Genomic DNA, 144,179 nt, shown 5'->3' with positions numbered 1-144,179 from the left:
CTTGGAGTAAAGTTTAGTACATGGAGATAAGAATGGATCAATTCACATTCTTCTGCATGCTGACCTCCAATTGAACCAGTACCATTTGCTGAAAAGGCTATCTTTTTTCCACTGGATGTTTTTGGCTCCTTTGTCGAAGATCAAGTGACCATAGGTGTGTGGGTTCATTTCTGGATCTTCAATTCTATTCCATTGGTCCACTTGTCTGTGACTGTGCCAATACCATGCAGTTTTTAACACTATTGCTCTGTAGTATTGCTTGAAGTCAGGGATACTGATTCCCCCAGAATTTCTTTTATTGTTGAGAATAGTTTTATCTATCCTGGGTTTTTTGTTATTCCAGATGAATTTGAGAATTGCTTTTTCTAACTCTGTGAAGAACTGAGTTGGGATTTTGATAGGGATTGCATTGAATCTGTCGATTGCTTTTTGCAAGATGGCCATTTTAACTATATTGATCCTGCCAATCCACGAGCATGGCAGATTTTTCCATTTTCTGAGGTCTTCTTCGATTTCCTTCTTCAGAGACCAGAAGTTCTTGTCGTATAGATCTTTCACTTGTTTGGTTAGAGTCACACCAAGATACTTTATATTGTTTGTGGCTATTGTGAAGGGTGTCATTTCCCTAACTTTTTTCTCAGCCTGCTTATCCTTTGAGTATAGGAAGGCAACTGATTTGCTTGAGTTGATTTTATAACCTGCCACTTTGCTGAAGTTGTTTATCAGCTGTAGGAGTTCTCTGGTGGAGGTTTTTGGGTCACTTAAGTAGACTATCATGTCATCTGCAAATAGTGATAATTTTACTTCTTCCTTTCCAATTTGTATCCCCTTGACCTCCTTATGTTGTCTAATTGCTCTAGCTAGAACGTCAAGTACAATATTGAAAAGATATGGAGAGAGAGGACAGCCTTGTCTGGTCCCTGATTTTAGTGGGATTGCTTCAACTTTCTCTCCATTTAGTTTGATGTTGGCTACCAGTTTGCTGTATATTGCTTTAACGATGTTTAGGTATGGGCCTTGAATTCCTGTTATTTCTAAGACTTTTAGCATGAAAGGATGCTGAATTTTGTCAAATGCTTTTTTCTGCATCTAATGAGATGATCATATGTTTTTTTTCTTTGAGTTTGTTTATGTAGTGGATAGCATTGATGGATTTCCTTATATTGAACCATCCCTGCATCCCTGGGATGAAGCCTACTTGGTCATGGTGGATGATCGTTTTGATGTGTTCTTGGATTCGGTTGGCAAGAATTTTATTAAGTATTTTTGCATCAATATTCATAAGAGAAATTGGCCTGAAGTTCTCTTTCTTTGTTGGATCTTAGTGTGGTTTTGGTATCAGCGTAATTGTGGCTTCATAGAATGAGTTGGTTAGAGTTCCTTCTGTTTCTATTTTGTGGAATAGTTTGAAGAATATTGGTGTTAGGTCTTCTATGAAGGTCTGATAGAATTCTGCACTGAAGCCATCTGGTCCCGTGCTTTTTTTGGTTGGGAGACTTTCTATGACCCTTTTTATTTCTTCAGGTGTTATGGGACTGTTTAGTTGATCTATTTGATCCTAACTTAGTTTTGGTGTCGGATATCTGTCTAGGAAACTGTCCATTTCCTCCAGATTCTCCAGTTTAGTTGAGTATAGGCTTTTGTAGTAGGATCTAATGATTTTTTGGATTTCCTCAGTTTCTGTTGTTATATCTCCCTTTTCGTTTCTAAGTTTGTTAATCTGGATACTGTCTCTGTGCCCTTTGGTTAGTCTGGTTAAGGGTTTATCTATCTTGTTGATTTTCTCAAAGAATCAGCTCCTGGTTTTGTTGATTCTTTGTATGGTTCTCTTTGTTTTTACTTGACTGATTTCGGCCCTGAGTTTTATGATTTCCTGCCTTCTACTCCTCCTGGGTGAAATAGCTTCTTTTTGTTCCACGGCTTTCAGGTGTGTCATTATTTTTGGAGGCACTCAGGGCTATGAGTTTTCCTCTTAGCACTGCTTTCATTGTGTCCCATAGATTTGGGTATGTTGTGTCTTCATTTTCATTAAGTTCTAAAAAGTCTTTAATTTCTTTCTTTATTTCTTCCTTGACCAAGGCATCATTGAGTAGAATATTGTTCAGTTTCAACGTATATGTGGGTTTTCTGTTGTTTTTGTTGCTATTGAAGACCACTTTTATTCCATAGTGATCTGATAGGAGGCATGGGATTAGTTCGATCTTCTTATATTTGTTGAGGTCTGTCTTGGTTCTTTTTTTTTTTTTTTTTCACTGAACATACTTTTTTTTTATTAGATATTTTGTTTATTTACATTTCAAATGTTATCCCCTTTCCTGGCCTTTCCTCAGAAAACACCCTATACCATCCCCCTCCCCCTGATCATCAACCCACCCATTCCTGCTTTCGTTCCTGGCATTCCCTATACTTGGGCATTGAGCCTTCTCAGGGCCAAGGGCCTTTCTTCTCTTTGATGTCTAACAAGGCCATCCTCTGCTACATATGAAGCTGGAGCCATGGTTCCCTCCATCTGTACTCTTTGATTGGTGGTTTAGTCCCTGGGAGATCTGGGCTTACTGGTTTGTTCATATTGTTGTTCCTCCTATCATCTCAAATGTTGGAATCTTCTCTTTGACACTGGTCCTCAGAGACTGAGGTAACTCTCTAAACTGCACATAAACCTCAATTCAAGCCTTGTGAAATACTCAGTATCTGTACAGCAACATAAATACATAAATAAAGATTTTTAGCCTGATAAATTCAAGAATTCAAGACTTTCATCATCTGAATTAGTTCACTGACAGACAGATTTTTTGTGTGTGTTTTTTTACTCCTTTTTTTTTAATTTTTTGATATATTTATTTACATTTCAAATAATTTCCCCTTTTCTGGACCCCCACTCCCTGAAAGTCCCATCAGTCCCCTTCCCCCCCTGTTTTCCCACCCAACCCTTCCCACTTCCCTGTTCTGATTTTGCTCTATACTACTTCCCTGAGTCTTTCCAGAACAAGGGGCCACTCCTCTGTTCTTCTTGTACATTATTTGTATTTGATTTGTGGATTATGTTTTGGGTATTCCAGTTTTCTAGGTTAAAATCCACTTATTAGTGAGTGCATACCATGATTCATCTTTTGAGTCTGGGTTACCTCACTTAGTATGATGTTCTCCAGCTCCATCCATTTGCCTAAGAATTTCATGAATTCATTGTTTCTAATGGCTGAATAGTACTCCATTGTATATATATACCACATTTTTTGCATCCACTTTTCTGTTGAGGGTTACCTGGGTTCTTTCCAACTTCTGGCAATTATAAATAAGGCTGCTATGTACATAGTGGAACATGTATCCTTATTACATGCTAGGGAATCTTTTGGGTATATGCCCAGGAGTGGTATAGCAGGATCTTCTGGAAGTGAGGTGCCCAGTTTTCGGAGGAACCGCCAGACTGATTTCCAGAGTGGTTGTACCACCAGACTGATTTCCAGAGTGGTTGTACCAATTTGCAACCCCACCAGCAGTGGAGGAGTGTTCCTCTTTCTCCACATCCTTGCCAACACCTGCTGTCTCCTGAATTTTTTTTTAATTTTTTTTATTCGATATAATTTATTTACATTTCGAATGATTTCCCCTTTTCTAGCCCCCCCCACTCCCCGAAAGTCCCGTAAGCCCCCTTCTCTTCCCCTGTCCTCCCATCCACCCCTTCCCACTTCCCCGTTCTGGTTTTGCTGAATACTGTTTCACTGAGTCTTTCCAGAACCAGGGGCCACTCCTCCTTTCTTCTTGTACCTCATTTGATGTGTGGATTATGTTTTGGGTATTCCAGTTTTCTAGGTTAATATCCACTTATTAGTGAGTGCATACCATGATTCACCTTTTGAGTCTGGGTTACCTCACTGAGTATGATATTCTCTAGCTCCATCCATTTGCCTAAGAATTTCATAAATTCGTTGTTTCTAATGGCTGAATAGTACTCCATTGTGTAGATATACCACATTTTTTGCATCCACTCTTCTGTTGAGGGATACCTGGGTTCTTTCCAGCATCTGGCAATTATAAATAGGGCTGCTATGAACATAGTAGAACATGTATCCTTATTACATGGTGGGGAGTCTTCTGGGTATATGCCCAGGAGTGGTATAGCAGGATCTTCTGGAAGTGAGGTGCCCAGTTTTCGGAGGAACCGCCAGACTGATTTCCAGAGTGGTTGTACCAATTTGCAACCCCACCAGCAGTGGAGGAGTGTTCCTCTTTCTCCACACCCTCTCCAACACCTGCTGTCTCCTGAATTTTTAATCTTAGCCATTCTGACTGGTGTAAGATGAAATCTTAGGGTTGTTTTGATTTGCATTTCCCTAATGACTAATGAAGTTGAGCATTTTTTAAGATGCTTCTCCGCCATCCGAAGTTCTTCAGGTGAGAATTCTTTGTTTAACTCTGTACCCCATTTTAAAATTACAAAGTTTCTGTAAGGCAAAGGACACCATCAAGAGGACAAATCGGCAACCAACAAATTGGGAAAAGATCTTCACCAATCCTACATCAGATAGAGGGCTAATATCCAATATATATAAAGAACTCAAGAAGTTAGACTCCAGAAAACCAAACAACCCTGTCTCCTGAATTTTTAATCTTAGCCATTGTGACTGGTGTAAGGTGAAATCTCAGGGTTGTTTTGATTTGCATTTCCAAGGGATACAAACTGGAAAGAAAGAAGTCAAACTATCATTATTTGCAGATGACATGATAGTCTACCTAAGTGACCCAAAAAACTCCATTAGAGAACTCCTAGAGCTGATAAACAACTTCAGCAAAGTAGCAGGTTATAATATCAACTCAAGCAAATCAGTGGCCTTCCTGTACTCAAAGGATAAGCAGGCTGAGAAAGAAATTAGGGAAATGACCCCCTTCACAATAGCCACAAACAGTATAAAGTACCTTGGGGTGACTCTTACCAAACATGTGAAAGATCTGTATGACAAGAACTTCAAGACTCTGAAGAAGGAAATGGAAGACGACCTCAAAAAATGGGAAAACCTCCCATGCTCATGGATCGGCAGGATCAATGTAGTTAAAATGGCCATTTTGCCAAAAGCAATATACAGATTCAATACAATACCCATCAAAATGCCAACTCAATTCTTCACAGAGTTAGAAAGAACAATTCTCAAATTCATCTGGAATAACAAAAAAACCAGGATAGCTAAAACTATTCTCAGCAACAAAAGAAATTCTGGGGGAATCAGTATCCATGACCTCAAGCAATACTACAGAGCAATAGTGTTAAAAAATGCATGGTATTGGTACAGTGACAGGCAGGCAGATCAATGGAACAGGATTGAAGATCCAGAAATGAACCCACACACCTATGGCCACTTGATCCTCGACAAAGGGGCTGAAAACATCCAATGGAAAAAAGATAGCCTTTTCAACAAATGGTGCTGGTTCAACTGGAGGTCAGCATGCAGAAGAATGTTAATTGATCCATCCTTGTCTCCTTGTACTAAGCTCAAATCCAAATGGATCAAGGACCTCCACATAAAGCCAGACACTCTGAAGCTAATAGAAAAGAAACTGGGGAAGACCCTTGAGGACATCGGTACAGGGAGAATGTTTCTGAAGTGAACACCAATAGCATATGCTCTAAGATCAAGAATTGACAAATGGGACCTCATAAAATTACAAAGTTTCTGTAAGGAAAAGGACACCATCAAAAGGACAAATCGGCAACCAACAAATTGGGAAAAGATCTTCACCAATCCTACATCAGATAGAGGGCTAATATCCAATATATATAAAGAACTCAAGAAGTTAGACTCCAGAAAACCAAACAACCCTATTAAAAAATGGGGTGCAGAGTTAAACAAAGAATTCTCACCTGAAGAACTTCGGATGGCGGAGAAGCATCTTAAAAAATGCTCAACTTCCTTAGTCATTAGGGAAATGCAAATCGAGGTCTGTCTTGTGACCAATTATATGGTCGATTTTGGAGAAGGTACCATGAGGTGCTGAGAAAAAGGTATATTCTTTTGCTTTAGGATAGAATGTTCTATATATATCTGTTAAATCTAATTATTTCAAAGCTTCAATTAGTTTCATTTTGTCCCTGTTCAGTTTCTGTTTTCCTGATCAGTCCATTGAGGAAAGTGCAGTGTTGAAGTCACCCACAAGTATTGTGTTAGGTGCAATGTGTGCTTTGAGCTTTAATAAAGTTTCTTTTATGAATGAGGGTGCCCTGGCATTTGGAGCACAGATGTTCAGGATTGAGATTTCTTCTTGTTGTATTTTTCCTTTGACCAGCAAGAAGTGTCCCTCAGAGTCTCTTTTGATGACTTTGGGTTGAAAGTCAATTTTATCTGATATTAGAATGGCTACTCCAGCTTGTTTCCTGAGACCATTTGCTTGTAAAATTGTCTTCCTGCCACTCCCATAGTTGCTCCAACTCTGGCTCTGGAGTTAGCTGTCCCTTACATCCTGTCCCTTGTCACATGCTGTGAAGGAAGCACAAGTGTGCCAGCCATCTGCCTTCCCTGGCTTCCCCCTGAAGAACTGTAAAATTTGACTCTTCTGGCTAGGCCAGAGCCTTTTGGGTCCTTCCCTTCCATCCAGCCCCATTAGGGATTCCATGCCAGACTCATCCTGGTATAGAGACCAACAGATTGACATCATTTCAGTGAGTTTGAAATACCAAACAGATATAGACTTGACAACCAGTTTTCTCTCTCTTTTTTTTAATTCGATATAATTTATTTACATTTCAAATGATTTCCCCTTTTCTAGCCCCCCTACTCCCCGAAAGTAGTTTGCATTTTTTCATGGTACCCATTTGCTTTGGTCATTTTTTTTGGTTGTACAGAAGATTTTTAAATTTCAGGGAAGCCCACTTATGTTTTCCTGAGTATATTTCTGACCTTACCCATATCATTTTCAATGTTCTAGGCTTACATATCTATGTGTTAAAGTGTGCTGTGATTTTCTGAAGCATTTCAGATCTTAACCTCTGTGCCTTTTATTCATTTGGAATAATCTTTTTTTTTATTCGATATATTTTTTATTTACATTTCAAATGATTTCCCCTTTTCTAGCCCCCCACTCCCCGAAAGTCCCTTAAGTCCCTTTCTCTCCCCCTGTCCTCCCACCAACTCCTACCCACTTCCCCGTTCTGGTTTTGCCGAATACTGCTTCAGAACAAGGGGCCACTCCTCCTTTCTTCTTGTACCTCATTTGATGTGTGGATTATGTTTTGGGTATTCCAGTTTTCTGGGTTAATATCCACTTATTAGTGAGTGCATACCATGATTCATCTTTTGAGTCTGGGTTACTTCACTTAGTATGATGTTCTCCAGCTCCATCCATTTGCCTAAGAATTTCATGAATTCATTGTTTCTAATGGCTGAATAGTACTCCATTGTGTAGATATACCACATTTTTTGCATCCACTCTTCTGTTGAGGGATACCTGGGTTCTTTCCAGCATCTGGCAATTATAAATAGGGCTGCTAGGAACATAGTAGAGCACGTATCCTTATTACATGGTGGGGAATACTCTGGGTATATGCCCAGGAGTGGTATAGCAGGATCTTCTGGAAGTGAGGTGCCCAGTTTTCGGAGGAACTGCCAGACTGATTTCCAGAGTGGTTTTTACCAATTTGCAACCCCACTAGCAGTGCAGGAGTGTTCCTCTTTCTCCACATCCTCTCCAACACCTGCTATCTCCTGAATCTTTAATCTTAGCCATTCTGACTGGTGTAAGGTGAAATCTCAGGATTGTTTTGATTTGCATTTCCCTAATGACTAATGAAGTTGAACATTTTTTAAGATGCTTCTCTGCCATCCGAAGTTCTTCAGGTGAGAATTCTTTGTTTAACTCTGTACCCCATTTTTTAATAGGGTTGTTTGGTTTTGTAGAGTCTAACTTCTTGAGTTCTTTATATATATTGGATATTAGTCCTCTATCTGATGTAGGATTGGTGAAGATCTTTTCCCAATTTGTTGGTTGCCAATTTGTCCTTTTGATGGTGTCCTTTGCCTTACAGAAACTTTGTAATTTTATGAGGTCCCATTTGTCAATTCTTGATCTTAGAGCATATGCTATTGGTGTTCAGTTCAGAAACTTTCTCCCTGTACCGATGTCCTCAAGGGTCTTCCCCAGTTTCTTTTCTATTAGCTTCAGAGTGTCTGGCTTTATGTGGAGGTCCTTGATCCATTTGGATTTGAGCTTAGTACAAGGAGACATGGATGGATCAATTCACATTCTTCTGCATGCTGACCTCCAGTTGAACCAGCACCAATTGTTGAAAAGGCTATCTTTTTTCCATTGGTTGTTTTCAGCCCCTTTGTCGAGGATCAAGTGGCCATAGGTGTGTGGGTTCATTTCTGGATCTTCAATCCTGTTCCATTGATCTGCCTGCCTGTCACTGTACCAATATCATGCAGTTTTTAACACTATTGCTCTGTAGTATTGCTTGAGGTCAGGGATACTGATTCCCCCAGAATTTCTTTTGTTGCTGAGAATAGTTTTAGCTATCCTGTTTTTTTTGTTATTCCAGATGAATTTGAGAATTGCTCTTTCTAACTCTGTGAAGAATTGAGTTGGGATTTTGATGGGTATTGCATTGGATCTGTATATTGCTTTTGGCAAAATGGCCATTTTAACTATATTGGTTCTACCGATCCATGAGCATTGGAGGTTTTTCCATTTTTTCAGGTCTTTTTCCATTTCCTTCTTCAGAGTCTTGAAGTTCTTGTCATACAGATCTTTCACATGTTTGGTAAGAGTCACCCCAAGATACTTTATACTGTTTGTGGCTATTGTGATGGGGGTCATTTACCTAATTTCTTTCTCAGCCCGCTTATCCTTTGAGTATAGGAAGGCCACTGATTTGCTTGTGTTGATTGTATAACCTGTCACTTTGCTGAAGTTGTTTATCAGCTGTAGGAGTTCTCTAGTGGAGTTTTTTGGGTCACTTAGGTAGACTATCATGTCATCTGCAAATAATGATAGTTTGACTTCTTCCTTTCCAAATTGTATCCCTTTGACCTCCTTATTTTGTTGAATTGCCCGAGCCAGTACCTCAAGTACAATATTGAAAAGATAAGGAGAAAGGGGGCAGCCCTGTCTAGTCCCTGATTTTAGTGGGATTGCTTCAAGTTTCTCTCCATTTAGTTTGATGCTGGCTACCGGTTTGCTGTATATTGCTTTTACTGTGTTTAGGTATGGGCCTTGAATTCCTGTTTTTTCCAAGACTTTAAGCATGAAAGCATGCTGAATTTTGTCAAATGCTTTTTCAGCATCCAATAAAATGACCATGTGGTTTTTTCTTTGAGTTTGTTTATGTAGTAGATTGCATTGATGGATTTCTGTATATTGAACCAACCCTGCATTCCCGGGATAAAGCCTACTTGATCATGGTGGATGATCGTTTTGATGTGTTCTTGGATTCGGTTGGCAAGAATTTTATTGAGTATTTTTGCATCAATGTTCATAAGGGAAATTGGTCTGAAGTTCTCTTTCTTTGTTGGATCTTTGTGTGGTTTTGGTATCAGCGTAATTGTCGTTTTGTAGAAGGAATTGGGTAGTGTTCCTTCTGTTTTTATTTTGTGGAAGAGTTTGAAGAGTATTGGTGGTTAGGTCTTCTATGAAGGTCTGATAGAATTCTGCACTGAAGCCATCTGGTCCCGTGCTCTTTTTGGTTGGGAGACTTTCTATGACCCTTTTTATTTCTTCAGGGTTTAAGGGACTGGAGGAAATGGACAATTTCCTTGACAGATACCAAATACCAAAATTAAATCAGGACCAAATAGATCATCTAAACAGTCCCATAACGCCTAAAGAAATAGAAGGAATCACAGAAAGTCTTCCAACCAAAAAAAGCACAGGACCAGATGGTTTCAGTGCAGAATTCTATCAGACCTTCAAAGAAGACATTTGGAATAATCTTAATGTGTAGTCAAAGGTAATGTCAATCTTCTGTACATGGAAATTCAGTTTTCCAGCACCATTTGTTGACCAAGGTGAAACTTTTTCAGCATCTTTTCATCACCCCTTTATGTAGAATTGGATGTCTCTTACTGTGCAGGTTCATTTATAGATGATCCTTCCGGTCAGTGATCTGCTCCTGTGTTTCTGAGCCACAGCATTGTCTCATCCATTCTGTGGAGGTGGAGAATCAGAAACTCTCTAGCATGGTGCTTTCTACCCCTTCTTTTCTCTTCCTCCTCCTCTTTCTTTCGTCTTTCTTCTCCTCTTGCTGTTCTTCTTCCTCCTCCATCTTTTCTTTCTCCCCCTCCATATCCTATTCATTTCCTTCTTCTCTTTCCTTCTATTCTTCTCCACCTTCAGGTCTTTTTTAGCTTTCTCTTACACCTCATATTTTCTTTTGTGTTGCTCCCCTGCCATGAACTCGATATGCCCACCTGTCTGGCCTCTCCCTCAAGGCCTGTCCCCTCTTTTGCCTCACCAGGGCTAGAATTAATGGCCTGTGCAACACTCCTGACAGGACTTCATTCTGTTTGGAATACATTGGGTCATGGACGACTTCTGTTCTTCAATAAGAAAAGATTCTTGTCTGTAATGAATTTAGCTGGAATCTAAATGCAGATGGAGGTTAATTAGCAGATCACTTTTTACCAATATAGCCTTTTGCAATGGAGATTACCTTAGTCAATAAGCTCAAGGTGTCTTTCCATCTTCTTTCCAACCCCAAGGCCAGAAATCCCATGCTCTACTTATTTCAATTCTACCCATCAATAGGCTCTAGGCATCTTTTTTTTTTTAATTTACACCAACATTTATTAGCATTATTGTGTTGATAGAACTGCCCAAATATTTTGAAAACAAGGCCTCAATCCTCATTTCTCTAGAGCGTGGTGTCTAGAGATAGAGTCCACACAGATAAAAGCTCTTTTGCATGCAGATTTTTTAAGGGTATAAACCAAAATATTGGCGTACAACTATATGGTCAACAAAGAAGGAACCACAATCACAAACAACTTTAAAATCTGAAATCATTTACAGCCTGCTAGAATACAACATTTTGAATGTGGGAATTTTACGAGAAAATCCAAATCGAAAGCTTGGTTAAGGTGGTAAATTGTGTGTGCCTGCATAAGACGTTCTCTGTAGGCATCTTTATTCACCAATTAATAATAACTTATAGGGAAAGGACCGTTGGTGGCACTTGGGTCTATGTATGGACTCTGTCCTCTCTGGGAGCAACCAGGCTTTAGGGGACAGTATTTATCATTACAAAACAAGCAGCTTCAGACCAACCTACCACACCCAAGTGATTTAGTGAATACCAGAAGCTTGGGTTCAGTCTGCAAAATGCTTTATATACAAGCAAGAAGACCCAAGTTCAGATCCCAGGACCCATGTAAAAATCAGACATAGCAATAAACATCTGTAATACACTAGCTGCACCTAATCTGTCAGCTCTAGTTTCAGTGAGAGATCTTGTGCCAAACAGAAATGTAGGTCTGGAGAGATGGCTCAGACATTAAGAGCTCTTGCTTTTCTTCCAAAGGACCCATGTTTGATTTCCAGCCCCCATGGCAGATAACTCACCTGTAATCTCGCTGCAAGAGCTGGTTTATTTAGCCTCCGTGGGCACACACAGTCTCACACACACAAATAAAATAAATATGGACAATAATAAAAATAAACACAAATGAATCCAAACAGACAAAAATCTCAGAGTTACAGATTTGAACTTTTACCCTTATTTATCGTCTTTTACCCAAGATGATATATAAGCGTGGCAAACACACACATAAAAAGACATTCAACATACCTTGCAAATTGTAGATATTCAAATCACAGTGAGATAGCAGTCAGCTGTTGGAATGGGCAACATAATTAACAGGTCCTTGACAGGTCCAGACAAGGAGAGAGATTACTTGAAGAATGCTCAGGCATTGCTAACAGAATGAAATCCAGCACAGCTGCTCTGGGGAAATAGTTTGACAGTTTCGCTCAAACATTTAGCCTTAGTGTATATCCTAACACACACACACACACACACAGCACACACATACATGAGCACAGTGACAGAGACAGACAGACACAGAGACAGAGAGTTGTCCAGGCATGAAAGCACATCCCAGTAATCCCAGCAATTCAGCAGATGAGGCAGGAGAACTGTGATTTTGATGCTAGCCTAGAGTATACACAGAGATTCTAACTAAATAATAGAAAGCAAGTTAGTCAGTCTACCCATGTAGCCTCCTGGATTAAAAACTCTAACTTGGGATAGAATCCAATCTCCCTTCCTCAGTGCACAAATCCATAACAAACCTGGCTCCAGGGACCCTTTAATGGCATCTTCCCTATCTCTCCCTCAATGGCCACTCTACCTGATCGATCTGAGACTCATTTCCTGTTTCCAGGTTCTCCAAGATATTTCCACCTACTCCTGAGCTTCTAATTAAACTGAATTTTGGCTCTAAGACAGACAGAATGCCACTAAACACAGGTAAGAATGCCTCAATATTTGTTGAATGGATAAATGAATAAACCTAAGAGATGACTCTCTAGTCATGACATTTCTAGTGCTCTGAAATTGGTGTTATATTTCAGTTTTTTATATTTATATTTATAAATATATTTATATTTCAGTTCTTTAAAATAGATCATCTCCAATATATAGAAAAATTAATTCGGCTCTTGGTACTTTAAAACTGTACTCAATCTGGCATCTTCTTGTAGCTTCCCTGAGCAGGAACAGGATCTAGGAGACACCTAGGGCGGGACACTCATGTTTTCTTAGAGTAAGGCTATGTGAACCTTAGCCAAGAGAAAGCTGCCCAGAAGCACTACCACCATGAGAAAATGAAATGTCTTTGTAGTAGTTTTCAAAGGAGGATTAGCAGCTGGTTCTGGGCATCCTACAGGTTCAGTGGGTCTTTTCAGTGACAACCCAGTGAGTCCTACAAGTGAAGGAAACTAAATACACAGAGTGTCTGTAACAAACTCACTGTCACACCCCAAAGGGAGGTAACACCTGGTGTATCTTCCACTCAGGTTTTTGTAGGCTTCAGCCCCATTCTTTATCCACTTGGGATTTTGGAAGCAACATTTATTCAAGAGAAAAAATGTCAGAGGAGTCAATAGGATACACCAACTCTAAGATGGCCTGGCTCTCCTCTCAACTTTCCCAAAGACTGGCATAGTCAAGGCTGACAGAGCAAGACAGAGATCACCACAAATATTTATTGAGCATCTGTTCTGTAACAGGTCCTTGGCTGGGGTTTTCCCCCAGGTGCTGTCATTTGATTGTCAATATTGTTGAAAACACTTTCAGCATGCATGCAAGTGTTGGGGCTGTTTATACAAAGAGAATGACATAAACTCTGCAAGTAGGGATGCCTGGGAACTCCCCAATACCAGCCAAACCAGCTCATAACCTGTTAGTTACCTTGGAGACAAAACAGTATGCAGCCCCATGCACACCCATGCAGACTTTGAATTTCTACATCTTTTAGGTGGGGCCAGTATCTTGAGCACTGATGAGCGCAGACATTGTTGTTGAAGGATACATACTCACAAGCCACATATAATGAATGTTTTGGTGACTGAACTTTTTTCAAAGGTATTTTCGGTATACAGCTCTTCCTACTATGCTCTTGTGACCTTAAAAAGGTGAAGGTTGCTGCTATACCCTTGTCTATTCTTACTGAAGAAAAATGAAGATATCTGAGATCTAAAGGGAAGGTTGAAGGCAATACGGTTCTGTTTATTGCCAGGATTTCTGCCTACTTTGAGCAAGAGCAAGTAAGGTGGACACTACTCTGCTTGTCAGCTCTGTCTTCCTCTCTCTGTTCAGGCTATCTTCTCTTCTTCCACTTATTCCTATGAGCTGCATCCTCCAGTCCGGTAGAGTAATGACTGTTTCTTTCCTGTGATAACCTTTTGCACATTTGGATGATACTTTCTTTAAACACATGGACTGGACAAAGAGTCATGTGTCAGCCTTTTTGGAGTTGACTTTATGTGTTTTAAGTCTGTCTATAAATCTCAGATGTCATTCAAGGTATTGAATGTGTTTTAGGTCTGGCTATTAATTTTAGATATCATTCATGGTATTGAGACTTGATTGCTCATTAAAAAGTACCAGAAACTTATTTTGCTCAACATTTTGGAAGCCACAGTCTTGAAACAAGCAGCTTAGTTGGAAAGACTAAGAGGAGAAAGCCTATGTGATGGGAGCTGGTGTAGATGCATGGATATATGCCAGCCACATGTGCAGAGAATGGGTGGGTCTCAATCCACCCATGAGGAAAGACTGCTCACCTGTGAGGCAAATCCAACATGAAATAGGGCTTGTGTCCTATGCTTACTACAGGACAATAGCCCGGCCTCTCATTATAACTGCACACTCCACACTGAATCACTCAGACACCTGTCACAATGCCAAGTACAGATTATCTAGTCTGTGAGTCTTTCTATTCTTCTAACTAGAAGAGGCCCAGAAGCATGAATAATTAAGTTCATGTCCAACTTGTCAACTGAAGAAAACCCTTCCTCATCTTATAAGGACAATACAAATTGAAGCACCTAATACAGGAAGACATGGTCACCATTTTGCCCATCTATGGAATGAGTAGCAGGCATGGGACAATCCATGTTCTGTACTGTGATCTCTTAGCTGTGAGTTGAGGGCCTGATCTGTAGAATATGAAGCTTTGTTCAGACTCAGGTCACTCCGATCTCCTGCAGCCATCTCGGGCAGTAAAAGAGACAACCCACAACAGTCTGGATGGGCTGATGTATAACAAACTTGGGGCATGGTTTCTAGAACAATGAACAAGCAATGAAACAAAGGCCTAGAAGACTGAGATCCACAGCCCTGATCCTTGCCAGTTACCCTGAAACTGCCTCCACCCTGGTGTGTCTTCCAGGATGGGTTTAGATATCAGCCTTATTATTCACTAAATGGATGACCTTTCATAAGCCTTTCCACTATGACAGCCTTGACTTTACACATCTGTGCAGTGGAATTAATCTGTCCATCCTGGGAATGCACAAAAAATACAGTGTATAGCTACTGTGAAGCCCCTGTCATCTAGGGAACATAAGTCACATGCCTCTTCATTTAAGCATTAGGTACCCATCAACCTCAACCTGCCCAACTCATTCTGAAGCTCATTCCTCTCTAAGGCCCAAGCACCAGTGCTAGAAAGTCTTTAAAAATTGACCGAGGCTTAGAAAAAATGGTGACAACTCAAGGAAGTGCCAGTTCTTCTTCAACAAAGCCTGGCCTGGAGGCAGGGTGTCAGCCACCAAAGGCTACACAAGACACAGAGAGGACCCTTTGTAGGCTCCACTCCTTAAAGAAATTTGGAATGCCTCTCCTTTGTGACCAAATTCTGAGGATTAGCTTAGCTTTTGACTGCTGCTAAGGGGTGGGAAGTTTACCGTGGCGATTCTGTCATCATGTGTATGAGGTACAAGAACATCATGAAGTACTGATGAGGTGAAAGTCAGAGGTGTCATCAAGCCACAGTTCCCAGATGCTCCCCGCGTGTATGCCCACCTCTGCTCCTTTTAGTTTACCCACTGAGTCAGACACTCGCGCACTGAAAGCCTTTCAGCACAGGTAGAAACAGGAACTGGCTGGACTCCACCCCCACAGTCACCAGGCTACAGCCAAGTTTGCCCACCCCACAGTTGCCAGAAAACCCAGCCAACACTATGAAGGGGGCTGTCAGGCCCCTCCTAGGTCTCTTGCTTTTCTCTCTTGTCCTTAAGCTCTTATTCCCCTGTTCCCTCCTCTACCCTTTTTCTCCCCTCTTTCCATGTGGTCATGGCGAGCTCTCATCTCTCTATCTCTTCTTTCTCTCTCTACTTCTCTGTCTCGTTTCTCTTCCTACTTTTCTATAATCAAGTTTTAAAACTATGAGCTGTCTCTTCTTATCAAAACCAGCTGTGTAGGAGCAGTGAAACAGGCCTCAGCATCTCCAGCCACGAGAAAGGACCAAGATTCTTCCCAGCCAGGCTCTCTCAACAGGTATGGGAGGCCCATGTCAGAGTAGCACTGATTTCTGAGCAAGGAGCTCCTCCCCGATAGCTGGGCAGCTCCCCTCAGCAGATACATGGGTGCCCGCTTTCCCTACAGCTCAGGCCAGCTGTTTTTTCCCTACAGGACATGATCATTCTGACTGAGACAGTCAGCAGCATGGTAGATGTGTACAGTGGCAAGACCTTCAACCAGGTGGAGATCAAACCAGAGATGATCAGCTACTACCTGGGAGATTTCGTCATCACCTACAGGCCTGAGAAGCATGGCCGGTCCAGTATTGGTGCCACCCACTCTTCCTGATCCATCTACCTCAAGTGTCTGAGGCCAGTACCATACAGTAAAGGACGGACTGTGTGCATTCAGAGATGATGCACCTCACCCTTAAGAGACGTGAGGACCTAGGGAGTTTAGAGGTCAGGTGAAGTCGGGATTGGGGTCATCCAGGAGGAGACAATGGGGTGGAGAGGAGGTGTGGGATGTGTAGCAGTCAGAGGGTGGGAGGATAAAATATGGAGTGTAAAACATAAATTAATTATTAAGAAGGAAAGAAGACAGAAAGAAAGAAAGAAAGAAAGAAAGAAAGAAAGAAAGAAAGAAAGAAAGAAAGAAAGAAAGAAAGAGAAAGAAAGAAAGAAAAAAGAAAGAGAAGAGAAGAGAAGAGAAGAGAAGAGAAGAGAAGAGAAGAGAAGAGAAGAGAAGAGAAGAGAAGAGAAGAGAAGAGAAGAGAAGAGAAGCATCACAACCGTGCTAACCACACTATAGAAGTAATTGTGGCATGCTCTTGCCTATAACCATCGTGCCTGAGCAGCTGGACAGTGCTCCAGATTCTTGCAGGCACATTAGTAACTCAGGGGTCAGTGACCTGAGGGTTCCTGGCAAACAAGATAAACTCTGAGAGTCGGCAGCAATTTCTGGAGAAATTTTGCTCTGTAGTCTACTGAGGTGGAGCACTAAGAAGGGCGTACAGAAAATACACAGAAGGGCCAACGTTACAGCTGGGTCCTTTGCACATCAGCTCCTATCCTGGCTTGATTCCCAAAGCCAGGCCTTTATCTTTAGGGGGCATTTGAGAGAAAGGTACCCCAAGAACAAGTTGGGTCCCAGAGCGTCCTGAGCACAGTGCCTGCCAGCACTTGCCAGAACCATGTGCACTTTAGCAAACAGGCCCAGAAAGGGAGCTCGGCCTTCCTGAGATCACACTGCAGGTGAGTGGCAGCCACTGGCCAGAGCTGGTCCCGGACACCCGCCTACATCTGTTGCTTCCCCTTCCCAGAAGCTTTCCTTCACTGCCCAGACCCACTGCCCATTCCAGATCCTTGGGCTCACCTCCTAGTTCTAAGGGTCCCTCCAAGTTTTACAATGCTCAGAAGTAGGTAGGTGTTAAATAATTCATTGAGGGCATGTGGAGCCATGCCCATCCCAGGTGGCATGGAGAGGCTACAGCCCTGCAAAGTGCTCTCTTTCATGTGAAGAACAACTCTTCTTCTTCTTCCTCCTCCCACTCTTGCCACCCCTCTACTAGGTACTGCTGTGTAGTACTACTGGAACATGTGCTTTATGTTGGAGGGAGGCAGGAGACAAGTATGATTTTATTGGAATGCCAACAGCAGTGTGCTGAGCCCTGCCATTAGTTTACACTAAGGAAAGGAGGGATATGTTAGGGTGGGATATACATATATATACACATATATATATATATGTGTATATATATATATATGTACACACACGCACATACACTCATGTATATATACAAAGATATCTATATATACACACACATATATACATATATACATACACACATGTATATATACATATATACACACATTTCATACATATATACATACATAGGTATGTGTGTGTATATATATATACATATACATATATAAATATATATATGAAAGAATGATAATGATTAAGCCTTCTGTTCCAGCTTTGTTCTCAGGGAAATCAGAGAAATATTATACTTAAACAACTGAGTACTTGCATCAGGCATTATACCACCAGTGAGCTCCTTTATTGGGTAATAATTCCTAAAAGGCAAAATCCTATTTCTAGATCCTTAACCCTTTCCTACTTATCAAACCAATAGGAATTTTATTTATACAACTGTTTCCTCAGCTTGTTTTCTTTTAAATATAATTCCTCTGATGAGCATCCTAAATGTGTAGGTTATAGTGAGAGACTTCAAATTATCCATACAAATACTTTATAGGGTATGTGGATATCTATTTCAACAGTATTAAAAAATACTGAACCTAGTGCACTCAGAATTCTTCCTTGCCAATAGTAGTGATATGTTTTCCTGAGCTTATATAATACACTCAACGCTTAGTGACTCTTCTCATGCATGCCCTACTCTGAACAGTGGACATTAGGGCTCCTGTTTCACAATTAAGGTTCAGCCAGGCCTCCTGGCATAGGTCTGCCATTCCAGCTACTCAGGAGGCCAAGGAAGGAGGATGGCTTGTTCAATACTAGCTTGAAGTACAGAGTAAGTTCACGACCAGCCTTCAGAACAGAGTGAGGTCATGACTCAAAATAAGAGGTAAAGAGTGATAAAGATGGCTCCATTAGAGAGTACCAGCATGCCCTGAATGAGGTTCTGAGGTCAGCCATTTGCATTGGACAAAAAGAGACCCTACGTGATTTGCACAAGAGCTGGGACTCACTTTGAGGGCTGGCTGTTTTACCCTATCTTAATTCTATGTGAGGTTCCCAATTTTTTAAACAGCCAGTTATCACTACATATATATCCTTGGCTGTCCTAGAACTTGCTATGTTAGTGAGTCTGGCATGGAACTCACCTACCTGCCTCTATCTTGACTGCAGGGACTAAAGACCTCAACCACTATGTCCAGCATGAAGGTAAAGTTCAATCAGGCCATTTGCTTTGCATTTTGCATTTGTCCATCATGGTTTTCAAGATTTCAGAAAATACTGATAGAGTGGATGTGCCAGGAATGCCAGAGCCTGAGGAGAGCAGGACTGGAAAGTGAGTTCTCATGCAGGCATACCCAGAGGCTGCCAGCTGTTCTAGAATTCCTTTCCTCGCTCCAGTTCATTCTGTCTGCTTCTTCTGCAGACCTCAGCCTCACAGTCATGGTCTCTAGGAACCTCCCTCCTACCTATACACCCGGGAGAGCTGCCCTCGCTCTGGGCCTCTCAGGTGGCTCTATCTGGGAGCTGTGCTTGCTTGTTTACTGGATCACCTTGATGCAATTAAAGCTGTGTCTACCCTTTCCACCCACATATGCCCAGAACAGCGCCAGCCATGTGTGAATACTCAGTCATGGCTGACAGGGAGAATGGGACCAGAGGGAGAGGCTTGTGTTGAAGTTGTACATGACATCATCATGCTGGGATGAGAGAGGCAGAAGGCTGGAAGCCTGGGACCCACTCGAGTTAACTGTCTGATCTTGGTCATCTTGGTTGAGATGGGAGGTTTATTCTTGGCTTCTTTGTCTTAACAAGGACCACATTACCTCCTTTATAGGGTAGCTGTGTGTGTCACATTAAAGACTGGCCCAGCATCATATGTTTTCCTCCATGCCTTTTCTCACAAGAATTCACCTGTTTCATGGTTGACATCTGAGGGCTGACAACTGTTTTCTGTATCCAAACTCAGGCTTATCTGCTAGTCTACAGACCCACATGAAATGCATGCTCCTCATGACTATATATGATGCATTTGAGTAGTCCAGCATAGTACAGCCTGCTTTTGCCGAGTCTCTCCACTGTCAAAACACCCACATTATCCATCTAATGTTTTAGAAATTGGTCTTACATTTTGCACAGTTAAGCACTTTGATGAATATGGTTGAGTTGCACTTAGCACCTTCATACTGTAGGCCACGCCCACCTCTGTCCAGTTCCAAGGCCTCACCATCACTACAAAGGAAACCATTCAACTCTTCCTGCTTACTCTTAGCCTGGGACAATTGTAGTTTTCCTTCTTCTGTCTGTGGACTTAAACGTATGGATAACTGTGTACTGTGCAGCATCTGGATTCTTCTGCCCACACATTCTGTGTGTCTCTACAGCCATGTATTTGCACACTTAACTCAGGATTGCATAAATATAAGCCAAGGATTAAGGGTGGGGTGGCCTTCTCTATCATTCTCACTCCATCTTTTGAAACTGACTCTGCACGTCTGGACTTCCCTGCTTCTGATAGGCTGCCTCGTGAGAGCTACTGGTCTCTTACCTGCTAATGTTGGGTTATAGGTGCATACCACCACACTCAGCCTATTTACATGGTTGTAGAAGATCAAAACTCACATCCTCATGCTAGGGTAGTAAGCACTTTACCATGAAGCACTCTCCCATCCCTGTGTGCGCGTTCTTTTATTTATATTTTGTAATGCTTATAAGGTCCATTTATACTGTAGCGTGTATTATAATTTAGTTATAATATAATATAATTCATAATTGAATTTAATTATAATACAATATAATTTCTTTGATCACTTTCTGACTCACACGTCTTTGTGTCCATATGGCACACGTCATTCTTCCATTCACCCTGCGATAGAGATCTTTCATCCAGCCAATCTTAAGCCCTATGCCTAACAGCACTTCTGGCCTTTCTTTCTTCTATATACTTCCAGTCAACTATAGCAACAAATCTAATCCATTCCATGGCAAACTATATTTCAAATCTTTCTGCTCTTTCTCTTTTCTTACACAAGACACCCATATCTCAGTACGCACCCAACTTGTAGTTGGTGTCAAGACTTCATTATTTTCTCTAAATGTAGCTATTGGGATGCTGTGCAAACTTAAGCTAGATCATCCACTCATTAAACTACAGTGCCTTGGCCTCTTTCTTTACAGAGATTGCCTCTTAGAGGCAAGGAAAAAAATCAACAAACACATAACATTATATTATATCCGGTCATTACTTGGGTTAAAATACTTCACTAGGTTCATTGTGCTTTGAGTAAAATCTGTACTCAGTATTTTCAAATTAGTATACCTCTAATTTCAAGCAAGTACAAATGCATCTCAACAGACTTGAAGCAACCCTTCACTGATATTTCCACTATATTTCTCTTCCTCATGGTCTACAGGCAAACTATTCTTTCTGCTTCCTGATCTTAGCTTTGCTGAATATCATTTATCAGAAATAAATAACAAACAAATACTCATACACACACACACACACACACACAAGGTGAGAGAGAGGGTAGGAGAGAGTAAGAGAGAGCAAACAAGCGACAGAGAGGGAGGTAGGGAGGGTCACTAAGACAGATGCTGTCAGATGGTTCTTGGTGAAATAACACAGGCACCTTTTTCCTTGGGGACAGGGACCTTATAAACTTTTTTGAGTAGGCTGAGATCCAGGAATAGATGCTTCAGTTTGGCTCAATCTGAGATGTTAGGGATGTTTCATTTGCATGGAAATGGCCTGGAGTATTCTCTCTAAGTGACATTTTCCTCTAGTACAATGTCATTCACTTGTTCTGAGACAGGTACACCTTATCCTGAATTGGAACTAATGAATACTGTTCACAATTATGAGAATACCTAGGGTTTATGTTACCATCATGACTGTTAGCAAGCAAACCAAGGCCAAAAATGATGGCCAAGACAGGGAGAATCATGGTTGCTTACACCCTAAGTGGGAAGTGAACCTGGGCAGACCACCCTGGATGCCAGTATGATAGCTCCACAAAACAAGTAAAATAGGAGAGCTGTCTGAAAAGTAACTATGATGCAAGGATACTCAGACATCCAGGACCACTGTTGTACTGTTCACTATAGCTCAGAAAATGAACCATATAGAATGAGTCTCAACACATGAGTGGGGACACTGACACATCCTTACCTATAAAGGACAATGGGATGAGCAGTACATGTGTCGTCCTGGAGATCAACATGCTAAGGGCAATAAGCCAGTTTCTGGAAGACACATGTCAGCTTTTCTATAATATGCAGAATGCACATGTGTGTTGTACATTCTACATGCCTTCCTGTGTGTATGTGTGCATGTGTTTGTGTGTTTGTGTATGCCGTAGAGTGCCTATGTTCATGTGTTTCTGTGTTTTTGTGTAGAACTTAGGACAGAAAAAAAGAATAGTACACCAGTTAGGAGAATGGAAGAGAAGCTTTGCCATTTCTCTTCACTCTGGCACCTAAGAGTGATGTCCTTGTCAATTTAGGATGAGGCAACTGGTCTCTCAGTCCTAGTTGAGCCACTTCCATGTGAAAGTAGACTACTTCTGGACTTGACACATTCGACTTTCTCTTGGTCCCTACACAAAAGCAGGATAGGGACCATTTCACTGACAGAAGTGAGGACCAGTCAGGGCCTCTTTCTGCCTACAGCTTTCTAGAGCAGGCAGGTCAGAGCCATACATGTCTCTCATATCTGTGCCAGGAAGATCCACTCTACCTAAATCCTAGCTTCCAATCTTCCAGGCCCTAAAGTCTACTTAAAATAGGTCTTGAAACAGCTATGATGAATAGACAACTGCTTCTGACAGTTTGACATTCTTTCTGAGTCTCTCCCTCTGGTGACATTTCACCTGACTCTATCACTTCTCTTTCCATTTGTATGGTGCCCATATGTGCTAGTCAGCTGGTCAACAAGAGCAGAGGAATACTGAATGTAGCAAAATATGATTGACAGAACAGTTGTATCAGTAGTCTTCAGGAAAGTGTGTAGGGAGATTCTTCATCAGGGACCTGTATGGGAGTTTGGGATCCCACTAGGGGATGTGCTGGGCAGCATGTTCTGAGCAGGAATGTCAGGTCAGCAAGGCAGTCATCAGCCCCCCTCTGTAGGCTCTCTTCCACTTCCTGCCTCCAGGCACATGCCCTGTTTGAGTTCCTGCCTTGACTTCTCTTCAAAGATGGTCCACGATCAGGATACATGAGCCATATTAAACATTTTGCACCCCATGTTGCTTTTGGTTATAGTATCTGTCACATTGAAGCAAGGTAGCATGAGACAGGCATGCATATTATACACTGGTCTTCATCAGTGGATATTCCGTGGCAGAGCATGAAGAAGAAAGGGAGGCTGATAGACCCGTCCCCTCTGAGAAAGGGGATTGATGGGAAGAACTTTGGGGGATGGGCAAGCCCTAACTGTCAAAAGCTGTAGTTTAACTTACATTACCTTCCCCAGTGCCCACGAAGAGGTGCTCAGATATGGTGCCTTCATTTCAGCATGACATTTCTCATTCTGAGGCAGGCTGACCTCAAGGCAGGGCTACTTTCTGTTGCACTGACTGTTCCTGGAACTCCATCAGTAGACCAGGGTGGCTACTAACTCAAACCTCCACCTGCCTCTGCCTGCTGGAATTAGAGATTTGCATCTCCACCACAAGGCTACCTCAAGGCATTTCTAACCATTCATCTACCAAATGTGGAAAGCCCAGTGACCATCCCCAGCTACCAGACACAGGGACAGCAGCAGTTTGGATTCTTTCCAGAGTCAAGTCATAATGTCTCCATATTCAGTGATCAGTACTCAGCCTGTGGACCTCCACAGTTGAACAGCCCAGAGGCAGGAAGTATTGAGGGTGCAGTTGACCTGGCCACAATGGAGGTCCCATACTGTATAAAAGCCACCAAAAATGTCCCTGAGAATGACTGTGAAGGCGTCCTGAGGAAGCAGATCTAGGAGTCCTCTTTTCCTTACAGAAGGAGAACTACAAAGCTGAAACAGGAATCTGGAGACATTTCTGTCTCCTATTTTGATTTTTAATGGACACTAAGTATACCAAATACTCAAATGTCACTAAGAGCCTGGATAGAAAGTGGCTACACCAGTCAAGACGTGCAGGGGAAACAATATCAGGCCTCTGGCCTCAGCATCTAGAAATTACTTCTGTGAGGTTCAGTGAAAGAATGCTGTCATGTGTGTCCTATTCTGCTACCCAGGATGACAGCTGTGAGTGATACTTTCCTAGTGTCCCAAGTTTTGCTTGATGCACAGCTCCATGCCTCTGAAACTGATACAGCTGTCCAAGGAAGACAGACCTGGCTGAGTGGGACAGCTCCCACACTGTGCTCTATGGGAGGCTATATCCAAGCACAGACCAGTCACAATGACCACAGTGAGGACTGCAGAAAGAAAGGATCGTCCTCAGTCCAGCAGGGGGAAGATACAGCCGGCTGCCAGGAAGAACTCAAGGATATTTGTCCTGTGATTATGAAATTGATCCTGGCAGCTTTGTAGTCCTATAAAAATTTCTGTTTTGTTTGATCCTCACCAAGTATCCAGAACTGCTTTTCTCCTCATTCCATTCATGGGTCTTAAAAGCCCAGCCTTCCTTGTGACAGAGGCTAACATCCAGGCCTTGAAGCAGTGTGAAAACTAAGAAGTATACATGGGGAAGTTGATGCTGGTGGTGCCCTAAGTCTTCTGTGCCTATAGAAGGAGTTGGGTGTGTCTCAGGATGTAATAGAAGGAAGGGGCTTGCCTAATTGCCTTCTACCTCCAAACAACAGAGTGGCAAGGATCTATCACCTCTGATGAGACATAGGTGGCAAAACTTGACTTCCATTCTACGTTATTCCTTCAGGAGTACAATTAACTGTCAAGACAAGATGCTCCCCGCTTTGGAAGAAGACAGACAGGCTTTCAACATCCTATGAGACCTCTCCTTCAACTTTCCAATCGTGCTTCCTACTAAGAGAGAGGGCAATGTTTGTCAAATAACAACAAAGTGCTGACATTGTATGAGACCTCCAACTCACCATATATTCCACAACAAAAATACATTCGTTCATTCATTCATTCATTCATTCATTCATTCTGTTCCTCTCGTGCCTCCATGCCTCCCTCTCTGACTGATGAAAAAAAAGTACCTAGAATGTCCTCAGGTTCTCCTGCCTGTGAACCTGATCTCCAAAGTCACACATTTTCTGGTGCCCGCCTCCCATAGAAGGATGTTTTTGGATTCAGTTCCCTAAGCTCAATTCCTGATTTCATGGCAGTCACAGAAACTTTGCCAGACTGCTGTCTCCCAGAGCACCCAGCCTGGACTGCACTATGTTGAGTTCTTCTGCACTTTGGAGGTCATGGGTTCTTTCCTTTGCTGGGATCCCCATTCTGCAGCTGTGCATTGTTTCTCCTTATCAATTCCAACATCCACATGATCCTGTTTGAGTGAGCCATAGACTTCATTAAATCCACTGGGGTTCTCCTTCTCTCTGGAAACACCCTGGAGGATTTCCTAAGTGAGTTTTGACATATCGCTGGGAACTGAAGAATTGGACAAGCTGGCAGGCCTCAGTAAAACAGCCCAGGCTTTTCTTGCTGATTACCCTCTCTAGACATGAGAAGCCTCTAGCTGTCCAGCAAGAAAGGTAGGACCTCCTTGTCTACAAGTAGGAAGATACTATGATGAAAGTTTCCAACACATCTAGGGCATTAGCACACGAGTAGTGAGATCAGTTCCTGGAGAAGCCTTTTGACCTATGCACAGGCTGAACCCACATGGAGGATTATATAGGGACTTCAGGAAGAAGAATGGGTTACAGGCTGAATATAAGGAGAGGAGCCCTGCACTGAAAAGCTGTCTCCTAGCACTTGGGTGACAAGTGAGAGGGCGGGATGACATGGAGTCAATGCAAGTTTGGGGATGAGCTGGGCTCTTTGCCCTCTGTGATTAAGTATGGACAGAGACGCTCTTGTTTTTAAATTAAAAGAAAATTTCTCCATAAGGAGTTCATTGTAATGTGTCCTGCAGCTTCCAAGGGCGGCCAAGCAAGAAGTTTGAGGAGCAACGTACATAGTAAGGAGTGCAGGTTCTAATCAGTGGATTGACAGAGTTCACGCCAAAAAAACAAAAACAAAAAAAAAAAATGAGGCTGCTGGGTCTGCGCACTGTGCAGCCTGCTGCCCCTCTTGATCACCTGAATCAATTATTACTACTCGCATTGTATCTTCCTAATGCTTCTTTACATAGCTGACACTGCAGGTCTTCTCCAGACAAATATCTATTGCCATGACATTGTCAACTGCTTTTAGGGGGATACTCATATTCTATGATAGGATTTACATGCTTTGAAATGTTATGTCAATCTCTTATGACAAGTGTATGATATGCCTAGGATGTAAGCCTGGGAATATTGCCATTTCAAAGATACTCTATACTTTCTCTCTCTTGAGTCTGCCTTTTGTACAGAGTAGAATTCAGATTGTCTATGGTGGGCTAGATTCATACACTCAAGCATGCTCTTATCTCTTTAGGGATGCTTCTGTGTGGGGATGGTCATTGTGCAAGCTTTTTTCCTTAATGTGTCCTTCAGAGACCAGAGGAAAATGCATTTGCCATTAGTACTCATCAGGTGACACATGAGTGGATTCCCAGTGACTGTCCTCCCTGGGTTACAGAGGTGCCATTCTCTGGATCCTCATGTGACAGGGACTTCTTTTTATCTGCATTTCAGTGCATGGTAAACTCCTATCATAGGGACAAAATCTGTTCCTACCTCCCCCTACAAGAGGCCTATCTCTAAATGCTACTCCCAGGTGTGAGAGCCTTACCATTTCATGTTTTTTTCTTTAAGGGGTCCTGCCTGATGACCCATGATCTCCTGTATTTCTTTAAGAGATTTTTGTGTTTCCTCTTTAAGGACTTTTACCTGTTGACTGATGTTTTCCTGTATTTCTTTAAGGGAGTTTAAGTCTTTCCTGAAGCCCTCTATCAGCATCATGAGATATGACTTTAAATCCAACTCTGCTTTTCCGGGGTTTTGGGGTATTCGGGACGTGTTGTACTGAGAGAACTGGATTCTGATGTTGCCATGTGGCCTTGGTTTCTGTTGGTAGGGTTGTTGTGCTTGCCTTTTGCCATCTGGTTATCTCTAGTGTTAGTTGGTATTGTTGGCTCTGGCTGGAGTTTGTTCCCTCTGTGGGCCTGTAAGCCAGTGTCCTTCCTCTAAGCTCAAAAGTGAAAGCACTTCTGGGAGATCTCTCTCTCTCTCTCTCTCTCTCTCTCTCTCTCTCTCTCTCTCTCTCTCTCTCTCTCTCTCTCTCTCTCTCTCTCTCTCTCTCCTGGGGGTGGGGGGACTATGCACAGAAGGCTGTGGAGTTTCCCTGCACCCTGGTGCAAATGGCTGTGGGAAGACTGCCTTATTATTTCAATCTGGGAACAGTCAAGGATTGAACTCTTTCACACTGCAGGTTATAAAATAACCCTGAAAGATATTCCTTCATTTTCTCCCCTGCCTCTTCTATGGCTCCTCTCACTTTGCACACAGTATGCAAATAGGTTATTTCCCAAATGGCAAGGTCACTGCTCCTGAGACTTCACTGAAGCTCACACAGGGACAGACACAGAAAAGTGCTGTATGGCTCCAGTCTACCTGCGGCCCTCATTTATGGGACATTAGAAGAAAATGAAAAGCATGGAGACACTTTTTACCATGATATGTCTACAGCCAGGTGCTGTTCTGAATTCTGGGGCCTGAACAGACATGAACAAAATAAATGCTTCTTAGTTAATGGGAAAAACAGAAGGAGAAGAAATTGTGGGGCATAGAAAATTATATGGCCGCATCTTTGTGAAGGTCTTTTAACCAAGTCCAAGTTTATGACATGATCTTTTAATATTAAGTATGTCCCCATTATTTCCTTATACCCTATTTTCTGGGCAGATGCATAGATGATATGTTTGTCATATAAAAGTCACAGAACGTGGAAAGCTAAGATGGTGTGGTCTGATTAGGCTCACTTGAATTGTCTTAGACTTTTGCTCATTCCTATTGTGTTTCTGAATACCTCCTATTAGGTGCCTTCTCTGGAGCAATTCTCAAAAGTTTGTCCATGAGGGCTTTCAGCTGACCAGAGATAGGACGTGGAACTTCATGGGTCCCTGTTAGAATGTTGTTCTGCACTAACCTGGTGTGTTGTGCATGCGAAGGGGGTGCCCTGTGTTCTTATATGAGAAAGCATCCTGCCCAGACGCCACTCAACATGACCATTGTATGACTCCCTCAGGACAGGTTTTGGGGTACTGAAGGGCTCAGGTTCACAAGGTACTGCTCTACGCATTATGACAAAAACAAAGTCACTTGGCCCTGTGCAGACACAGTTGATTTGGGCTTTCTTTTGGGGCAGTATTTGAATGTGATTATGATTTCTTAAGAACTTTTGATCTTCAGCTTGAAAAACATCCTCTATTAGCTTCATGTTTCTGTCTGCAGCTTGAAAAATGGTTTGATGCTTAAGGTCTCCATGAACAATGATAATGTTGTGGCAGTAATGACTGCCACCCTCTGCCCGAAGGTTTTCTTTGCCTATTGCTCCTACAGCAGGCCATCTGCCCTTACCTGGTTAAATATGTTTCCTCCTGGATCATAATCCAGCTAGACAGACTAGGTTTGGTGTTACTAGAACCTGGAAGAGGCTAATGATTTTAGGATGGTCTAATTTGGGAACGAGGTCTATATTGTGATGTACCGTCCCATATGTACCCTTTTCATTTGGGTTCTGACTCCTTCCTCTTTCAGAGGACCCACTTTTGTGGAATTTATATTGTGGGTTTTTTGTCTTTAGAGACTTTGTGAAGCAACACTCTTGACAGGCAAGCCCAGTGAAAGCGTTTGAAATACCCAATCTTTAGAGGGGAGATTTTGCTTCCATGTCAATGTCTTGCTGAGGAGGCTGTGGTGTTTCCTGTAGACATAAACTTGTGCAGACACATGGGGCAGCCCCTGCTCTGGAATGGAGGGAACAGTTGGAATCACTGCTCTTCTTGTGACAATTTAGACCAGTGAGAGGCATGAAAATACTTTTTCATACGTGGTGTCCTTAGAGTGTCAGAGGAACAGGCCCTTGCTCTTTTGGAGGCAGGTGGTGGAAGAGGCCAAAGTTTGATTGAGTGTTTCTTCTCTGTTGGAAGAACAGAGATAAGTGGATGTGATGTTGATGGCGTGGCATAAAGCACAGATGCACATGCTTGGTTGAACAGGTAGATGCCTGTTCAATCACTTTGTGTACTTCATTGTACAAAATCAAATATGTGCCCATTTTTGTCATATTCATGTGCAGAGATTCTAAGATCTCGTTGCTATTAAACTCCATGCCACAAAGCATGTCAATAATGTTGGAAACTGGGTCAGTCACAGTGGTGATATTTAGTTCACATTTCATGACCCATGACTATCTCTCCATGTCCTCATGGAGGACCTCTTCTCTGGGGAAACAGTGAGGATCTGGTAAATGATGTTTCCAAGTTGCCCAGAGATGTAATTTGGAATGTCAAAGGACGCCATGGCAATCTTTTTCTCTATCTCTTTCATGGTGTTTCCTCTGAAGGGGTCATACCCAGTGGTGATAATGAGTAGCAAGCCCAAACTCCACACTCTGCCTCCTAGAAATCATATGGATGCCCTGGTATGAGCCCCGGGGCAGAAAAGCCCCTGGTCTCCCACTGCATGTTCAGTAAGGGCCCATGACAGCACTAGATGGCCAGGCCAGGTCTGTCAACTTCACAATACCCTGTGCATTTCTGAGGATATTCTGGAGTTTTATGACCTGATGGACAATGTTAAGGCTGTTGCAGTATTTTGCAGTATTTTACACTATCTGTCCAAATATTTCCGTTGCCTCTTGCTGCTGAAGCAGGCCATCCTCCATTATCAGGTTGAACGTGTTTCCTCCTGGAGCATATTCTGTAACTAGATAGACCCACTATGAGGTTACTAGAACCTAGAAGAGGCTAGAACCATGGTGATAGCATGGTGCAGTGAACAAGGTAGAGGTTTTGATGCACAGTCCTATACTTGCTTACACATTCATTGGGTTCTGCATCCTGCTTTCTTTAGAGGATCCAATTTTTTGGAAGCTATATGGTGGGTTTTGTAATTCAGAGACCTCTTGAAGCAACAGTCTTGACAGCAAGCCTCACACATGGTGTAGCCACAGCTCCAGAAGGGAAGGCACAGCTAGAAGCACTGCTCTTCTTCTTGGGACAATGTAGAGCAATTGGAGACATGGTGGCACGTCTGGCCATCTTGAATCTTGGGAGTGTCAGTGTAACAGACCCGTTCTCTCCTGGGGACTGTATGTGAAGGAGGCCAAAGCTGGTCTCTCTGGACTTTCTATTTGGGAGAAGATCAGAGATAATGGGATATGCCGGTGATAAATATGGGATAGGGCAGGAATCCACAGGCTTGGCTGAACTGGTAGAAGCATGTACACACACTTTGTGTACCTCTTGTTTTAAAATCAAATATGTAACCATTTTTCATCATACTTGTTCATTTGCCAGGATTCCAACATCTCATTGCTATTAAACTCCATGCCACAGAGCATGTCCATAATGTTGGAAACTGGGTCATTCATAGTGGGGATATTTACTTCATGTTTCATGACCCATGAATGTCTCTCAATGTCCTGAATGGAGGGCCTCTTCTCTGGGGAACCTCTGAGGATCTGGTGAACTATGTTTCCAAGTTGCCCAGAGATGTAATTTGGAATGTCAAAGGTCCCCATGGCAATATTTTCACGATCTCTTTCATGGTGTTTCCACAGAAAAGGTTGTAAACAATGTTGATAATATAGAGTAGCAAGCCCAACCTCTCCATATCTACCTCCTAGCCAACTATTGGGCCATAGAATCTGTAGAGACCATCTCTGGTAGATAGGCATGGCCCCCAGCTAATGGATGGGACCAACCAACCATCTCAAAATTGTTAAGCCAGAAATGTTCCTGTTCAAAGTCATGACAGTGATAAAAAATTGGAACAGAGACTGAAGGCTATTCAGACACTGTTTACCTAGCAATCACTCCCATCTGCAGATACCAAGCCCCAACACTATTGCTGATGCCAAGAATCACTTACTGACAGAAGCCTGGTAGAACTGTTCCCTGAGAGGTTCTAGCCACAGTTGACCAAAATATATGCAGATAATCACACCTTCCATCAACTGAGACCAAGGAGCCCAATGAAGTTCCTAGGGGAAGGATTGAAGGAACTGAGTGGGATTGCAATCCCATCTGAAGAGAAATATCAACTTACTGGACCACCCACATTTCCCAGTGACTAAAGCACCAACAAAGAATCATACATCAAGGGATCCATGGTTCTAGATACACATGGAGCAGAGAATGACCTTACCTGAAATCAAATGGAAGGCAAGGCCATTGGTCTGTGGAGGATTGCTAGTTAGGTGAGGAGGGATTGGGTGAGTGGCTGGAGAAGCACCCTCAGAGAGGCAAATGGGAGGGCAGAGGGGGAATGGGGCTGGAATTTGTGGAAGCATAATCAGGAAGGAGGATATCATTTGAAATGTAAATAAAATGATTAATAAAGAGAAAATAACGTAAAATAAAATATAAGGAATTGGTATGCTAGACTGAATAATCCCAAATCTATGCACATATTCCCAAACAGGCAGTACTACCTGAATATAAAGGGTCTTTATTTTTATCTTGAGGTCGTGAATAGGAAATGTTGGAGGTATACAGGAGAAGCTAGAGGGGGGAAATCGTGGATAGCTTTATATATTTCGTGGTATAACTGAATATGTTTCTAAGAAGAAAAATCTGTTAAAAAATCACACCAATCGCCATTAAGATATTAGTACACTGAATGCAGAGACAAGTGACAATAGCAAGAAACTGAGCCAAGTGTGCCCAGAAATAGAGTTCAAAAATTAGTTAAGTAGACTTTGTGTAGAATAATTTAGTTATGGAAATGCAGATAAGAAATTAAATTTCCTGAAGATTTTGAGAATGTTACTACTTACTTAATAAATGTGTGAATTGTTGGAATATTAAAAATCTTACCTGCTTAGCTGTTTTGTATGTTTCTCATTTTTCTTCGGTTCTTCCTTCAAGCTATAATTCAAGGATTGATTTAACTCAATATACTTTTTTAATTGTTTTTCATATTTTTCAGACATTGAAAAAATATTTTTATAAATCTAGGCAAGCTCTTTTCCTTCTCAAACATAGTTCTTCTAACGAGTTCAAATGGCCTGGTTTAAGCTTCTGGGTAGAGGAATGGAACACCAATAGGCTGTGGGACAGGGACCAGCTGTGGCCAGTGGCTGCCACTGGCCTGCAGTGTGCTCTCGGGAAGGGAGGTCTCCCTTTCTGGGCTGGTTTGTTAAAGTGCACGTGGTTCTGGCAGATTCTGGCAGGTTCTGGCAGGCACTGCAATCACAAGGACCTGGGCACAGACTTGTCCTTGGTGTAGCTTTCTGTCAAAAGCTCCCTAAAGGTAAAGGCTTTGGTTTGGGAATCAAGCCATCATGGGAGCTGATGTCCAAAGGATCCAGCTTTATAGCTGACCCATCGTTGTACTGTCTGCACTCCCACCTTAGTGTCCCAACCCATCACACTATGGAGCAAAATTTCTACTGAAATCACTGAATGCACTCTGAGAGTTTATCTTGTTTACCAAGAACCCTCAGGTCAATGACTGAGTCTTGAGCACTCTCTCATACTGGAATGTCAGAGGATAGAAAATGCCTCGATTTCTATAACACTGTAGACAGCACAGTTTGGATGGATTTCTTGTCTATTATACATTATTATACAATAATGACATACCTTTCCTAAATGGTTTCCAGTGCATGCATGTCTAATTCCCTGGGTAAACTAAAAAAGACAGAGGAAGGCATACATGTGGGGAGCATCTGGGAACTGCTGCTTGCTGAAAATGCTGACCTTCACCACATCAGACCTTCACAACATTCTCATATCTCATACTTGCATCTTATACACACACTATGGCACAATCTCCATGGTACACCCCCATGCTATGCAGAAGTAAAACGCTCAGAAACTCCTCAGAATTACTTCATAAAGAAGAGGGGTTCCAATTTTCTTTAAGGAGAGTGGAGCCTTCAAAGTGTTCTCTCAGTCTCTATTGTAGCCCTTGGTATCTGCCACTCTGACTCTAGACTAGGTTTGGTGATGCAGAATTGGCATATCCTAGAGCTGTCACTAATTTTTTTCTGAGCCTTAGTCCTTTTGTTTTCCCATCGTAGAGTTTAAAAGGAGCAGGGGGAATGGATTTTTAGAGCAGTTCTAGCTCCAGGTGGTTGTGCCTGGGAGGGATGACTTCAGAATGAGTGGTTGGATGGATTCAGGGTGACAGGTTTGCAATGTTTAAACGATGGGGCATGCCACCTGTGGAACCTGGGTAACTGAGGGTTCACAGGAGTTAAGCACTGTATTTTTTGTACATTCCCAGGAATGGGCAGGTTAACTCCAGTGCACAGATATGTAAATTCAAGGCTGTCACATGTGGAGTGACTTAACAAAGGTCATCCTTTTACTGAATAAAAAGACTGATATCTAAATTCATCCAGGGAGACACACTGGGGTGGCAGCAGATGCAGAAGTGATGGTGGGTAGGAGAGCTAGAGATGGCAGCATTATCTGCCTTTGTTTTTTTTCTTGATCTTTATTTTAGATGTCATGCCCCAACTTTGATATAGGTCATCCCAGCCAGATTATTGTGGATTGTCTGTTTTACTACCTGAGATAGCTGGAGATTGGAGTACCCTGAGTCTGAAAGAAAGCTCATATTCTGCAGATCAGGCTGCTGAACTTATAGCTGAGAAAATTCAGTACACAGTAAGTGGATTGTCCTATCCCAGCTAGTTTTTCCATACATAATAAGAATTGGAGATCATGTCTTCCTGTATTAAGAGCTTTGAGTTCTTATTAGATGTGATTTTTTTCAGGTGAGAAGTTTGAGATGAACTTAATTTAATTATTCTTGCTCCCAGGCCTCCTTGTACATTAAGACTCACAGAGTAAACTCACACAATACATAATATTTTTGTTATAGTCTTTATTTACATTTCAAATGATTTCCCCTTTCCTGGATCCCCTGTCTCCAAAAGTCCCATGAACCCTCTTCCCTCCCTCTGTTCCCCAATCAAGCCCTTCCTGCTTCCCTGTCCTGGTATTCCCATACACTGCTGCACTGAGCCTTTCCAGGACCAGGGGCCTTGGTATTATGACAGGAGTCTGAGGTGTAGTGTAGATTGAGCATTGTACATTTCCCTATGTACAGGGAATATGGCTGTTGGTGACAGACTATGGCTAGATTTCAAAAACAACAAAAATAACAGAAAACTCACATCACATAGCCATGGGAAGTGAAAACTCTACTAAATGATAACTTGGTTGGGAAAGAAACAAAGGAAGGAAGGAAGGAAGGAAGGAAGGAAGGAAGGAAGGAAGGAAGGAAGGAAGGAAGGAAGGAAGGAAGGAAGGAAGGATAGGAAGGAAGGAGGAAGGAAGGAAGGAAAGAAAGAAAGAAAGAAAGAAAGAAAGAAAGAAAGAAAGAAAGAAAGAAAGAAAGAAAGAAAGAAAGAAAGAAAGAAAGAAAGAAAGAAAGAAAGAAAGAAAGATAGAAAGAAGGAAGGAAAGGAAAGAAGGAAAGAAATGAAGGAAGGTTGGAAGGAAAGGAAGGAAGGAAAGGAAAAGAAAGGAAGAGAGAGAGAGAGAGAGAGAGAGAGAGAGAGAGAGAGAGAGAGAGAGAGAGAGAGAGAGATTGAGAGAGACAAACAGAGTTCTGGCATTCAATGAAAATGAAGCAACAGCATACCCAAAATTGTGGGACTCAATGAAAGCAGTGCTAAGAGGAAAATTCTTAGCACTAAACGCCCTGATAAAGAAGTGGAGTGATCCTACACTAGCAAAATAGCAGCACACCTGAGAGCTCTGGAACAAAAAGAAGCTAACACACCCGAGAGGAGAAGATAGCAGGAAATTTTCAAACTCAATGCTAAAGTCAAAAAAATAGAATCAAAGAGATACAAAAGAATGATACAAAGAACCAACAAAACCAAAAGCTGGTTCTTTAAAGAAATCAGAAAGATAGATAAATCCCTAACCAAACTAAAGTGCCAGATACAGTATCTTAAATAACATAATAAGTATGGAAAAGGTAGACATAACAAGGGAAACAGAGAAAATTAAAAAAAAAACATCAGATTTTACTACAAAAGGCTATGCTCAACAAAAGAGGGAAATCAAGATAAAATGGATGAATTTCTAGACAGATAAAACATACCAAAGTTAAGAGCAGGTAAACTATTTAAACAGGCCCATGTCCCCTAAGGAAATATAAGAATTTCTTAAAAACCTCCCAACCAAAAACAGGCCAGGGCCAGATGGCTTCAGTGTAGAATTCTACCAGCCCTTCAAAGAAGAGTTAATACCAAAACTCTCCTAACTATTCCATAAAATAGAAATGAAAGGAACACTACCTAATTCATTCTAGGAACCCACAATTACTCTGATATCTAAACCACACAGTAAAGACCCAACAAAGAAAGAGAACTTCATATCAATTTCACTTACATAGATGCATATATACTCAATAAAATTCACACAAACTGAAGTCAACAACATATAGAAACCATCATTTACCATGATAAATTAGACTTCATCCCAGGGATGTCCAATTGTTTCAATATATGAAAATCCATTAAGGTAACCCACTAGATAAACAAACTGAAAATAAAGTAACTTGGCATTCTCATTACATGCTGAAAAATCATTTGACAAAACACAATACCCCTTCATGTTAAAAGTATTGGAGACACCAGGAATTCACTGCCTATACATAAATATAATAAAACTAAAATAGAGCAAACCATCAAAAAATATCAAATTAAATGAAATAAGTGAAGCAATACAACTAAAATCAGGAACAAGAAATGAATGTCCACTCTCCCCATATCTATGCAACACAGCACTGGAAGTTCTAGCTAGTGCAGTAAGACCACATAAGAGATCAAGGGGTTAAAACTTTGCAAAGAGGTCAGAGTATCACTATATGCCAGTGATATGGTAGTATACATAAGCGAACAAAAAATTCTATCAGGAAACTTCTACACCTGATAAAAAACTCAAGCAAAGCTGCTAGAAATTAAATTAACTCAAATTTATCTGTAGCCTTACTTTATACAATGATAAATGGTCCTGGAAAGAGTCTTAGGGAAACACCACCATTCAATGTAGTCACAAATTATAAAATATATCAGGGAAACTCTAACCACAAAGTAAAATATCTGTATGACAAGAGTTTCAAGTCTCTCAAGAATAAATTGAATGAGAACTCAGAATATGAAGTGATATCTCACACTCATGGCTTGGTAGAATTAACATCCTGAAAATGGCCATCCTACTAAAAGCAATGTACAGATTCAACACAATCACCATCAAAATTTGAACACAAATATTCAAAAACTGGGAAAGAATAATTTTGAAAATCAAAACAAACAAAAAAAGAATAGGGAAAAACATTCTTTAAAGAACTTCTGTAGTAATTATCATCCTGACCTTAAGCTATACTAAAAACTGCATGGTATTCTTACAAAAGCACACAGGTTTATCAATAGAATAGAAATAAATACCAAGCAATAAAACCACACACTTATGGACAATTGATCTTTGACATTGAAACAAAAAATATACATTGGAAAAATAAAGCATCTTCAGTGAATGGCACTGGTCTAACTGGCAGTCTGAACGTAGAAAAAGGAACATAGATCATGCTCTTCACCTTGCACAAGTCTCATTTCCAAGTGGATCAAAGTCCTCAGCATAAAAGAAGACACACTGAATCCAATAGTAGAGAAAGGGGAAAATTGTCTTGAAGAAATGTAATGGGGTTGGGAGATTTCCTAAAGAGAATTCCAGTGTCTCAGGCTCTAAGATCAGGAATTGATAAATTAGACCTCATAAAACTGGAAAGCCTACATAGTGCAACGGATACTACCAATAGGACAAACCAGCCATCTACAGATTGGGAAATATATCTTCACTAATCCCACATCCATTAGAGGGCTGATATCCAAAGTGTATAAAGAACTCAAGAAGCTAACCACCAAAACCCCAAATAATCCAATATAAAAATGGGGCAAACAAGTAAACAGGGAAATCACAACAGAGGAATCTCAAATGGCCTAGGAGTACATAAAGAAATGTGAAAAGTCTGTAGTGATCCCGGAAATGCAAATCAAAACAACCCGGAGATTCCACCTTACACCAATCAGAATGCCTAAGATCAAAAACCCTGCTAATAGCACATGTTGGCATGGACACAGAGGAAAGGGAGCACTCATCCATTGCTCAGGGATTGCAACCTGGTATAATCACTCTGAAAAGCAATCTGGAGGCACCCAAGTAGAGATACCTGAAGACCCAGCTACATCACTTTTAGGCATATCAACAAAAGATTCCCTACCATGCCACAGGACCACATGTTCCACGATGATCATAGTGGCCATATGTATGATAGCCAAAACTAGAAACAACCAAGATGTCCCACAATGGATGACTAGATACAGAAAATGTAGTTCATTTACACAATGTCAGCTGTAAACCATGAGGACATCATGAGTTTGGCAGACAAATGGTTGGAAGTAGAAAATAACACCATGAGTAATGTGACTGAGACCTAAAATAACATGCATGTTTTGTACTCACTAAGTGAATATTAGCCCCCCAAATTACACAGTACCCAGGATACAATCCTCAGAAATGAACAGTGTTAACAAGCTGAAACCTAATTGAAGATGACTCAATCTAACTTTGTAGGGAGAAGAAAGCAATCATGGAGGGGGTGGGGGAGGGAGGGACCCGAATGGGAGAAAAGTCAGGGAAGGGAATAGTACAACATGATCAGGTATTGGTGGTGAGAGGAAAGAGGACCACAAGAAAGAATAGAAACAGGCATTTTCAGCAGATGGGAGTTGGAGGGACCCTATAGAAAGTACCAGAGACCTGGGAGGTAAGGGACTCTCAAGATTCAAAAGGAGGGACCTTAGATGAAATGACCAGCAGGGCAGAGAGGAAACTTGTAGAGCCCACCTCCAATAGAAAGACAGGGCATCAAGTGTAGGGATGAGGATGCCATCCCACAGCCAAAATCTCTGATGCAGAATTGTTCCTCTCTAAAAGAACTGCTCTGTGAGAGGCCCAACAAGCAGCTGAAGTAGTCAGATGCAAATGTTTACACCCAAATAATGGACAAAAGCTGGGGAACCCTGTGGTGGAATTCTGTAAGAGCTGAAGAATCTAAGGAGGAGGATGAGCCCTTAGGGAGACCAACAGTCACAACTAACATGGACCCCCAAGATCTCTCAGACAATGAACCACCAACCATGCAACACACACCAGCTGATATGAGACCCCAACACATATACAGCAGAGGATCCCCTTGCCTGGCCCCTGTGAAGAAATCACAATTAGCCCTCAAGAAACTTGAGGACCCAGGGTATGGAGAGGTCTAGTGATGGTTGGAGACATTGTCTTGGAGATTCAGGGGGAGAAATGGGATGAAGAGGAGTCAGAGGTTAGACCAGAAAGGGGGATAACAAATGGACTGTAAAAAAAAGGATTAAAGAGTAAAAACAGTAAAAATAAAAACAAAAACAAAAAAGGATAAACCCTGTTCTTAAAAGTAGCAGTGACATTCACAAACGAATGTTGAGAAATGAGCAAATTAACTGTATGTAGCACAGAGTAGAGTGACCAAAAAGTGAGAGAAGGTGGGTGGGTAAGGAGGCAGACCTGTCCCACACAGCAGACCTTGCTGCCTGTGCTGCACATGATAGGGCTCCTCTCAGTCTTAAATCTGATCATTCTTGTTGTTGTTGTTGTTGTTGTTGTTGTTTAAAAACAAAAAGAATTTCTACTTTTCTTTAGTGAGACAAATGTGAAAAGCACTGTCAAAGGTCCACCTTCCACATGTGCCCAGATGTTGGTCTCTGATCCAGGAGAGGTGATGTGCATCCCTCCATTCCTGGGTTCTGACGAAACCTTAGCTCCAGTTCTCTCAGAAGAACAAACCCTCAGTTGGAGAATACAGACACAAGCTGCCTTCCCTTAAGGTCTTACGCCTTTGCTCTTGCTTTCTGCTTGCATTGGAAGCCGACCTTTATAGACTGTGTTTCTTGACCTCCAGCTATGGCACCTAAGGCATCAGCATGTCCTGAGCAATAGCTCCATCCTGGTTGCTCTCCTCCAGTGAGTGTATTTCATGAACACCAATTAAGTAGGGAAAACTGCTACGGAGACCCTGCCCAGGATCTGAGGTTGTAGAGAGTCAGTCTCTGGTTGTCTTCATTGCAGGAAGTTAGGGGGCTCTGGGATCTTCTTAGACTTCTTGTGCCTCTGCTACATTCACATGAGACAAGATGCCTGGATTCCATGGACTGGTCCCACATAGAAATTACATATACACACATATTCATACATATTTGAATACATGTATATGTTTATGTATATACCTACAAACACACACACATCTAAACCTGTCACCTTGATTTTCAGTCTTTAAGACAATTCAACCACTGTCTACTAATTCTTTACCTGACCCTTCTTCCAGACACTTTCAGAGGCCCAGTACCATTACGGACATTGACTCAGCTCGGGCACGGGTTCAGCCTTTCACATCTGCTGAGCTCGGCGTTCTCTCACAGGGCTGTGACAGACAGGGCACACATGAGATTAATAGTGGACTAATGAGCATTTGTGGAGCCCCATGACTGAGGAAGGGTTCACTGCTTCTCAGCACTGCATGCATGGCAGCAATTAAATAGCTTATTGGTCACAGGTTCATTGTTTTCAGATTTGCTGTCCTCCTAGCATTCTGTCTTTGTCTCTGTTATCATCACGATCCACACTTAATGTCTGACTAGGAGATATTTGTGTGCAGAATGAGGAAGCCACTAACTATCCCTGGGTAATCCTTGTCTCCAGTAGGCCAGTGGTTTTCCATATTTAGGGGTTAGAAACTGTAAGACACACAAGCACAGGTGCCAAGACCATCACACTCAGCACAGTACCTGGTGGGGTAATCCACTTAGAGAACTACATTCACAGGTCACCTGACATTGAGTTGCCAGAGATGGGGGAAGGGAGAACAGTCAGTGGAAGAGTCTATAGTCTCAAACCCTTGGGTTCTCTGAAAAGTTTGGGAGGCACTGGTAATACTTTTGTGACTTGGCAAAGGAAAGAGACACATGGCTAGTGGAATGAGTCTAGTGTTCATAGGGAATTCTATGACTTACATTTCTCCTTACAGTGACTCAGAAGTGATGACAATACAGTACCTCATGAGGAAAACAGCAGGGTATTAGGAGAAAGAGCAAGTGATGTCATTGTGTCCGTGGTCAGGAATCCCAGGAAGCTGAAGGTTGATTGTCTAGTTGCTTTCTCAGTTTGATACAGCTGGAAATGCATCCTGAGGAAATGTTCCAGAAACCATCCATGGTGTGTCATACCTACCTTAGAGAAAATCTCTCAAAAACACTCAGACACATTCCCATTTGTTTCCATCATCTGTCACAGTACACAAAGAAGATTAATTTCTGGGAAGCCAAGGTACTCACAGAGAGAAGTTCTTTTAGTTCATAAAGATTACTTCTGATCAAGACCAATGCTGGCTAAAAAAGGAGATGGGAGGGCACAGAGCCAAGATCTTGGAAACCACATGGAGCTGGCTGAATGTGAGGCTGCCAGACACCAAGGGAGAGAGGGAAGAAGAACAAACACTTGGCCAGCTCCAAAGGGGGAGGGAGGACAGCAGAGACAGCTGTTCCCTGGTGACACAAGGTTTACCCAGGTGAACTGTCATTGTCTCACCTTTGCTGGCCCACAGCTGACACCCCAAGCACAGCCCAGGCACACTACACTTTACCAGGTGGCTGTCTGTGCACAGAACCCTGTGCTGTGGAGGACAGACACTGCCAACAGGTCTGCTCCCCACAGAGCCACTTAAGATGAGCCCCTCATTTGCACACAGTGAGCACAGGAGCTTCCAATTACCTGACAACAGCCATTTCAGGCACTCCATAGTGCTTGCCTCATCTTAGCCTGGCACAGCCTGAGCTGCCTGGGCAGGCTCTCTTGGCACATTCTTGTCCCCTTAGATGGGGAAAGCAGTAAATGGAAGGGTCACCGGGTCAATGGAGTCTGTCTTTCACTGCTTGAACTCTGATCAAGGCAGAGTGTGCAGGGCTGAGATGGGTGCTGAGGACAACCAGCACCAATGCAGGTCCCCTTTCATTAAATACAAGACATGCTAGCTAGCCTGGCTCAGTGAGCTAATTAGGGTATTGGGGGGGGGGGGAGCATCCTGCCTGTGCCTTGAAGCCTGTGCACTGCTTTTGTTTGTGATCTTGCAACAAACTCAGAAATGGCTCCTACCCAGCCCCACTAAAAAGCTTGTTTCTGGAGCCTTCTTCAAGGATTCACATGGTACCTTCCTTCTAACCTTCAGGAAGATGTTTATCTTCCAGCTGCTCAGGGCTCTCAAGCCCAGACCTGCTTTAGAGTCCTGGAGTGACCACAACCCCTGACTGCTGTCTCAGGGGTACTAGAGCCTGTTTGGACTCAGAAGTAAAAGTAAAGTAATTTTGAAGGAAACAACTCATTTCTAAAGATGACATGGTGACATGCCTTTTTATTTTATATCCTCTGCCTCCTAGGCTAATTTTTTCAGCATTAAATAAAACATTTCAAATATACTATATATGGCTCTAGTTGTAAAGTGTATTGTGGACTTGCAGGGGAGTGCCTTGTATGCTAGACCCAGATTTCTCTTGACACCAGAAGATGATAAGCAATGGTGTCAACAGACCAGCTCCACACTGCCCCCTGCCAGTGAATACTGGACAGTAGCTACTTGGAACTGCAGTGGGGTGGGTGGTGCTCTGTGCATATGTAGTTAAACCAGTTGTTCTCAAAGTAGAGTTCCCAGGTACTGTAGAAAGAATTTTCAACTGAGGAATGTAGGATGGACTAAAAGCACCTAAAGAAATGTTCAACATCCTTAGTCATCAGGGAAATGCAAATCAAAACAACCCTGAGATTCCCCCTCACACCAGTCCAAAGGGCTAAGAACAAAAACTCTGGTGCCAGCAGATGCTGGCCAGGATGTGGAGAAAGAGGAGCACTCCTCCATTGTTCATGGGATTGCAAGCTGGTACAACCACTTTGGAAATCAGTATGTTGGTCCCTCAGAAAATTCAACATAATATTCCCTGAGGACCCAGCTATACCACTCCTGGGCATATACCCAGAAGATGCTCCAACATGTAATAAGGACACATGCTCCATTGGTTCATAGCAGACTTATTTATAATAGCCAAAAGCTGGAAAGAACCCAGATGTTCTTCAACAGAGGAATGGATACAGAAATTGTGGTACATTTGCACAATGGAGTACTACTCAGCTATTAAAGCAATGAATTCATGGAATTCTTAAGCAAACTGACGGAACTAGAAAATTATCATAGTGAGTAAGGTAGCACAATCACAAAATAGCACACATGGTTTGTGTTCACTAATAAGTGCATATTAACCCAAAAGATCTGAATACTCAACATACAATTCACAGACCACATGAAGTTCAAGAAAAAGGAAGACCAAAGTGTGTGTGTGTGTGGGGGGGGGGAATGGTTCCTTCCTTCTTAGAAAGCGGAACAAAATACTTTCTGGTTCTTTATGATCCCTGTAAATCTCTCCCAGGGAAACAGCTTAATTTTCTTCTTTTCTAGCTCTCTCCATGGCTCTGATTAAGTAGACTCTTTTCCCCCTGTTTTCTCACGAGAGTGGGCATATCCTCTTCTCTTGAATGTTCTCTGATTCAGATCATTTCTACCACTCAATTAGATATAACTTTCAAACATACTGCTACTTTCTATATTATTAACTTTATCTTCATCATTTGGGATTAAATATGTGCATTAAGGGTGAATCACACCTCTACTAGGAACATGATTTACCAGGAAACATCACAATCACTGGTATCAGAGTGTAATCAAATATCCTTCGAGAATTCATGGATAGTGAGACTAGTATTCAGCAGTTTGGAAGATCAAAGTGTGGGTGCTTCAGTCAATATTAGATGGGAAACAAAATACACACAGGAGCAAACATGGGGACACATTGTAGAGCACAGTCTGAAGGAAAGACCATCCAGAGACTATCCTGCCTGGGGATATAGCCTATATACAATCACCAAACCCTGACACTATTATGGATGCCAAGAAATGCTTGCTGAAAGGAGCCTGATATGGCTGTTTCCTAAAAGGACCTGCCAGAGCCTTCCAAATAGAAAGGTGGATGCTTGCAGCCAACCATTGGACTGAGCACAGGTTCCCCAGTGGAGGAGTTTGAAAGAGGCTTGAAGGAGCTGAAGGGGTTTGCAACCACCTAGGAAGAACAACAATATCAACCAACCAGATCCCCCTGAGCTCCCAGGGACTAAGCCATGAGCAAAGAGAATACAAGGCTCCAGCTGCATATGTAGCAGATGATTGCCTTGTCAAACATAAAAGGGAGGAGAGGTTCTTGGTTCCATGAAGGCTTGATAGATGCCCCAGTGTAGGGGAATCAAGGGCAGGGATGCAAAAGTGGGTGGGTATGTTAAGGAAAACCCTTATAGAAGCAAGGGAAGGGCGATCTCACCAGACTTAAACATGTTGTCCTGGGTGAATTTGACCAGAAGTTGGATATGAGTTTTGCTGATCAGCTGGAAGAAATTTCACATGTAGCATTCAAGACAGATTCTGAAGTCAACACCCAAACATTGCTTTTCTCTGCAACTAGCTCAAATTTGGTATCTAATGTTGTTAAAAGATACATGAAATCTACATATGAACAGATAGACCTGATTGGTAAAAAAAGACTCAGAAAGCAGCTATAGCTGTGGAGCACCTGGAGATTAAGTGTCACTGGACAGAGTGCAGCACTGATTGGTGATGTGATCTGAGAGTACAGTAGTTATCATGGGCACACAATCATCTCTGTGAAACTAAGAAGGATGACCAGGAACTGTTACAAAACACATGCACAAAGCAGGATGCCTAGTCCTTACAAGGCAAAATTCTGCCGAAGCAAGGAAAATAGCCCTGAAAGGTTTCCAAAATGGCAATTTTAGAGTTTGGGTGGTTACCAATGTTGTTGCCCATGTGTTAGACATCCTGAGGTTTACCTGATCATTAAGGACTGTCAACCCAAGGATGTGGAGTTTTACAGTCATTATTCGGAGTGAACAGGAAAAGCAGGAAAGTCAGGCTTTTGCATCTGCATTTATCAGCACAAAGAAGAGTACCAGTTAGCTCAAGTGGAGCAGAAATCAGGAATTAAGTTTAAATGAATAGTTGTTCCCTCTGCAACAGAAATCATAAAGGCCTCCAGCAAAGATGCCATCAGTCTTTAGGATTCAGTGCCTCCCACTGCCAATGGCCATATCAAGCAGTCAGCTGAGAAGCTGATTGAGACAAAGGACCTTTAGAAGCCCTGGCAGTTGCTCTGGCCTACATCTCAACCAGCACTCTGTGATCAACCAGGAAGCCGACTTTGCGACCAGGATCCTGCGCTATTTAGATGCCCAACATTAGTTGTGCTTGGCAAGAAGATAAGGAGCAGCTAGGTGAGAACATCAACGCCAAAGCGAAGAAGATGGTCTTCCTCAAAGAAAACTGGGAGATTGTTTTGGTGTCTGCACTGAATGAGTCACAGAAATACAGGAGAATCGGCATGAATCGAGATGCTGGCAGCTGACCTTGGCCACTGAGCAGCCAGAGCAGGATGGACCCCAGATTGATATCGAAGCAGCCAGGGCTACGTGGAGAAAACCTCTCTTCAACAAAAAGAAAAAGAAAAAGAAACAAACAAAGATAGAAAGAAAAGAAAAGAAAAGAAAAGAAAAGAAAAGAAAAAAACCTGGAGATAAATACAATGATAGATGGCCATTTGACCCCATATAATATTATTTTGGTGTAAGCAATAAATAATTAATATGTTCGGTAATTATTGTAGTTTTATATAACACCTTTAAGTAGGTTCAAAATAAAGCTGATATAGATAAGTCAGAAACCGGATACTAGGTTAGAGGCCGGATAACAGAGATGAGAGTATTTTTAAAATCAGTACAGAGTCTTAAAAGAATCCAATCTGGAACTTAGAATGAGAGAAGAAGAAGAATTTCTAGAGGAGCAAATTGCAGGACGGCTTGAAGCATGACACTGGCAGCTCATAGAGGCTCAACATTCTGTTAAAATTGAGACTCTGATTTGTAATAAAATTAATTAAATTTCCATAGCAATAACACACAAGAGATGTGTTTCATTAAATGTCATGTGCTTGCTTTTGTTGAGTTTGAAATTTTTAAAAATGAAGAGTAGATACAAAAAATGTGGTATATCTACACAATGGAGTACTATTCAGCCATTAGAAACAATGAATTCATGAAATTCTTAGGCAAATGGATGGAGCTAGAGAACATCATACTAAGTGTGGTAACCCAGACTCAAAAGGTGAATCATGGTATGCACTCACTAATAAGTGGTTATTAACCTAGAAAACTGGAATACCCAAAACATAATCCACACATCAAATGAGATACAAGAAGAAAGCAGGAGTGGTCCCTGGTTCTGGAAAGTCTCAGTGAAACAGTATTTGGCAAAACCAGAACGGGGAACTGGGAAGGGGTGGGAGGGAGGACAGGGGAAGAGAAGGGGGCTTACGGGACTTTCGGGGAGTGGGGGGGGGCTAGAAAAGGGGAAATCATTTGAAATGTAAATAAATTATATCGAATAAAAAAAAATCCTAAAAAAAAAAGTGTCTTTGCTCGTATGAAGAAATTTAAAAAAAAAACAAAATAAAAATGTACATATGTTAATACATCATGCACTGGATACATATTTAGTCTTCTAAGCAGCTTCAGCTTTGGAAACCTTAGTCTTGACTTTTGAAAGGGATGGTTCTGAAACTGCACATTTATTAGAGATGGTGGCTATTGTGGAAATGTCTTTGCAGATCAGAGCTGATGGTGCTTTAACCTGTGTATCTATCCATTGCACACTTTTCCCATTGTGGCATAAAAGTGTTATACATCACCAATGTACAGACCAAGCAATTATGGAGAACTCTCACAGGACTTCAAAGGAAATGCTTCTGGAACAAAAAGGAGATCTGAGATCCTCCAAAGATAGTTTAAATCATGCTTTATTGACTTGAAATTTTAAGATGGCAATGAGACAGTTTATTCAGCTGCACAAGATCTTAGAATGCACTGTTTAGATTTAGATAAGCATAACTATGTGATAACCTCAGAACAGAAGGCAGCAAATATTCTGCATAGGGAAATTAAATGTGATAGGTTTTAAACAGAAAAAGGAAAACTGTGGAATCCTTCAAAATTAATAAAACTCAGAGTTGACAGGGAGAGACCTCTTGAAGATCCTTGCTACAGACCAGAAAGAAATCATGAAGATCAATAAAACAGGTTACTTATTTTTCTGATCCCTCTACCTGGGAACTGCACTCAAACTGTCTGAGACATGAAAAAGTCTATAGCTTAGACTTCATCTAAGTATTGCTAATAATCTTGTTGGCTACAGAATCTTCAGGGTGGATTCATGTCATTCTTTGAAATGACATGGATGAAAATTCATATTAAACTTTGTGTATATAGTCCAAGCTAACTTAGGAAAACAACAACCTACCAGCTCAAACAGACATCATCACATCCTCTTAAGCTGATTGAGCACACTTCATATTCCATATATATGCTTATGCAGAAATGTGTATTACCTGTAAAATTTTATATGCTTACAGACACCAATGAAGTAGAAGCCATGACAAGATTCACTCTCAGGGATCCTGGGTAGGGTATTATGACCCTGAGAAATATTTATTCTAGCATCTTGCTAGGCTCAGTTTCAGACTACGTAAATAGCTTTTTCATCAAAATTCACTTCTAGGAAAGCTTGAAAGCTGCTGATCCCAGTTGGTCTGGACTCTTAGACTTTTCCACGAGGGTCTTGGTTTAATTAAGCCTTATATCTTTTAGTAAACAGAACTTGGACAACTGATAGTACAACCAGCTTTCTTAATACTGGCCAATTCCCCAATTTTTTGGACACACATAAGGAAAAGACACCACCAAACAGTAGGAAGCAATTTCAAGAGAATGACATCCCGTTCACCAAAAGTGGGGTGGATGGTTGTGGTTATAAATCACGTTATTTATATTTGTCCTCCTTTAAGGGGGATTACTTAAAAGTTGTTAATTGGCTTGGTCAGTGTGGAATCACAGTAAGGGAGGTTAGACTCAGGACTTTCTTTTTCTCTTCCCTTCTCTTTCCTTGATCCTTCTCTTGCTCCTATCTAATGCTCAAGGAGAGTGGAAGAAGGCATTAAAAGAAAAGTGTGATAGGGGAATAATAGCATGTATATGTATAGGTGTATATATGCATATATATTTGTACATATGCATATATGTGTGGATATGTGTGTATGAGTGTGTGAATAAAGCAGTAGATTATGAAAATCAACTTTTAGACCAAAGAACATAACAAGCCAAATATTTTCACATTTGCTTTGTATCTTAATACAGAATAGGATAATATTTGCAAGAATATACTATGTATATCTGTTTCAAATCTCATTAAGGTATTATACCTATGTAATGTGGAGTTCTATTCATTGAAGGCTGCTGTTGCAAACTGTCTAGGATAATTAAGAAATGCAAGTTACTGGTGAGTCAAACAAACTTACAGGCTTGTTAGATATGAATATTGTTGATTACAAAAAATGTATAATATGTTAAACATATATTAGCTACGAACAATCAATTCACATATATTATAGTCTTCAAAAACCTCAAACATCTATAGAATATGGCATTTCTAGATGTTTTGTTAATAAAACAGTCTTAAGGTGAGGCATGTCTGTTCCTGGCAGCACACGGACATCTTCAAAGTAGATGATGAGCACTGAAGAACCACTATATGGAGTTTGCTTCAAACGTGACAAGCTAGACACTAGGCAAGAAATTGTGCTCGCCTAAACTGCAGACAAATGCAGTCCAAGATGTAGATAAATAAGACACAGGGAAGTCGATGCCCAAGCTTTGCCAGGAGAAGATAAGGAGTCCTTCACAATTCCTACTTGAAAGTCTGGCATATATTCTGGGCCGGAAGGCAAAAGATAGATACTCCAAAGATTCATAGACTTTTGGGTGTCTGTCTAAGGAAGCAGCTGTCTGTCAGTTGCATAAATGAGGAAGCTGCTTGTGTTGTATGTTCTGGCAATTGAGGGTATTTAATTCCTCAGGTCTCTGACTGGATTGAAGACTAAGTAGTCAGAGTCCCATATTTCAAAATGGGAAATTGAAATATGGGAAAATTGTTTAGAATTTCAGAAAATGTTATAAGGTCTAGGAGAAACTCTTAGTTGTATGAATGCATAAATTGATAGTAAATGATTTCTGTATACAAATTCAAATTCAATCACCAAGGTAGTTCTGATTGCAGAGTACTTTCCCCTAATGTGTCCAAATACAGATAAAATGGACACTGTGGACTTAAATTCTTATCTGCTGGTTTTGATAGTTGTCCCTCCCTATTAGAGTTTACTAATGTTAGCAATGGACATTTAGTTGGACTATGGAGGGGAATAAATAAAGAGAATCTCTTTGGTACTATGTATAAGCATCACTTGACAATAAAAAGCGTAATTGAGGGTCAATTTAGCAAGGCAGGAAATAAAAGGTGGGACATCAGGCAGGGGGAGATAGGACTCTAGGAAACAGTGAAGACCTGCAGATTGGCCTTGAACTCTGAGGAAGACAGAAACATGAATCTCAGGAGAGATAACCATCTATGTGGCAGACACAGACTAGAGTAAATGGGTTATATCACTCACAAGCCAGCTGGGGAACTATCCACAGCTTATAGCCTAGGTAGTTCCTCATATATAATTAAGTCTCAGAGTCCCATTCTGAGAACAAAGAGGCTGGGTAGCAAAGCTAAGATTACATTTTGTGGAGACTTAACCCCTCTCTGCAGAACACTTGTCTAAAATGCTTGAAAGTCCAGATGGTTGGTTTGACCTACTCAGCACCCAGCTACAATGGCTGCTAATGCACTCTGCTGCCTGTGATTGCTAAACGAGTTAAGTTTTGATCTGTCTTTTTGATCTGCTGAAGAAGTAGCTTATAGTCTCATTTTTATGAGAACGGAAAGGTCCCTCTGGCTCAGAGTGAGGATAGCCCCTGTGGGTTACAACCTCTGGTAGGTGCATTTTGTGCTCTGACCACACAAAAATCTTCTGTGATGGAAGAATGCGTGCCCTCTGTATAAGACTGTGGACTGGCCTGTTGGATTTGTCCATACAGAGCAGGGAGCCGATTTGGGTGACCTGTGGGACTCGTTCAGTGCACTCGATATTGTTAGTTGTGGGTTCCTTGAACCTCACAACCGGTGGTAACCAGAATGCACGGAACACTCAGCCCCAAGACCGACGATGCCAAAAGCAAGAATTTGGCAAGTCAATTCAAAGTACTTTTCCATCTCGGTGAGGGTGCCTTTGGTACTGTCAGATTGGCCTTGCACCTGACAACCAAGGTGATGGTCGCCGTCAAATCGATAGAAATCACCAAGAAGTCCGAGAGAATCATCCTGGCAGAACGCGCAGCGTTGGAGACCTTAAACCATCCGAACATCATCCGCCTCTTCCAGGTCCTGATAACACCAAGCCACGTTAATTTTATACTCGAATACGCTCCGGGAGGGAACTTATCTGATTTAACAGAGGAGAATGGCCCACTGCAGGAGGCAGAGGCAAAGAAAATATTTGGTCAAGTAGTGTCTGCAGTAAAGTATTGCCACAACAATGACTTTATTCACAGAGACATTAAACCACAGAATATCCTCAGGGACGCGGAGGGTAACGTCAAGTTGACAGACTTTGGGCTGGCCACCAAGATCAGGCCTGGCAGCTTCCTGAAACGGAGGTGTGGGACCAAGGTCTTTTATGCCCCAGAACTCGTACTAGGGGAGGCTTACGACAGCAGGAAAACCGATGTGTGGAGTTTGGGCGTGCTGCTTTATTTCATAAGCACTTCGTACTACCCCTTTACAGGAAACAGCGTGAAGGAGATAGAAGAAAATATCGCCACAGGGACCTATCACATTCCACCTTACTTCTCTGGTCACCTTGAAAATCTAATCCACCAGATCCTTACTGTTGCCCCAGAGATGAGGCCCTCCGTCGAAGATATTGAAGAACATCCCTGGATACTAAAGGCTGAAGTAAACATCCCCACTGACTCCTATCCAGACTGCGACATCGTAGACAGGCTCCGTGTCATGGGGTTTAATGCCAACGAGATTTTGGAGTCGCTGCACAAGAGAAAGTTTGATGAAAAAATGGGGACCTATTTGCTTTTACAAGAACAGGTACGCCTAGGAATCGAGACTATACCTACAGGTTCAGCCAAGCCTGTCAATCCGTGCCCTACGCCACCCCCATCGCCAGCACATGCCTCTAGCCCTGGCCTTCCCCTCAAAAGAAGAGCCAGTGAACCCAACTCTGGCCTCCTCCACATAAGGCCCTCAGGACAGCTGCGACCTGATGCCCTGGCATTATCAGGGCACATAGTGGCCAGAAGTGTCTCCTTGCCGCCATGGCCCTCCATTTTCCAAAAAAGAAGAGCCCTGCTTCTGCCTCTGCCCCTGCCCTCCACTCTGGAGCCGTGGCTGCCGCGTGTCTTTTCGACACCATCACCGCGGAAGACAAAACACACTTGCCCCCTGAGCAAAGCTGGTCTGTGGAACCACTGCATCCCCCTGTGAAGAGCGGGCGTTTCAAACGCTTTCGAAAAAGAATCAGGGATTGCCTGTGGAGACTTTGTTGCATCCCCCGGGCTCCAAACACAAAAACCCAGTGTACATCCTCCTAGAACGTGGCTCCCCTGGAAGAGGTTGGATGATGAACCCAATGAACGGATAGGCAAGTATGGGAGGGTGCATTTCGGCTCTGAAGTTTATTCTCTCTGTATTTATTCGTGTCTTCTCATTGGAAATGAGATGTATATTTCCAGGGTCTCTTGAGATGGTCAGATATATTTCTTTTAATTTTAATTTATTTACATTTCAGGTGTTATCCCCTTACCTGGTTTCCTCCTGTCCTGGAAACCCCCTCTCCTATCTACCCTCCTGCTGCTTCTAGTAAGGTGTTCTTCCACCCATCCACCCACTCCCATCTCCACGTCTTCAATTCCCCTACCCTGGGGCATCTATCAGAGCTTCAGAGGACCAAGGAACTCTCCTCCTATTGATGCCTGACAAGGATGTCATCTGCTATTATGCAGCCACAGGTATCTGCACTCCGTGATTGGTGGCTTGGTCTCTGGAAGCTCTGGGAGGTTTGGTTGGTTTGTTTTGTTGTTCTTCCTATGGGGCTGCAAAACCTTTCCACTCCCTCAGACCCTTCTCTACCTCCTTCATTGGGGACCCCATGCTCAGTGCTATGGTTGGCTGTGAGCATCCGACTGTATTTGTAAGGCTCTGGCAGGACCTGTCAGGAGACAGCTATAACAAAGGCATTTTCAGCAAGCTTTTCTTAGCATCCACCATAGTATCTGAGTTTTGTGACTGTATATGGGATGGATCTGCTGCTGGGGCAGACTCTGGATGGTCTTTCCTTCAGGTTCAGCTTGACACTTTGTCTCTGAATCTCCTCCCATTGGTATTTTGTTCCTCCTTCTAAGAAAGACCAAAGTATCCACACTTTGTTCTCCCTCCTTCTTGAGCTTTGTTTGCTCTGTGAATTGTGTCTTGGGTGTTCCCAGCTTCTGGACTAATATCCACTTATCAGAATGTGCATTCATGTGTGGTCTTTTGTGATTCGTTTGCCTAACCTAATGTAATATTTCTAGTTCCATCAATTAGGCTAAGAATTTCATGAAGTCACTGTATTTAATAACAGAGTATTCCATTGTGTAAATGTATCACATTTTCTGTATCCATTCTTCTGTTGAGGGACATCTGGGTTCTTTCCGGCTTCTGGCTATTATAAATAAGGCTGCTATTATGTCCTTAGCCTTAAAAAAGCTTTGCAATTCTATGAGGTCCCAATTGTCAATTCTTGATCTTAGATTATAAGCCATTGGTGTTCTGTTCAGGAAATTTTCCGCTGTGCCAATGTATTTGAGACTATTTCCCACTTTTTCTTCTATTAGATTGAGTGTATCAGGTTTTCTGTAGAGGTCCTTGATCCACTTGGATTTGTGCTTTGTACAGGGAAATAAGAATGGATCGATTTAAAAACAATACAAAACAAAAGAATGGATCGGTTTGTATTATTTTTTATTAGATACATTCTTTATTTACATTTCAAATGATTTCCCCTTTCCTGGTTCCATGTACCCAAAGTCCCAGAAGCCATCTACGCCCCCCTGTTCCCCAATCACCCCCTAACGCTTCCCTGTCCTGGTATTCCCCTACACTGCTGCATCAAACCTTCCAGTACCAGGGTCCTCTTCTCCCTCTGATGCCCAACAAGACCATCCTTTGCTGCCTGTGTGTCTGGAGCCATGGGTAACACCATGTGAACTCTCTGGTTGATGGTTTTGTGCCTGGGAGCTCTGGGAGTTCTGGGTGGCTCATTTTGTTGTTCTTCCTATGGCACTGCAAACCCCTTCAGCTCCTTGGGTCCTTTCTCTAGCTCCCCCATTAGAGACCCTGTGTTCAGTTCAATGGCTGACTGAGAGTGTCGCCCTCTGTATTTGTCATGCACTAGCAGAGCCTCCCAGGTGACAGCTATATCAGACTCCAGTCAGCAAGCACTTGCTGGCATCCTCAATAGTGTCTGGGTTTTGTAACTGTATATGGGATGGCACTTGTGGGAATCCTCAATAGTGTCTGGGTTTTGTAACTGTATATGGGATGGCACTTGTGGGAATCCTCAATAGTGTCTGGGTTTTGTAACTGTATATGGGTTGGATCCCTAGGTGGGGCAGTCTCTGGATGATCTTTCCCTCAGTCTCTGCTCCACCCTTTGTCTCTGTATCTCCTTCTGTGAGTATTTTGTTCCCCCATCTAAGAAGGACCAGAGTATCCATACTTTGTTCTTCCTTCTTTTTAGGCATCATTTGATATGTGAATTGTGTCTTGGGTATTCCTAACTTCTGGGCTAATATCCACTGATCAATGAGTGCATACCATGTGTGTTCTTTTGTGATTAGGCTGCCTCACACAAGATGATATTTTCCAGTTCCACCCATTTGCCTAAGAATTTGATGAATTCATTGTTTTTAATAGCTGACTAGTATTCTATTGTGTAAATATATGACATTTTCTGTATCCATTCCTCCATTGAGGGACATCTGGGTTCTTTCCAGCTTCTGGCTATTATAAATAGGGCTGCTGTGAACATAGTGAAGCATGTGTCCTTATTACATACTGGAGAATCCTCTGGATTATAAGTCCAGGAGTGGTATAACAGGGTTCTCTGGTAGTGAAAAAGTATGCCTACTTTTCTGAGAAACTACCAAACTGATTTCCAGAGTGGTTGTACCAGCTTGTAATACCAGCTTGTACCAATCACAGCTTGTACCAGCAGTGAAGGAGTGTTCCTCCTCCTCCATATCCTCCCCAGAACTTGCTGTCTCCTGAGTTTTTGATCTTAGCCATTCTGACTGGTGTGAGGTGAAATCTCTGGGTTGTTTTGATTTACATTTCCCTGATTACTAAGGATGTTGAACATTTCTTTAGGTGCTTCTCAGCCATTTAATATTACTCAGGTGAAAATTCTTTGTTTAGATCTATGCCCCATTTTTAATAGGGTTTTTTGGCTCTCTGGAATCTAACTTCTTGAGTTCTTTGTATATCTTGGATATTAGCCCTCTGTCGGATGTAGGGTTGGTAAAGATCCTTTCCCAATTTGTTGGTTGCCATTTTGTCTTATTGACTGTGACTTTTGCCTTACAAAAACGTTGTAATAAGTTTCAGTGTGTCTGGATTAAGGTGGGGGTCCTTGATCCACTTGGGCTTGAAATTAGTACAAGGAGATAAGAATAGATCGATTTGCATTCTTCTGCATGCTGCCCTCCAGTTGAACCAGCACCTTTTCCCCTTATTACTTTAAATATTCTTTCTGTGTTTTGGGCATTTGGTGTTTTAACTCTAATGTGACAAGAAGAATTTCCTTTCTGGTCCAATCTATTTGGTGCGCGGTAGGCTTCTTGTATGTTTATGTGCTTCTCTTTCTTTGGGTTAGGGAAGTTTTCTTCTATAATTTTCTGAGGTTTTACATATACTCACAGGCTTGTTGACACTCCTGGAGGATAGCTCTCTCCCTGTGCTATTTGGGTATGGAGCAGTGTTGACACCATCTGCTACAAGAACCCATGTCCCAGTAGACTATCCTCTAACCAAGCTATTCTGCCCTTTATGTCCATGTGACGATATTTCCTTTCAGCCTATAGGAGACCTGGCCTTACAAGGTGCTACTGTCATGAGGAGACAGTAAGAAGAGGAGGACTGTGACAGTGGGCAGCTGTATGCAGAAACACTGCGAGTCCCAGTTGTACCTGGAAGCTGTGTGGTGCAACCCCTTATCTCTTCTGAAGACATTTATTCTATGCTGGGGTCTTCCTAGTGACAGCCCTGTCACCACGTGACAGCAATTTCACCGTGACACTCCCTCATCTTTGCTTCTCAATCTTGAGGATAAAGAGCCTAGAGGAGGGCCTCTACAGATCAGTCAGTGGGTGTGCCCCTGACCACTGCCACAGCTTTTTTTGGGGGGGGGGATTGTGTCCTAAATGTGGGGTGTCTAATAGAGCTGGTCTCCCAGTTCTTGCCATGCAGCCTGTTCCTCACTTCCTGGACTGTGACTGCTCCAGTCCTCCTGAAGCATCATGGAAGACATTCTTCCCTTCACAGGCTTGAATTCACTCTTACCTACAAGGAGGAACAGTGAAGATTGGCTCTGAGATGTAACCCCAGCTTCTAGACTGTCTATGTGAAGTGGTGTGATCTGCCCTTTGTCAGTTGCCACTCGATAGGTATAGTGAAGTGTGAGGCTCTTGCTAGGTGCTCGGTGCCAGGATAATTAGTGTCATGGACAAGCTGTGCTCAAGGAGCTGATGACACTCTGGCAGAGTCAAGGACATTCACGAAGACAAAGGTGGTAAGGTAAGTTTGCATCAAAACAGGTAAAAACAGTAATAAAACTGGGAGTTCCCATCCTAGGACAAGTTGTTGGCAAACACTGTCCCTGAACAGACAGCTCTGCTGGGCTAAACCTGGAGAGAAAGAAGGCCTGAGACAGAGGGCCTTGAGAGCAGCCATGTGACTGGCAGCCATCATGAATGACTGGACCTGATGAGTGCCTGTGTTTGATTTTTTATGGTTACCCTAAAAGAAAGTTATTTTAATTCATGTCTTGGTGGAATTGTGTTCTCAACTCAGACCACAGGCTCTGGGCATGTTGGGTGTCACAACATGCCAAAGGCCTGAACTGTACAGTCCTCTTGTGTTGGTCATGGGAAAGTCAGATAAGAAGGCCATGGTGATAGCTGGACAATGTAGGAATCCCCAAAACAAGAGGCCATGTTCAGGCATGGCGATCTACCATTCATCACCTATGCATGTGGAATTTCTAAGCAGGTAAGGAGTGGAGATAAAAACTGTCACCAGAAGGAATCCTGGACCTTGGTTGTCCCTCAGAACTTTAGTCTGCTTTCTCTCTCATGAAGACACTCAGTCTTCTTGAGAACACCCTCCTATTTTCTAGGATGTTTCTTAACTATGAAAATAAGACACTGAGTGATACAGGTAGCAGGGGATACCTAAATTCTCTGTGCTCTGACCTTCTGTCACTGTCATGTCTTTAGATGTTTCCAGCTATGATTCTGACCTCCAGAAAAGCACTTGAGGGTCATGAGGCTTTCCTGGCAGAAAACAAAACACGAAGGCTGGATCCAAAATCCTGATGCTGTGCACCAAAGGCCTTTCCTCTCCATGGCTGCTGAGGATAATCTGACCTGAAAGTCTCCATGAAGGTACAACCTCTTGAACTTTCTGAGTTTGAAATGTTGTTGTACCTAATTCTGCTGCTGATCCAAAAATCTAATTCAATATCTGAAGATATAATCTTTCTGACATCCTACCTGGAACATTCTGTCTCAGAGAGGACAGTGTTTGTACGTGAAAGGGAAAGACCAGGTGAGGAATATGGAGAGGTCCCATGTGGCTTTCTCACCATGTGCTTCATGTCAACCCACTTCCCAAAGTTCCTTCAGTCCCATCACAAAATTATTAGTAGTTCTTGGATGACTTGTTGATAGGTACTGAGGTATCCCTGCGTGGCACGTCCCATACATGGACTCTTCAGGATCTTCTGTGAAGGCCTATTTCCCTTCATTCTTTGAAAATCCTGTAGTATGGATGATTTCCCTGCACACTCTGATACTTACTCTTCAGTTTGCAGACCTGCTCACCAAGTCAGGAATGTTCTCTCATTCTGATTGACTTCTGAGTTGTAGCTTCTTTTCCGTAGAAGGTGTTTGATATAGACAGGAACCTGGCTAACACAGTGCATTGATTGTCTAGACATCTCTAATCCCTAGAGGCAACAGAAGATGGGACCACTGGATACAGTCAGCTGTTTCTCTCAGCACTCTAAACAATGTAATCAGTCATCAGCTTAGAAAGACACTTTTCTCTGCTTCTATCTTCAGTTGCTAAGTCTTTTCTGGTTGTCATTAAACTAGTATTGACCTGCTTGTCTGGCAACATGGGAGTATCCTGTAATATTCTACCATTTGTACACTCTCTGCTGTCCTCTCCTACTGGGCACATTGCCCCTGTGACTCCCTTCCTGGGCATCTCATCCTCTGGATGATTCACACATCTTCTATCCAGAGCTCAGTACAGTGTCAGGTTGTCAGGAAGCTATGGGCTTGTTCCTAACCAAGGTCCTGGGGACTCTGTCCTTCTCATTCCATGGTATTTAATCCTCTCCCTTCTTCCTTGCAGATGTGCTTTACCGTAAGAAGTTGCAGAATGTGGCTACCTGGAAAACCAACCAAAAGCTTCTGTATGCCATTCAGGAGGGCACTATCAATAAGACAAGGGGCCTCATCTGCATCATCTCAAGCATCTGTAGTATGGAGTTCTGGCACACACGGTGTGAGCCTCTCCCTACCCTGGTTGACATCAAGTGTGATGTAGGTCATTCATTTCAATGCCTAGACCTAGAGTCTCCTGCAGGTTGGGGCTTGGAAAAGGGCCATGTGCAGAGGTGCTGGTGGTTCATGTCACTGGTTATTCCTTAAATATGAGAAATCTGAGTGTCCAGCTGTTACAGAGCTCCTTCCTCCCTTGCTCTTCACCCATGCTTCAGCAAGGATGCTGCTCACTAATCTCTCAGTGGAATGGTGGCACAAGGGAAGTAAGGAGAGTATCATAGGCTTGCCACTCAATATGATTGGTAATTGGTGGAAGGTCTTTAGTGGAGGGATGTTCAGGGTCTGTGAAACTCGTCTTACTGTCATCTGACTCATGACGTGCACTGACAAAGGTCCTTCTGACCCTTGACAGAACTCCTGGGAGGCAATTCTTAGATTATGACTGCAGATCAGACATTCAGAGAGAGTGAGACAGAATACCTCAACTAGCATGACTTGGGAGCCACAGTTGATAACTTTGACTGACTAAGGGAACTGTCTGATATCTTCCACTGTTGTTGCTGGGTTGTTTTAGAGTCAGTGTGATTATCTGAAACAAAACCTTCTCAGTTTCATTTCCTCCACACTGACTTGACACTTCCAGGTTTTATTGCATTACCACAGTGAAGCCAAGGCCCATGTGCACATGTGTCATATCCACAGTCAAGTGTGGAGAGAAATAAATCCATGCATGTGAGCTTGCATGTGCTCATCTAAATCTCTCTGCTCCTATGGAGTCTGGCAGCCAAGCCTAGGGAATGGCACTGCCCAAATTGTTGTGTCTTCCCATTTCAGTTCAGATGATGAAATCTCCACTATTGTCAGACTCTTCACTAGAGGCATCAGCTTCTCATTTTACCTAGGCCCAAAGATGGCATCTCCCTACATCAGACCTGACACTTTTCACTCAGCCATTACCTCATCACTGGGATGTCTAAACTGTGAACTTGACTAATGCTTTCTAGACATGGATTAAGGTTTCACAACAGAATTCTTCGTCTTCATGTTGATCATTTTTTATGTTTCCTCTGCCAGGTCCTTTTCCAGTTTTGGAGCCCCTCCCTCCAAGAAAGGTTAGCAACTGGTCAGACTAACATGTCATTGTTCTTCTGCTTGAGTAGGTCAAATTCAGTGCTACTAGGTATGTATGATACTTACAGAACTTACATTAATTTTTACAGATGGAATGGGCACTGACAGCATGGAACCTTGCAAATCACTTTAAATTAGTTACATATGTTCTTACATATGACCTATTAGCTGTCTTATCTCTCTCTCTCTCTCTCTCTCTCTCTCTCTCACTCTCACTCTCTCTCTCTTTCTCTCCTTCTATATTTCTTTGTTACTCCACCTTTGTCTCTGTCCCAGCATCAGTTTCTGACTCTCTACTGTTCTTTTTCTCTTTCTTTCTTTCCTTCCTTCCTTCTTTCTGCTTCTCTCTTTATTTTTCTGTAACACTCTGTCTCTCTATCTCAGACTCTCTTTCTCTTTCTCTTTCTCTTTCTGTTTCTCTCTCTCACTCTTTTTTATAACTCCGTATGTGTGTTGGGGTGGGGGAGGTAGCATGTCTATTTTCTGGGTTGCCTGTGGATTTCAGAGGAAAGCTCTTGAGGCATTTATCAGACCCTCAAAAGACCTAGGAATTGAACTCTACTGACTATTCTTGGAATAGTTTTATAGGTGAAGAACCTGAAGGATCAGAGGCTGTACCAGTACATGCTGGAGAAGTACCTGACTGGACTAGGGAGTGTGAACCTCGGCCTTGGCCTACACATGTGCTGTTCTCCTTCCTTGGATGACAGTAGGACAATGGGATCTTCTCTGTCCTTCAGAATTGTCTTGGTTGTTGATTTGGGGATCCTCCATCTCAGCTTAGTTCTGTAATGTCAAATCTTATTGAACATTAGCATCCTACTTTATTTACCCCTGTGCTTTCAACCTACCTTTATTTTGCCAGAATTTTCTATGGTTATGACAGTACATCAGTAACAGTTTAGGACTGGCAAGCTCACAACAGGATACCCAGAGCCCTTCCACAAGATGCTCTGATTTACCTGTGAGAAGTCCAAGGCATTAACCCTAATCTTGATTTGGTGGTAAGAGTGAACTTAAAACTCAGATCGTTATCTGCCCTGGTGTTGTTCCTGAGTCTGAGAGCTCCCAGTTCCACTGTCCAACCTCTTGGTTTCTTCAGGACCTTTGCATCCCTTTCTTGTCAGTATCAGCAACTACTTTTGTAGAAGCCAGGAATCCAGAAAGCAAGAGGTGGGGTTTTCTTACATTATCTTGACACATGTTTGGTCTTCTGTCTTCCATCTCCACTTTCAACATTAATTGTACCCCATCTCTCCAAAGGTGACGCCTGAACTAGTGTGCTGGAACATTGAGGAGGTGGGAACAAGTTTCAAATGAGTGAAGGTCAAGATCTGTCTTTATCAGAGAGTCTAAGTGAGACCACTGATGCCCTGGGAAACAACTGGCTTCTCAGTGGGATCTTGATCTGCTGTAAATAACCAACAATAAGGAACACTATTCCTCTGCCATGATGAAAACCAGGTAGACAGTGAGTCCACATAAGAAAATGGGTCTGAGGTTTACCACCTTAAAGCTTCTAATTCTGTCTTCTAGGGATCACTAACGAATCTGCATAGTCCTCCCTCTCAGAGAGTGATTCAAGGTGTTGCAGTTAGTATGACTGGTGACATGAGGCACTGAGAGGTTCACCACAAATCTGAAAGACAATATTCAGATGGTCTTTGCAGTCTTTCCTTCGTCTCCTCTTAGAGACAGAACTGAAATTCACAATGGACCTCATGTTTGACAAGCAGGTAAGATGATCACCTTAGATCTCCTGGATTTTGATGCTAAGACACTGAGATTCCCAAAAGCTATGAGAGGAGAAGGCACAAAGTACAGCTCAGTTCCCAACTCATAACATGGATAGCTGATGGCCTGGGTTCCTGTTCTCAGGGGGCAGCATGGGGAAATATCTGTTTCCTGTAACAGGAAACTCTCCCAAGCAGTCTCAGATCTCTGTACCTAGAGCAGAGGTGTTGTTTTGTTTTGTTTTGTTTTGTTTTTGTTTTTGTTTGTTTCCACTTTCGTTTTTTTATTTTATTTTATTTATTTTTTTAATTCGATATATTTTTATTTACATTTCAAATGATTTCCCCTTTTCTAGCCCCCCACTCCCCGAAAGTCTCATAAGCCCCCTTCTCTCCCCCAGTGCTTCCACCCACCCTTTCCCACTTCCCCGTTCTGGTTTTGCCAAATACTGCTTCACTGAGTCTTTCCAGAGCAAGGGGCTACTCCTCCTTTCTTCTTGTACCTCATTTGATGTGTGGATTATGTTTTGGGTATTCCAGTTTTCTAGGTTAATATCCACTTATTAGTGAGTGCATACCATGATTCACCTTTTGAGTCTGGGTTACCTCACTTAGTATGATGTTCTCTAGCTCCATCCATTTGCCTAAGAATTTCATGAATTCATTGTTTCTAATGGCTGAATAGTACTCCATTGTGTAGATATACCACATTTTTTGCATCCACTCTTCTGTTGAGGGATACCTGGGTTCTTTCCAGCATCTGGCAATTATAAATAGGGCTGCTGTGAACATAGTAGAGCATGTATCCTTATTACATGGTGGGGAATCCTCTGGGTATATGCCCAGGAGTGGTATAGCAGGATCTTCTGGAAGTGAGGTGCCCAGATTTCGGAGGAACCGCCAGACTGATTTCCAGAGTGGTTGTACCAATTTGCAACCCCTCCAGCAGTGGAGGAGTGTTCCTCTTTCTCCACACCCTCTCCAATACCTGCTGTCTCCTGAGCAGAGGCTTTGAATGCACCACATTCTAAAACAAGTGAGGCTAGAAATATTGTTGCATATGACAAGCACTACTATACTTGCTGCAACTGATGTAAGGGATGATGATCCCCATTCATGTTTATCCAATGCTATTCAAGCATGACTGTGATACTTTTGCTAGAATAACAACTGAGTGTTTCAAGTTTGTTGATATATAGAAGGAAAGGGTATTAATTGTGTTTTGGCAAAACTACCCATGTCTGTCCATGACTGAGATAAATATACACTGTGTCCTTGTGAGAAAGGGGAAAGAAGGCTGAGGAAGGTCTCTCCTGAGGACGACTGTCCTGACAACATGGAAACCCATCAAGGCTCACAGAAAAGGTCCGCATTTGAAGCCCTGCTTGACAGGCCATATACCCAGAATCTCTCCTTTCTCCTTGCTTTCTTTGTAAAATATTCTCTGCCTCAGACACACACATTTCAGTCATTCTCACAGCTGTCACCTGGTCACATAGTCTGCATGCCATCCACCTCTTATACCTCTCCCTTTGTGTAACATGGAAAGATGGTGGTCATGTCCAGTGTCCTAAGAGCTCTAGACTCAGCCTGCCTTACTGCACATTTAGACCTACCATAGCAGGCTGTGTTCTTGTGTAACATGGGCATATGTTGGACATGTCCAGTATCCTGACAGCTATAGAATGAGCCCACTTCCTTACACAAGTAGGCGGGTCACAGCAGGCTTTTCTGTGAACCATTTAGGCATCTTTATCCTTTGTATGCTTTCCTTGTAAAGTAGACCTAGGGGATATCTGAGGACATCCTTCTATCTTGTAAGTCTTCATAGCTCCTCCATCATGCCCTTGGCCTTTTTGGTGAATCAAGGCTCCAATTCCACCCCTTGCCAATGGCAGCCAAATCACACCCCATTCATTCCTCACCTGGTCCTGATCTAATCTCCAAACTACTCAGAGGACATAATCCAACTGTCAATTCTCTGAGGTCCAGATGATGAGCTGACACTGGGAAGGAAAGCAGAGGTGAAATATGCTCTCTGGTATCCTTAGAGAGTTTTAGCACTTCAAAATCACATAAAGGAAGACCATGACATCATGGCCTTTGTAAACACCATATCGGACATGAAACAATGACATTGTGAGTCCTCTAAAGTGGCAGTAGCCCATAGTCTCAGAGCAGAGTGCTGTGTCTTTTTAAATCATAGGGGAGTGAAAGTCTCCTTCGTCCACAGATATGAGCTGGGTTTAATGCAGTTCATGCTGGGCGATGAGCGTGTTCAATCAGAAGGTAGCATTTTTCTTCTGGCCCAACATGGAGCCATGGATCACCAGACTCTTTTGAGCTGAACATAGGGAGCCACTGGGCTATAGGCCAGTGGGATCTCTGATGCAGAAGTTCCTCCACTTCCTGTACATTCTACCCACATACCAACCATGCTCTCTTCATTCCCAGAATGCTATAGTATCCTTTAAGCCTTCCCAGTCTCTCTAGACTACTCACTCTGGCTAGTTATTAGCACTTCCTATGGAGGATGCCAATGAAAAACCATGTGGATTTTTAAATTGTCATTGCACACTTTTACTGTTCTGTTTGGTATTAAGTGAACATTCTTGAAAATCTACTTAAAACTCCACATACAAGATGTATTCAGGAGCATGTCAGTGCTGCTGCCCCAAGCTGTTATCCCCTCAAGCCCTTGCTCCAACCCGAGAAGTTATTTCATTCCCAAGATTCGCTCAGTCTTTCTAGTGTTTGCTCAGTTGCACCAGCCCCATGTTTCCTGGGAATGTTTCCTTCTGGTTTCAAGCATTCTGCTTTTAACTGGCAGACAACCTCATTTTTCTACGGTGTTTGGTGAGTAGACCATCTCCCTTGTCTTATCTCCTGTGAAGTTACAATTATGAAACAGCTTTCAAGACGGAGGTGAAAAGACCATGTGCAATGTTGTATTTATGGGCATATTGTCAAGACATGAGACTGCAGTGGGTCAAGAGAAACATAGTAAGGTGCTAAATCCTGTCAAATTCCCAGTGATATGTTCAAATGTGTGATGCTTAAACTTTGGAGAACTCATTTGATACTTGGGAGCCTAAATAATCCTTTTCAAAGGGCTAGGCTAGGGCCTAGCCATGCAGAATCCAAAGAATTCTACTTCAGGCTTTAGGTTTACCCAGGCCTGAAAGACAAATCTACTAATAGCCTTTGGCATTTCCACAAACATCTAGTAAAGCCAGATGCTACTACCAGATGCCATGAATGAAACTTTTCTTGTAGTTTGCCACCCTTTGGCCTTTTACCTTCCTTTCTTATCATGTGTGCTTGCTGCCTCTTGGATAATACCATGCTCCCTTTTCTGCAGTACCAGCCTTCCCCAACAATCTGGGCAATTATAAAGGCTGGATGATGTTGCAATGAGGGATCTACTGGCATATGCCCTAAATAGAAGCTGAGTGAGTTGTGGGGTTTTCCCAAGTTCAGAGTACTTGTGCAGAGTGAGGAGGACAGGTACCCACTTGAATCAGTGGCCATGCTTTATCCATACAGTGCTCTACTCTGGACAACAGCGCAGGATAGGAGCATGACACTTAGTTGGATGGCCCCTCACTACATTCTCGCAGCTTTTCAACTTGGACTAACCTTTGTCCTGGTCACAGATGCAGTCTAGTGTGTTTTAAGTTCCAATCTATTGGTTGGTGGATGAGTTAGGATACTCATGGATACTGTATTTTAGACCATTCTGTGCCTTCCTTGTGATCCTTGCCTTTGATATCACCATGTTATGTGATCCCTCCAGCATTCATCCCAACATTTATCATCATGAGTAAACCTTCTAACAATCTTTGAAAATTCATTTCCCAGAAAATATAATGTCCTTGGCTGGCAATAACATCTCTGTGCTCTGATAAGCCAATCCTGGTGTATGGTGGAGCTCTGTCAATCATTGGAACAATGAGTTTCAGATGGTCCCTGAGGTACAGATGCCAGGCACCTTTGATTAAAATGTAAGGAGATAATCTCAAACCTTTGATAAGTAAGTAAGTATTCAAAATTCTTCATGGACACCCCATTTGTACAAAGGAGGTAAGAAGTCTACTGAAGTCTTTTGGGGCTTTTGGATCCTGCCTGTGTGCTTCCCAAGGTCCTGGTCCGGGAGTACTTCTCTGGACAGTGGCATATCTGCATTGTCTCACCATTTCTCCATGATGCTCCCAAGAGACTGGGAAATGGAGAGGACACAGGCAAAGTAAAATGAAATTTCTGGTATATGAATTTGGGGCTGTGCACAGTACAGAGTGTACTCATTAGAAATAACATTTGGACATTTTTCAGCTATGGAGGAAGAACCATGTGGCCATCACCTTCATACCTGGATGTGTTTATATTTGCATCCTAATCTTTGAGATTTTGAGTCTCCAGGGGAAATCTTCTGCGGGGGTTGCTGCAGGATCTATGTGCAAGTCACTTTGCTTGCCTTCTATACATGGATAAAACAGGTGATGTTTTATATAATTGGGCATGTGATCCAAGAAGGAGTAGTTGTGTCTTTTGCTCCCCTCAGAGTACCCAAGGTCTTTATATTCTCTGTGGGCACTTCCACAGTTCTTGAAGGTCTTGCACACCTGCTCACCAGTCATGATCTGACCACAAGTGATTAGACTTTTGATGTGTCCAGGAGGACATCCCTGACTGCATGTTTCCATTCTTAGCCCCATTGTAGAGAGGAGAACAATGGCATGAAGATGTCATGCTGTTCACCAGATGAGACAGTGCAGAAGAAGGGCAGGTATCCAACACCAGAACTTCTGAGTGCTAGAGCCAATCGCTTTCTAGGATACTTCTGGACAGGCAGTATGGCAGAAGTTAACTCTTTGCAAAAGAGCCTGACAGACATAGTGGAGAGTGATCCCACCAAGCCCCCGCCTCAGTCTCATTCAGCTCTTGCATATCTCCTTGGCTAACACCAGAGAGCTTCTAAATCTCCTGGCAGGAGAACTCAATCAAAAACCTAGACTTTAGGTTAGGAAAACAAGTCTAGCAATGAGGGTTTCATATGCATTGGGGTTGTGCTAGGATATCTGGGATATGCAAAGCCTGGTGGGAAGGAGATGGGAACATATCTTCTGCAAGAAAACCATTCTTCTCTCAACTTACACAAGTTCCTTCATTTTGTTCTCTATATTCAGTCTCTTGATACTGAACAGACTGTTCTAGCTGATAAGCCCAGGCTTAGAAGATACTCTACAGTCAAAAAGCCTGGCCACCATAAGAACAAGTTACATCTTGTGGAAATATTGAAAAGCGCTTATGCACAGGAGAAATGTGAAAGGATTAAAGGCTCATCAGACATTCCAATGTAAGAGAGTCTGACAGATTCGGATCAGAGGTCACCTTTGAAACCTAGATTAGGAAGAAGGCCCCACCTCGCAGAAGAAGCCTTTTGCTGATGCTGATGCATCCTGGACTATGATTGTGAAACTTGTTTCTTTGTGGATACCGGTGCCAGGAATCTTGGGCCCAGGTATCCACAGTCCTCCTTGCATACCTCATTTTGTGGAACTTTGCAAGTCCTGACATCATGATTTTCAAGTGCTGATGGTATCCCACGGGAAACACAGGCTCAAAAAGATTTTTATCCATTTAAAGAGCTGGAAATAGGCTGGACACACTTGATTAAAGATGCATTTCTCTACCCCGTGGCTATTGACCATTTTCAAACTTGTTTGACTGGGAACACGGCTCAGAGCCTGAAATTTTAAGATCCATCACTATGAAATTAAGAATCCCACAACTCAAAAGAGTCTTGTGGAATGAATCCAAAGACAAAGTGTCTGGTATAGGAATTTTATAGATTTATTTTTAGTTCTGGGACTTAGCAACATGAACCCTAGAGAGAATCATTCAGGGATTTCAACTTTAGAAATTGAGAGATAACCATAAAAGTAAATTGTCCAAGGGAGGCTTACATAGCCACATCCTTGGTTCTGGGACCCATAGTGCTATGATGGCCATGTTTTCTGTCACCCTCAAAATGAGATCACCAGTTACAGAATAATAGTGCAAGGCAGCAGAGCAATGCAGTGTCCCTAGGGTGGTGCAGTGGGTGGATCCAGGAGATACTGCCATCACTCCATCCTCCACAATTAGGATGGAAGCAAGAGTTGAAAATGGGAGGGATGCTGTGAGGCTGAGATTTGTGGCACAAATGCAGCCTAGGTGTTAGCTACCAGGCTGGAAGAGCACAGCTGCCTCTGTATGGAGGATTTAGGTCAAGAATGTCACCAGGGACAGAGGAGTCAATGTTCTCTCTAGGAATGTACTGTACCTAACATCTTTCACCTATGACAAAACAAACACAGGATAGCTTGCCAATACAGGGACTGGCACACGACTGTCATAGAGGAATTCTCTGGAAGGTACAGTGTTGGTTGAGTATACAGTTGGGCTGACAAGCTAGCAGAAGTGTAGGACACACACTGGGGTCCTGTGACAGGTAGCATGAGCTACGTAGCCTCACAGCTGGATAAAAGTGCTTTTTTGTGCTCTGACTGAAGCAGTACCATTGGAGGACCTGCCTAGCCCTCCATCAGTACCTTTGATTGCAGATGCTTCTCTCTCTTGGAAGTCACAAGCAGTTTGAAGCACTACTCTCGGCTGCCAGCATCAAAAGGGCTTTGTTCAGGTTACAGATAGGGCTTACAAGAATCTATTCCCCTCCTACATATGAGCTGGACTAGGAACAGGAGGATGTCAGATCCATAGGCACAATCTTCTGATAATTCCCATAGAGCATCAGGGAAATGTTTTAACCGTGATTTTCCTGCGCTTAGAAGCCAAATTTAACCTGTCAGTCCAGCAGACTTATCAAGGATGATACTCTAAGAGTCAACTAAACCAGGCCTTATTCTCAACCCTCTCTGCTGGCTATTTCCTGGTCACTCACTGCCTATGTGACAGTCCTAATGTCAAGGACCTCAAAATCAACCTAATACTCAATACTTGTGTTCACACAGGTGAGGGGCATTTAAGATTGATCTTTGAGCTACTCAAGAGTACACACTTGGGCCTCCCCACAAAGAAAAATAGATCAAAGCTGACCTAGGCTATGGAGTTTGGACTCTGACTCAGAAGTGCTTGCCCTGTGAGTATTTAACACACCCATGAATATGGGACCCCCAGGACCAGATTCAGAGCCCATAATTGAGTGGTACTATATGGTGCATAATTAATACCCAAAGGAATCTTTAGTGGCAAGCCAATCAGATACAGGGAAAACTCTAATACAGCCTGCTGTGTGAAGCCAAGATCCAGTTAGGAAACCTTCCTAAGAGGAAACTGTCCCCAAGAGAATTACAGCTGACTAACATGGATGCTCTCAGATGATTCTTAGTGAAATTACTCATGCATTTTTTCCCTTGTGAACAAGGAACCTATATAAAATATGGGGTGAGGTGGGAACCAGGGAAGGATGGTCCCGGCTCACTCAATTTGAGAAATTACAATGTTTTCTCTGCGTGGGCATGGCCCTCAGGTGTTATCCTTAAGTGACATGGTCCTCTTAGTAGAATGTCATGTTCACTTAGCCAGAATTGGAACTAATGCCTACTGTTCTCCATTCTGAGAATTCCTGAGGATTTTTTTAAACATACTTCAACCTTGCAAGGTCTTCTGTCTGGTGGCAGGCTCCACTGCTCCACATAAAACTGCTCAAAAATCTATGTCATCTAATAAGTACATGGGGTAGAAAAATAAAGAGATGGTCCTCAAATAAGACATGCAAAAGCAGATACCTCTAGAAGCGTTCAGCATACTGATCATGCTGGAAATGGAATTAAAAGTGTTTTAGGTGACCTGTGCCCCCTCCTCCATGACTGGTAACAAGGAAACCAAAGACAACAAATGATGGTCAGGACAGGAAGAATCATGGATACTAACACACTGATAATAGAAAGTGAAAATAGGGCAGCCACCCTGGCTGCAAGCATGAAAGTCCCTCAGAACAAGGAAAATAGTGCTGTCTGATCCACCAATATGATGCAGGGACACTCAGACATCCATGTTCACCTTTGCACTGTTTACTAAAGCTCAGAAAAGGAACCAGTCAGGAGGTATTCCAACACATGATTGGGAATAAGAAATAAGGGACAAGGAACACTGACACACCATTCGTGTTCTGTTTAGAGACTGTGTGTCTGTGTGTGTCCGTGTCCGTGTGTGTGTGTGTGTGTGTGTGTGTGTGTGTGTGCATGTGTAAGATTGTACAATTGTACATGTGTACTTGTACTTGTAATATATCTTATTTATATTCTCTTCCCAGGGGGTCTGTTTACTTTCCTGACACTGATTTGTGGATTTCTTTCCACTCTTCACTCATACTATTTACATATTATGCCTCCGTCTCCTTGCCCACAATATCTCTTGTCTTCCCCTCTCAGAACTGATCTACTCTTTTCTTTAGTATGTGTCCCACTGCACTCTGCATATAACAAGTGGTCTGGGCTTTGTTTTAGGACAGTATTTGATTGCTGTTAGTATATGATTACATAGTTTCTGATCCTTTTCTTCACAGATATAGCAAGATTCTTCTTCCAGGAGGAACATACAATTATTAAAATAACAAAAATCGATGTCATTATGACATGGAGTATGAGTATTGAATTCAGATGCTGTTACTTTTGGAAAGCAGTAATATCAAAGCAAATGTAGTAAAAACGCTTCTCTTTGCTTTCCAGGGTACTAGTAGTATGACTGTCAGGTCCCTGTAAGGCCTGGGTAAGGTAATATATTACAAAGTCAAGCCCACAAAACTATGCTTACTCCTGAGGCTTCTCTTTTGAAGAGGCTGGCCATGAAGTGAGGTTTAGTACTTTCCTTGATGTCTGCTGACATATTCAGAGAAAATCCCAACTCGTGGATTAGAAACTAAATCAAGATAGGTACATAGGACCCCTTTGGTTGCAAAAAATCAGCCCCCTGGACTATAGGGACAAAACCACAGCCCAGACCACAGACTAACATATATGGTGCTGCATTTTCACTTATAATTTCCTCACCAATGCTCCATATGAACAAGAAATGACCAGTGCCCCTCTTACCATAGCTCCAAGTGACTGTTTCGACTTTTCCCTTCAGGGCATTTTTCTTCCTTCTAACAATGTTAAGGATCTATTTAGGGGGTTGAATGATTCTGGTTCTCATAGGATCTTGTGCTTTGGTATTTTGTTCTTTGTTGGTACATCTGTCTCATTAGGATAAAGCTATGCTTCATGGGGGAAGAGATTTATCCCTGGGGTTAGATTTACAGGTTTCAAAATTCCAAGCCACTCTCATTGATGCCCCTTCTACGTCCTAAGTGTAGCCCAAGTGAGCTCTCAGCTGTTTTCTTCACTATGCCTTTGCGCTACCACAGTGGACTCCTATAAACATGAGTTTGAATTATACATAATCTTTTATAAATTTGTTGCCTTGGTCATGGAATCTTATTAAAACCAAAGAAAGGACACTAAAGACCTTAGAAGCTCTTGCATTTGTGAATCAAATTGACCCATGTTTACTCATTCAAAAGTCTAAGCCTGTAGATACTTCAGTGTCCTTTTATGTTGTGTGGATCATGTCATTTGAGACTGCTAAGGCGTAGTTTGTTGAAGAGAGGCAGTCCTCAGCCCTACCCACTTGGGATGCCTATGATCCAAATAAAGACCAGCATGTCCAAACATCCAGTTGCTAGGAGCTCCAGAAATGCAGATTTTCTAAGGAGAAGCCCATCCTGGGTCAGGCATTCGGAAATCAACAGGCCTTGACTGACCCCTTCCTATAATTGACAACATATGCATACATCAGCAATGAACTCCTGTGAACCCACTGGTTGAATAAGCTGGACCTAGGTAGAATAATTCTGTGGTCTGCTGCTGGGGACCAGCTTCAACATGGGATCATTGCTCTCAACTGGAAGCAGGGATATATTGAAGATATGAAAGGCACAGACAGGCTGTGCTCCACTCTTTGTCCCTGCATTTCTTTAGAGAGGAAAAATTCTGAGTTAATATTTTGGAGATCAGTGGGTGGCCTCATCCCTCAACCAGGGGCCATGTCTAACTTCCTGATATGGTCTCTGCAGGTTCTCTGTCCCTTTGTAGGGTACTTCAGCTAATATCATCCCTATTGGTTCCTGGGAGACTTTTGCTTTCCTCACATGTGGTACTTTTAGTGGCTACCTGAGTTCCGTATCCCCCACTGCTACATACCTCCATTCACATTCCTGATCCTCTGTACTTCTGACCACATTCCAGCCACACCATAACCTGCCCCCTTTTCTCCCTACCCTTCTTCTTCCCTCCCCTTCCAAGTGCCCTCCAGATCTCCCTCTACAATCCATGATTATTTTGTTCCCCCTTCTAAGTAGGACTGAAGCATCCACACTTTGATCTTCCTTCTCCTTAAGCTTCATATGGTCTGTGAGTTGTATTGTGGGCATTCTGAACTTTTTTCCTAATATCCACTTACCAGTAAATACATACCATGTGTGTTCTTTTGCGACTGAGTTATCTCAATCAGGGTGATGTTTTCTAGTTCCATCCATTTGCCTGTGAATTTCCTGAAGTGAATTTTTAATAGCCTGAGTAGTACTACATTATGCAAATGTACAACATTTTCTGTATCCAATCCTCTGTTGAGGGACATCCGGGTTGTTTCTAAGATTCCCTAGAAAATTTCTGAGCATATTTCTCTTTCTCTTTTAGGGAGATAGCCTTATCTGGCTCTACTTGAAAGTTATCCTTGCCCTCTGGAGGTTGTGACTCAAATAAAGACACCAGATATCTCCTAATGAGTCTCTGGCTCTAGATACTCTTGGAACATCTGCCTTGTACTTACTCAGTTACAAGATAATCATAACAAAGTAAACTGTAAAAAGTAAACAAGATTCAGTGGGCTAAAAATGTTGGCAGCAGATCAGGTTAAAATCTTCCTACTATACCTGAGGGCAATTATGTGGCATATAAGATTGGGGTCTGCATATACTATGCCTCTCCAAGGAAAGATAGAGGGACAAAGTTATACTGGCTATAGTTCTGTCCAGTTTATACTGATGGACAAATAATGGCTTGAAGAAATGATAAATGGGAGATGTTTTAGGACCTCCCTTTCTAGGAAATTTATCACATACAAGGCCATTGGAAACCTTATATGTGAAAGAGGAGCCTTAATGTCCACTCTTCAAATTAGGACATGAGAAAAGCCACTAAGTGTTGACTCTATTATATAAGCTCAAAAAAAAGTCACTGTTCTAGGCAAAGAAGCGTTCTGGGGGACCTAGATCACTTATTTGTTATACTGTTAAAATGGATAACCACATACAATTTGACAGTTGTAGTATGGACAATTTGAAGTGTATTACTATAACCTGCATGTTTATGATGATCTGCAGAAGAATCAGATTTTAAAAGGGAAAAATTGAGGAAACACTCATATAAACCAAATCCTTTTTGGTTTGATAAGTAGGAAAGGTTTAAGCATCTAGAAATGACATTTTGCCTTTTAGGAAGTGTTAGCCAATGACGAGCTCAGTGGTGATGCAATGCCTGGGGCCTGCGCTCCATTGGTTAAGTGTACTGATTTTCTAGATTCACTAAGTTGTAGAGTCAGAACAGAAGGATTAATCATTATTCTCTTCTCTCCCTCCCAGCTCTCCTCTCCCCCCCATCCCTCATATCCCCCCTCATATCCCTCCTCTCTTGAGTGTGAAGCAATAGCAAAGCTCAGGACACTGTTGGAATTTGCTTTCCAATAAAAGCCATCTTCGCCTCCTGCCTCCATCCCTAGTACAGCACATGTCCCAGTAGTACTACAGAGGAGGACCTAGGAGGGGGTTGGGAAGTGCGGGAGAAGAGGGAAGAGGAGGAGTTGTTCTTTACATGAAAGAGACCAACCTTGCAGGGCTGTAGCCTCTCCATGCCATCTGGGATGGGCACAGGTTCACATGACTCTAATGAATTGTTTAACAGCCACCTGCTTCGGATCATTGTTCAACCTGGGGGTTGAGCCCAAGGAGCTTGAAAAGGGAGGGGTCTGGGAACTGAATAGGAACCATCTGGGAACGGGGAAGCAACAGACCTAGGTTGGGTGTCAGGGACCAGGTCTGGCCAGCGACTGCCACTGGCCTGCTGTGTGATCTCAGGAAGGCAGAACTCCCTTTCCGAGTCTGTTTGAAACATGGTTCTGGCAGGGGCTGTCAGGCACTGAGCTCAGGAGGAGCTGAGAACAGACTTGTCCTTGGGGTAGCTTTCTGTCAAACATTCCCTAAAGATTAAGGCTTTGCCTTGACAATCCCTCCAGGATGGGAGAGGCTGTGCCCAGGGTCCACCTATAATGCTGGACCTTCCTTGTGTTGTCTGTGCTCCCTCCTCTGTACTCCACCCCACACACTGTGGAGTACAATTTCTCTAGAAAACGCTGGATGCTCTCAGAAAGATTATCTGGTTTTCCATGAACCCTCTGGTCACTGACCACTGAGTTCCTAATGTGAATGAACCAGGAGCGCTCTCTGCCTGTTCAGGCTGGGTTGTCCGAGGATAGAGAATGCCTCAATTCCTATTATACTGTAGATAGCACAGTTTTGATGGTTTTCTTGTCTGTGTCCAATGAGGTATAGGCTGTTTGCTTGTTGCCCAAGGCAGAAACCCCTCACTAACTGTCTTGAAAGGCTCCCAGTGTATGCATGTCTGCTTCAGGGGGGAAAATAAAGTGAGCACGGGTGAGCATAAATGTGCTCAATGAGAGTTCTTCTTGTTGTATTTTTCCTTTGACCAGCAAGAAGTGTCCCTCAGAGTCTCTTTTGATGACTTTGGGTTGAAAGTCAATTTTATCTGATATTAAAATGGCTACTCCAGCTTGTTTCCTGAGACCATTTGCTTGTAAAATTGTCTTCCAGCCTTTTACTCTAAGGTAGTGTTTGTCTTTGACCCTGAGGTGTGTTTCCTGTAAGCAGCAAAGTGTAGGGTCCTGTTTACGTATCCAGTCAGTTAGTCTGTGTCTTTTTATTGGGGCATTAAGACCATTGATGTTAAGAGATATTAAGGAATAGTGATTGTTACTACCTATCATTTTTGACGTTATTTCTTAAATTTGATTGCTTAACTTCTTGTGGGTTTGATGAAAGGTTACTATCTTGCTTTTTCCAGGGTGAAGTTTCCCTCCTTGTATTGTTGTTTTCCACCTATTATCCTTTTTAGGGCTGGGATTGTGGATAGATATTAGGTAAACTTGGTTTTGTCATGAAATATCTTAGTTTCTCCATCTACGGTGATTGAGAGTTTTGCTGGATATAGTAGTTTTGGCTGGCATTTGTGTTCTCTTAGAGTCTGCATGAGATCTGCCCAGGACCTTCTAGCCTTCATAGTCTCAGGTGAAAAGTCTGCTGTGATTCTGATAGGTCTTCCTTTATATGTTACTTGGCCTTTTTCTCTTACTGCCTTTAGTATTCTTTCTTTGTTTAGAACATTTGGTGTTTTGATTATTATGTGACGGGAAGTATTTCTCTTCTGGTCCAGTCTGTTTGGAGTTCTGTAGGCTTCTTGTATATTCATGGGCATCTCTCTCTTTAAGTTAGGGAAGTTTTCTTCCATAATTTTATTGAAGATATTTGCTGGTCCTTTAAGTTGTAAATCTTCACTCTCATCTATGCCTATAATCCTTAGGTTTGGTCTTCTCATTGTGTCCTGGATTTCCTGGATATTTTGGTTTACAAGCTTTTTGCATTTTGCATTTTCTTTAACTGTTGAGTCCATGGTTTCTATGGTATCTTCAGCATCTGAGATTCTTTCTTCTATCTCTTGTATTCTGTTGTTGATATTTGCATCTATGTCCCCTGATTTCTTCCCAAGGCTTTCTATCTCCAAAGTTGTCTCACTTTGAGTTTTCTTAGTTGTTTCTACTTCTGATTTTAGATCCTGGATGGTTTTGCTTAGCTCCTTCACTTGATTGTTTGTGCTTTCCTGTAATTCTTTAAGAGATTTTTGTGTTTCCTCTTTCATGATCTCAGCCTGTTGACCAAAGTTCTCCTGTATTTCTTTAAGTGTTTTTTGCGTTTCCTCATTGTTGGCTTTTGTATTCTCCTGGATTTCTTTCAATGATTTTTGTGTTTCCCTTGCAAGGGCTTCTAACTTTTGATCCATTTTCTCCTGAATTTCTTTAAGTATGTCCTTCATGTGTTCTTGTACCAGCATCATGACCAGTGATTTTAAATCCAAATCTTGTTTTACTGGTGTAATGGGGTATCCAGGACATGCTGGTAGAGGAGAATTGGGTTCAGATGTTGCCATATTGCCTTGATTTCTGTTAGTGACGTTCCTGCGTTTGCCTTTTGCCATCTAGTTCTCACTGGTGTTAGTTGGTCTTGTCAGTGCTGGACTCACCAGTCCAAACTGCCCCTTCCCAGGTGGCCTCTGGTGCACAGCTTACCTCCTACACTGCCTGGAGACAGGATGCTGTTGCCCAGGCTGTTCAGATCCCAAAGCAGATACCGGAAGGCTCCCGCTGGTGCCTGCTGGATTCACCAGAGCACAGGAGCACACAGACTTCTCCCAGCTGGCCGCCCAGAAGCCCCTCCTGCCTCTTGCAGGACCTGGAGAGGACCTGGGTGTTGCCACCCAGGCTGATCTGGATCCGGAAGCGGAGAGAGTTGAGCTGAGGGCTCCAGCCAGAGGCCTCAGGACTGGTACCCAAGCTCTGGGCCGCAGGAGCAAGCCATGCTGCGAGCTCCCAGACTGCCTCTGGGTGCACACCGGGTCTCCCGCACTTCCTGGAGACCGAGCACTGTGGCCCTAGTCCTTCAGATCCCAAAGCAGGCACCCAAAGGCTCCCGCTGGGGCCCGCTGGGTTCACCTGAGCACACCAACTTCTCCCTGCTGGCCGCCCGGAAGCCCCTCTTGCCTCTTGCAGGACCTGGAGGTATGGTTTTGCTGCCCAGGCTGATCTGGATCCGGAAGCAGAGAGAACCCAGGTATCCCTCAACAGAAGAGTGGATGCAAAAATGTGGTATATCTACACAATGGAGCACTATTCAGTCATTAGAAACAATGAATTCATGAAATTCTTAAGCAAATGGATGGAGTTAGAGAACATCATACCAGAATGGGGAAGAGGGAAGGGGTGGGGGGGGGAGGACAGGGGAAGGGAAAGGGGCTTATGGGACTTTCGGGGAGTGGGGGGCTAGAAAAGGGGAAATCATTTGAAATGTAAATAAAAAATTATATCAAATAAAAAAAAGAAAAATAAATAAATGTGCTCAATGTTCAAATGTGAACAATATTGGAACTGCTGCTTGCTGAAAACTCTGACTTTCACCTCCTCTGAACTTCAAGACATTCTCATATCTCATACTTGCATCTCATTCACAAGCTTTGGCAGGATCTCCATTTTAAACCCCTCACCCCAAGCAAAAGTAAAATTCAGATACTTCTCAGAATTTGGTCACATCAGAGAGGGCTTCCAAATGTCTTTAAGGAGAGTGGAGCCTATGAAGATTCCTCTCAATGTACTGTGTAGCCCATGGTGTCTGACACCCTGCTTGTAGGCCAGGCTTTGTTGATGAAGAACTGGCTTGTCTTTGAGCTGTCACCATTTTTTCTGAGTCTTTCGAGCACTGGCTGCTTGTGGCAAAGAGAAGTGAGCTTCAGAACCAGTGGGTGGGTTGAGGTTGATGGGTACACAATGGTTAAATAAAGGAGCATGCCACCTGTGTTCCCTGGGTGACAGGGACTTCACAGTAGTAAAGCTTTGCGTTTTCTGTGCATTCTAAGGAAAGGGCAGATTAATTGGAGTGCACAGATGTGTAATGTCAAGGTTGTCACAAGTTGAGTGACTTGCCAAAGTTCATCCATTTTAATAAGACTGATATATAAATACATCCTGGTAGACATACTGGGGTGGCAGCAGTTGCAGGGGCGGGGAACAGGACTGGAGATGGCAGCCTTATCTGCCTTTGTTACATTCCCATTTCTTTGTCCTAAAACCATGTCCAAACTTTGATATAGGTCAGCCAGCCAGATTACTGTGGGTTGTCTGTTTTACTAACGGAGATAGCTGCAGGAGATTGGAGTTCCCTAAATCTCAATGAAACCTCATATTCTACAGACTAGACCTCTCAACTTATGGCTGAGAAAATACAGTACAGACTAATTGGATTGTCCCATGCATGCTAGTTATTCCATAGGTGGTAAGAAATGAAGACCATGTCTTCCAGTCTTAGGTGTTTCAGACTGTATTGTTATTAGATGAGGTGTTTCTTTAGGTTAAGATGTGTAAAATGAACTTAAATATCATTTCTTCCAGGCCTCTTTGTAGTTTGAAGACAGGAATAGACTCTGTACTTGGCATTGTGACAGGTGTTTGAGGCCTCAGTGTGGCGTGAACAGCCATCATGTGGGGCCAGGTCATTGTCCTATAGAAGGCTCGGGACACAAGCCCTAATCCTTGAGGGCTGTGCCTCCACAGTGAGTAGTTTTCCCATAAGGGTGGATTGAGACCCACCCATTCTCTGCACATGTGGCTGCTGTGTATCCATGCATCTACACCAGCTCCCATCACATAGGCTTTCTGTTCTTGGTCTTTCCAAGTAAGCTGCTTGTTTCCTGAGTGTGGCTTCCAAGATGTTGAACCAAATTAGGTTCTAGTTCTGTAGAATGAGGAGGCAAGTGTCAATACCTTGCACGACACCTAACATTTATAGCCAGATCTAAAACACATGAAGGCCACATTAAAAAATGCAGACAGCAGATTCTTTGTCCAGTCCAGGTGTTTTTTTTTTGTGAAAGCATTATTCATATATGCACAAGGTTATCACAAGAAATAAACAGTCCTCAGAAAATCGGAAATTGATCTACTTAGACATCCAGGTATGCCACTCTTGGGCATATTCCCAAAAATGCCCCAGCATGCCACAGGGGCACATCTTTCACTATATTCATAGTGACCTTGTTTGTGATAGCCAAGAGCTGGAAACAACACAGATATCTTAAAACAGAAGAGTGGATACAGAAAATGTGGTTCCTTTACACAGTCAGATACTACTTAGCTATTAAAAATGAGTACATCCTGAATTTTCTAGACAATGGATAGAACTAGAAAATATCATTCTGATTTAGGTTAATAAGACTCAAAAGGACATACATGTTATGAACTCACTAATAAGTGGATATTCGTCAATATATAACAGAATACCCAGGCTACAATCCACAGAACTAAAAATGGTAAACTGAAGGGACCAAAAGAGGATGCCTTGATCCCACTTGGGAGGAGAAGAAAGCAATCAAATGGAAGGGAGGAAGTGACCTGGTTGGGAAAGGGGACAAGGAGGGGAAGAGGGAAACAAGATCAAGTTTCAGGTGTGGAGAACAAGACTGAAGTCCTGTGGAGCAGCAGAAAAAATGGAAACAGGCAACTTTGGGAGGTAGGAAGTGGAGGGACACTCCAGAATGTACCAGAGACCTGAAAGGTGGGAGACCGTCAGAAGTGAAAGGGAGGACCTTAGAGAAATGCCCTACATTTGGGAGAGGGAAACTGCAGAGCCCAGCTCCTGCAGAAAGACAGGGAGGGCATCAAGTAAGGACTGGAGTTACCATGCCACAGTCAAAAACTCTGACCCATAATTGTTCAACTCTAAAAAGAACTTCAGGAACAAAAATGGAGAATAGCCTGAGACAAAGGAGGTCCAGGGACAGGCCCACATTGGCACCCAGCTCAGAGGGGAGGCCCCATAGTCTGACACTATTACTGATGCTATGGTGAGGGAATATTTTTACTGCCCTTCAAAGATCCAACAAGCATCTGAAAGAGTCAGATGCAGATTTTTGCACCCAACCAATGGACATAAGCTGCTGAGAGCCCTGTGATTGAATTAGGGAAAAGCTGGAAAAAGCTGAGGAGGAGGATGACCCTGTAGAAGGACTAGTATTCTCATGTAACCTGAACCCCTGAGATATCTCAGGTACTGTGCCACCAACCAGGCAGCATACACCAACTGCTATAAGTCCCCAAACACATGTACAGCAGAGGACTGCCAGGTCTAGACTCAGAGAAGATGCACCTAACCTTCAGGGATTGGAGGACAATGGGTCTGGTGGGGAAGGGGTTGGGGACATCCTTGTGGAACTATGCTGAGGAGGTATGTGATGGGGAACAGTCAGAGGATAGACCTGGAGGGTGATGCAATCTGGACAGTAAAAAACATTAAATAAAATTAAAAAAAATGCTTCTTCAAGAATTAAAAGATTCATTGTTGTGTGGTGTGTACCTCATTTGCCAGCATATGGGGAACAGATGCAGAGAAAACTAGAATGAGGTAGCAAAGACAGTGCTCAATTGAGAGAATAGTGTGAGTGTATAAGGTATACCATGAACAAGACATTCTGCTATTATCATCCTATTCCCTATAGACACACATGTACAAAAACATATACACATATCAAAGAATGACAGGCAGGTTCTCAGGAAAGTTGTGTTTTTCAAAGCTTGGTACATCCTGCAGGAAACTTGGTGTTGAATATCTGAACTAAAACAACAGGATAGCCAGGCAGTAGTGGCACATGCCTTTAATCCCAGCACTTGGGAGGCAGAGGCAGGTAGATTTCTGAGTTTGAGGCCAGTCTGGTCTACAAAGTGAGTTCCAGGTCAGCCAGGGCTATACAGAGAAACCCTGTCTCGAAAAAACCAAAAACCAACCAACCAACCAAACAAACAAACAAAAATAAGACATGATTGAAAATGTAGACTATGGACCATATCCAAGCATCCACTTGTTTCTTGACACAGTCACACATAATTCCAAGTATACTAAGTTGTATCCTGTTTTATGGCTTCTATTCACAAATACTGCTATCTTGGCACATTCTATCTAATTCATGTCATTCTTTCAATACGTCTTATTTTTTAACCTAATGGAAAGTCTTTATTAGCAGTCCAATGGCTCAACTGTGTTCTAGATCACACTGTAGCACTGAGCATTTCTCAAGTTGAGATTTTAAGCCTGAATACCATGCTCAGGCTTGACATAATTCAGTTAACCAGAACAGTTTCCTAGAAGTAGAGCTACAGAAGCCAAGAAGAATCATTAGCACATTTAGATATTTTTCCAGAACAAGGCACTTTGATGGATTAGATTTCGTTTATAATTAATTATTTTGTTTATTTATATCTTAAATGTTATCCTCCTCCCTGTCCCCCTCATAGAATTTGTCACCCTATGCTTCCTTACTTTAACCTCTGAGAGGTTGTTCCCCCCTGGCATCCCCTTTCCTGGACCATCAAGTCTATGCAGAATTAGACACATCCTCACCTACTAATGCCAGAAATGACAGTCCTCTACTACATATTAGCCAGGGTCCTCAGACCAGCATACATATGCTCTTTGGTTGGGGGCTCAGTCTCTGGGATCTTCCAGGAGTCTAGGGTAGTTGGCATTGTTATTCCAATAGGGTTACCTATTCCATCAGGTCCTACAACCCTTCTGTAACACTTGCACAGACGTTGCTGACCTCAGTCCTCTGTGTTTTAAGTATCTGTATATGTCTCAGACAGCTGCTGGTAGAGCCTCTCAGAGGACTTGCATGCTAGGCTCCCATATGCAAGCACACAATAGTGTCAGTAATTGCTTCAGGGTTTACTGCCTGCCCATATGACATATGCCAAGTTGGGCGGATAACTAAATGGTCTTTCCTTCAATCTCTGCTTCATTTTGATTCCTTTCATTTCTTTTAGACAGGACCTTCTTGGTCAAAAATTTTAAACATGTGTTGGTGACCTCCACTGGGGTTCCTGTCTATCTACGGGAGGTGGTCTCTTCAGCTTCTATTTCCTGACTATAGGACATTTTGAATACTAATGTCACTCCCATAGATTCATTGGAGCCTCCCACATCCCACCCATCCCCAGCAGCAATGTTTTTCCATTCATTCTATTGGACCTCTGGGCTTCTTTCTTATCTTTCTCCATGCCTGATTCTGCTCCCATTTCTCATATTCTCCCCTCTCCCACTCAGGTCCCTCCCTCCTTCTGCCTCCAGTAATTATTTTGGTCCTTCTAAGTGGGATTGAAGCAACCTCACTTGAGCCTTCCTTCTTGTTATACTTCTTTAACATGGTCTGTGGGTTGTATCATAGGTATTCTGTAAGTTTTGCTGGGATATCTCTATTAAGTACCAATACAACATTATCTGACTCATGTGTCCACAATTATCATTGTTACCTCTGTTCTTCCCTTCAGCTATCTTCCAGTTTGAACCCATAAAGATAGAATCACCTGAGCTCTTGCCTGTCATCGTGGACTTGTAATATCACCAGAAACATTTCTTCCTTCTCACTTTCATTTATGTCTTTCTCCTTCATATTTTTTCCTCTACAATTTGGTTCCCTTTTCCCATCTTTACTCAGTTAAGGACAGTATTTTCATTTATATAAATGATATCAAAGGAAACAGTCTGTTGGCATGCACCACAAACTATCAGCTTTCTTAGCAATTCAGATGAACTTCTCCATTGACCTGAGCTTTGGAATAAAAAATATTTTGTCAAAGAGTCATTTTTATCAAACTATGAAAAATTTAAATGTTATTACATGTCCTGAAGATAATAGATATCTGAAATAATACAACAAGATGTGGTTAAGGTTCTAACAAAACTGATCATACGGGTTTTTTACTTGGTTGATTAGAGTTAAACCAAGGTATTGTAGAGTACGTGTGGCCACTGTGAAGAGTGTGCTCCCATGCTATCTCTTTTCTGTTTCTCTTTTATATAAAGGAGGGCTACTGTTTTGTTGATTTGACATCCATCCCAAATTCTAAAATTGTTTATCAGTTTTAGGAGAACTCTGGTAAAATTATTGGATAACTTTTGTATACAATCATATCATCTGTAAATAGTGTGGCTTTGATTTCTTCCTTTTAAGTTCATATTCCTATGGTCTACTTTTGTTGTCTTATTGCTGTTGCAAGAATTCAAATATTATATTGACGACATACAGAGGGAGGTAACAGTCTTGCTTTGTCTCTGATTTTAGTAGAATTGAATTACATTTATCTTTGTTTAATTCTTTGTTGACTATTGGCTTTCTCTTTGTGATCATTATTGTGTTTAGGTATGTGCACTGTATCCTTGATCTCTATAAGACATTTGGCATTAATGTGTTTTGCAATTTTTGAAAGGATGTTTCAACATCTAATGAAATGACGGTTTGATTTTTTTTTCTTTTAAGACTGTCATTATTGTGTTTACGAATGCACACTGTATTCTTGATCTCATTAAGACATTTGACATTAATGAGTTTGGGAATTTTCCAAAGGATGTTTCAGCATCTAATAAGATGACAATTTGCTTTTTTTTTTTTCTTTTCAGATCATCTATTTGGTGGATTACATTGATAGATTTTAGTATGTTGAAACATTCCTCCATTTCTGGGTTGACTCCTTCTGGATCATAGAGGATGATATTTTACATGTGTTCGTGGATTCAGTTTGCAAGCATTTTATTGAGTTTATTTTTATCAATGTCCATAAAGAAAATTGTTCTGAAATTCTCATTCTTTGTTGTGTCTTTGTGAGGTAAAGAATGAATTTCCCAATGCTCCTTTTTTTCTATTTTGTAGGATAGTTTGAAGAGTATAAGGTATAAGAGTACAAGGTAGGAGTGTTCCTCTTTCTCCACACCCTCTCCAACACCTGCTATCTCCGGAATTTTTAATCTTAGCCATTCTGACTGGTGTAAGGTGAAATCTCAGGGTTGTTTTGATTTGCATTACCCTAATGACCAATGAAGTTGAACATTTTTTTTGTCTTTTTTTTTTATTTGATATAATTTATTTACATTTCAAATAATTTCCCCTTTTCTAGCCCCCCCCCCCCACTCCCCGAAAGTCCCGTAAGCCCCCTTCTCTTCCCCTGTCCTCCCTCCCACCCCTTCCCAGTTCCCCGTTCTGGTTTTGCCAAATACTGTTTCACTGAGTCTTTCCAGAACCAGGGACCACTCCTGCTTTCTTCTTGTATCTCATTTGATGTGTGGATTATGTTTTGGGTATTCCAGTTTTCTAGGTTAATAACCACTTATTAGTGAGTGCATACCATGATTCACCTTTTGAGTCTGGGTTACCTCACTTAGTATGATGTTCTCTAGCTCCATCCATTTGCCTAAGAATTTCATGAATTCATTGTTTCTAATGGCTGAATAGTACTCCATTGTGTAGATATACCACATTTTTTGTATCCACTCTTCTGTTGAGGGATACCTGGGAAGTTGAACATTTTTTAAGATACTTCTCCGCCATCTGATGTTCTTCAGGTGAGAATTCTTTGTTTAACTCTGTACCCCATTTTTTAATAGGGTTGTTTGGTTTTCTGGAGTCTAACTTCTTGAGTTCTTTATATATATTGGATATTAGCCCTCTATCTGATGTAGGATTGGTGAAGATCTTTTCCCAATTTGTTGGTTGCCGATTTGTCCTCTTGATGGTGTCCTTTGCCTTACAGAAACTTTGTAATTTTATGAGGTCCCATTTGTCAATTCTTGCTCTTAGAGCATACGCTATTGGTGTTCTGTTCAGAAACTTTCTCCCTGTACTGATGTCCTCAAGGGTCTTCCCCAGTTTCTTTTCTATTAACTTCAGAGTGTCTGGCTTTATGTGGAGGTCTTTGATCCATTTGGATTTGAGCTTGGTACAAGGAGAAAAGGATGGATCAATTTGCATTCTTCTGCATGCTGACCTCCAATTGAACCAGCACCATTTGTTGAAAAGGCTATCTTTTTTCCATTGGATGTTTTCAGCCTCTTTGTCGAGGATCAAGTGGCCATAGGTGTGTGGGTTCATTTCTGGATCTTCAATCCTGTTCCATTGATCCTCCTGCCTGTCACTGTACCAATACCATGCAGTTTTTAACACTATTGCCCTGTAGTATTGCTTGAGGTCAGGGATACTGAGTCCCCCAGAATTTCTTTTGTTGCTGAGAATAGTTTTAGCTATCCTGGGTTTTTTGTTATTCCAGATGAATTTGAGTATTGCTCTTTCTAACTCTGTGAAGAATTGAGTTGGGATTTTGATGGGTATTGCATTGAATCTGTAGATTACTTTTGGCAAAATGGCCATTTTAACTATATTGATTCTACCGATCCATGAGCATGGGAGGTTTTCCCATTTTTTTGAGGTCTTCTTCCATTTCCTTCTTCAGAGTCTTAAAGTTCTTGTCATACAGATCTTTCACATGTTTGGTAAGAGTCACCCCAAGATACTTTATACTATTTGTGGCTATTGTGAAAGGGGTCATTTCCCTAATTTCTTTCTCAGCCTGCTTATCCTTTGAGTATAGGAAGGACACTGATTTGCTTGAGTTGATTTTATAACCTGCCACTTTGCTGAAGTTGTTTATTAGCTGTAGGAGTTCTCTAGTGGAGTTTTTTGGGTCACTTAGGTAGACTATCATGTCATCTGCAAATAATGATTGTTTGACTTCTTCCTTTCCAATTTGTATCCCTTTGTCGTCCTTATGTTGTCGAATTGCCTGAGCTAGTACCTCAAGTACAATATTGAAAAGATAAGGAGAAAGGGGGCAGCCCTGTCTAGTCCCTGATTTTAGTGGGATTGCTTCAAGTTTCTCTCCATTTAGTTTGATGCTGGCTACCGGTTTGCTGTATATTGCTTTTACTATGTTTAGGTATGGGCCTTGAATTCCTGTTCTTTCCAAGACTTTAAGCATGAAAGGATGCTGAATTTTGTCAAATGCTTTTTCAGCATCCAATGAAATGACCATGTGTTTTTTTTTGTTTGAGTTTGTTTATGTAGTGGATTGCATTGATGGATTTCCGAATATTGAACCAACCCTGCATTCCCGGGATAAAGCCTGCTTGATCATGGTGGATGATCATTTTGATGTGTTCTTGGGTTCGGTTGGCAAGAATTTTATTGAGTATTTTTGCATCGATGTTCATAAGGGAAATTGGTCTGAAGTTCTCTTTCTTTGTTGGATCTTTGTGTGGTTTTGGTATCAGCGTAATTGTGACTTCCAGAAGATCCTGCTATACCACTCCTGGGCATATACCCAGAGGATTCCCCACCATGTAATAAGGATACATGCTCTACTATGTTCATAGCAGCCCTATTTATAATTGCCAGATGCTGGAAAGAACCCAGGTATCCCTCAACAGAAGAGTGGATGCAAAAAATGTGGTATATCTACACAATGGAGTACTATTCAGCCATTAGAAACAATGAATTCATGAAATTCTTAGGCAAATGTATGGACCTAGAGAACATCATACTAAGTGAGGTAACCCAGACTCAAAAGATGAATCATGGTATGCACTCACTAATAAGTGGATATTAACCTAGAAACCTGGATTACCCAAAACATAATCTACACATCAAATGAGGTACAAGAAGAAAGGAAGAGTGGCCCCTTGTTCTGAAAAGACTCAATGAAGCAGTATTCAGCAAAACCAGAACAGGGACCTGGGAAGGGGTCGGTGGGAAGACAGGGCGAGAGAAGGGGGCTTACGGGACTTTTTGGGAGTGGGGGGGGGGCTAGAAAAGGGGAAATCATTTAAAATGTAAATAAAAAATATACCAAATAAAAAAATTAAAAAAAAATTAAAAAGAAGCACAGATTTTGGGGGAAAAAGAGTACAAGGTATAAGGTATATAAGAGTATAAGGTCTTCTCAGGAAGTCTGCTTGAATTCATTGGGAGACTTTTAATAACTTCTATTTCCTTAGGGGATTAGGACAACTGATATAGATTCCCTGATCTAGAGTTAGCTTTGGTAAGGGGACAGAGCATCCTCCATTTGTTTACATTCTCTCCATTTTGTGTACTACAGGTTTTTTAGGTGAGATGGATTTGTTTTTAATTTTCTCTGTTTGTATTTATATCTCACTTTTCTTCTGATTTTCCTAGTATTTGTATAGTCTCTTGACTTTTACTTAGTTTGAGTAAGTGTTTGTGTTGTTGGTTTTCTAAACAAACATGTTCCTCTTTTCAATCATTATTGTTTAATTTGTTTGTAACTGACTTCAAACCTGAGTTTGATTATTTTCTGCTCTTCACTCTTTTTGGGGTTGCTTTGTTTTATATAGAGCTTTCAGGTATACTTGTAAATTGTTAGTATGGGATCTTCACCTTTCTTAATGAAGAAACTAAGTGCTATGAATATTCCTCTTAGCACTGTTTTTACTATGTCCCGAAGTCTGGGTACATTGAGCATTCATTTTCACTGAGTCTGAGAAAGACATTAATTTTCTTCATTATTTCTTCTTTCATCCTGTGGAAACTAAGTCAGTTTGCATGTGTTCATAGGTTTTCTGTTGTTTCAGTTGTGGCTGAAGTTTGGTTGTAATTCATGCTGATCTGCTAAGATGCAAGGGGTTATTTCAAACTTCTTGCATTTGTTGAGCATTGCTTGTGCCCTCATATAAAGCAAATTTTGAAGAAGGATTCTTGTGCTGCTGAAAAAAATACATTATTTTGTATTTCTGTGAAATATCTTAGAAACATCTGGTATGTTAATTTGACTCAAAGTTGGTTACTTGCATTATTTCTCTGTTTAGTTTGTGTTTGTTCCTTTGACATTAGTCATTAGTCAAATGGGCTATTAATCATCATTAGTCAAATGGAGGATTCATGTGTGAAGATGAGTGATTACAGCTTTAGTAATGTATATTTTACAAATGCCAATGCCTTTGGATTTGGGGCATCAGTGTTCAGAACTGAAGTATCATCTGGGTGAAGTTTTTCATTGAACTTCATTTCATGCTTTGTCCTACTACATTTTTTTATTACTTTTGGTTGAAATTCTACTTTTTTTTAATGGTAAATAAGAGAAGTTTAATACGAACAAACATTGAGTATATTTCATTCAGTTGTTCCATTCTTAATATTCTTGTCTGTGTGCTTATTTAAAAGCAATGAATCAGAAACATACTACAGGTTTGACAGTGGACTTTTTCAATCAATTGTTGCACCATGCACATTAGCTCCTACAGTTAAATATTCTGCAAAAGAAAAATGATCACTCATTACTACACTATCACTGATGTAAAGAACCTCCACCCAAGGAAAGTAGCTATTACAGCAGTTGGCACATCAACCGCTTTCAGGCAAAATTAGTCCTGATTATTCTCATAGTTACTCTTTGACACTTCGGTTTTGAATCTATGGAAAACTTTATCAGAGTCCTTAAATCTTTTCATGAGTTTCGTTGAGTCATGGTTTCTCAGGCACTAGGAACTGGGAATTTTTTTTAAAAGAGGATGTAGTAATTGCTTTCCCATTTCTACTACCCAATACTTGACAAGAAGCACCTTGGGGAAGAAGGGTACATTTTAGTTGATAGATTCCTGGTGGGGTCAGCATGGTGGTTCCAGCTGCAATACAAACTTGACAACACACTTTGTTATGATACTGTGGAATAACAAGCAGACACAGACAGGAAGTGAAGCCACACCAGAAACTTGAGGGCTTATTCCTCAGAGATCCACTTCTGCCAGTTAGATCTCACCTCTTAAGAGTTCCACAATATCACTGGATAGGGCTACTCACTATCCTATTGAAATACACAGGCTTGTGGAAGGCATTTGATATTAAGACTTAATCTGTTAACTAACCTTTCCACTATGAGATGCTGATCCTTGTCCTGTGCCTGGCAGATGCCAATAGGAGCCCTGCATATGATGACAGTCAATCATACCCCTTATCATTGCCAACTATGCCTTGTGGGGACAGAACTACAACCTCTACACTTGGTAAGTCTGTCAAAACCCATAAGAACAATCGTTTCTAAAGACCCTCCACTGTCTAAAACTTCTTTGTAGGGTGAAGTGACATTGTCTCCTAACGTCTCCTAAACTTCACCATGTACTTCTTGAGATCCCCAAAATGGCTAGAATTAGCTGTGTCAGATGTCTAATCCAGGGAATTTCATTAAAAGCCACACACTGGAGTAAGCTATTTGGCTTCTGAAAATTCTATCCATCTGCATCTAGAAACTGGATAAGAGCATGGGACAATGAAATGATTTATGAAAATAAAATGATTTATGAAGTACAAACTGTCACCTCCAACTCCTTTATCCTGTCCTATATGTGATATAAAGACCATGTGTTACTCTATATAATTATAGTATATAATTATGGTATATAATTAAACAACAAAAAATGTGTTTCAAAAATTAAGTTGCTAAGATAGATACATTGATCAATTGGTGAAATGCTTGTCTAAGCATCATGAAGTCCTGGATATGACCATCAACCTTACATAAAATCCAGAGTGGTACAAGCAGGAGTGTCAGACGTTCACGGTTATCCTTGGAGCCTAGACTGGGATTCATGAGACCTGACACCCTACCTCTCAAGGTCTTTCAAAAAGAAAAGGAAAGAAAAGAACAAAGTAAATATAATATAATGAAAGTATTTGAAACACTTCAGGACGATTTGCTTTGAAGAAAACACAGTATAGGATAACTATCATTATGGCCTGCCAAAATTTTGGAGATTATAGTCTTTTGTTTCTTCCTTTCTTTCAATTATGACCTTAAACTCACATTAGAATTTAAAGGTGCATTTAGCAGAATATAAACGCATTATGATTATAATAACCAGAAAATCCATGGTGTCATTTGAATGCTTTCATGAGGGCAATGTTAACTATTGTAACAAGTAAACACTTAAGTTCAATGATTAAACATAGCATAGAGGACAGACATTCAGTGCTTACACAACAACTCAATTGGGATATTTTATAGTCCCTAGGTAAGCAGCTTCCCTCCATAGATATTTGCCAGTCTTACGCTCCTGAGTCTTCTTTTTTTTTTTAAATTTTTTTTATTCGATATAATTTATTTACATTTCAAATGATTTCCCCTTTTCTAGCCCCCCACTCCCCGAAAGTCCCGTAAGCCCCCTTCGCTTCCCCTGTCCTCCCACCCACCCCTTCCCACTTCCCCGTTCTGGTTTTGTCGAATACTGCTTCACTGAGTCTTTCCAGAACCAGGGGCCACTCCTCCTTTCTTCTTGTATCTCATTTGATGTGTGGATTATGTTTTGGGTATTCCAGTTTTCTAGGTTAATATCCACTTATTAGTGAGTGCATACCATGATTCATCTTTTGAGTCTGGGTTACCTCACTTAGTATGATGTTCTCTAGGTCCATCCATTTGCTTTGAAAATTTTTTCCAACCTTCACTCTGAGATAGGGTCTATATTGTTGCTGAGATTTATTTGTTGTATAGAAGAGAATAATGGATTCTATTTGTAAATATACTTTTGTAGCTTGTGCCTTTTCATTGTGCAATTGAATCTAATGACATTGAGAAATAGTAACTTTCAACTATTGTGAACTCCTGTTATTTTAGTGTTGATTTTTTTTTTGTATGTGCAGTAAATTTATCTTTTTGGTTTATTCATATGAAGTTATTCACTTCTTGTGTTTTTGTGGATGTAGAGACCCTCCTTGCATTGGTGTTTTCCTTCTAGTCCTCTTTTAAAGGCTGGATTTGTGGAAATATGTTGTTTAAATTTTGTTTTGTCATGGCACATCTTGTTTTACATATCACTGGTGATAAAAAGTTACAATAGTTTGGGCTGTTATCTCTGGTCTCTTCATGTCTGGAAAACATTGATTAAGGCCCTTCAGGCTTTGAAAGTTTCTGTGAGAACTTGGGTATACTTCTCATAGGTTTGGCTGTATATGTTACTTGGACGTGTTCATTTGCAGTTTTTAATATCCTTCCTTTGTTCTGCACATTTAGCATTTTGATTAATATGCGGTAGTTTTTCTGGTCCAATATGTTTGGTGTTCTGTAAAGTTTTATGTTTATATGGCCATCTCTTTCTTTAGGTTAGGATATTTCTTCTGTGATTTTGTTGAAGTTATTTCCTGGGCCTTTCAGGTGGGAATTTTCTCCTTCTTCTATTGGAATTATTCTTGGATTTGGACTTTTCTTGGTAGCCCAAAGCCAAAAGAGGTTTTATGAAAGAAATTTTTTTATTTGGCATTTTCCATGAGCAATACAGATTTTTTTTGTAGCTTGTCTTTTATGCCTGAGGTTTTCTCTTCCATCTCTTGTATTTTGTTTGATACTTTCACCTGTATATTGTTTTCCTTTCTAACTTTTCCATCTCCAGGATGGCCTCTTATTGTATTTTCTTTATGCATTTATTTCCATTTTCAGGTCTTGAATAATTTTATTTCCTTCACCAGTGTGAGTGTATTTTCTTCTATCACGTTATATTTATTCACTTCTTTAATGTATTCTACCTTTTATTGTATTTTCTGTATTTGTTTAAGGGACTTACTCATTTCTATTTTAATATGATTAGACTTAAGGTCATTTTCTTGTGGTTTAGGTGTGTTAGTACATTCTGGGATTGCTGTAGTAGGATATCTGGGTTCTGGTGGTATCACATTGCCCTAGCTTTTGTTTATTGTGCTTCTGCTGGCTTTTAGCCATGTGGTTACTCCTGATGTTGGCTGGCATGGTGGTCTCTGAAAGCAACACACTTCTGTGATTGCACATAGAGGTGCTTGTCTTTGCTGGCCCTGGCTTCCAGCGATGCAGGCATAGATGATGGTTACTGATGGCTTCAGGGCTGTCTTTGTCCCAGAAGGCAGCAAGCCTCCAGTGATGAAGTGGAGTGCATAAATGGTATCAGACAATTATGTATGGGCTTCAAGGTAGAGGACAGAAGGGACAGAAATGAACCCTATAGCTTCTAGGCTTGCCAGGTGACTCTCTCAGGCACTATGGTCTGATCTGGGCATCTATGCCTGAGAGGGCCTTCAGGTCCCCACATACCCCATGTCTAAACAGAAAGCTGGTCAGCCACCACCTGAGATCAGCACCTGTGAGGCAAACAAAGCCAGAAGGGCTCAGAAGCCAAGTGACAGTGTACAGAGCCAAACAGCAGGAGGGCGGAGACAGAGGTATAAGAAGTCCAGATCAGGTAAAAACAATATAAACTGACTATATATACATATACATATATATATATGCACATATATACATATATACATATTATATGTATACATATATACATATGTTTGTGAGAGAGAGATAGAGATTTCAAGATACTGAAATATGAGTAACACAAAAAATATATTTTGTGTTTTATGGCATGATATTTTGAAATGCTTGACAGGGCTGGATTTAAAGGAAATTGACATGTTACCAGTTATCATTATTACAATATTTACTATTTTAGTTCATCATGTCTGCTTAAAATACAGGGCTGTCATCGAAAAATTACGAGCCTGAGAAAAGAAACTAAAAGGAACACTGGAACAAAAGACAAAGAATTTTATAGGTCGAAATGAGTCATAGAGAAGAGCAAATGAAATTTGGATACAGGAGATAGAAAGGATGTAGAACAAAATGCAGAAATTCATAGATGGGACGGAATAGTATAGTGAGAGCAATAAAATTTGAAAGCAGAATGTAGAGGAATATTTACTACAGCTTAGAAAGTCAAAATAAAGTAGATGCTGCAATATCAGAATGACAACATAATGAGAAATTAAAATTATGGAAGCAGGAGAATATATGAAATTATGGAAGAGGAGGAATGATAAATGGAGAAATAGGAAGAGTGGGCACATCCCTCAAGGGAGGAAGTCTAAACATCAATTAGGGAAACTACTCAGGTAGAGACAGAAGATAACATTAGAGAAAGTCAACCAAACCTTGTGTGAAAAACAAACTTCAGCTTATCCGGTATTATATAACAAAGACCACTGGACAATTATTATCCACGGGAGTATAAGGAATGGCAACCCGTGGATGTTGTAGAACTGAGACAATTTAAGGAAAGTTTCACTAATTTTGGAATGGATTCACAGTTTGGAAAACAAATCCTGATGTCTTATTAAAAATAGAATAATCCCCCAGTATTGGAAGGAAATGGCAAAAGCAATATCAGGATCTGTATAACATTGACAATGGTTCTAATGGTGGAGAGAAGAGGAGGAGGAGATAGTATGACAGAATAAGGTCAGAGGTAAAGATATTTCTAAAGATTAGCTGCTTGATGAAGGTCATTTTGCTGAGATAAAGGTGCATTCTCTATATGATGATGAAACCTTGACCTTGGGTTGCCTGGCAGCCTTAACAAGCCTGGAGCAAAGTCACAGATACAGGCCAAGGACTTGAACCAGTTTTTCAAGTCATGCAAGCTCCAAAAGAAACATTTCCTTACTTCTTGCAAATGTTTAGTGCCAGAAGTAAAATTACATAGAAAACATCATTCAGGAGATACACATGAGTTGAAATGTTCTGTTAGTTTATAGAAAAAAGGAACCTTTTGTTTTGTGAGTAGTGAAAAGTTAGGGGGAAAGCAAATGCCATGCTTTTAAGTGAATTTAAGAAATGAAAGGACTCACTCACAGCTGTCAATTTGACATTTGCATCCATCTTTACCAGTTGCTCTCAGGAAACCATATAAACAGCTAAGTGTTAATGAGACTACTTGTTGGTTCTAGCAAATCAGAAAATCTTGAGAATAAAAGAAGTGTATTCACTTCCATTTTATTTGCACTTTGTAACCACTTCTGAATCATTTAGAATTAATGAAGTATAATTAATGTCTCTATTATCAGACACCCAGCCAAACTAATTACAAAAGAGGGCACAATTTCAAAGATAAGATGTTTGAAGCATTTCTTTCTATTCAACTTAAAACTTTTAATGAAAGTTCACTTATTGTGGTTCTTGTGGTTCTCAGATTCCGAGAATGGGAAGAGTAGAATCTTTCAGACAAATGAAGAATGAAGACTGATTAGAGGCTTAATGGATTCCATGTGACTGTGGTGTCTACCTGATAGCCCAATGTACATGTTTTGAAGGTTCTAAAATAATTTGAAAACTGCTTTTAAACATAATGTTTCAGAATTTTCAGTCTTTTTATCACATAGTTTTAAAAACAAAAAGTCATCATAACCCACATTGAAATTCCCTTGCAATAAACTGAATGCACTTCTGTCCAGAAATCCACTGAAGAGCAAATATGTTGTTACTTTTATCACAATAATTCTATAATATTCTGGATTTAATGTATTAAACATTTTGATTATGAAGTGTCAGTACTGCTAGTTCAGTAACCAATAGAGTATTTATTCAAACCTAACACCTGATGAACACAATCTGTCTGTTAAACTCTTATTATGATTATCATTAGTTCAATACTAAATTGATCACTAATTATGGCAGTTATTCAAAAATCTCTGTTATTAAAAAATAAATAGTGCCAAACCATAACCTCCATTATATATGAAAATGACTACCCTGTCAGAATGAATTTTTCATATTAATCAAATTGTTCTTTACTAGTGTACGTTTGAAATAAAACGCTAGTATATATAGTGTCTGATATCTCATATTTGACATTTAATACACTCACTCAAACAGAAAATGTAGCTTTGAATGTATCAGCTGGCATTGTCATTACATCTATTACATCTGATTCTCAGAATTTTGATTATTTCACATGCATGCAAGGTATTTTATTACTTCTGTCACTGCTTTGAAAAATTCTACTCTAAGTCAACTACAGAAAAGAGGGTTTCTTTGGATCACAGTTTGAGACCTTACCATCCAACCTTATATGGAAGCTTTGATGACACAGCATAAGAAAGCTTGGAACACTGTACAATTAGGAAGTCAACACAGTTATTTCTAATGTTCAGTTGTCAACTTCTTTTTATTTGTATTTTATTTTTATTGGATGTTTTCTTTACTTACATTTGAAATGTTATCCCCTTTCCTGGTTTGCCCCCAGAAACAGTCTGTCCCATCCTCCCTGTCCCTGATTCTATGAGGGTGTTCCCCCAGCCAAATACCCACTCCCCCACCCTGCCCTCAAGGACACCGGGGCATGGAGACTTCACAGGACTAAGGGCCTCTCCTCCCATTGATGCCCAATAAGGTTATCCACTGCTATATATGCGGCTGGAGCTGTGGGTCCCTCCATATGTATGCCTTGGTAGGTGGTTTAATTTCTGGGAGCTCTGGGGAGGGCTGAGGTTGGATGATATTGTTGTTCTTCCTATGGGGTTGTAAACACCTTCCGCAGTTTTAGTCCTATCTCTACCTCCTCCATCGAGGTCCCCATGCTCAGTCCAATGGCTGGCTGTGAGCATCTGCCTCTGTATCCGTCAGCCTCTGGCAGAGTCTCTCAGGAGTCTGCTATATCAGGCTCCTGTTAGCATGCACTTCTTGGCATTCACAATAGTGTCTGGGTTTGGTGACTGTACATGGGGTGAATCTCCAGGTGGGGTAGTCTCTGGATGGCCTTTCCTCCAGTCTCTGCTCCACACTCTTTCTCCATATTTGCTTCCATGAGTATTTTATTCCCCTTTCTAAGAAGGACAGAAACACCTACACTTTGGTCTTCCTTCTTCTTGAGTTTCATGTGGTCTGTGAATTTTATCTTGAGCATTCTGAGCTTTTGTGCAAAACATACCGAACTTATGGGACACAATAAAAGCAGAGCTAAGAGGAAAACTCATAGCTCTGAGTACCTCCAAAAAGAGCCTGGAAAGGGCATACACTAACAGCTTCACAGCACAGCTGAAGGCTCTAGAACAAAAGGAAGCAAATGCATCCAAGAGGAGTAGACATCAGGAAATATTCAAACTCAGGGCTGAAATCAACCAAGTAGAAACAAAAAAGACCTATACATACAAATAGCCAACGAAACCATGAGCTGGTTCTTTGAACAAAACCAACAAGATAGATAAATCCTTAACTAAATGAACCAGAGGGCAAAGAGACAGTATGCAAATAAGCAAAATCAGAAATGAAAAGGGAAACATAGCAAAAGAAACTGAGAAAATCCAAAAAAAAAAAAAAAAAAAATCATCGGATCCTACTACAAAATCCTATACTCAACAAAAGTGGAAAATCTAGATGAATTATACAAGTTTCCACACAGATACCAGGTATCAAAGTTAAATCACGATCACATAAATGATCTAAACAATCCCATATCCCCTAAACAAATAGAAGCAGTCATTAATAATCACCCAACCAAAAAAAGTGCAGGACCAGATGGGTTCAATGCAGAATTCTATCAGACCTTCAAAGAAGCCTTAACACTCATACACTTCAAACTGTTCCACAGAAGGAACAGTACCCAATTCATTTTATGAAGCTATAATTACTCTAATACCTAAACCATAGAAAGACCCAACAAAAAAAGAGAAATTTAGACAAATTTTCCTCATGAATATCTATGCAAAAACACTCCATAAAATTCTTGAGAATTGAATCCAATTTACAAGTGTTACAAAATAGAAACCCTGTTGACTGCACTGTGGGTCAGGACAGACCACAACATTACACTAGGAGGACAATGTCACTTAAAGAGAACACCACAGACCCTCTCCATGCAAATGAAGCATCCCTAACATCTCGGACTGAGCCAAACTGAAGCATCTATCCCTGGATCCCAGCCTACTCCAAAATGTTTATAAGGTCTCTGTCCCCAAGGAAAAGGGTGCCTGTGTTATTTCACCAAGAATCATCAGAGATTATCAGTCTTGGTGACCTTTAATGCTCCTGGGAAGAATTTACTCTCAGGAAGGGTTTATTTAGTTCTTGTTGGTGGTAGTGGTGATTTTTTTTTTTTTTTTTTTTTTTTTTTTTTTTTTTGTGGAATCTTGTTTCTGCCCAGCAGTCCTAGTTGGAGGTTTCTCTGTAGCTGCTTGGCTAGCTTTTGTGAAATCTATTTGTGATCAGTAATCTCAGCCACTTCTTTCCACTCCCTTAGTTGCTCCAGCTCTGGCTCTGGCTTCCAGATGCCCGTTATATCCTGTCCCTTGCCACAGGCCTGTGAGGGAAGTACAAGTGGGCCAGTCATCTGCCTTTACTGGCTTCCCCTTGAAGAACTGTAAAATTTGACTCTTCTGGCTAGGCCAGAGCCTTTTGGGGCCTTCCCTTCCAACCAGTCCCAAATGGACATCATCCTGAGGTAGGTCACCAAAGGAGACCTCTGGTGTGTGTGCATGTACACACACACACAAACACACACACACACACACAGAGAGAGAGAGAGAGAGAGAGAGAGAGAGAGAGAGAGAGAGCATATTTACACCACACTGCACATACGCACATAGACATACATACTACACTCTCATACAAATGTTCACAGACAGACATACTCAACCTCCTTCATGGACACACATACATACATATACCACAGTACACAAGCACATATACTACACCATATACATATGCAACACAGACCACACACATACCACTTACACACATGACACATGTGGTGGTCTTTAGGAATAGCTTTGTGGAGGGTGGTAGTAAAAAAAAGAAAAGAAACCAAGGCCTCAGAGCCTCAGAGCCTCAGAGCCTCAGAAATATTCCCATTTGAGAGGTGGAAGGAGGGAGAGGAATGGATAAAAGAGAGTAAATGCTCCCACTCTGGGGTCTGAGAGACAAAATAATAAATACAGAGCATCTGAGAGAGCAAGTCTCTGAGAGATCATGTCAAGGGTGGGTAAGTTTACAGAGGGAAGGAATAAGTAGGAAAGTTGGGGAGATCAAGGCCTAACATACAGACCAAGGGTCAACTCATAGAGACTCACTTTCCTGGGTCACGAGTCTGTTGCTGATTCTGTGCTATTCAGTCAGAACTGATCTTGTATGGCTAGATGATGAGATGGTGGACAGATGTCAGAGGGGAGGGTTAAATGCTGGGCCAGGCTCATACAACCTATGAAGAATTAGAGACAATCTGAAGATCACGTTGAAAAAGAATAAAGGAAAGTCCTCTGGTCTTAAATCCACACTGGCAACTGCAGGGCTTATTAAAAGCATGCGATTGTAGGAAGCATGACACCGGGCTATTTCAGCCTCGAAGGTTATAGCTTGCCCAATTGTATTAGAATCTCCAGAGACACAGAACCAGTATGAGCCAGAAGGCAGGGAGGACTGGATAGAAGCAATGTCTTCTGGGAATGACATGACAACTCTACCTCATGAACTCACAGCAGCTGTGGTTGCCTCCACAAGACGTGCATAAAATCAAGCCAGTTGGCATTCTAGAATGGAGGAAGAAAGGGCTTCTTACTCCCCATCCCTGAGGAGCCAGAGTTGGCTGAAGGCTTCAAGGAGAGGGAGAACCAGCTTTCGTGAAGGAAGTGGCCTTTCTCTAGCAGGCTGACCACGATTCACTGGACAGAGGACTCACCGTGCTTCCTCTCACATGCAGGACAAATTCAATTCACAAACTGGACTTGATGGGCTACAAAAAACCAGTAATAATAAAGAGGACATGAAGACAGGGAGGGTAGGAGATAGGGACGGTCTTGGGAGGAATAAAGGGTTAATATGATAAAAGTATATTTTATGAAGTTTTCAAGGAATTAATAAAATACTATCTTTTTTTTTTTAAAAAAAAAAAAGCAACTGTATAAAAATGAGAACGCAAGCATGGTTGGTGCGGGCAGATGGCTCTCTAACCTCCACCCCCTCACTTTTCCATAGTAGTGATTAGTCGACAAATCGTGGCCAGCTAATGACTTCACTTAGCTCTCCTTGCAATTAGGTGTCATGCTCACATGACAGGGTTCTGTCAGAAATGAGGAATGAAACTGTGGACCACGGCCTCAAAGCCAGGAATGTTAACCCCCTGTCCCTTTCCCTCCTCCCAGCTGTTGATCACCAGTGTCTCTCACACACTGAGTGTTTGTGGCAGCTCTCCATGATCTACCCAGACATTATGCTCGGGCCACATGAACTTCTGTCTCATTCAAGCCACTGTATTTCACCTAGAAGAGGCCTAAAGCAGTTCTGAGCATGCTGTGTGCCCCTTTACAACTACATTAGAAGAGGCCAAGTGAATTGTGTGTAATCAGAGCTACTTAGGAGGCTAAGGCAGTTGGTTCAAGGCTAGTCTAGTCTATATAGCAGGAGTCTGTCTCAGAATCAAAGCAAACAAAGGACTGAAAAAGGCACTAGGTTCAAACTCTGGGAGCAAGATACATACAACTCTAGGACTGTGTAATGTAAGTGTTGCCAATTTTCTCCCTTTTGCCTCTGCCTGGAGAGTGCTGGGATATTGGCCTGCAGCATCACCAACCAGATGTCATTGTTTTAAAGGCCAGGTAATGAATATTCAAGACTTTGTCAGTCACCTTGCACTACAACTCCTCACCTCTGAAGAAACTGTGAGACTGGCTTAGATTTTTCTCTACTCCAAGGAAGGGCATGTCTAAAATCAGCTGCCAAGATCAGTGTAAGTTGGTCTGGAAAAAAAGGCATTTGGGTCTCAAACATTCAATTCCCCTTTGAAGTCAATATTTCTAAGATCTGGGGGTTTGTTCGTTGTTTGTTTTAAAACTTCGCTGTCTGATCCCGCAGTGAGGGTTAAATAAGTTAATATGCCAAGGGGGCTTTTGTATATTCTCCCCATGGTGCTTGAGTGTTTTCTGATCAGTACACACATGGTGACCACTCCAGCTTCTCAGTAGGCGGCATCTTCTCCATAAATAAAAGACTGGAGCATAGACACCCAAGTCAGAGTTGTATCCACCACTCAGTAGAAAACCCAGCTCAACCAGGATCCAGGCTAGCCAGGTGTCATCATGGAAACCTGAGGCTGGAGAGGAGGGCAAACCATCCAGCCCTAAAGGAAAAGTCTCAGCAGCTGGGCCAGAGCTGCCCCCTACCAGCATCTGGAAGCTCAGGGTGCATGACCCCCCCCCTCCCAGGCTTCAGGAGCCAAGTTCACTGAGGCCCCGCCCCGGTTCCGCCCCAGTCCCGCCCCAGTCGCGCCCTCTGTGAGCTTGCTGAGGCCCCGCCCCGGTTCCGCCCTGTCCCTCCCCAGCTGCACACCTGCCCAGGATTTTGCTGAGGCCCCGCCCCCGCGGCCTGCTGCACCCTGAGACCCACCGGCGGGGCAGGCCCGGGCGCTGTGCCTTCGCTCCGCTCCCTCTGCGCCCTCACGCGGTCCGCAGGCTGCGCTGGGTCGCTGAGGGCCCGGCAGGCAGACCTGGCGCCAGGACTAGGCCTGCGCTGCCCTGGGTGAAGGCGCTAGGTGAGCTGCTCAACTCTGCGCAGCTGCGGCGGCTGGAGGAGGACCGTTACCGCGGTGTGGGAGAGTCGCTGTTCCAGCCGCCACTGTGGCTTTACTGGACTTGGCTGCTCCGATGGATCCCGCTCTGGATGGCCCCCAACACCATCACCCTCATCGGCCTTGCCATCAACCTGGTCACCACACTAGTGCTCATCTTCTGCTGCCCCACGGTCAAGGAGGAGGTAGGGCTGGCCTTTTGTCAGTACTGTTCCCTGGAGCCCTGGGGCCTCCTTCTGAGAGGGCAACACTATAGGCATTGGTGGAGCATGGAGACCCTGTGTAGGAGCATCCTCTAGGTCTCAGAGGAAGGTGAGGGTGGGACCAGACTGCTGTCCCCAGCAGGTGTTAATTTTCAGCCTCCCCAGGGACTCCTGGAGACTGTCACTCCACTAGCCCAATCCTGTCACCATTCTGAGCTTCCCCAGAGGGGGCTGTCAAGGTCACTGCCCCAGTCCTGTGTCTGCCCACTTCCTCCCTGGGCCATGGCTCCATCAGCCCATATTTCACACACTGGGGAGTAAATACCCACATCTCCATGCTAGCAGGACTTGCGGATGGGTTGGGCAGGGCCAAGATGCCTTCAGCCCTTTATAATTCTGTTTCTCAAAGGTGGTGCCTAGTGATCCTAAAACTACTGGTAGCACTGATCAAAGATAAGTTATTTCTGGACGGCAACTTCCTTGTTGCTTCATTGGCTTTTTCATGAAAAACAAGCAGGAAGTAGGTGACTGTCCTTACAATGATCTAGACATAGATATAAAAATATCTAGACTTAGATTATAAAAGCCAACATATTTTATTGGTAGTGATTATATCCAACCTATGTCTAAAGTAAGAATATTAAGTAATGTGGGCTTTGGACAATGGTGGTCAGAAGTGGTTCCTTGGGCTGAGCATAGAGAACATAACAACATGGGGGGAGTGCCCGCTACACCATATGGGACAGCATGGGCCTGCAGAGTCCATGACATCACTTTCTTTACGCTCCCTCCATAAGTACCTGTAAGCATCGATCATACACAAATGAGAGACCAGGTTGGATGGATACCAGGAATACAATAGAAATAGCTCATGTCCTGCATCCATGCAGACACTTCTTTAAGGGCTTAGTGGAGGAGGTCCTTTAGAGCATCTTGCCTGCAGATGACTGTGTTAGTCACCTGTACCTCAGCAAACACTTGTTTTCCTGGGATTTGGGGTTTCACTGGTTCTCGAAGCCCCAGAGGCTCACTGTGTCAGGATGGAAGGACAGCAGGCCTGCAAGTGAAGGGCTTGGCTCCCTGTCAGCCTCCTCATGGCAGACCTGACCTACCCGATCTGTTTTCCTGTGTTGAAAATAGAAGTAATGTCTGCCAGGCCAATTTTACAAGGCAGCCGCAAGGAGCTAGTGATAGGTGCAGATAGTTGTGGGGTCCTTCACATTATTCAACAAAGTAAAACTCTCTCAACTCCTTAGAAACACACAGTTGGTGAACAGTGTTACAAAGCCTGCATAGTAAAATTTAGTGTTGATTTGGGCTTAGATTTGGGTAACAGTCTTTGGGTGTTTTTGGCATCAGCCAATTAAGCTGTCAACATTGAAGTTGTTTACCATTCATTTGTGGTCAGAGCGCTTAGGAGAATGGAAAACAAGGTCTGAGGCCCTAGGGTGGAGGGGACCTGAGGATGAGATAAATTTGTGATTTCCTAATAAGCTTAGACCCAGTTAAAAGGGCTATGGGGTGGAAGGTAGACAACTATGAGAGTTTGTAAAGTGCGTGTCCCTGGATCCTGCATTTGCCTCTAAATAAGAGGAAAAACATTGTAGGATCCACGTAAAACGTAGCTGCTAACACAGTCTTAGAATAGTTTCTGGCAATTTTGCTTCAATGAATGGCAGGGCTGGATAAAATTCAGGTCCAAGTTGATTCAGCTGTGAAGGATGCATTCCTTTTGTTGGATTTGTGGCATGTCTGTAAACACTGGAGCTTTATATGATGCAAGTATGTACGTGACAGGCACTCACATTTGTTGCGGATTTTACCCTTTTCCACCTGAGGAGGTTGGTGAGTTTCCCCTTCCTAGGGCAGCCTTCCTGCCAGCTTGGAATTCCTTCTCGCCAGCCTGAAGTAACAGTGGCATATTTTCCTAAGAGGAGACTGAAGTCCACGGAGGTCAAGTGACTCTGACCTAGCTTGGAAGTCTCTGATTCTCAGACCTGAGGGATCCTAGTGCCCTTTCACACCCTGTGTATACACAGGCCATACTGGAGACTGAACCAGGGCCTCCAACGTGATAGCCAAGAAAGCTCTGCCACGGAGCTTAGATCAGCTCCAGCAGTTTTTAAAGTTTGTTTTTTTTAATTTTGAGATGGGCACACTTCATTGATGAGGCTGACCTGGAGCTCAGTAACTACACACTTATTTCTGGAACGTGAGTGGGAGTGAAGGGAAGCGGATCAGAGAGGCTGCGGTTTATATGAAGTGTCCCTAAAGGTGCTCCGAAGCTCTTTGCAGAGCATCCCTTCTGCTTAGGGATCTTCCCTGTCTGTCCTCAAGGCCAACAGTTTGCTGTGGCCGGGACTTTTCCTCTCATCCTTTCCTCCTTCAGGTACCCAATCACCCACCTGTCTTTAAGTGACCCATTCTAGCTCTGTTTCCCCTAACACTACTGCCCCATGAACTTTTGTCTTCTAAGTCAGACCAACCACTCAATATCCCCTCACTCCCAAAATCCTGATAGTGTGGTAACTAACAGCCACAGGCTGTTTCCTGTCTATCAGGCACTCCTCAGAGCTGTTCTGTTCTCTCAGTCTGCTCATCTCATGAAGAAGATAGTTACTATCCCCATCTCATAGATTCAGAAAGGGAAGGGAAATTACCTTCTAGGATTGTAGAGCTATTAAGTGGGGCACTTGGATTCCAAACCTGGGCTGTGTTTCTACTGCTGCAGGTCCCTGTGGCTCTCCAGTAGAAAGTCTCCGTTCCTTTTTTGTTGTGTGGTGTTAGGAGCAGGACAGCCCTGCCACATTTCAACTGGTGATGCAGTGGCTTGCATAGTGTTTGCTAATTGAGTGTATGAGCAAAACAGTGTATCCTGAGACGGATTCTTTTTTTTTTTTTTATTCGCAGTTTTATTTTATTTTTTTTAATCTTTTTTTTATTCGATATATTTTTTATTTACATTTCAAATGATTTCCCCACTCCCAAAGAGTCCCGTAAGCCCCCTTCTCTCCCCCTGTCCTCCCACCCACCCCTTCCCACTTCCCCATTCTGGTTTTGCTGAATACTGCTTCATTGAGTCTTTCCAGAACAAGGGGCCACTCTTCCTTTCTTCTTGTACCTCATTTGATGTGTGGATTATGTTTTGGGTAATCTAGGTTTCTAGGTTAATATCCACTTATTAGTGAGTGCATACCATGATTCACCTTTTGAGTCTGGGTTACCTCACTCAGTATGATGTTCTCTAGCTCCATCCATTTACCTAAGAATTTCATGAATTCGTTGTTTCTAATGGCTGAATAGTACTCCATTGTGTAGATATACCACATTTTTTGCATCCACTCTTCTGTTGAGGGATACCTGGGTTCTTTCCAACACCTGGCAATTATAAATAGGGCTGCTATGAACATAGTAGAGCATGTATCCTTATTACATGGTGGGGAATCCTCTGGGTATATGCCCAGGAGTGGTATAGCAGGATCTTCCGGAAGTGAAGTGCCCAGTTTTCGGAGGAACCGCCAGACTGGTTTCCAGAGTGGTTGTACCTATTTGCAACCCCACCAGCAGTGGAGGAGTGTTCCTCTTTCTCCACACCCTCTCCAACACCTGCTATCTCCTGAATTTTTAATCTTAGCCATTCTGACTGGTGTAAGGTGAAATCTCAGGGTTGTTTTGATTTGCATTTCCTTAATGACTAATGATGTTGAGCATTTTTTAAGATGCTTCTCCGCCATCTGAAGTTCTTCAGGTGAGAATTCTTTGTTTAACTCTGTACCCCATTTTTTAATAGGGTTGTTTGGTTTTCTGGAATCTAACTTCTTGAGTTCTTTATATATATTGGATATTAGCCCTCTATCTGATGTAGGATTGGTGAAGATCTTTTCCCAATTTGTTGGTTGCCGATTTGTCCTCTTGATGGTGTCCTTTGCCTTACAGAAACTTTGTAATTTTATGAGGTCCCATTTGTCAATTCTTGCTCTTAGAGCATACGCTATAGGTGTTCTGTTCAGAAACTTTCTCCCTGTACCGATATCCTCAAGGGTCTTCCCCAGTTTCTTTTCTATTAGCTTCAGAGTGTCTGGCTTTATGTGGAGGTCCTTGATCCATTTGGATTTGAGCTTAGTACAAGGAGACAAGGATGGATCAATTCGCATTTTTCTGCATGCTGACCTCCAGTTGAACCAGCACCATTTGTTGAAAAGGCTATCTTTTTTCCATTGGATGTTTTCAGCCTCTTTGTCGAGGATCAAGTGGCCATAGATGTGTGGGTTCATTTCTGGATCTTCAATCCTGTTCCATTGATCCTCCTGCCTGTCACTGTACCAATACCATGCAGTTTTTAACACTATTGCTCTGTAGTATTGCTTGAGGTCAGGGATACTGATTCCCCCAGAATTTCTTTTGTTGCTGAGAATAGTTTTAGCTATCCTGGGTTTTTTGTTATTCCAGATGAATTTGATAATTGCTCTTTCTAACTCTGTGAAGAATTGAGTTGGGATTTTGATGGATATTGCATTGAATCTGTAGATTACTTTTGGCAAAATGGCCATTTTAACTATATTGATCCTACCGATCCATGAGCATGGGAGGTTTTCCCATTTTTTGAGGTCTTCTTCCATTTCCTTCTTCAGAGTCTTGAAGTTCTTGTCATACAGATCTTTCACATGTTTGGTAAGAGTCACCCCAAGATACTTTATAATATTTGTGGCTATTGTGAAGGGGGTCATTTCCCTAATTTCTTTCTCAGCCTGCTTATCCTTTGAGTATAGGAAGGCCACTGATTTGCTTGAGTTGATTTTATAACCTGCCACTTTGCTGAAGTTGTTTATCAGCTGTAGGAGCTCTCTAGTGGAGTTTTTTGGGTCACTTAGGTAGACTATCATGTCGTCTGCAAATAATGATAGTTTGACTTCTTCCTTTCCAATTTGTATCCCTTTGACCTCCTTATGTTGTCGAATTGCCCGACCTAGTACCTCAAGTACAATATTGAAAAGATAAGGAGAAAGGGGGCAGCCCTGTCTAGTCCCTGATTTTAGTGGGATTGCTTCAAGTTTCTCTCCATTTACTTTGATGCTGGCTACCGGTTTGCTGTATATTGCTTTTACTATGTTTAGGTATGGGCCTTGAATTCCTGTTCTCTCTAAGACTTTAAGCATGAAAGGATGCTGAATTTTGTCAAATGTTTTTTCAGCATCCAATGAAATGACCATGTGGTTTTGTTCTTTGAGTTTGTTTATGTAGTGGATTGCATTGATGGATTTCCGTATATTGAACCAACCCTGCATTCCCGGGATAAAGCCTACTTGATCATGGTGGATGATCGTTTTAATGTGTTCTTGGATTCGGTTGGCAAGAATTTTATTGAGTATTTTTGCATCGATGTTCATAAGGGAAATTGGTCTGAAGTTCTCTTTCTTTGTTGGATCTTTGTGTGGTTTTGGTATCAGAGTAATTGTGGCTTTGTAGAAGGAATTGGGTAGTGTTCCTTCTGTTTCTATTTTGTGGAATACTTTGAAGAGTATTGGTGTTAACTCTTCTTTGAAGGTCTGATAGAATTCTGCACTGAAACCATCTGGTCCTGTGCTTTTTTTGGTTGGAAGGCTTTCTATGACTCCTTCAATTTCTTTAGGCATTATGGGACTGTTTAGATGATCTATTTGGTCCTGATTTAATTTTGGTATTTGGTATCTGTCAAGGAAATTGTCCATTTCCTCCAGATTCTCCAGTTGTGTTGAGTACAGGCTCTTGTAGTAGGATCTGATGATTTTTTGGATTTCCTCAGTTTCTGTTGTTATATCTCCCTTTTCATTTCTAAGTTTGTTAATTTGGATACTTTCTCTGTGCCCTTTGGTCAGTCTGGCTAAGGGTTTATCTATCTTGTTGATTTTCTCAAAGAACCAGCTCCTGGTTTTGTTGATTTTTTGTATGGTTCTCTTTGTTTCTACTTGATTGATTTCGGCCCTGAGTTTGATGATTTCCTGCCTTCTACTCCTCCTGGGTGAAATAGCTTCTTTTTGTTCCAGGGCTTTCAGGTGTGTCATTAAGCTGGTAATGTAAGCTCTCTCCATTTTCTTTTTGGAGGCACTCAGGGCTATGAGTTTTCCTCTTAGCACTGCTTTCATTGTGTCCCATAGATTTGGGTATGTTGTGTTTTCATTTTCATTGTGTTCTAAAAAGTCTTTAATTTCTTTCTTTATTTCTTCCTTGACCAATGTATCATTGAGTAGAATATTATTCAGTTTCCACGTATATATGGGTTTTCTGTTGTTTTTGTTGCTATTGAAGACCACTTTTACTCCATAGTGATCTGATAGGAGACATGGGATTAGTTCGATCTTCTTATATTTGTTGAGGTCTGTCTTGTGACCAATTATATGGTCGATTTTGGAGAAGGTACCATGAGGTGCTGAGAAAAAGGTATATTCTTTTGCTTTAGGATAGAATGTTCTATATATATCTGTTAAATCTAATTGGTCCAAAGCTTCAATTAATTTCATTATGTCCCTGTTTAGTTTCTGTTTTCCTGATCGGTCCATTGAGGAAAGTGCAGTGTTGAAGTCACCCACAATTATTGTGTTAGGTGCAATGTGTGCTTTGAGCTTTAATAAAGTTTCTTTTACGAATGAGGGTGCCCTTGCATTTGGGGCATAGATGTTCAGGATTGAGAGTTCTTCTTGTTGTATTTTTCCTTTGACCAGCAAGAAGTGTCCCTCTGGGTCTCTTTTGATGATTTTGGGTTGAAAGTCAATTTTATCTGATATTAAAATGGCTACTCCAGCTTGTTTCCTGAGACCATTTGCTTGTAAAATTGTCTTCCAGCCTTTTACTCTAAGGTAGTGTTTGTCTTTGACCCTTAGGTGTGTTTCCTGTGAGCAGCAAAATGTAGGGTCCTGTTTACGTATCCAGTCAGTTAGTCTATGTCTTTTTATTGGGGCATTGAGTCCATTGATGTTAAGAGATATTAAGGAATAGTGATTGGTACTTCCTGTCATTTTTGACGTTATTTTTTAAATTTGATTGCTTAACTTCTTTTGGGTTTGATGAAAGGTTACTTTCTTGCTTTTTCCAGGGTGAAGTTTCCCTCCTTGTATTGGTGTTTTCCTCCTATTATCCTTTGTAGGGCTGGGTTTGTGGATAGATATTGGGTAAACTTGGTTTTGTCATGAAATATCTTAGTTTCTCCATCTATGGTGATTGAGAGTTTTGCTGGATATAGTAGTTTTGGTTGGCATTTGTGTTCTCTTAGAGTCTGCATGAGATCTGCCCAGGACCTTCTAGCCTTCATAGTCTCAGGTGAAAAGTCTGCTGTGATTCTGATAGGTCTTCCTTTATATGTTACTTGGCCTTTTTCTCTTACTGCCTTTAATATTCTTTCTTTGTTTAGTACATTTGGTGTTTTGATTATTATGTGACGGGAAGTATTTCTGTTCTGGTCCAGTCTGTTTGGAGTTCTGTAGGCTTCTTGTATATTCATCGGCATCTCTCTCTTTAGGTTAGGGAAGTTTTCTTCCATAATTTTATTGAAGATATTTGCTGGCCCTTTAAGCTGTAAATCTTCACTCTCATCTATGCCTATAATCCTTAGGTTTGGTCTTCTCATTGTGTCCTGGATTTCCTGGATATTTTGGGTTACAAGCTTTTTGCTTTTTGCATTTTCTTTAACTGTTGAGTCCATGGTTTCTATGGTATCTTCAGCGTCTGAGATTCTTTCTTCTATCTCTTGTATTCTGTTGTTGATATTTGCATCTATGTCCACTGATTTCTTCCCAAGGCTTTCTATCTCCAAAGTTGTCTCCCTTTGAGTTTTCTTAGTTGTTTCTACTTCTGATTTTAGATCCTGGATTGTTTTGCTTAGCTCCTTCACTTGCTTGTTTGTGCTTTCCTGTAATTCTTTAAGAGATTTTTGTGTTTCCTCTTTCATGACCGCAGCCTGTTGACCAAAGTTCTCCTGTATTTCTTTAAGTGTTTTTTGTGTTTCCTCCTTATTGGCTTTTGTATTCTCCTGGATTTCTTTCAATGATTTTTGTGTTTCCCTTGCAAGGGCTTCTAACTTTTGATCCATTTTCTCCTGAAATTCTTTAAGTATGTCCTTCATATGTTCCTGTACCAGCATCATGACCAGTGATTTTAAATCCAAATCTTGTTTTACTGGTGTGATGGGGAATCCAGGACATGCTGGTAAAGGAGAATTGGGTTCAGATGTTGCCATATTGCCTTGATTTCTGTTAGTGACATTCCTGCGTCTGCCTTTTGCCATCTAGTTCTTACTGGTGTTAGTTGGTGTTGTCAATGCTGGACTCACCAGTGCAAGCTGCCCCTTCCCAGGTGGCCTCTGGTGCACAGCTTACCTCCTGCACTGCCTGGAGATAGGGTGTTGTTGTCCAGGCTGTTTAGACCCTGAAGCAGACACCTGAAGGCTCCTGCTGGGGCCCGCTGGATTCACTGGAGCACACCAACTTCTCCCTGCTGGCCGCCTGGAAGCCCCACCTGCCTCTTTCAGGACTTAGGAGATGTGGTGTTGCCGCTCAGGCTGATCTGGATCCGGAAGCGTAGAGGCTACTGCCAGAGGCCTCAGGACCGAAATCTAGGCTCTCTCCCGCTGGCCGCCCGGAAGCACCACCTGCCTCCTTCAGGACCTGGAGATGTGGCACTGCTGCTCAGGCCGATCTGGATCCGGAAGAGGAGAAGTCGGAGGGCTACCACCAGAGGCCTCAGGACAGCAGCCCAAGCTGGAACGAGCTGTGCTGTGAGCTCCCAGACTGCCTCTGGGCGCACACCGGGTCCCCAGCACCGCCTGGAGACCGAGCACTGCAGCCCAGGCTGTTCAGATCCCAAAGCAGGTGCCTGAAGGCTCCCGCTGGGGCCTGCTGGATTCACCGGAGCACACTGACCTCTCCCGCTGCCCGGAAGCCCTGAGACGGCTTCTTCAGCTGCCACTCACCGTCAAGTTATTCTTGGACTAAATATTCACCTGTTGGGTCTGAGTGTAAGCAACCATTAGTAAATGGGTAGAACCCCGCCCACACATGCCCACACACACCTTGATGAAGGATTTACCTCTTTTAAGTATATGATCCTTGGGCTTCCATCCTTGGCTATCTCTTGCTGAAGTAGAATTGTAGATTCCTAGGAAATGAAAAGATCCCAGATCCTATTTAACCCACTTAATTTAAAGTGTATGTCTGATAACTTGGTGAGTCAAAGCTCGATCCAGCTTCAGGCTTCTAGCGTTACCAGAATCAAATACCCTTGCTCCTAGCCAGTGAGGCACCAGTGTTGAAGAGAATGAGCATTGGTAGAAAGGAACCAGGTTTATGGAGAAGCCAGCACTGAAGGAGCTGGAAGAGCTGGTTTCTCAAACTTTCTTCTTGCTAAGGGAGTCTCCACGGAGAGGAGGCAGCAGTGCAGTTAGGGTTAGCAGTCTTGGCTAGCCAGGGTGTGTGCTCTCAGAGCATTGTGACCAACTTGCACCTTCTCATCCCAGTAGTTACTGAGGAGGAGTGGTGTAAAAGCCATCTGGGTTCTGGAAATCTAAAGAAAGAGTTAGGGGGGCTTCTTGTTATCCAAAGGTATATGGAGGTGCAAAGGGCAAAGGGGTGGGTGTGGGGAGCCCCAGCTACAGTAGCATGTTCTACTACAAAATACTTCCTTGCCTTTTTTTTTGGGGGGGGGGGTAATATAAATTGTGGCATGATTCTCTTTTACCTATTTGCTTTGATATTCTCTCCCTACCTTCTTAATCTATATGTTTACATTCATGTTAGTGACTTTTTCAAGGGCACTATGTACTGCCATTCATATTTTTTTAAACTAGGCTTAATTCTTAGAGATTTTATTTCCTTTTAATCACCTCTTATTTATCTATCCATTCATTCGTTCATTCATTCAAAACAGCTCAATACTTTGTCAAGCATCATTTGCTAAGGCAGGTGTCTTGTCATGGAGTGGCCTCTCTTAGTAAAAGAAAGTATCAATTCCCATCTGCCAGAAGGTGAAGAAAGTTCGAGAAGTAGGGAGGACAGGCTGGAGAGATGGCTCAGTGGTTAAGAGCACTGACTGCTCTTCCAGAGCTCCTGAATTCAGTTCCCAGCAACCACATGGTGGCTCTTAACATCTGTAATGGGATCTGCTGCCCTCTTCTGGTGTGTCTGAAGACAGCCACAGTGTACTCATACCAAATTAATAAATGAATCTTAAAAAAATAATAATAGTAGGGAAGACTGGGATGAAGCAAACCCCGGCCCAGGATTCCGTGCTGTCCTAGAGCCCCCAGGAGCAGAGGTTTCCATACATTCTGCAGCTAAGGTGCCTCCTGGCCTTCTTACACTTTCCAGATGTGCCTGGAAGAGGCCTGAGATAAACTTTCCTTTCCAATTCATTTCCGTGGCTTGGTGACTGCACTCTAGTTAATTTCTATGGAACATGCTGCTCCTCCCATAGAAGTCTGCATCCGGTACTGACTGCATGGGCATGGTGATATATAGAAAGAATTACACATTCCACTCTTGTTTCATTTGGCCTGGAAGTAGATGTTGACCCCTCCCATCCAGCTAGAGAACAGAACATTTATTGGCCATCTAATGCATTTGGTGTACCAATAGGAGATTAGGCGTGGGAGTTTACTCCTCCTCCTCCTCCTCCTCCTCCTCCTCCTCCTCCTCTTCCTCCTATGCCTTTTTCTTCTCATTCTCCTCCTCCTTTTTCTTCTCATTCTCCTCTTCCTTCCCCTCCCTCTCCCCCTCCTCCTACCACTCCTCCTCAGCACCTAACATTTCAACAACTCCAGAAGGCCCAAAGATGGGGAAAGTAACACAGGGCTGTTCAACAAAGAGAGAAAGGAAGGCCTCCTCTGGTCTCAAGCTAACCCTTGGTCCTGGAGCCTGGCTGAGCTCCTTCATGAGTGTTGTAGGAGGATCTTTGCCCCTGCTGCTAGCTGCCCTATGTCATAGAAATGAGTGTGCTCAACTCAGTGTTAGTGTGTAAACTGTGCTGAAGCCCAGTGCAGAGGAATCCAGTGAGCCCCTGGGGCTGTTCTGCTTGGCCAAGGAGGTTCTGCTTCCTGACCATTCACCTGCCCTGAAGGAAGATTGCCTTTGGAAACAAGGAAGTCCCCTGCTTGTCACAGGCTCCCAATAATCAATCTCTCTCTCTCTCTCTCTCTCTCTCTCTCTCTCTCTCTCTCTCTCTCTCTCTCTCTCTCTCTCTCTCTCTGTGTGTGTGTGTGTGTGTGTGTGTGTGTGTGTGTGTGATCAGTTTCTAGTGTTGTTTCTCAGGAGCCTCTTCCCATCTTGTTTTTTGAAACATGATCTCTAGCTGGGTTTAAGGGCTCAGTTAACCTAAGCTGGCAGGCCAGGGTGCCCCAGGGGTTTCCTATCTCTGCCTCCCTATCACAGCAATCATAAACAACTCACCTGTGCTAACTTGGCCAACTGATACCAGCTGGCATGTAGAGGGAAGGTACAGGGGTGAAGTGTTGAGCTATTTCTAAGTGGTCTGTTTTCCTGAGCCGGGATAGCATTGCACTGGTGACACTACAAGTTCTCTTAAGAGTCTCAGACTCACAGACAGGGTGTGAAACCACTTAGCAGCATCCCATCTTTCCACACACAGTCTGACTCTTCTCATTCCCTTCCTTCTGAACATCCTGAAATGCGGTTTCCATTTTCATGGGATGACAACAGAAGTGTGGATACTATCACACTCTTTCCAGCTGACATAATGGTGGCTCTGTGAATCCCCTTTGCATGCCTGTCAGTTCACCCCTGGCCAGTTAAGGCAGAGGGATACTTTTGTAAGTATAAAACTCCATAAAAATAGATAATGTATAATTCTAGTGTTTCCTTAATTTCCATTGCAGAAGACTCTTGGAGTATTGCCTATTCTAGCATGATTGGTTAATCGAACTTGATCAACAGGATCTGGGATCTTTGGGGTCTTTGGAGTGTGTCTGGGAATGTTTCCAGAGGGGTGAACTGAAGAGTGGAGACTCGAATGTGGGTAATCAGTGGTTCATGGTGACTGGATAGAAAAGTGAATCAAAGTGAACCCCACCATGTGTCACCGCTCTGCTTCCTGGCTGTGGGGCACAGTGTGACCAGTGTTCTCATAAACCTCCTGCTGTGCCTTCCCACAGTGCTGGATTAGATCACTACCTAAATCACAGAGCCAAAGTAAATCCTTCTCTGAATTTTTGTCATACATTCTGCTGCAACAAGAAAATGAGCAAGTATGGAAACTCAGCACCAAGGAGTGGGGACATTTCTTAATGAACTTGATCATATGGTTTGCAGGCTTTTGAACTGCTTTATGGGAGGAGTGTGGAAGAGTGTGGAGTTGTGGGCTAGAGAAGACCCGGGATGGTGTAAATGGATTATTGGGCTATTGTGGTGGGGGCGGTAAGACCAAGAGGAACACTGTATAGGTTTGGATCATGTGATTTCAGAGTGGGGAAAAGATGCTTTTAGGACCAATCATGTAACTCTTTGGTAAACCATCTGACTGTATCTGCCAATGGTCTAAAACTTTGAGGAAAGCTGACTCGAAAAGCAGTGGACTGAGTTGGTCTAGCAAATTTAGAGACAACATGACATCCAGTCTGTGACATGGTCACTGTGACCTGCTGACAGCTCTGGGGTGAGAGAGAAGACAAAGTGGATGCAATGAGTAGCTTCAGTCCTTCCAGAGGCTTCTGACACTCTTCTGCAAGACAGCCCGTTCCCAAGACAACTGGTGTCCCAGAAGGGAAACCTTGTCCATAAGGGCAAACCTAATCCCAGAAGCCTCCAACTTGTGAAATTGCCTGTTCATTTGAAAAGGAGATCCTGAATTGACAGTGTCTCTGTATTTCACTGTGTCAGCTGATTCAAAGACACACTCAGTCTCAGCCTTGTATGTATAAAATCTTAGATGTGCTGTATTAACTATTTGTTTTTTCAAAATATATGAAATAAGTTCCTAACTATTCAGACAATAACATCACCCATGAGTCTCATAATATTATCCAGAAGAGCCAGTAATAGAAAAACAATAATTAATACCAACACAACTCCTTTCTTGTTCTAGATTTTTCCATAAGCGCTTTATGTCTAATAATTTGCTTAATTCTCAGGAGACAATAATTGTTTCTTTTCTTTCTCTCTCTCATGTTTGGAGACTAAGTCTCCAGGAAGTTAAATAATTTTTCTAACTCTCTCCACTCCTAAGTGGTACAGCAAGGGTCTGGGTACACATAAAACCCAAAAGAAAGCCTGGGGGTGCATTCTCTCCTTCAACGGATTACTGCAAACTGTTCCTGGGGGGATTAGTTAGAATGTCACTGGGGTTTCTTCATCTAGATATTTACCTTGTGGGTCATGTATAGCAGCTGTCACAAATCCCATGCCTGAAAGTCATGTTACAGAACCTAGAGTGGACACGTCTTACAGTCAATGTGATGTAGCACTCTGAGTCACAGCAAGCAGAGACTGTCGTCCAGGAACTCCAGTGCTTGTGAGTCTAAATCAGAAGTGAAGTTTGTCCAGTAAGCAGATGTATAACTGCTGCTCAGCGTCTGTCCTGTCTCCTTCCTATTCTGCACACACTGAGAGATGCCCAGGGTTAGTAATTGGTCACTGTTAACAGTTAATTTGAACATGGGCAATTACACATGCTCTCCCTCGTATCTCTGTGTCTAACCTCCCTCCACATGATTTCAATTCTGATGAGTAGTGTGTTCTATAATATAGATTTAACTTTATGATAAGGCTGTCTGTTAAGGAAAGAACTGTGCCTCCTTGGGCTCCCGGCATCTTATTTCTCTGTACTTTACTCTCTGACATGTCTTACTTAGAGGGTGGAAGCTTCTGGGTCCTCCTGTTTGAGGACCCACTGCTGTACTCTGAACCTGCTTGGGACCACACACAGCCAGTGACAGCAATAATCCAGTTACTCTACAACCCAGGGCCCTCATTCTTAGGATACTTGAACAGCCTGCTGAGGACACTGGCCTCCTCTTCTAAGCTGCATGTCTTGGGTATTTTTCACACCCCAGAAACATCAGGAGAGGAACCTGAAGTAACAGGCAGGGGGCTGGCCTTTCCCTGGTGTCGCAAATTCTCCAACTTAAGGTGACACAACTTTGAAGTTCCAAAGATGAAATGAAGCCACATGAAATGGCTAGACTGACCATGGTGCCTTTGAGGTCCTGGATGTTCCTGCCTCACTGTGGAGCGGTAAGTGTGAGTCTGCTCTACAAGGCTTCAGGGTTGAATACAAAATGGAGTCAGGGGAAAAGCTTTAGAATTAAGGTAATAGACAATTTTTTTAAAAGCTGTTGAAACTGAGCACATCCTGTACTGCTGTAGCTTGGAATATGTCTTATGCCCCTCCTGGGGGAGACTAGATTAGAGTCTCTGCCTTAGAATACTCAGTATTTCTTGCTGCTATTATTCATTTATGCCTCTATGAGAAACATTGTTTGTCATGTGTGGCTTGCCGTTGTGATTTTGTGCACCCTGAATTTATGAGAACCTTTCCACAAGTGATATCTCTTCACCCTCAGAGTACAGGCAGTCTGAGGCTCTGAGTAAAGTTAGCTGTTTTTTGAGCTTTATTGCAGGAGCTTTGCATGGCTTCCCTTTGCAGGTCCACCCTCCCGCCGTCCACCACCGTTAAAGTGCGATGGATCATCATCTTCATTTTTCCAGCTTTTAGTCACTGGTTTCTGAGATAGGGCTCTCACTGTGTAGATTTGTCTAAGGTTTGCTGTGAGGCGCTGGGAGGGGTATTTTGCCTCAATGTACGGCCATGGTCCATGTGGGTGAAGTACATATGGAGGCCAGGAGAGGACTTTAGATCTGTTTGAACTGGAGTCACTGATGGGTGCGAGCCTCCATGTGTGTCCTGGGGCTGGAACCCAGGCCATGTGTATGAGCAACCTGAAAACTTAACTCTTGAGCTTGTGTCCCATTGATGGATCCCATAGATTGGAACCTGGTGACTTGTCCTTTTTCTCCTTCCCTGTTAAAAACCTTATAGGATGTTCTGAAAGCTAGCGAGACAAGTCCATCCATCCCCTTACTGGGCTAGTTGTTCTTCCTCAGGCCTTTACCACATTCTAGTTGCATATGTATTGAATGTCAGCAATCAAAAGCCCCTTTTGACTCACCTATTTGCTGTACCCAATAACAACAAACCAGGTAATCCTACCCAGTCCTAATACCTGTTCCTGTTGAAAATCAGAGCTCCTAAGTCATTTGTTGCTGTTCCTGCCTGAGTTGAAATTCAGGCACTTTAAAACATCTCTGAAAAATGGGAGTTTGGATATGGATTCTGGTCTCAGCTTAATCCTGGGCCCTGTAGTGAGCTTTCTCTATTCCTCATGTGTGGGGGTCCCTTCAAGATGTTCCTTGGGCATATGCAACACATAAATCCACCTACCACAGGTAGGAAATGAACAAAATATTATGGATACCACACAGTCCAGCTTTGCAATGCAATGTCTTTTATTCCAGTGAAAAACAGGAATATGGGCTGGGAGGTGATTAACCTAATATAAATGACTTGAAGACAGATACTTCATCCCAGCCCATCCCAGCATGGATTGCAAGGTCACTAAAGCTAGGAACTTGGAGCACACTGCACATCCTGTTGGCAGTTGAACGGGTGGAAGATTGTCTGAAGTCTCAGTTTGTCTAAACTTCTTCCAGGCAGCATGGGTGTTTCCTGACTCTGCCAAGGAGTTTGCTGTTCTGGTTTTAGTTGTTTTCATAACTTGTCTTCTCTGAGAGGAAAACTGAACAAGATTGGTTTGATCACATTTTGAAAATGAGAGCCCTAGATAATCTGGTCAGGTTCAGGGACTTCCTGAAGCTGTATGGCAGTGGTTACCTTCCTGTTTAATTCCCTGCAGAAAAGTCTCAATCTCTCAAGCAGAGGATACACAACACAGATACTGGAAACCACCCAACTCTGATAAGTTGTACTCCTCCTCTTCATCTCCCTCCTATCTTCTGCCTCTTATTCATTCTCTTCCTCTCCATCTCCTCCCTCCTTTGTTCCTGCTCCTCCTCTCCCTTCCCTTCTGTCTTTCACTGCCCTTCCCCTTCTCGTCCTCCTCCTCTTCCTCCTGCTGCTCCTCCTGCTCCTTCTCATCTCTCTATCAGGTCCATTTTTAGTTACTCAACTAATTTCTGATGTCTACCTTGGGCAATCAGAGACCTCTCAAGGTTTTGTATTAAAAACAGTTTCCCTCTCCCAGCATGTGTCAAATGCCAGCTGTCCCTCGTCTTGTGATTGGATTTTGGCCATGTCCCCACTTTCATTTTTATGAGATTCTTCCTAGAATGAGCTTGCTCTCATGCAGGCTATAACAAGCACTCTGAGTTTATTTCCAACAACCCTGTTGTGTCCTTAATGTCCTTAATGTTAACTACAACAATGACATTTATAAGCTTTCTACCTCTCATTCTAAAAAAAAAACAAACAAGAAAAAAACCCTGATTTTTGGGTTTGTAGTTCTACTCTGATTATTTTACTTAACTCTATATTATTTTGGGGTGTGTGTGTGAGAGAGAGGGGGGGAAAGGGGGAAAGAGAGAGTTTTACTTCCCCTCCAGTCCATTCTTCATTCTTACCACCTTTCTCCACTCATAGGGCAAAAATATCATTGAGAAAGTTGTATTATGTCCCCATTGGTTCTGCACCTTTGTGTCTGCAAATGTTTATTATGTTGGCTGTTTGGTGTGGTATGAGGCTCCTGCTACTCTATTAACACTGGAATTTCAGACATCTCAGACATCTTGTTGTCATGGAGATTATGTGTGTCAGGAAGATCTTGGAGTTTTGGATCTACATGACAGGATGCTTCATGTACTCCAGAAGTTCAACAACGGGCTAGATATTGGTGTGGGACAATTCGAACCCCCCATCTGGGCCTGAGAAATACCTGAGCTGGTCAGCCTGCTGGCTTTAGCACACACCAATGGGACTGCCTATGCAGCATTCCATGCAAACAGGGCCAGCTCTACCCTGCAGCCCTGGTGAAGTGCAAGTCCCAGTGTCTTAAGTATTGTAGCTAGTGAGGACATGGCCAGTTCTGTTAGAGATGACCACAGGGTCAGCTTGCCTGCCTCCCTTAGATATGAAGGCATGAATGAGGGAAAGGCGTCTCTCTGTAATCCCCACCATTTCCTGGCAGTCAATATGCAGGACCAAGAGGCATGCTCATAAACAACCCACACATCCAGGGTTAGCCCTACTGTGCTGCTCAGCAGGATCCAGGGCCTGAACTAACAAGTGTCATAGCAAGTGAGTGGCAGGGCAGCTCTCCTGCTCACTCACACCAGAGTCAAGTCTCATGCTTGCTGCAGGTGGTGAGGTACAAGGGCAAAGGTAGTTTTCTCTTTCTTGTCCAGAATGCCAGAATCCCCACACTTTCTCTTACCGAGGGCTGAGCACACCATCCTCAGGCTGTGAGTGTGATTTAGGCAGTGGGGCTCCTAATAGTTTTGAAGGCTATGGAGAATGCTATGTGGCAATGTTGGGCAGTGCCTAACCTGTCCCGTGGTGAGTTTTTCTGGAGAGCATGCTTATGATGTCTCTTTTCAGCATGAAAAACTCCAGACCTTGTCTAAAATAGATTGTCTTTGTTTTGGAGTCAGGTGACCCATTGATGGTTCCAGTGGTGGAACCTGGAGACTAGAATATAACACAGCTGTGCTGACGAATTTTTACGTTTTGAGGAGAAGCTTTCTTGTGCAAGACCACTCACACATGCCCAGATACACAGCTGACTAAAGACTTGCCCATTTTGGCTGGGACCTTATGAATTTTGGATTAGTTATACCACTAAGGGGAACAATACCTGTACCTGATATTTCAGACCCATTGGATAAAACTGACCTTCTTTCCTCCTGTGTGGGGAGCTCTGGTTTGCTCTTTCGACTGTTTGGTTACTGATTTCATTTAAACCAGACAGTATAGCAAAAGGGAATATCTCCACCTTTCTTCAGACATGTCTCCAACCTGAACAGTTCCCCAACACTCAGCAGGATCATGAGGCCCTGGACAATGTTTGCCAAGCTCGTATTGGAATTGATGGGAGCTCTTAGGAAATTTTGCTTTTGTTGTGTTGTTGGCCTCAGATCTTGGAAAACAAACTTCAAATTTTGAAAGATTTGAATATATAAGTAGGTCCTCATTACTGGAGATTGCTCAAAAGGTTTAAAAGACCCATGACTGTGTAAGAGAAAAGAAAACAAAAGATAAAACAGACCCCATAGGGGAATCCAGAATCACCAGGAGAGGAAGAGGAAAGAAAAATGACTGGTCCCATGTCAGTGAGATGACAGTGGACATCCACATATTATGCTCTATTGGCCCTCCTCTGGGGCAAGTGAAGTGGACGTACAAATGTCAAATAATCAGACACTTATCCCAGACTAGCAACATATCAAATTCTGTTAACTTCAGCCCAGCCGGCCTGCTCCCAGACACTGACCCTACAGAGCCTCTTCCAGAGAATAAAGGAGTTGTGGGAGTCAACAGTTCCCCAACATAGATGGGGGAACAAAAGGAGGTGACTCTGTGATGTTGCCTGCAGTGGATGCAGACAGAATGCCTCAAAATGAGTCTCCTTGAGGGTTAGGTGCATTATAGGTTCCTCCTCAGGCCAGCTCACTTACGTTCCACTCCTGGAATTTGTAGCTCAGCGCCTTCAGATAGGCACTAGCAAATTGGCTTCAGCACTTAGCCATCTTAGAACTGGGAAGAGCTCTTTTAATATGATTCATTTCTTTCCACAGTGATTTCCCACTCTCCTTGGTAGATGCCTTTATTAGTGGCAAGCTTAGCTAGGATCCAAGTGTCTAATCTGAACCTCTGGATGAGTCCAGATGTTCATGAGAAGAGCAGTGGAACAGAAAGCATTGTCACCACCTGCCATCCTCCCTGTACATAGGCACTGCCTTCCTTCTGTACAATGAGCATCTTTCTGCAGCTGACTTCCTCCCTGTACATAGGATATCTCTGGGAAACCGCCTTCTTTCTTGTATGTAGAGCATCTTCCAACAATTGCTTTCCTGCCTATAAATAGGTTTTGGCTTGCAAACTGCCTTCCTCCCTGTACATAGAATATCTCCTACCAACTGCCTTTCTGCCTGCCTGTAAAAAATTTAACTGGATGAAGAGTACTCTGGGGGTGTTGGGGCAAGAACTAATGTCTCAGAATTGGCATCTCTCAAAGACCATTCAGATTTAGAGTTTGCACAGTAGAAGAAGAGAGCCTTCTGCCTGAGCACTTCAGGGTAGAATTTTTTTCCCAGTTCCATAGAATGCTAGGTAAGTGTGTGTCAGCTTGGCTCTGCGAGGTATTTGTGCATAGATAGGAGTATCCCACATAAACTGTGAGTTAGGTCTAATTCCTAGAAACCCTTTGTGACAAATCAGGAAAGTTCAGTGATGAGAAGATGTGCAATTAAAAAGCAAAACCACATGAAGAAGGGTGAGAGGGTAGGAAATATTGTGTAAAGTACTGCATCTGGTTACTGAGTATGCTGCAGGAGGAAGCTTCTTTCACCTAATAATGTAGGATGGCTCACTGCAGGAGCAAGAGGGAAAGAACATTTTCAGATAGATAGTAGCAGTCATAGAGTATTGCCACAACCATGATATTGTGCATCCAGACATGATACCCAGAACATCTCCAGAGATGCCGAGTATACATTGTGAAGTTAATAGACTTAGCCTGACCAACAAGTGCAGACATTGTCCCTTAATGAAACGGCAGTGTAGGCCCAAGGGCGTTTATACCCCAGAGGTCATACTAGTGGAGCCATATGATGGCTAGGAGGCAAGAGTGCAGAGTTTGGGCTTGCTATTCTATATTAACACCACTGGGTACTACATCTTCAGAGGAAGAACCATGAAAGAGATAGAGAAAATGATTTCCACGTGGACCTATGTATGACATTCCAAATTACGTTTCTGGGCAACTTGGAAGCCTAAATCACTAGATCCTCACAGATTCCACAGAGATGAAGCTGTCCATTGAGAACATTGAGACACATGGGTCTTCAAATTTGAAGCAGTTATCCCCACTGTGACCTACCCAATTTCCAACATAATAGACATGCTTTGTGGCATGGAGTTTAATACCAACGAGATCTTGGGATCCCTGCAGATGAACGAGTATGATGAAACAAATGGGGACATATTTGATTTTAAAAGAAGAGGACACAAAGTGTTTGCAGGAGCATCGACCATTTCAGCCAAGCCTGTGGATCCATGCCCTTCCCCACCCCCATCACCAGCACATCCCTCTCTCTATGGGCTTCCACCAAAGAGAAGTGCCAGTGAAACCAACTTAGGTCCCCTCAACATCCAGCCCTCAGAAGAGCAGGGTCCTGTTCCCCTAATACTCTCAGGACACAAGGTACCCAGGAATATCACCATGCCTCACATTGCTCTATGTTGTACCAGAAAAAAGAACAGGGCTTGTAGCAGTGCCTTCCACTCCAGAGCTGTGGTCGCCCCACTGTCTGCAGCAGCTTATCAGAAGAGGAAATGCCTCAGCCACCTGAGCAAAAGTTGCCATGGAAACATCATCTCCACGTCAGTAGATTGGGTGCTTCAGGTGACTGCTCAGGAGAATCAGGGCTTGCCTATCAAGATGCTGTTGCTTTAAGGGGTCACTGAAGACAAAAACCCTCCATATATCTCCCAGGAATGTGGTTCCTCTGAAAGAGGCCGGAAGCAGAACCCAGTAAAAGGATAAGCAAGTTTAGGAGGGTGCATCAAAACCTCTACCTTGTTCAATACACCATGCTTATACCACTAGCCTCTTCCAGGTTCTAGTAACATCAAAATGTGTGTATCTAGTTACAGAGTATGCTCCAGGAAGAAACACATTTAACTTGATAATGGAGGATGGCCTGCTTAAGGAGGAAGAGGCAAAGAAAATATTTGGACAGATAGTGGCAGCCGCAAATGATTGCCACAACCTTAACATTTTCCATCAAGTCATAAAACTCCAGAATATTCTCAGAGATACAAAATGTTATTATCAAGCTGATAGACCTGGCTTGGCCATCAAGTGTAGATATGGCCCTTTACTGAAAGGACAGTGTGGGACCAAGGGCTTTTATGCCGCAGAGTTCATACTAGGGGCACCTTATGACTTCGAAGACAGATGTGTGAAATTGGGCTTGCTACTCTATTTCATAAGCACATAGCACCACACGCTCATAGGAAGTACCAGGAAAGAGATCAAGAAAATAATTACCATGGAGACATTTGAAATTCCAAATAAGGTGTCCAGTCAACTTGGATTCAACCTAATTCAACAGATTTCCAGTTTCCCCAGAGATGAGGCCTTTCATTAAGGATACTGAGAAACATCCAGGGGTCATGAAATCTGAAATAAACATCCCCACTGTGACCTACCCAGTTTCTAATGCAATAAACATGCCCAGTGGCATGGAGTTTAATACCAATGAGATCTTGGAATCCCAGCAATTGAAAAAATATGATGAAAAAATGGGGACATATTTGATTTTAAAAGAAGAGGTACATAAATTATTTGAACATGCATCTACAACTTCAACACGCCTGTGGATCCATGCCCTTCCCCACCCCCATCACCAGCACATCCCTCTATGGTCTTCCACCAAAGAGAAGAGCCAGTGAGCCCAACCTTGGCCTCTTCCACATTCAGCTCTAGAAGAACAGGGGCCTGTTCCCCGAATACTCTCAGAACACAAGGTTGCCAAAAGTGTCTCCATGCCTCCCATTGCTCTACATTGTCCCAAAAAGAACACAGTACTTCTAGCTGTGACCTCTATTCTGGAGCCATGGCTTCCCCATGTGTCTGCATTACCACAAGAGAAGACGAAATATAGTTGTTTCTTGAGCAAGATTTTGACATGGAAACATCATCTCCCCATCTGAAGATTTGGGTGCTTCAAGAGACTGCACAGGAGAATCAGGGCTTGCCTGTCCATTCTCTGTTGTTTCAAGAAGTCTCTGAAAACAAAAATCCAGTATATATCTTCCAACAATCTGGGTCCTCTGAAAGAGGCAGGACACAAAACCCAGTGAAATTTTGTAAGCAAGTATGGGAGGGTACATCACAACCTAGGCCTTGTTCCCAACACCATCCTAGCATCATTAGCCTCTTCTGGGATCTAGTACCATCAAAGTGGGTCTATCTATTTACAGAGTATGTTCCCGGAGAAAACACGTTTAACCTGAGTACTAAGTACTGCCACAATGTTGATATTCTTCATGGAGACCTTCAACGTCAAAGACATTTTCAAGTTGCAGACAGAAATAAGAGGCTAATAGGGGATGGTTTCCAGGTCGAAGATCAAGAGTTCTTCTGTAAACCTATATGTGCTCCTACAAGAGGAGTGTATGTGTACCAGGTAGCAATCCGGGTGGAGATATGAACAAATATCTATGTAACCAGATGTGGTACCAACCACAGACCCCAGAATTACTCTACCCAAGTCTAATTCATTCAACCAGTGGGATTTCATGAGCTCTGTTCTCAAGTGTGCTTGTGGAGTGCCTTAGAAAAGGGGTGACTCGGGGCAGTTATTCTCAAAATGCCTGACTCGGCACTGACTTCTACTTAAAAAAGCTGCATTTCTAGAGCTTCAGATAACTGGATATCAGGCCATGATTGTCACTGTTGAGGGCCATAGGTCCCCTAAGTGATTAGGTGTGTGGATTAGCTCTTTAAATAACCTACATTTTCTCACTACTAAATGTTATTATACACTTAAAGCCAAGGCCACTAAAGTATCTACTGGCCTTGACTTCTGAATGAGTAAATGTCAGTTTATGTGATCCACTAAAGCAGTAGTTACTAAGGTCTGCATCTTCCTTCCTTTTGCTGCAATAAGACACCGTGTCCATGGCAGCAAACATATACAAGTGAATGTGTACTTCAGACTCATATTACAGACTGAGAGTCTCCTATAGCACAACAAAGGCATTGCGACAGGAACAGCTGTGAACTCCCTTGGTTCACAAGTGGGAGGGCAGAGAGGAAGTCACTGGGAATGGGCTGGGCATTGAATCTGCAAACACAGCCTCAGGGTCACACCTCTTCCCTAGGCCACCCTGTCTAATCCTTCCCACACAGTTGTACCATGAAAGAATAGTACTGAAGAACATGTCCTTATGGGGACCAACCTCATTCAAACCCCTACATAGGTACTTAGCATCACCACTAGGAATAAAATGCCCTAAATATAAAAGTCTAGACTGCCACTGTGTTGACCTAGTGAGAGGGGCCACTTCCTGTTCAAATGGAGCATTTGTGAGGGAATTATAATAAAGACCTGGTGGATAAGTCTGTGGTCTGGGTTGGGGTTTTGTTCCTACAGTCCATGAATCCACTTTTTCTTTTTCTTTTTTTCTTTTTTTTAAGTCATAAAAAATTATTTTATTCCTGAATACAGATAATTTGAAAACCTTCCTTCTTTACTGATCAGAATTTCTGTTGATTTCAGACAAATACTTTTTATTTCATGTGCTTCTAAGTCAACCCAAAAGCATACTCTTTTTTTTTTAATTATATGTAAGTACATTGTAGCTGTCTTCAGACAAACCAGAAGAGGGCATCAGATCTCATTACAGATGGTTGTGAGCCACAATGTGGTTACTGGGATTTGAACTCAGGACCTTTTGGAAGAACAGTCAGTGCTCTTAACTGCTGAACCATCTCTCCAGCTTTCAGAAGCATACTTTTTTTTTTGCAGATAATATCTTTTTTTATTCAATATATTCTTTATTTACATTTCAACTGATTTTCCCTTTCCTGGATCCCCCTCTCCAAATGTCCCATAAGACCTCTTCCCTCCCCCTGTTCCCCAATCCACCCCTTTCTACTTCCCTGTCCTACTCTTCCCCTACACTGCTGCACTGAGTTTTTCCAAGACCAAGGGCCACTTCTTCCTTCTTCTTGGGCATCATTTGAAAAGTGAATTGTGTCTTGGGTTATGCAGAACTTTTCATTTAACTTAATAACCAGAGCGTCTCTGTCCATACTTAATCATAGAAGTTTCAAAGAGCCCAGCTCATCCCTAAACGTGCATTGACTCCATGTCATCCCGCCCTGTCACTTGTCACCCAAGTGCTAGGAGACAGCGTTTCAGTGCAGGGCTCCTCCCCTTATATTCAGCCTGTAACCCATCCTTCTTCCTGAGTCCCTATATAATCCTCCATGTGGCCTCAGCCTGTGCATAGGTCAAAAGGTTTCTCCAGGAACTGATCTCACTACTCATGTGCTAATGCCCTAGTTGTAGTGGAAACTTTCATCATGGTATCTTCCTACTTGTAGACAAGGAGGTCCTACCTTTCTGCCCTTGCTGGACAGCTAGAGGCTTCTCATGTCTAGAGAGGGTAATCAGCAAGACAAGCCTGGGCTGCTTTGCTGAGGCCTGCCAGCTTGTCCAATCCTTCAGGTTCCCAGTGATATGTCAAAACTCACTTAGGAAATCCTCCAGGGTGTTTCCAGAGAGCAGGAGGATCCCAGTGGATTTAAAGAAGTCTATGGCTCACTCAAACAGGATCATGTGGATGTTGGAATTGATAAGGAGAAACAATGCCCAACTGCAGAATGGGGATCCCAGCAAAGGAAAGAATCTATGACCTCCAAAGTGCAGAACTACTCAACATAGTGCAGTCCAGGCTGGGTGCCCTAGGAGACAGCAGTCTGGCAAAGTTTCTGTGACTGCCATGAAATCAGGAATTGAGCTTAGGGACCTGAATCCAATAACATCCTTCTATGGGAGGATGGTACCACAAAATTTGTGACTTTGGAGACCAGGTTCACAGGCAGAAGAACCTGGGCACATATTTTTTCCTCAAGGAGAGAGTCAGGGATGGAGTCATGAGAGGGGTGGGGGTGGGGAGGTGAGGATGGAGAATATGAATGATTTGGGGGAGAGTAACATATGATGTGCTGGAATTCTCATAAGAAGACAGCACATTCTCCTTACTTCATGGATATTGCCCTCTCCCTTTGTGGGACACACTTTTGGAAAGTTGAAGGAGAGGCCTCTCATAGGATGTTGAAGGACTTTGCATCTGTCTTTTTCCAAACTGGGGAACATCCTGATTTGACAGTTCATTGTCCTCCTGAGGGAGTAACCTACAGTGGAACTCAAGTTTGGCTACCTATGTCTCATCAGAGGTGACAGATCCTCAACAGGTTGTTGTGTAGAGGCAGAAGGCAATTAGGCAAGCCCCACCTTCCCATCATGTCCTGAGATACAAGTCCCTCCTTCTATAGGCACAGCAGACTTAGGACACCACCAGCATCACCTTCCCCATGTATACTTCTGAGGTTTCACTCTTCTTCAGGGCCTGGATGTTAGCCTCTGTTAGTTACAAGGAAGAGTGGGTTTTTATGACCCATGAATGAAGTGGGAAAACAAGCAGTTCTGGATACTTGGAGAGGGCCAAACAAGACAGAATATTAGTTATATTAAGGACTACCAAGCTGCCAAGATCAATCCACAATCACAGGACAAACATCCTTGAGGCATTCCTTGCACCTGGCTGTATCTTCACCCTGCTGTACTGAGGACCATACTTTCCACAATCCTCTGAGGTCATTGACACAGTCGTAGGTCTGTGCTTGGATTTGATCTCCCATAGAGCAGATTGTAGGAGTTGTCTGTCCCATTCTACCAGGTCTGTTCTCCCTAGGACAGCGATGGTATCCCATTCTCAGAAGCTTGCAGCTGTGACTCAAGCATAACTTTGGACATTTGAAAAGTCTCCCTCACAGCTCAAATCCCAGGGGCCAGCACACATGCCAGCATTCTTTCACTGGACATTATTGCAGTAATTTCTAGAGGCTGAGGCCAAAGGCCTGAAGTTATTTCCCCTGCAGGCCTTGACTGGTGAGGTGACACCTGGCCCAAAAAACCACCTTCTGTCCAGGCTCTTAGTGACGTTTCAGTATTTGGAATACTTAGTTTCCAGTATATAAACTGTTTCTGCTCTGTAGACAGCCTTCTGGAATGAAAATGAGGACACCTAGACCTCTTCCTCAGGCTACCTTCATATTCTTTCCCAGGGGTATTTTCAGTGACTTTTATACAGTATAGGACCTGCATCATGGTCCAGTCAACTGACATATCCACACTTCCTGCCTATTGACTGTTCAACTATGGAGGCTGAGAGGCTGGGGCCTATACACAGATTATGAAGACATCATGTATTAACTCTGGAAATAATCCAAACTGGGCTCATTCTCTACCCACTTTCCACAAATCCAGGGCATTGTGGTCTCCGTGCTGTCTACTTAAGGTCCCAGGGCAGAGAAAGCTGGCAGTTGCTCTGAACATCGTAGGAGAGATTGCTGTAGGATGACTGTTACCCTGCTGTGCAGAATGTCTGAAATGTCTCATGCTCATCTGAAGTTTGTTCCCTTAAGCCTACTTCCCATCTGCTGCTATCCCTGGGACTTGTAGCTGGAGATGGTCACTGGGCTTTTTAAATTTGGTGGTTGAATGGTTAGAAATGCCTTGAGGAAGTCTTGTGCTGGAGGTGCACACTTTTAACTCCAGCAGGCAGAGGCAGGTGGATCTCTGAGTTCCTTGCCAGCCTAGTCTACTAAGGGAGTTCCATGACAGACAGAGCTACACAGAGAAACCCTGTCTTGAGGTCAGCCTGCCGCAGAATGAAAAATGTCATGGGGAGATAAAGGCACCATATCTGAGTTCCTCTTCGTTGGCAGTGGGGAAGGTAAAGTAAGTTAAACTACAACTTCTGTCAGTTAGGGCTTGCCCATCCCCCAAAGTTCTGCCCACCAATCCCCTTTCTCAAGGGGGGGTGTCAATCACCCACCTTTTCTTCTTCAGGGTCTGCCTCATAACATCCACTGCCTGATGAGGACCAGTATACAAAATACATGTCTCTCATAGGTTACTTTCATCTATGTGTCAGATACCTGGACCAACATCAACATGAGGCACAATAGGATTGATGTGGCTCATGTACCCTGATCATTGCCCAGGTTTGAAGAGAGGTCAAGGCAGCAACTCAATCAGGGCATGAACCTGGAGGCAGGAACTGAAAGACAGCATTCAGAGGAGGGCTGATGACTGGCTTGCTGACCTGACATTCCTGCTCAGAATGTGCTGTGCACTAATGGCAACACCCCCAGTGGGATATCATACTCCCGCACTAGTCCCTGATGACGAAATCCCCTACACACTCCTGTAGGCGATTCATGCAGGCATCCTCTTAATCACATTTCCCTCCATTCCGATTTCTTCTGCTTTTGTTGTTGACACATTAACTAGCACACATGGGCACCATAAAAACAGAAAGAGCAGGGCTAGGGCCAGATGAAATGTCACCAGAGGCTGGGACGCAGACTATCTAGTGTGAGAAGCAGCTGTCTGTTCTTCATAGCTGTTTCAAGAACTATTTGAATTAAAAGTGCCAGCCTGGAGGATTTCAGGCTAGAATTCAGTGTTAAGTAAGTAGAGTGGATCTGTCTGGCACAGATCTTAGAGAAGATTATGGCTCTGACCTTCCTGCTGTTGAAAGCCCAGGGCAAAGGGATCCCCTGACTGGTACTCACTCCTGTCAGTTAAATGGTTCCTAACCGTGTTTTGTATAGGGACCAAGAGAAAGTTGAATGGGTGAGGTCCCAAGGTAGTCTATTTTGACATGGACTTGGCTCAACAAGGTCTCTGAGACCAGTTGTCTCATCCTAAATTGACAAGGACATCACTCTTAGGTGCCAGAGTGAAGAGCAATGGCAAAGCTTTGCTCTAGAGCCCAGTCATGATTGCTTATGAATGATTGATCAGTGCATGCAAATTCTAGCGATTGTGGTTTACCCCCTTTGGATGTTTACAGCCTGATACTGCTCATGGACAGAGACCTCTCACCCAGTCTAGCTCACTCTTCCTCCTGTGCTGTACCAATTAATCAGCCCGAGATTCCTGGTACCCATAGGCATACTCAGAAAATCCAGCTGATCCCAGCTTCACTAACCATGAGTCTGTGTCTTTCCTTCTTTATTTTCTTACCAGTTCAGGATAGCACAGTGAGCCAGGTGACCCTCTGGAGATATCCTTCATAGCCTACACACTCTGTATAACCCCTCAAAGGGCTGATGGGTTATTTTGTTTTGATTTGAGACAGGGATTCTCTGTGTAGTCCTGGGTGTCCTGGAACTCACAATGTAAAACAGGTTGCTATCAAACTCACAGACTGTCACCTGCCTGGGCTTCCTGACTGCTGGAATTAAGGCCTGCATCATCACCACCATCTAACCTGGTGTGTTCTTAAGTCTTAGACTTGCTGGCCTCCTGGAATTCAGAGAGGACACACAGATTGACTGGCAGCTCTCCTGTTAGTCAGAACTCAGCTAACCAGGCTTAGTGGTCCAATCTGATCCAATCTGTGGAGCAGGCTGCAGAGCTGATTGTCCCACAGGACCTGGGTCTTATTTATAATTATTCTTTGATTTCCGACATTTAATGAAATGCCTTAGTTTTTTATTTCTAGAATTGATTAATAAATTCATTAAACTTTTCATCCCAAAATACTGATGAATTTGATTTGGGAACTTTTTAATATGTGCTTGGAATTGAGCAGCCATTGGAACCATTATTTCATGCATTGGAAATGTGATTCCAGGTGATTCTGAAAACTTGTAGCTATGCCTGGAGAAACTCTAATCCTCCTATTGGTCACCTTTCTGCATTTAACACAGCAATCCTTTACAAACTCTTGTGTTTCTGATCAGTGTAAGTGTGCTTATAATATTTAATCTTTAATTACCTTTTCTTGTGTGTAGTTGTGTGTGGGTTCACGTGATGTGTGCACATGTGCATTTCTTACTGACTGTATGTGGGTTGGTGTACTGTGCAATTTTCATAAGGGTCACGTGGTCAGAGGACAATATTTGATGGTGAGGTCTTTCCTTCTACCTGCTGTCCTACATTCTCGGTTGTTTTGTTCTTGTGTCATAAATTAGTCTAACTGGCCTTGGAAATTTTAGGCAGTTCTACGGTCTCTACCTCATACTTTGATGTAGGATTTACCATTTTTACTACCAGGTAAGCCTTTTTGGGGGATGTGTGAATGTCCCATGGATCCTTAAGCTTGGATATCTTTCCTCCTTATATCCTTGTTCTCATTTAGTCTTAGATACATTTTTAATGTTGTAGTATACATCGTTTTTGCAAACCAATTGAAATAATTATGCTTCTTTATGTGTGTGTGTGCATGGAAGCGTGTGTGTTTATAATTAAGAATAGATTGTGTAGTATTTGCATCTTCTTCCCTGTGGCTTGTTGACTTCCTTTATCCTGATATGTGGGTTCCCTTCCATGCCCAACACTTTCCTCATTCTGATGTTGTGTCATATGCATTACATACTATGCCTACCTCTTCTTGCCCACAATATTTCTTGGCTTCCTGTCTTTGAACTGGGCACACAAACACACACACTCTCACAGAAGGGCATATGGAATGCACAACACACATGTAGCTTCTGTATTTTACAGAAATCCTGGCATCTGTCCTCCTGAGACTGGCTTATTTCACGTAGCATCTTGATTGATCTCCATTTCTACACATGTCCTGCTCCTCGTCTCGTTTTTCTTTACAGGTAATGATGTCTCAGTGTCCCTGATTTCCTATCCTCACACATGCCTTGGAGTTCATCCTGGATGGTTTCTTTTGAGCCAAGCAGTTGTTTAGCTTGTGTCTGTAAAAGTCATTGTGATCAGTAATCTCAGCCACTTCCCGCCACTCCCATAGTTGCTTCAGGTCTGGCTATGTTTTCTATTATTGTGATTCAATATATTTTTATTTACATTTCAAGTGATTTCTTCTTTCCTGGCTCCCCACTCCCTGAAAGTCCCATAAGCACTCTTCTTCCATCTCTTCCCCCATCCACCCTTTCCCAAGTCCCTTTTAGCTGTCCCTTACTTCCTGTCCCTTGTCACAGGGCTGTGAAGGAAGCACAAGTGTGCCATCCATCTGCCTTCCCTGGCTTCCCCTTGAAGAACTGTAAAGTTTGACTCTTCTGGCTAGGCCAGAGCCTTTTGGTTCCTTCTCTTCCATCCAGCTCCATTAGGGATTCCATGCCAGATTCATCCTGGTATAGAGACCAACAGATTGACATCATTTCAGTGAGTTTGAAATACCAAACAGATATAGACCTGACAACCAGTTTTCTGTTTTTATATTTTGCATTTTTTCATGGTACCCATTTGCTTTGGTCACTTTTTTTTTGGTTGTACAGAAGATTTTTAAATTTCAGGGAAGCCCACTTATGTTTTCCTGAGCATATTTCTAACCTTACCCATATCATTTTCAATGTTCTAGGCTTACTTATCTATGTGTTAAAGTGTGTTGTGTTTTTCTGAAGCATATTGGATCTTAACCTCTGTGCATTTTATTCATTTGGAATAATCTTAATGTGTAGTCAAAGGTAATGTCAATCTTCTGTACATGGAAATTCATATTTCCAGCACCATTTGTTGACCGAGCTGAAACTTTTTCGGCAGATTTTCATCACCCCTTTATATAGAATTGGATGTCACTTACTGTGCGGCTTCATTTATAGATGATCCTTCAGGTCAGTGATCTGCTCCTGTGTTTCTGAGCCACAGCATTGTTTCATCCATTCTGTGGAGGTGGAGAATCAGAAACTCTCTAGCATGGTGCTTTCTACCCCTTCTTTTCTCTTCTTCCTCCTCTTTCTTTCATCTTTCTTCTCCTCTTGCTGTTCTTCTTCCTCCTCCATCTTTTCTTTCTCCCCCTCCATATCCTGTTCATTTCCTTCTTCTCTTTCCTTCTATTCTTCTCCACCTTCAGGTCTTCTTTAGCTTTCTCTTACACCTCATATTTTCTTTTGTGTTGCTTCCCCAGTTTCTTTTCTATTAGTTTCAGTGTGTCTGGTTTTACATGGAGTCTAACTTCTTGAGTTCTTTATATATATTGGATATTAGCCCTCTATCTGATGTAGGATTGGTGAAGATCTTTTCCCAATTTGTTGGTTGCCGATTTGTCCTTTTGATGGTGTCCTTTTCCTTACAGAAACTTTGTAATTTTATGAGGTCCCATTTGTCAATTCTTGATCTTAGAGCATATGCTATTGGTGTTCAGTTCAGAAACTTTCTCCCTGTACCGATGTCCTCAAGGGTCTTCCCCAGTTTCTTTTCTATTAGCTTCAGAGTGTCTGGCTTTATGTGGAGGTCCTTGATCCATTTGGATTTGAGCTTAGTACAAGGAGACAAGGATGGATCAATTCGCATTCTTCTGCATGCTGACCTCCAGTTGAACCAGCACCATTTGTTGAAAAGGCTATCTTTTTTCCATTGGTTGTTTTCAGCCCCTTTGTCGAGGATCAAGTGGCCATAGGTGTGTGGGTTCATTTCTGGATCTTCAATCCTGTTCCATTGATCTGCCTGCCTGTCACTGTACCAATACCATGCAGTTTTTAACACTATTGCTCTGTAGTATTGCTTGAGGTCAGGGATACTGATTCCCCCAGAATTTCTTTTGTTGCTGAGAATAGTTTTAGCTATCCTGGTTTTTTTGTTATTCTAGATGAATTTGAGAATTGCTCTTTCTAACTCTGTGAAGAATTGAGTTGGGATTTTGATGGGTATTGCATTGAATCTGTATATTGCTTTTGGCAAAATGGCAATTTTAACTATATTGGTTCTACCAATCCATGAGCATTGGAGGTTTTTCCATTTTTTCAGGTCTTTTTCCATTTCCTTCTTCAGAGTCTTGTCATACAGATCTTTCACATGTTTGGTAAGAGTCACCCCAAGATACTTTATACTGTTTGTGGCTATTGTGATGGGGGTCATTTCCCTAATTTCTTTCTCAGCCCGCTTATTCTTTGAGTATAGGAAGGCCACTGATTTGCTTGTGTTGATTGTATAACCTGTCACTTTGCTGAAGTTGTTTATCAGCTGTAGGAGTTCTCTAGTGGAGTTTTTTGGGTCACTTAGGTAGACTATCATGTCATCTGCAAATAATGATAGTTTGACTTCTTCCTTTCCAAATTGTATCCCTTTGACCTCGTTATGTTGTCTAATTGCCCGAGCCAGTACCTCAAGTACAATATTGAAAAGATAAGGAGAAAGGGGGCAGCCCTGTCTATTCCCTGATTTTAGTGGGATTGCTTCAAGTTTCTTTCCATTTAGTTTGATGCTGGCTACCGGTTTGCTGTATATTGCTTTTACTGTGTTTAGGTATGGGCCTTGAATTCCTGTTTTTTCCAAGACTTTAAGCATGAAAGCATGCTGAATTTTGTCAAATGCTTTTCCAGCATCCAATGAATTGACCATGTGGTTTTTTTCTTTGAGTTTGTTTATGAGGTGGATTGCATTGATGGATTTCCGTATATTGAACCAACCCTGCATTCCCGGGATAAAGCCTACTTGATCATGGTGGATGATCGTTTTGATGTGTTCTTGGATTCGGCTGGCAAGAATTTTATTGAGTATTTTTGCATCAATGTTCATAAGGGAAATTGGTCTGAAGTTCTCTTTCTTTGTTGGATCTTTGTGTGGTTTTGGTATCAGCGTAATTGTCATTTTGTAGAAGGAATTGGGTAGTGTTCCTTCTGTTTTTATTTTGTGGAAGAGTTTGAAGAGTATTGGTGTTAGGTCTTCTATGAAGGTCTGATAGAATTCTGCACTGAAGCCATCTGGTCCCGTGCTCTTTTTGGTTGGGAGACTTTCTATGACCCTTTTTATTTCTTCAGGTTTTATGGGACTGGAGGAAATGGACAATTTCCTTGACAGATACAAAATACCAAAATTAAATCAGGACCAAATAGATCATCTAAACAGTCCCATAACGCCTAAAGAAATAGAAGGAATCATAGAAGTCTTCCAACCAAAAAAAGCATAGGACCAGATGGTTTCAGTGCAGAATTCTATCAGACCTTCAAAGAAGACATTTGGAATAATCTTAATGTGTAGTCAAAGGTAATGTCAATCTTCTGTACATGGAAATTCAGTTTTCCAGCACCATTTGTTGACCAAGGTGAAATTTTTTCAGCATCTTTTCATCACCCCTTTATGTAGAATTGGATGTCTCTTACTGTGCAGGTTCATTTATAGATGATCCTTCAGGTCAGTGATCTGCTCCTGTGTTTCTGAGCCATAGCATTGTTTCATCCATTCTGTGGAGGTGGAGAATCAGAAACTCTTTAGCATGGTGCTTTCTACCCCTTCTTTTCTCTTCCTCCTCCTCTTTCTTTTGTCTTTCTTCTCCTCTTGCTGTTCTTCTTCCTCCTCCATCTTTTCTTTCTCCCCCTCCATATCCTATTCATTTCCTTCTTCTCTTTCCTTCTATTCTTCTCCACCTTCAGGTCTTCTTTAGCTTTCTCTTACACCTCATATTTTCTTTTGTGTTGCTCCCCTGCCATGAACTCGATATGCCCACCTGTCTGGCCTCACCCTCAAGGCCTGTCCCCTCTTTTGCCTCACCAGGGCTAGAATTAATGGCCTGTGCAACACTCCTGACAGGACTTCATTCTGTTTAGGAATACATTGGGTCATGGACGACTTCTGTTCTTCAATAAGAAAAGATTCTTGTCCGTAATGAATTTAGCTGGAATCTAAATGCAGATGGAGGTTAATTAGCAGATCACTTTTACCAATATAGCCTTTTGCAATGGAGATTACCTTAATCAATAAGCTCAAGGTGTCTTTCCATCTTCTTTCCAACCCCAAGGCCAGAAATCCCATGCTCTACTGAGTTCAATTCTACCCATCAATAGGCTGTAGGCACCTTTATTCACCAATTAATAATAACTTGGAGTTCAAGGATCATTAGTGGCACTTGGGTCTATGTATGGACTCTGTCCTCTCTGGGAGCAACCAGGCTTTAGGGGACAGTATTTATCATTACAAAACAAGTAGCTTGAGACCAACCCACCACACCCAAGCGATCTAATGAATACCAGAAGCCTGGGTTTAGTCTGCAAAATGCTTTATATACAAGCAAGAAGCCCCAAGTTCAGATCCCAGGACCCATGTAAAATCAGACATAGCAGCACACATCTGTAATACACTAGCTGCACCTAATCTGTCAGCTCTAGTTTCAGTGAGAGATCTTGTGCCAAACAGAAATGTAGGTCTGGAGAGATGGCTCAGACATTAAGAGCTCTTGCTTTTCTTCCAGAGGACCCATGTTTGATTTCCAACCCCCATGGCAGATAACTCACCTGTAACCCAGCTACAAGAGCTGGTTTATTTAGCCTCCATGGGCACACACAGTTACACACACACAAATAAAATAAATATGGGCAATAATAAAAATAAACACAAATGAATCCCAACAGACAAAAAAACTCAGAGTTACAGATTTGAACTTTTACCCTTATATATCGTCTTTTACCCAAGATGATATATAAGTGTGGCAAACACACACATAAAAAGACATTCAACATACCTTGCAAATTGTAGATATTCAAATCACAGTGAGATAGCAGTCAGCTGTTGGAATGGGCAACATAATTAACAGGTCCTTACCAGGTCCAGACAAGGAGAGAGATTACTTGAAGAATGCTCAGGCATTGCTAACAGAATGAAATCCAGCACAGCTGCTCTGGGGAAATAGTTTGACACTTCCGCTCAAATATTTAGCCTTAGTGTATTTCCTAACACACACACACACACACACACACACACAGCACACACATACATGAACACAGTGACAGAGACAGACAGACTCAGAGACAGAGAGTCATCCAGGCATGAAAGCACATCCCAGTAATCCCAGCAATTCAGCAGATGAGGCAGGAGAACTGTGATTTTGATGCTAGCCTAGAGTATACACAGAGATCCTAACTAAATAATAGAAAGCAAGTTAGTCAGTCTACCCATGTAGCCTCCTGGATTAAAAACCCTAACTTGGGATAGAATCCAATCTCCCTTCCTCAGTGCACAAATCCATAACAAACCTGGCTCCAGGGACCCTTTAATGGCATCTTCCCTATCTCTCCCTCAATGGCCACTCTACCTGATCGATCTGAGACTCATTTCCTGTTTCCAGGTTCTCCCAGATATTTCCACCTACTCCTGAGCTTCAAAGTAAATTGAATATTGGCTCTAAGACAGACAGAATGCCACTAAACACAGGTAAGAATGCCTCAATATTTGTTGAATGGATAAATGAATAAACCTAAGAGATGACTCTCCAGCCATGACATTTCTAGTGCTCTGAAGCTGATGTCATATTTCAGTTTTTTTATATTTATATTTATAAATATATTTATATTTCAGTCCTTTAAATAAGCAAACCCAATATATAGAAAAAATAATTCGGATCTTGGTACTTTAAAACTGTACTCAATCTGGCATCTTATTTGTAGCTTGCATGAGCAGGAACAGGATTTGGAGATACCTAGGGCAGGACACTCATATTTTCTTAGAGTAAGGCTATGTGAACCTCAGCCAAGAGAAAGCTGCCCAGAAGCACTACCACCACGAGAAAATGAAATGTCTTTGTAGTAGTTTTCAAAGGAGGATTAGCAGCTGGTTCTGGGCATCCTACAGGTTCAGTGGGTCTTTTCAGTGACAACCCAGTGAGTCCTACAAGTGAAGGAAACTAAATACACAGAGTGTCTGTAACAAACTCACTGTCACACCCCAAAGGGAGGTAACACCTGGTGTATCTTCCACTCAGGTGTTTGTAGGCTTCAGCCCCATTCTTTATCCACTTGGGATTTTGGAAGCAACGTTTATTCAAGAGAATAAATGTCAGAGGAGTCAACAGGATGCACCAACTCTAAGATGGCCTGGTTCTCCTCTCAACTTTCCCAAAGACTGTCATAGTCAAGGCTGACAAGAGTAAGACGCGGATCACCACAAATATTTATTTAGCATCTGTTCTGTAACAGGTCCTTGGCTGGGGTTTTCCCCCAGGTGCTGTCATTTGATTGTCAATATTGTAAAAAACACTTTCAGCATCATGCAAGTATTGGGGCTGTTAATAGAAAGAGAATGACATAAACTCTGTATGCAGGGATACCTGGGAACTCCCCACTCCCAGCCAAACCAGCTCATAACCTGTTAGTTACCTTGAAGACAAACCAGTATGCAGCCCCATGCACACCCATGCAGACTTTCAATTTCTACATCTTTTAGGTGGGGCCAGTATCTTGAACACTGATCAGCACAGGCATTGCTGTTGAAGGATACATACTCACAAGCCACATATAATGAATGTTTTTGGTGACTGAACTTTTTTCAAAGGTATTTTCGGTATACAGCTCTTCATACTATGCCGTTGTGACCTTAAAAAGATGAAGGTTGCTGCTCTACCCTTGTCTATTCTTACTGAAGAAAAATGAAGAAATTGGAGATCTAAATGGAAGCTTGAAGAATATAGGCTTCTGTTTATTGCCAGGATTTCTGCCTACTTTGAGCAAGAGCAAGTAAGGTGGACACTACTCTGCTGGACAGGTCTGTCTTCCACTCTCTATCCAGGCTATCTTCTCTTCTTCCACTTATTCCTATGAGCTGCATCCTCCAGTCCTGTAGAGTAATGACTGTTTCTTTCCTGTGATAACCTTTTGCACATTTGGATGATACTTTCTTTAAACACATGGACTGGACAAAGAGTCATGTGTCAGCCTTTTTGGAGTTGACTTTATGTGTTTTAGGTCTGGCTATAAATCTCAGATGTCATTCAAGGTATTGTATGTGTTTTAGGTCTGGCTATTAATTTTAGATATCATTCATGGTATTGAGACTTGTTTGCTCATTATACAGTACCAGAAACTTATTTTGCTCAACATTTTTTAAGCCACAGTCTTGAAACAAGCAGCTTAGTTGGAAAGACCAAGAGGAGAAAGCCTATGTGATGGGAGCTGGTGTAGATGCATGGATATATGCCAGCCACATGTGCAGAGAATGGGTGGGTCTCAATCCACCCATGAGGAAAGACTGCTCACCTGTGAGGCAAAGCCAATATGAAATAGGGCTTGTGTCCTATGCTTACTACAGGACAATAACCCAGCCTCACATTATAACTGCACACTCCACACTGAATCACTCAGACACCTGTCACAATGCCAAGTACAGATTATCTAGTCTGTGAGTCTTTCTATTCTTCTAACTAGAAGAGGCCCAGAAGCATGAATAATTAAATTAAGTTCATGTCCAACTTCTCAACTGAAGAAAACCCCACCTCATCTTATAAGGACAATACAAATGGAAGCACCTAATACAGGAAGACATGGTCACCATTTCGCCCATCTATGGAATGAGTAGCAGGCATGGGACAATCCATGTTCTGTACTGTGATCTCTCAGCTGTGAGTTGAGGGCCTGATCTGTAGAATATGAAGCTTTGTTCAGACTCAGGTCACTCCGATCTCCTGCAGCCATCTCGGGCACTAAAAGAGACAACCCACAACAGTCTGGCAGGGCTGATGTATAACAAACTTGGGGCATGGCTTCTAGAACAAAGAACAAGGAATGAAACAAAGGCCTAGAAGGCTGAGATCCACAGCCCTGATCCTTGCCAGTTACCCTGAAACTGCCTCCACCCTGGTGTGTCTTCCAGGATGGGTTTAGATATCAGCCTTATTATTCACTAAATGGATGACCTTTCATAAGCCTTTCCACTATGACAGCCTTGACTTTACACATCTGTGCAGTGGAATTAATCTGTCCATTCTTGGGAATGCACAAAAAATACAGTGTATAGCTACTGTGAAGCCCCTGTCATCTAGGGAACATAAGTCACATGCCTCTTCATTTAAGCATTAGGTACCCATCAAACTCAACCCACCCAACTCATTCTGAAGCTCATTCCTCTCTAAGGCACAAGCACCCAGTGCTAGAAAGTCTTTAAAAATTGACCGAGGCTTAGAAAAAAATGGTGACAACTCAAGGAAGTGCCAGTTCTTCTTCAACAAAGCCTGGCCTGGAGGCAGGGTGTCAGCCACCAAGGGCTACACAAGACACAGAGAGGACCCTTTGTAGGCTCCACTCTATTTAAAGAAATTTTGAATGCATCTCCTCTGTGACCAAATTCTGAGGATTAGCTTAGCTTTTGACTGCTGCTAAGGGGTGGGAAGTTTACCGTGGCGATTCTGTCATCATGTGTATGAGATGCTAGTATGAGGTACAAGAACATCATGAAGTACTGATGAGGTGAAAGTCAGAGCTGTCATCAAGCCACAGTTCCCAGATGCTCCCCGCGTGTATGCCCACCTCTGCTCCTTTTAGTTTACCCACTGAGTAGGACACTCGTGCACTGAAAGCCTTTCAGCACAGGTAGGAACAGGAACTGGCTGGACTCCACCCCCACAGTCACCAGGCTACAGCCAAGTTTGCCCACCCCACAGTTGCCAGATAACCCAGCCAACACTATGAAGGGGGCTGTCAGGCCCCTCCTAGGTCTCTTGCTTTTCTCTCTTGTCCTTAAGCTCTTATTCCCCTGTTCCCTCCTCTACCCTTTTTCTCCCCTCTTTCCATGTGGTCATGGCGAGCTCTCATCTCTCTATCTCTTCTGTCTCTCTCTACTTCTTTGTCTCTTTTCTCTTCCTACTTTTCTATAATCAAGTTTTAAAACTATGAGCTGTCTCTTCTTATCAAAACCAGCTGTGTAGGATCAGTGAAACAGGCCTCAGCGTCTCCAGCCACGAGAAAGGACCAAGACTCTTCCCAGCCAGGCTCTCTCAACAGGTATGGGAGGCCCATGTCAAAGTAGCACTGATTTCTGGGCAAGGAGCTCCTTCCTCCCCGATAGCTGGGCAGCTCCCCTCAGCAGATACATGGGTGCCCGCTTTCCCTACAGCTCAGGCCAGCTGTTTTTTCCCTACAGGACATGATTATTCTGACTGAGACAGTCAGCAGCATGGTAGATGTGTACAATGGCAAGACCTTCAACCAGGTGGAGATCAAACCAGAGATGATCAGCTACTACCTGGGAGATTTCGTCATCACCTACAAGCCTGAGAAGCATGGCTGGTCCAGTATTGGTGCCACCCACTCTTCCTGATCCATCTACCTCAAGTGTCTGAGGCCAGTACCATACAGTAAAGGACGGACTGTGTGCATTCAGAGATGATGCACCTCACCCTTAAGAGACGTGAGGACCTAGGGAGTTTAGAGGTCAGGTGAAGTCGGGATTGGGGACATCCAGGAGGAGACAATGGGGTGGAGAGGAGGTATGGGATGTGTAGCAGTCAGAGGGTGGGAGGATTAAATATGGAGTGTAAAAGATAAATTAATTATTAAAAAGGAAAGAAAGAAAGAAAAAAGAAAAGAAAAGAAAAGCGAAGCATCACAACCGTGCTATCCACACTATAGAAGTAATTGTGGCATGCTCTTGCCTATAACCATCGTGCCTGAGCAGCTGGACAGTGCTCCAGATTCTTGCAGGCACATTAGTAACTCAGGGGTCAGTGACCTGAGGGTTCCTGGCAAACAAGATAAACTCTGAGAGCCGGCAGCGATTTCTGGTGAAATTTTGCTCTGTAGTCCGCTGAGGTGGAGCACTAAGAAGGGCGTACAGAAAATACACAGGAGGGCCAACGTTACAGCTGGGTCCTTAGCACATCAGCTCCTATCCTGGCTTGATTCCCAAAGCCAGGCCTTTATCTTTAGGGGGCATTTGAGAGAAAGGTACCCCAAGAACAAGTCAGGTCCCAGAGCGTCCTGAGCACAGTGCCTGCCAGCACTTGCCAGAACCATGTGCACTTTAGCAAACAGGCCCAGAAAGGGAGCTCGGCCTTCCTGAGATCACACTGCAGGTGAGTGGCAGCCACTGGCCAGAGCTGGTCCCGGACACCCGCCTACATCTGTTGCTTCCCCTTCCCAGAAGCTTTCCTTCACTGCCCAGACCCACTGCCCCTTCCAGATCCTTGGGCTCACCTCCTAGTTCTAAGGGTCCCTCCAAGTTGTACAATGCTCAGAAGTAGGTGGGTGTTAAATAATTCATTGAGGGCATGCGGAGCCATGCCCATCCCAGGTGGCATGGAGAGGCTACAGCCCTGCAAAGTGCTCTCTTTCATGTAAAGAACAACTCTTCTTCTTCTTCCTCCTCCCACTCTTGCCACCCCTCTACTAGGTACTCCTGTGTAGTACTACTGGAACATGTGCTTTATGTTGGAGGGAGGCAGGAGACAAGTATGATTTTATTGGAATGCCAACAGCAGTGTGCTGAGCCCTGCTATTAGTTTACACTAAGGAAAGGAGGGATATGTTAGGGATGGAGATATATATATGTATGTATATATATATATATATATATATACACACACATATACACTCATGTATATATACAAAGATGTATATATACAAACACACATATATGTATATACAAACATATACATACACACACATACATATATATATATATGTGTGTGTGTGAAAGAATGATAGATTAAGCCTTCTGTTCCAGCTTTGTTCTCAGGGAAATCAGAGAAACATTATACTTAAACAACTGAGTACTTGCATCAGGCATTATACCACTAGTGAGCTCCTTTATTGGGTAATAATTCCTAAATGGCAAAATCCTATTTCTAGATCCTTAACCCTGTCCTACTTATCAAACTAATAGGAATTTTTTTTATACAAGAGTTTCCTCAACTTGTTCTCTTTTAAATATGATTCCTCTGAAGAGCATCCTAAATGTGTAGTGTATAGTGATAGACTTCAAATTATCCATATAAATACTTTATAGGGTATGTGGATATCTGTTTCAACAGTATTAAAAAACACTGAACCCAGTGCACTCAGAATTCTTCCTTGCCAATAGTAGTGATATGTTTTCCTGAGCTTATATAATACACTCAACGCTTAGTGACTCTTCTCATGCATGCCCTACTCTGAACAGTGGACATTAGGGCTCCTGTTTCACAATTAAGGTTCAGCCAGGCCTCCTGGCATAGGTCTGCCATTCCAGCTACTCAGGAGGCCAAGGAAGGAGGATGGCTTGTTCAATACTAGCTTGAAGTACAGAGTAAGTTCACGACCAGCCTTCAGAACAGAGGTCATGTCTCAAAATAAGAGGTAAAGAGTGATAAAGATGGCTCCATTAGAGAGTACCAGGCAAGCCTCATCAAAGCAGCCCAGGCTTGTCTTGCTGATTACCCTCTCTAGACATGAGAAGCCTCTAGCTGTCCAGCAAGGGCAGAAAGATAGGACCTCCTTGTCTACAAGTAGGAAGATACTGTGATAAAAGTTTCCAGTACAACAAGACCATTAGCATATGAGTAGTGAGATCAGTTCCTGGAGAAACCTTTTGACCTATGCACAGGCTGAACCCACATGGAGGATTATATAGGGACTTCAGGAAGAAGGATGGGTTACAGGCTGAATATAAGGGGAGGAGCCCTGCACTGAAACGCTGTCTCCTAGCACTTGGGTGACAAGTGAGAGGGCGGGATGACATGGAGTCAATGCAAGTTTGGGGATGAGCTGGGCTCTTTGCCCTCTGTGATTACGTATGGACAGAGACACTCTGGTTTTTAAATTAAAACAAAATTTCTCCATAAGGAGCTCATTGTAATGTGTCCTGCAGCTTCCAAGGGCGGCCAAGCAAGAAGTTTGAGGAGCAACGTACATAGTAAGGAGTGCAGGTTCTAATCAGTGGATTGACAGAGTTCACGCCAAAAAAAAAAAAAAAAAATGAGGCTGCTGGGTCTGCGCACTGTGCAGCCTGCTGCTCCTCTTAATCACCTGAATCAATTATTACTAAAACCATTGTATCTTCCTAATGCTTCTTTACATAGCTGACACTGCAGGTTTTCTCCAGACAAATATCTATTGCCGTGACATTGTCAACTGCATTTAGGGGGATACTCATATTCTATGATAGGATTTACATGCTTTGAAATGTTATGTCAATCTCTTATGACAAGTGTATGATATGCCTAGGATGTAAGCCTGGGAATATTGCCATTTCAAAGATACTCTATACTTTCTCTCTCTTGAGTCTGCCTTTTGTGCAGAGTAGAATTCAGATTGTCTATGGTGGGCTAGATTCATACACTCAAGCATGTTCTTATCTCTTTAGGGATGCTTCTGAGTGGGGATGGTCATTGTGCAAGCTTTTTTCCTTAATGTGTCCTTCAGAGACCAGAGGAAAATGCATTTGCCATTAGTACTCATCAGGTGACACATGAGTGGATTCCCAGTGACTGTCCTCCCTGGGTTACAGAGGTGCCATTCTCTGGATCCTCATGTGACAGGGACTTATTTTTATCTGCATTTCAGTGTGTGGTAAACTCCTATCTTAGGGGCAAAATCTGTTCCTGCCTCCCCCTACAGGAGGCCTATCTCTAAATGCTACTCCCAGGTGTGAGAGCCTTATCATTTCATGTTTGTTTTCTTTAAGGGCTCCTGCCTGATGACCCATGATCTCCTGTATTTCTTTAAGAGATTTTTGTGTTTTCTCTTTAAGGACTTTTACCTGTTGACTGATGTTTTCCTGTATTTCCTTAAGGGAGTTTGTTTAAGTCTTTCTTGAAGCCTTCTATCAGCATCATGAGATATGACTTTAAATCCAACTCTGCTTTTCAGGTGTGTTGGGGTATTTGGGACTTGCTGTAGTGAGAGAATTGGGTTCTGATGTTCCCATGTGGCCTTGGTTTCTGTTGATAGGGTTCTTCTGCTTGCCTTTCACCATCTGTTTACCTCTGGTGTTAGTTGGTATTGTTGGCTCTGACTGGAGTTTGTTTCTCCCTTGTCCTTACTCCTCTGAGGTCAAAAGTGAAAGCACTTCTGGAATCTCTCTCTCTCTCTCTCTCTCTCTCTCTCTCTCTCTCTCTCTCTCTCTCTCTCTCTCTCCTGGGGGGGGGGGGCTATGCACAGAAGGCTGTGGAGTTTCCCTGTTCCCTGGTGCAAATGACTGTGGGAAGACTGCCTTACTATTTCAATCTGGGAACAGTCAAGAATTGAACTCTTTCACACTGCAGGTTATAAAATAACCCTGAAAGATATTCCTTCATTTTCTCCCCTGCCTCTTCTATGGCTCCTCTCACTTTGCAAACAGTATGCAAATAGGTTATTTCCCAAATGGCAAGGTCACTGCTCCTGAGACTTCACTGAAGCTCACACAGGGACAGACACAGAAAAGTCCTGTGTGGTTCCAGTCTACCTGCTGCCCTCATTTATGGGACATTAGAAGAAAATGAAAAGCATGGAGACACTTTTTACCATGATATGTCTACAGCCAGGTGCTGTTCTGAATTCTGGGGCCTGAACAGACATGAACAAAATAAATGCTTCTTAGTTAATTGGGAAAACAGAAGGAGAAGAAATTGTAGGGCATAGAAAATTATATGGCCAGAAACCACATCTTTGTGAAGGTCTTTTAACCAAGTCCAAGTTTATGACATGATCTTTTAATATTAAGTACGTCCCCATTATTTCCTTATACCCTATTTTCTGGGCAGATGCATAGATGATATGTTTGTCATACAAAAGTCACAGAACGTGGAAAGCTAAGATGGTGTGGCCTGATTAGGCTCACTTGAATTGTCTTAGACTTTTGCTCATTCCTATTGTGTTTCTGAATACCTTCTATTAGGTGCCTTCTCTGGAGCAGCTCCCAAAAGTTTGTCCATGAGGGATTTCAACTGACCAGAGATAGGACGTGGAACTTCATGGGTCCCTGTTAGGATGTTGTTCTGCACTAACCTGGTGTGTTGTGCATGCGAAAGGGGTGCCCTGTGTTCTTATATGAGAAAGCATCCTGCCCAGACGCCACTCAACGTGACCATTGTATGACTCCCTCAGGACAGGTTTTTTGGTACTGAAGGGCTCAGGTTCACAAGGTACTGCTCTACGCATTATGAGAAAAACAAAGTCACTTGGCCCTGTGCAGACAGTTGATTTGGGCTTTCTCTTGGGGCAGTATTTGAATGTGATTATGATTTCTTAAGAACATTTGATCTTCAGCTTGGAAACCATTCTCTATTAGCTTCATGTTTCTCTCTGCAGCTTGAAAAATGTTTTGATGTTTAAGGTCTCCATGAACAATGATAATGTTGTGGCAGTAATGACTGCCACCCTCTGTCTGAAAGTTTTCTTCGCCTATTGCTCCTGCAGCAGGCCATCTGCCCTTACCTGGTTAAACATGATTCCTCCTGGATCATATTCCAGCTAGACAGACTAGGTTTGGTATTACTAGAACCTGGAAGAGGCTAATGATTTTAGAATGGTCTAATTTGGGAACGAGGTCTATATTGTGATGTACCGTCCCATATGTACCCTTTTCATTTGGGTTCTGACTCCTTCCTCTTTTAGAGGACCCACTTTTGTGGAATATAAATTGTGGGTTTTGTCTTTAGAGACTTTGTGAAGCAACACTCTTGACAGGCAAGCCCTGACTCTCCAGTGAAACCGTTTGAAATACCCAATCTTTAGAGGGGAGATTTTGTTTCCATGTCAATGTCTTGCTGAGGAGGCCGTGGTGTTTCCTGTGGACATGAACTTGTGCAGACACATGGGGCAGCCCCAGCTCTGGAATGCAGGGAACAGCTGGAATCACTGCTCTTCTTGTGATAATTTAGATCAGTGAGAGGCATGAAAACACTTTTTCATACCTGGTGTCCTGAGAGTGTCAGAGGAACAGGCCCTCACTCTCCTGAGGGCAGGAATTGGAAGAGGCCAAAGTTTGACTGAGTGGCCCTTTTCTGTTGGAAGAACAGAGATAAGTGGATGTGATGTTTATTGTGTGGCATAAAGCACAGATGCACATGCTTGGTTGAACTGGTAGATGCCTGTTCAATCACTTTGTGTACTTCCTCGTACAAAATCAAATATGTGCCCATTTTTGTCATATTTATTCATGTGCAGGGATTCTAAGATCTCGTTGCTATTAAACTCCATGCCATAAAGCATGTCAATAATATTGGAAACTGGGTCAATCACAGTGGTGATATTTAGTTCACATTTCATGACCCATGACTATCTCTCCATGTCCTCATGGAGGACCTCTTTTCTGGGGAAACAGTAAGGACCTGGTGAATGCTGTTTCCAAGTTGCCCAGAGATATAATTTGGAATGTCAAAGACCAAATGGCAATCTTTTTCTCTATCTCTTTCATGGTGTGTCCTCTGAAGGGGTTGTACCCAGTGGTGATAATGAGTAGCAAGCCCAAACTCCACACTCTGCCTCCTAGAAATCACATGGATGCCCTGGTATGAGCCCTGGGGCAGAAAAGCTCCTGGTCCTGCACTGCGTGTTCAGTAAGGGCCCATGACAGCACTAGATGGCCAGGCCAGATCTGTCAACTTCACAATAACCTCTGCATTACTGAGGATATTCTGGAGTTTTATGACCTGATGGACAATGTTAAGGTTGTGGCAGTATTTTGCAGTATTTTACACTATCTGTCCAAATATTCCCATTGACTCTTGCTCCTGAAGCAGGCCATCCTCCGTTATCAGGTTGAATGTGTTTCCTCCTGGAGCATATTCTGTAACTAGATAGACCCACTATGATGTTACTAGAACCTAGAAGAGGCTAGAACCATGGTGATAGCATGGTGTATTGAACAGGGTAGAGGTTTTGATGCACACTCCTATACTTGCTTATACATTCATTGGGTTCTGCATCCTGCTTTCCTTAGAGGATCCACTTTTTTGGAAGCTGTATGGTGGGTTTTGTAATTCAGAGACCTCTTGAAGCAACAGTCTTGACAGCAAGCCTCACACATGGTGTAGCCACAGCTCCAGAAGGGAAGGCACAGCTAGAAGCACTGCTCTTCTTCTTGGGACAATGTAGAGCAATTGGAGACATGGTGGCACGTCTGGCCATCTTGAATCTTGGGAGTGTCAGTGGAACAGACCCCTTCTCTCCTGGGGACTGTATGTGGAGGAGGCCAAAGCTGGTCTCTCTGGACTTTCTCTTTGGGAGATCAGAAATAATGGGATATGCCAGTGATAGGGGTGGGATAGGGCAGGAATCCACATGCTTGGCTGAACTGGTAGATGCATGTTCACACACTTTGTGTACCACTTGTTTTAAAATCAAATATGTAACCATTTTCATCATACTTGTTCATTTGCCAGGATTCCAACATCTCAATGCTATTAAACTCCATGCCACAG

At 42.4% G+C, this 144,179-nt stretch overlaps 1 protein-coding gene and 1 pseudogene across 1 annotated transcript; both read left to right on the top strand.

Annotated features, from left to right (window-relative positions):
• Window positions 1-38,230: 38,230 nt before the first annotated feature.
• LOC127670547 (nucleolar RNA helicase 2-like) lies at window positions 38,231-49,153 on the top strand (annotated as a pseudogene).
• Window positions 49,154-49,228: 75 nt separating this feature from the next.
• LOC127670546 (putative sperm motility kinase W) lies at window positions 49,229-98,204 on the top strand. Its single transcript, XM_052165061.1, is given in 6 exon segments — window positions 49,229-50,420; window positions 50,423-50,655; window positions 50,657-50,747; window positions 56,783-56,973; window positions 58,654-58,774; window positions 97,660-98,204. Coding segments are annotated over 6 exon segments (2,373 nt in total).
• Window positions 98,205-144,179: the final 45,975 nt, after the last annotated feature.

The sequence above is a fragment of the Apodemus sylvaticus genome, chromosome 20 (assembly GCF_947179515.1).
Source record: "Apodemus sylvaticus chromosome 20, mApoSyl1.1, whole genome shotgun sequence".
Lineage (NCBI taxonomy): Eukaryota > Metazoa > Chordata > Mammalia > Rodentia > Muridae > Apodemus > Apodemus sylvaticus.
Note: the sequence above shows the minus strand (reverse complement) of the source record. Positions and strands in the feature narration are given on the sequence as shown.